Raw genomic sequence first — 144,179 nt, forward strand, 5'->3', positions numbered from 1 at the left:
GGTGTTAATAGAATATGTTGACATGTACTTGCAAAATTACTTATAGTCAGTAGAATGTCTGTTGACGGACCATCAAAATAAAGTGTTAGCCGATATTATGCATACAGAATGCTAGTTGACATGTAGTTGCAAAGTATCATTACAAACAATGTCTAAAGTGGACCATCGAAATCAGAGGTGGATAAAGTACACATCTTCCTTACTTGATTGAAAGTACAGATACTACTGGTGAAATATTACTCCGTTACAAGTAAAAGTTGTAAAGACAGATTTTTACTTAAGTAAAAGTACAGAAGAACTCGTTTTTAAAAGTACTTAAGTATCAAAAGTAGAAAGCAAATGTCAACGCATTGTCTATAAAAATTTTTTCTAGAACACAGTTCCATAGTGGAATTGAATGTGAAATTGTATAAGTGCACTCAATAACGTCCACAATGGTTTCGGACACCCAAATGGCTGTTCCCTCAAATAGTGCCCTTTTGGCTTTTAGTATGAATGTTAGCCTTACTGTTATCTATAAGCAAGTGTGCTCCAAAACAATGACAAAATTCACATTTAGAAGACCATACCCAACGTTGATCATCAGTCGGGTTCTGACGTCAACCCGACTTTCATTTCCAACTAAAATCCAACGTCTGTCCAATGTAGGATGTTGACGTCAACCCGACGTTGGGTTCTGATGTCAATCCGACGTCGGGTTATGACTTCAATCTGACCTCGGGTTATGAAGTCAACCCGACTTTCATTTCCAACCAAAATGTCAACCCTGCAACCAAAATCATCCCCTGACTGACGTTACTACTTTCTACTCAAGGACCTTGATAGAAATGTGGAGTAAAAAGTACCATATTTGTCTTTCAAATGTAGTGAAGTTAAAGTTAAAGTTAAACATTTCCAGAAAAAATAGTGTAAAGTACAGTAGTGTTAAGTACAGTAATTGTAAACGTACTTTGTTACCTCTGATCGAAATAAAGTGTTACCAAAAACAAAAGTTCCATGAAAGATGTATAAATAATGTTTTCGTGCAAACGTTTTGAGAACATTTGACCATAGACCAGATAACACTGAACAACTATTTTATTAACGTTACCGGAAGAACGATTGCTCGTAACTTTGAGAGAACCTTGCCAGAACATTTAGCAAACGTTCTGAGAACGTTTCTCTACCAATGCTTGTTGATTTCAGATAAGACATGAAGAAACCACTTATCTTATCACATTACATTCGGTTGATGCTTCAAATGTACAGTCTGAGCGCCATTTTATTAAGCAAATATGAATGTCTGTATGAAAGTCTCCATTTTACAGTGTTGCTCGAGCACCATGAGGATAGATAAAGCATGCTCTGGTGTGACCGGTCAGAGTCTCTGCTCAGAGGGCAAACACTGTGTGCATGTCATCTCCTAGCGAGGTCTTGCTGTGGATGATTGCAGGCAGTGAGAGTGTGCTGACTGGACTGTAGAAGGGAGACTCACAGTCCTCCCATCTCACCCTGTGCTTCACCTTGCCATTCGCAGGCGATTTAGCCACTTTATAGAGGAACACGTCATAGTGGACTGGCTGGTTGGGCTTGGGTAAGACTTTGGCTTTTTTGGGAAGGTGAAGCTCCACGTCAATTGTCATTCGTCCCTGCAAAGAGAACACAGGCAAAGACACGTGCACAAAGCACATTTCCATTGGCACACAAAGAGAAATGTGTTCATAATATACTAATAAAAGGTGTCCTTAGAGACATGAGCATTTTTCCTAGTGTGTAGTTTAGCTGCTGACACATTTGGCACCAAAATAAATAAAAAATATGCAATGAAATTATGGACATTTTAAATTATATTATGCTTTCAGAAAATTATACCTATTTTACCATCAAGATTTTTTGTGTTGTCATAACAATTAAGGATATTTTAATTTTTTTACTCTCATATCTATCTATCTATCTATCTATCTATCTATCTATCTATCTATCTATCTATCTATCTATCTATCTATCTATCTATCTATCTATCTATCTATCTATCTATCTATCTATCTATCTATCTATCTATCTATCTATCTAATTATTTTCAAGACAAATCTCATTACTGTAATGTATTCAGTTATTATTATTATTACCAATATTGTAATAATATTGGAATGTAATGCAGTAATTTTAATGTATTATGATTTATTTATTTAACTATTAAACAAATAAATAAACAATTTCAAGGTATATCATTTCATGCATTTCCTGGGAATTTAACTCTTGATCTAGGTGTAATTTAATTAAAGGAACAACAATAAAAAACGTTTTTTTTAAAAAAAATCACAATACATTTACATTACTGCATTTCTTTCCACTGAGTATATTGGTAATAATATTAATAACTGAATACTTTACAGTAATGAGATTTGTCATGAAAATAACTTATTCCTGCATTATATTATTTCGATGTTAGGGGGAAATGTGACCTAGACTTGTTTCTGTGAGATTGTTCCTGCAACTGCATCTACTACTTTAGACTTCACGTGCTGTTCAACATCAAAAGAACATGCCAAACTCTTGGGGAAAAGTGGGGTGTGGGAGCAGGGCCATCACTAAAGGATTCTAGGGGCTCCTGGTCTTATGGGGCCCCTGCGATTTCAACTGAGCGTGACAGCCCCCCCTAACCCAAATCAGGGGGGAACATGCTTTAAAGGAGACCCACAGCAAGAACCTGCACCGGGACCCTGGATACCCCAGCCCTGTGGGGGAGTATTTTTTTTAGCTATTGAGCCATAATCTATCAGACCCATTTCCATTATAAAGGCTTCTCAGCCCACATTCCAAAGGCTTCATTAATAATCTTAAGCAGTCCTTATTAGTTCAGCATGTTCTGATGAACCCACACAATCTAAATCTCCTAAACCAATGCTCTGAACGTGTGTGCGCGCGCATGTGTCCACGTATTCCAAACGGCCAATGGCTGAACTCTGTCTGAGATCTGCATGTCATCGTTCCACTGTATCTGTAGCCAATGGGGAAGCAGGGATGCTGCATGCATGTGCCCATGTTGGTGTAGGCGGATGTTGCCACACCTCAGTATGAAATGTTCTCTGTCATACAACATTTGACTGCAGAGGGTAAAGCAGATTCATTTAAAATAGACACACTGAGTTAATTATGTGCCAGCTGGAAAACTACTTTCCTTAACATTTAGGAGAAGCTTTCTGGGTGTAAAGAGGAAATGAGAATTGAAAGGAAATTTTAGAACAATAGCATATGATGTAGTGCACCTCTGATTCTTAACAGTACACCCTATATCCGGTTTAGTGGCCCTAAAATAATTTGGACTCTTTACTGTAGGTATTTATGTAGAGATGCCATTACATTACATGATATCAAACCAAATGGCATCCGCATACAAATGATATCCGACCTTTTCAGATCTAACTTCACTCTTCTTAACCATTTGTGTAATTTCTTTTAAACAAAGGTCATTTTAAGTGGACATAATGAAGTCAGTTACTACAGTTGTATGTAGGCTACTTGTATGTAAACGAGGGTTTAGCTTTTTCGAGCCACTGTATAATCTCCTTTGTATTTTGCTGTATGCCGTTCCACTTGAGTGACCCATAGTATCAGAATGTGTTTCAACGACTACACACCCAGAATTGCATTTGCATGAAGATCAACACGGCAGAAAAAGGAAGGGGAGGGAAGGAAAGCAGTGAAAAATGAGAGCGAGAAGAAAGAAAGAATGCTAAAGAGAGCAGTGGTGAGATCGAGTTGGTTTTGGTTCAACATAAACTTGAAAGCAGCCCTTGGGGACATACGTGTCCTTTTTCACTGTGTCCTTTTGCACTGCGTCTAAGATTGAGGGACACCTCAGGGCACTGATGATTTTTATTTTTAGTGTGTGTCTCACACATTGTGAACGCTCCCTTGTTTTTGATACTTGTGTATATGCTGTTGTCATGGCAGCAGGCAGGAATTAGATTAGGAAAAAGGCCGTAATAAGTGGAGCTGCCACAAACTCAGATTTGGCCAGAAACTAAGCAAAGTGCTCTTAAGCTGAGCTCTGGACATTCTGAGCTTCGCAGACAATACAACCAGACTCATGTGAGTATGTGGGTCTATATGTTCCCGGATCTGATTTCATAGGCATCTGTGGTGCATTGAAAAGGTACTTGTGCCTCTCTGTGTATATGAGAGGATGAAGTGGTCCCTATTATTCATTGTAATGCCGATTCACACAAAGACACCAAGCAGAGGCCCTTGAGGTAGCCTACTGAAAACACAGGAAGGGAAAAGATTTAAAAAAAATATATATATATATATATATTAAAAAATCTATGAATATTCTTTAATATTAAATATATTAAAAATAAAAAGATTTAGGTGTATAAAAAAATCAATTAATATTAAAGATTATATACAAAATTGCCTCAGCTGTGCGTCTGCTTCCTATTTGCTGCATTGAACTTGTTCTCTATTAGTGTGGTTAAGGGAAGGAGTCTTTGCTCAGGGGCCGAAACAAACCTCCTCGTCAAAAACTCATAAGAGGAAACCCCAATAATGAACCTGTGATTCATTTAACAGAGAAAGGAATCTTGGAGTGTCAGTTTGACAACCGTCTACAGAGAGATTCTTATGAGGGATAATATTCAATGTATATTCAGTGTAACTCAGTGGTGTGTAGTATTTCAATCAATGAAATTAGTTACTGTACAAGTATCTTTTTGGGTACTTTGTAGTTTTACTGAGTATCAAAGATGTTAGCAACTTTTACTCTCTTCTTTTTTACTTCTCTCGACATTTTTTAATAAGTTTATGTACTCTTCACTCTAATACATTTGTGATGATGAGTAATGCAATTATGCTTTTTGCGTGGGACCTAACTTTTTCTGCAGCAGTTTATTTCTGCTACAAAATAAGTGATATCCCCATCCCTCAAGGCATTGAGTGTACTATATCTTGTGTGTTTTTGACCTTACTCACCCAAACTTGTCATCAAGGCTATACTTTACGTGAATGTGAGTGCATTAGCAGGTGGTTGCTGAACAGAGGTGTTTCATATATGAGATGAGGTCGAGGACATGACTGCAACCGGTGAGGAGGCCGAAACCAGTATGTCCAGTGCAAGTATATTTCATTTACATTATTTTATTTATCCATTGAAGAGAAGGATATTGTTTTACTATAATGCCCCTTTTGAGTTTAACTGAGACTTGAGTAGGTCATCTGTAGACGTTTAAGAGGCTGTTGTGTAGACCTTGATTTATTGCAATTTTGAGGTGTTCACCTTTTGAATTTTTGGAAATAAATGGTATTGCTCTCCTCACAAATCAACTGTTTCACTTTCTCACTGGCATGTCTCTTAGTGCATCTTTGAGTCTGTATACATTCAGCATGAGTAAAATACTAAAGTACTGTTAAATCTAAGATGTTTACTCTAGTCGTATATTGGAACTGGTGACTTTTAACTTGTAATGTCATTTTTGCCGTAAGATACCTGTACTTTTACTCAAGTATGGTTTTCTCTGGTGTAACTACGGGTCCATTCATCATAACAGCCAATTTTTCCAAACTTCAGGTTTTGACTGTTTTAAATCAAGGGTCTTCAACAGGGGGTCCGATCTCTATTTCTAAAACTAATTCTTGTGAGAAAAAAATGATAAATGTTAAACAAAAATACAACTAATAACTTTATATTAAGCAGAGGTAAAGCTAAAACTTTTGATTGAATACCAAAAGAGAGACAAATTATTTGTCTAATATGGGTCAGATTACTTAGATGATCCCTAACACCTTTTAAATTCATATTTGTCAGTGAAATAGCATAAATGTGTGTATGATTTTAGGTCACCCACCTTATGATATAGGCTAAGCGGCTTCTGCACAACGTTGTCAGTGTGAAGGTCTAAATGCAGACTTCAGGGCATTGAGGTATCAAAAAGCCATGCGCAATATCAAGCAAAGCAAGAGATAATGAGTGCAAGACAGCGTCTGGCTGGGGAAGAATACAGGCTAGGACCACACAGGGACAAGGACTTTAGTGTTAAAAAGGTTTATTTCAACAACTGTCAGATTTTTTTATCTTCGTAGTTTATATTCCCAAAAAAGTACAAAATAAAACAAGTACATCAAAGGATTAGAAATCACATCAAAACAAAGACACATTGTGTTTTTTTCTTTATATCAATCCAAGCATTTTTTCCATATATTTATACATACTCACTGAATTAGTCAGACAAACATCAAAACCTCTCAGTAGCGTTTTCTTTTATGACAACGTTTTATATTTTAAACCCCAAATATGTTTTACTTTTTTCTTCTTTTTTACAATATACACCAACGCATGCCGTAATTCAGTTAGGCAGGGGTAGGTGAGTGTATATATAAGGGCTGAGTCAGGGGTGGGTCGACTACAGGGGCAAAAAGACTGCAACAAGGGGCGGGGCAGGAGGCGGAGACTGAGTGGGTACGAGGGGCGGGGTTTTTAAAGTGTTCTGTCATGTGGTGATGGTGTGGTGGGTGTGGCTGCTCGTACCATCTGCCGTTCAATGCTATAAGTGATCGTGGTTGCGTGGAGTTTTTTTTTTCTTTTTTTTTTTCTGTTCTACATCATGTTGTTCTGCAGCGAGTTTACCTCCGAAGAGTTCTCCTCGCCCAGCACTTTATTGTTCTCGTGCTTAGGGGTGAGCGAGTTCTGGATGTTCAGCGACTCGTCCTCTTTGGGTGGGGGGGCCTTCACGGGGTCCTCCAGCTTGTTCTGGGCATTAGGATCATCCTGAGAAACGATAGTCCCATGTTAATAGAATTAGTGAATAATGTCCAATTGTAATCTTTTAAATGATTACATAAATAAATAATCAAATAAAAACCATAATCGTTTATAACATCTGCTACTTTAATAAAATCATTTTTTTAAAAATCGGATACTTTAACTACTTTAGTCTCCAACTACTTTAGTAAAATTGTTTTAAATGTAATAATGTGCAATTGTATAAGTGTAAAGTTAATAAATTATTAAAATAAATAAATAAATAGATGGATAAATAAATAAATTCTACTGCTCATTACATCTACTTTAATAAAATTGTTTTAAATTTAATAATGTGCAATTGTAAAGTCATTAAATTATTGAAGTAAACAAATGGACTAATAAATAAATAAATAATGCTCATTAAGTCTCCTTCTACTTTAAAAAAAATAGTTATTTTTAATTGAATAATGTGCAAGTGTAACGTTAATAATTGATTTAAATAAATAAATAAATCCTATTGCTCATTACATCACCACCTACTTTAATAAAATTATGTTTAAAATATAATAATGTGCAATTGTAAAGTCATTACATTAAGTACACAAATAAAGAAATAATATTGATCAATAAGTCTCCTACTATTTTAATAAAATTGTTGTTTTTAATCGAATAATGTGCAGGTGTATAAATAAATAAATACTCCATCCTCCCGTCCTTTATATGCCTTATAAAGAAATCATTTCTAGTAGGCTAAACAAAAAAATCTGGTCTGAATAAATTTAGTTGTGTAAATACACAAACAAAAGAAATATAAATTCAAACTGTAATGTAAGTTAGTAGATATTTTATCCACAACACTTTGGCATCACATTCAAATAGTTGTGTGATGGCACTGCAGGAACAGATCTTGTAGCAAATAAATCCATTGATTGCAGTCGATCAATGGCTGAGGTTGTTTTCTCCTCTGGGCAGGGCAGAGCAGAGGCTGTATGATCCACCCGTCCTGACACACATGCATACATGCAAACCCATCACAGCTCATACAGCCACACCCCACACTCCTGTCCCGCCAGTGAACAGGAAAAGCCTTGAACTGAAACAAGAGCTCTGGCAAGAGGAGCTCACCTGCCAAAGCAATAAAGCAAAGCTCTCTCTCTCTCTCTCTCTCTCTCTCTCTGTGGAATAACCATTTAGTGGCCTTTAATTAGTGCAGTATTGAAACAAATGAATGAGAGAAGAATTGCACATCCTTTGATCATCGAGAATGAGCCTCGAAGTAAATGGCATGATGTTAAATATGAAAACTGTTTTAGTGACCACTGACACCCTCAATCCAGTGTAGCTGGTGAAGCTATAGCAGACCTTGCATGTTTTTTCAAGGGAAACTGGTTGAGCTAAGATAGTTTGAAGCTAAAGAAGCATCCTGGTCCTTTGGTGTAGCTGGACTAAGGCACGAGTGTGTCACGTTTTGAACTCGATAGAGACAACTAATGAAGATTTACCCTTTCAGTGATGACTTAGATTGTAACCTCGGGCAGGACGTGGGGATACGCCACCTCCATGGTTACCGGATAGGCGGCATCCTTTCTTCCGTCGGCATGAAACTAGAAAATGTGTTTTTTAATTGTGGTTGGATGGGGTGGGGGATTACATTCCTCTTGAGACTTTTAAGGGAATTGCTTTGGATGTGCCATGATGGAGATGACTGATGAATACTTCCTATCAACATTAGCTGTTGCGTTGATGAGAATTGGTGGCTTCCATGTTGTTCTTAACTTGTACTGCTTCTCTGAATGTAGTATTTTCAATGCCATTTCATCTTAAGATTAATTGGAGAATCTTACCTAGACTCTACCTTAATTTGTATAATGTGTATAATATCTAAAATTATGTATTCTATACATCCATTTGACATTATTTTAAATGATATACACATTAAAGTTCTGTTCCAAAACCTAGTGAGCTGCTTCATTGCATATACTATCTTCACTGAAATGCAATAATCATAATTGACTAATCAGAAACGCTGTGCATAAGAGCACCTCCTCATATATATTGTTCCTCAAACAAAACAAACCTCACAAATGATTACAACAGATTTAGCATTAGCATATGTTGCTAAGCTAACAACATGATACTCTAACTTCTTCCCAACCCAATCTCACAAATTTTCATAAGGTGATGATTTACGTATAAATTCGTATGATATGAAACCAACAGAGCCCCAAAGGGAGAAAAATGAGATTGGAGGAAGATTTTTGTGTGAATGCTTTTGTATTCTCTCTCAAATGTTTTGTGTTCCCCCGAGAATCTTTGTGTTTGCTCGCGAAACTTTTGAGTTCTTTGTGAGCGAACGCAAAATTTCTCGGGAGAATGCGAAGGTTTTGAGAGCGAATGCAAAGTTTCTAGACAGGAACGCAAAGCTTTTGCGCGACTACGAAGTTGAAATATTGAAATATATTTTTTCCTCCCATCTCATATTTTTTCCATCACCATGTCACTTTAAACACTCCGGAGAAAACGTACGATTTTGGGGGGGGGGGGGGGGGGTGGGGGAGAGAATAATGGTTATAGTTAACTAAAACGAAAATAACGAAATAAAACAAAATAAAATATAAAAACCGTAAACATTTTATTTCAGCTAGTTGCCAAAGCAACATGTCTCATTTTCATTTAGTTTAGCATGATGTACTAAAATAACAAACTAAAACTGAAATAAAATAAAAAACGACATATTTAAAAACACAACAAAATTATTAAAACTTTAACTAAAATTAAAATAAAAACCGATTTTTTTTTTTTTTTTTTTTTAACTACAAATCTCTCAGAGACATAAGCAGATTGTATGAAAAATGTATGAATGAGATCATTCAAATTCATACGATTTAGCCCTGAATGAGATTGTGTTGGAAAATGCCAATTAAAAACAAAAATATGACTGACAGTGTGGGAACACTGTGTGCAAATGGGCGTCCATGATTCTTTTTCTCATGGTAATGCAACTGAACAGTTTGGTCTTGAACGGGACACTTAGTTCCAAAAAGATTGAGAACCCCTGCTCTAATAAGCACAAATAACAGCACACACAAAGCAGCTTGTTATAGGTTTCGGAACAGAGCTGTTGAGAACATTTCTAATGAAAACAAACGGGTAAATACGCATTCACATTCAATTGTGGATTCTCTGCATGAGGGTCAGTTGAGGTAAACGGCAAAACGTTCAGGAGGGACACTAAGATGACGAGACGGGAACAAGGAAGGGACATAGAATCACTGTTGTGGCTTCACTATAGCACAGAACTGAGTGGACAGAGGGTCAGAGGACACATGGGAATAGAGCGGGTTCACACACTCATATTCTATGAATAAAGTAAAATATTTCACTGTATACATTTTGATCTGGAAAATGCTGAGGATAGAGGTCAAAACTGCATTGATTGGTTGGACAGATCCAGCTTCATAAGTGCACTAGCATGGTCCATGTGTTGTCTTAAAGGGACAGTCCACCCAAAAATGACAATTCTACGTGTCTTTATGACTGTAAGACTTGATATTCTGCCATCAAACCATTATAAAGCATCACAATAATCTGTATGAATTGTGAGCTATATTCCAAGTCTTTTGAAGTCATTTGCATCAGTTTTTGTGCAGACTGAAATGTAAAATATTATATTATGCTGTATAGCTCTAGAATTTAATTTGATTGATTTAAATATGTGCATTTTCAAATTTGGCACATTACAACTGGTTATAAGACACATTAGAACCAATTCCATTTAATGTAATTTACATTAAACCTGGTGTGACATGTTTTGTTGTGCCATATTTGAATATACAAAAATTAGATTTGAGCAGAAGAGAAGATTAAGGGGATAATCCAACCAAAAATTAAAATTTCATCATAATTTACACAACTGTAATTCCAAACCTCTATGACTTTCTTTCTTATGTGGAACACTAAAGAATGTATTGATTGTCGGCTCCCATTGACTTCCATAGTATGGTCAAAAACATAATGGAAGTCAGTGGGAAACAAAACTGTTTGTTTGCCAACATTCTTCCAAATATCTTCTTTTGTGTCATATGGGTTTGGAACGACATGAGGGTGAGTAAATTATGGCAGAATTTTCCTTTTTGGATGAACCATCCCTTTAAAGTTACTTACACACCGCCTTCAGATGACTTGAATTAAAGACTTGTATGGATCTCCTTTCGTCTTACACAGAAGAAACAACGTGTTTGGAACAACACATGAGGGTGAATAAATAACATTTTTGGGTGAACTGTTCCTTTAAGTCAAGTCAAAAGCTCAGCTTCAAATATTCAGCTACAACTTCACTTATCTGACCTTTCCGCTCTAGTTTATATATGGTCTATTTAATTCCAAAACATCTGTCAAGTCACAGACCCTCCCAGAGGCTTTAGGTCTGTGTGCATGTGTGGAGAGAGATGGAGAGAGAGAGAAATACAGGCTGTTTGGCTGCTAGCTAGAGCCGGGCTACTTTACTCAAGCGGATATCGATCTGTGGAGCAGAAGCTCTGAGCTGCTGGTAATAAAGAGGCCTGACTGTCCACATTTTTGGCCCCCCTCCTTCCCTTCTTGTCTTGAGAGATTCCTCGTTTCATAGCATTCATTTCATTTACAGGAGTTTTTCTCTCTCCGATAATGAGCTCCAAGCCTCCATGTGGGCGGAAGAGACAATCAATTTCAGTGTCCTATATTGTCTGAAGGTCACAGTGTTTGAAAGGATTTTGAGAATTTATCTCGTTCTTGATCTGATACTGGCATATTATATTTCTGCAGACGACTCTAGCTGAAACACTACACCCACAGATGTGATTTTCACTAATGGACTATTATTTTTAATAGCCGTAAGTGTAAATTGTGACTGTTTATTCCTATAGTGAACATATTATTGTGTTCTTTAAAGGGACAGTTCACTCAAAAAATATTTTGACTCACCCTCATGTTGTTCCAAACCTTTGTTTCTTCCATGGTTGTTCTCTGAAAATCTTTCACTTTGCTGTCAAAACAAATTCAAATATGAAACTTTTGGAAACTTATGAAACACCACATGGACAACTTTTATGGAACTCTGTCATTTTTGAAGCCCAACAGGACATTTGGAATGACACGAGGGTGAGAAAATGATGATAAAACTTTCAATTTTGGGTGAACTATCCCTTTAAGACTTTAAATGGACCATACTGTTGCAAAACGGCTTTGGGGTCCGGATAATGACGAAGGTAGGGATGGCCAGCATTGGTCATTACAGTTTGATTGACAGGATAATAGCACAATGAAGGGACAGCTGCTGTGACTTTGGACAGGGCCTTTGGGTTGTAAGTCTTACCTCACAGCCGGGCTCCTCTTTGGTCTTACACTCCCAGGTGTATCTGCTCATGGTTTTCTGAGGGGTGGGGGCATGGAGAGGATTATATACCTCATACATATCATTTCCATTTAGAAAGAGAGAGAGAGATAGAGACTAAGGAAGAAAGAGACAGGGAAAGACAGACAGAGGGGCAGGGAAAGGGCCCTTTGCAAAAGACCCTTCAGTTGTGACAAGTGTTCACTTAAGTTTTTGAATTTTTTTGGTTTATTCAAGCATCAACGTTGTGGGTGTATGTCTACAGCCCTTTAAAGTCTTTAGGTTTTTACGTCTGAAGCAAAAAATATACATACATTCACTGTGTACTATACTTAAAGGGAGAGATAACAATTTAAATGTTGTCATTATTCACTCACCTTTATCGTGTTTCAAATGTGTATGCTGTTTTATCTGTTAGTTAATGTTAATGCTCATCTGTTCATTACAAAGTCATCTATCATATGGCTTTAAAAGACCTGAAATATAGCACATAATACATGCATGATCTTTTTATGACAACTGCAAATTGCGACTATTTTTATGGCAAAAAATGATACCAATTTTTCTATATAAATTTGTTCTTTTGGCTGCATTAAAATTCTCAAATTCAAAAAATATATATATATATATATATATAAAAAAAAAAATCTTATGGGTTTTTTAGACATCAGGGTGAGTAAATAATGGCAGAATTTTATTTTTGGGATGTACTATCCCTTTAAAAGTCTGACCTTGAGTGGCATTACTTTATATATCATTTTATCAAAATTCTCAGCAAAAACTCTTGAGCTCAGGTCCTAAAGACACAATTCATGTCCCACGACCCAAAACGTATAAAAAAGGAGAGAGTATAATAAAACCATGAATAAACAGTAGAGCATTGATTTGCTTTTACTTTGATCTAATTGATGCATACAAGCTGGAATTGAAGGCAACAAATTTTATGTAGATGTTATGCTTATTGAGAGTTTTTGAGACTGTTTCTACTGAACAATTCAACGATTGGGCTGTAGTGAACATATTGAGCGAAGGGCTCAAATATATACATATTATACAAAAACATTTTCCATAGTTTAAGAAACATTAGGATAATTGAAACGAGAGGAGAGATGTGTTATGGTTATCCCACAGAAGAGAACGACGCCCGTGTTAGATCTACATCTACCCATGCCGCAGACATGTTAGCCAAGTGTTACGCCACCTACAGGCAGCAGTGAGACGTTGCATCTCAGATGTTTATCCTGTGTTTTGCGCTCAACCCTTCATTGTTTGGTGAGATCTGGCACAAGAAGCTCACCCACTCACCCTCTCATCTTTCTGAACCAGGATAAACGAGTGAAACGACAGACAGGTATATTAATGCGATGCAGTGGACAAGCAGCAGCAGGTCACAGGACCACAATGAGGTCCATGTGAAGAGTCAGACATGCAGCGATGCAGAGGAAGAGAGAAGGGGAGCAGGGTGATGGGGGGAGGAGGGTGGGCATGGGTGGGTGGGCTCTCTCAGCGGAGTCCAAGGTCTGCAATCAGGGCATAATGCCGGAACCAGGGATGTTGCCATTACCTCACCCTTAAAAATATGAAATCGTGGGATCTCTCATCATGTTTGCTGAAAAAAAAGATATCTGAGGGCATTTCCAGACCTTAAAAAGTATTATCTTTCCTACAAGCCAGACAACATCTCCTCATCATTCCAGTGAAACACAAAATACAACGCAACCAAATACGCCACTATCATTAAAACACCTACTGACAAACTGATGAAATTCTAATTTACTTTAAAGAAAAAATTAATTAAAAGAATTAATTAAACTTAAAAAATGTGTTAAAATGAATACATTTAATTAACTAAATTATGAATTAATACATTAAACTTATAAATTAGGACACCAGAAATGTATTTTTTTTTTGATAAAACAAAAATGTATGAAAATAAAATGAATAATTTAATTAAAAATGTATGCAAATTATTCAATCAATTTCGAAACGCAAACTCGTAATCATTCACACTTAAAGTTAGAAATATTCCTCAGAATTGTACAATATCAAAAATAAAAATCAACCACATACGCCACCGTTATAGATAAATACAATTATATAAAATTATAATTAAATAAAAAATGTATAATATCTTCTCTCTCCTGTGGTGAGCGCACTGGCGCCGTTGTACTGTGGCTGCCGTCGCATCATCCAAGTGGATGCTGCACACTGGTGGTGGTTGAGGATATGATTGTAAAGCGCTTTGGGTGTACAGTAGTACATATGAAAGCGCTATATAAATGCCTCATTCATTCATTTTTAATCCATTCATAGACTCAAACTCGCAACCTCTCGCAAATAAAGCAAGAAATATTCCTCTGATCCGTAAAATATCACGTTAAACGGATAGTTCACCCAAAAATGAAAATTCTGACATCATTTACTAACCCTCATGTTGTTCCAAACCTGTATGAATTCTGAGCACAAAAGAAGATATTTTGAAGAATGTCGGTAATCAAACAGTTGACGGCACCCATTGACTTCCATAGTATTTCTTTTCCCTACTATGGAAGTCAAGGACTACCGTAAACTGTCTGATTGCCGACATTCTTCAAAATATCTTCTTTTGTGTTCAGCAGAAGGAAAAAATCCATACAGGTTTGGAACAACATGAGGGTGAGTAAAGGATGACAGAATATAACATTTTGGGTGAACCGTCCCTTTAGGACCCCGACACCTATAATTTTACCTCAAGCCAGATTACAAGGCGCAAATTACACAAAGTGCTAAATACCTTGTCACTTTTATGTTTAAAACAAATAGCCTGCATGTTTATGCATATGACCGTTCCAGGGTATAATGTGTCTTCCAGGTCTGCCTCTGTATTGATTCTTGTGCGGGATCAATAGAGTCGCTTTCCCACGAGTCTCTCAAACCGCTGTTAAAGAGAGTGTCTACAGCTAGACTATCTGTTCATCCAGAGACACAGTGGGGCAGATGGATGGGGCTGACAGACAGTGACAGACTAAGGTCATCCACATCGCCAAGCCCCACCATTAACGGAGCATCAAAAAGTGGTGCTCGCAACAAAAAAGACCAGCTTCCCGGTTACCCTGTTGCTATGGTAACAACTGTTGCCTCAGTAACCACACTCCTATCTGAGAGCAGACCTTTTCAGCGGAGAAAACGCTCCCATCTCTCTGTGCGCTGTGCACCCCCTCCCTTACCAAAAAAGGTTACGCTCGGGGTCCATGCAGAGAGAGGGGAAGGAGGGGGAGAGGAAAGAGAAAGACGAGAAACACGTTACCTGACAGATAATGTTATCATAGTAAGCCAAAGCACGGGCATGAGGGAGGTTAGGAGGGGTGTCGCAAAGTTTCCTTACATTTGGATGGGAGCCCTCAGCGATGGTGGACAACGAGAAATTATCATTGTGGTGCTCCGAGGAGGGACGGTACTTACTGCTGCGAGGTGGCAGGGGGCGGAAGGGAGAAAAAGAAGGAGAGTGATGGAATGGAAGGAGCATTGTGGGAAAATGAGAGGTATAGAGACAAGGACACAATGGAAAATATAGGGGGAGAATATTAGAATGGAGAGATTATGAAGGACAGAGAGGAGAGAGAGAAAGAGAAAAGAGCATTAGTGCAATTCTAGGACTGCGTTGGAGACACACATTCAGTTTATAACCTGTGATGCAACATATCAGATGACAAAATGACGTCTCTTTTTTGTTCTCAAAATCAACAAATATTTCACCCATTTCAAAACATGAGAAGTTTTAAACACATTTCATCACCATAAAATGACCTCAAACGAATAAACAAATTAAGCTTCTTGGGCTCATGTGTAGATCGCAATTTCTTCCCATTTTTTTCTTCCCTTATCCTTCATTTCCCACTTACTACTGAAACATTCCATTACTCTTCCTGTTCTCAAACATACATAAATGTATATAATAATAATAATATATACAATTTAAAGACCTGCATCATTGGCTAATGAAAGAGGCTGGAACAGGAAGAGAGAGGGAGAGGGGGTTCGCATTCACCAATATAGACATTTTGGACAATATGGTTATTTTTAAAGGGGCTATATGTAAGAATTTACGTATTAATCACAGTTGTATTGCCCATACGTGAACATCTTGTAATGAAACTTAAAAAACGAGACCTTCCCTGCATGACTTCCTAGGTTTTCTATGAAAGCATAACAATTTTTGCTTTCAAGGACTCGAAAATCATAAGGATGTGACGTTTACGCACACTTACGAGAGCCTCTCCTCCAATGACACAAACGAATGCTTATACAATGTTCAGCATAATGCCGAAAGAGCCATACTGTAATGTCAAAGGATTCATTCAAACTATAGTCTTACATGGCCATTTCCATATAGTCTATGGTCTCTAATATACTTTTTTAACCAAACTATCATAATTTTAATGACCTAATCTGTCCACATGATGACTGTGAATTGCAGAGCTAGTGGAAACATATCCACATCAGATGCTTTCTTAACTGCTGCTTTCTCAATGCTGTCATTTTTGTTGAGTCTATTTTGTTATTGAGAGGAAAGTGCGCACCACATATTTACATATTCATCTAACTGTCGCTCTCAGCAGCGTGGACAGCATCAGGATGTTCGTTAAAAGTATATCATCGCTGCAAAGGTATTTCACTTAATGGCCACTGGTATCGCTAAAAACAAGGTTTTCTATATATAGGCCTATATATATTTATGTGAATAATTTAGCATATTGTTGGGCCTATGCAGGTAATAGTATTATTAATAAAATTTCGATGTTTGATTTCAAGGACATTTTTGCCTACTTTTGGGGTGATATACAATTTTGACAATGTGTTGGGTCGCCACATGATGTTAATCTGGGTTCTGAAGTAAAAGAACTTGAGAATTTATAGGATTAATGCCTTCTCTTTTTTGCTGTAATATGCCCCAGCTTTTCTGCTACAATCTGTAGATTAGATCTCATAGAGCAGAAAGAACTCAAGCACATTTACTCGCAGCAGATGTTGAGGTGGGTGTCTGATGTATTCACGAGTCTCATCTGTGGCACTGCTGCCTGTTTCTCCCCTCCATCATTCTCACCTCCAAACATGGCCGCCCCTCCTCTGCAGCCTGTTATAAAACTCTGTTTCTCCACTGGCACTTGCTTTCCTCTTTTTCCTCATCATTTTCCTTCTCTTCTTTGAGGAGGGTGTGCGCTGTTTAATTCCACCCCCACACCCCCGGGTCTCACAGCTGTATGTAGGTCAGCCGGCCCCTCCTCCCCTTCTGCCCTACTTTCAGCTGGAGCTTTAGTGACATCATGCATTCTGCCCGCTGCTAGCGCAGTACGCTAAGCATTAGCATGACATCCACTCATGGCTTTATTTGGTCTCCGATTAGCAGCTGCACTATCACTAACAATTTTTAGGGAATTAAAAATTCAGCAGACTTTTACAAAAGCCATTTCTACTATTACGTTGTTTCTCTCAGTAAAACCTTTATTTATTTATTTATTTTTTATTTTACCCTGCTGTAAAATACAGCTTAAAGTTGGTTTGCTGGTCTCCCAGTAAGGCCAAACTGGTCTAACTATAGTTAGCTTGCTGACAAGTCCCAAAAATTAATCTAAAACCAGCAAACCAGATCGGTTAACTAGGCAAGCAGGTTTAAGCTGGTAAACTGTTAAGCTGTTTTTTTTTTTTTACCGCAAACAAACAAACACAATATTTATTTAAACATTAACGAAATATTTAAAAGAAAAGTTTATTTTGTCTTGCAATTCTACACAACCGGTCAAAGGTTTGGCATAATTTAGATATTTTTGAAAGTCTCTCACAAATGCTGAATTTATTTGGAATTTATTTTACAGTAAAAAGTAATATTGTGAAATATTATCACAATTTTAAAGAACTGTTTTCTATTTTAATATATGATTTATTCCTGTGACTGATAATTACTCCAGTCTTCAGTGTCACATGATCCTTCAGAAATCAAATTCTAATACGCTGATTTGCTGCTCAAGAAGTATTTCTTATTGTGATCATTTTTTTTGCTACTTAATATTTTTGTGGAATACATGATACACTACTATTAAAACATTTGGTTATTTTTTGTGTGTGTATATGCTGGAGAAAGGTCATGGGATTGAATAGTTGCCATTTAAATAACAGCACAAACATTTGGCAAGCTCCACTGTGTGTGACTTATTTGTTCCTAATTCCGCCACAAAACATGAGGTTTTAAGGCTTTTAATCCATAAACCCTTCTACTTTGTCTTACTCTCTCTAAAAATCTCTACCACATGGGTCATTTTCATGAATTTAGCTGTGTCCTGCCAACAGCCCACAGGATGCCGGAGTCTCACCTGCGCTTGCGCAACTTGTTATTCTCAGTCTTGAGCACGTGCAGCTTCTTGGCAAAGCAAACGACGATCATGAAGAGCAGGAGCACCATGAGAGCGGAGGCCCCGATGGCGATGCACAGTACCTGGAACTCTGTGATAACAGACTCGCAGCGGGCACCCTTGTGCCACATGTAGTCCTGGATGTTGCACCTGCAAGACAAAGAAAGGGAAATATATGCAAAGCCTTTTCCAACAAATTGGTAACACGCTTGTATTTCTACAAGAAGATTTTGATGCAATGGTCAAATGTTAATTCAATATACAATGAATACAATTAATAGCAATATACATACAGTAGCAGTTACGGTAATTGCAAATAAAATAATTGTATGGTGCAACAAACAATTAATGCATCTAAAAACGGGTTATTTAAATATGAATGGAATGATCCCATTATTTTCGTGCGATCGGTCTTGCATTATTAGTTGCTGTTCAGAAAACATTACTTTTTGCAGACATTATCCCATTGGCGTCTGATGTTAGCAGTTCCTGGTTCAAGACCAGAAGGTTTTAGGGGTCAGTGTGGAGCCAATTTTTTTGGCCTCTTCTCCAGTAAAAACAAATGGAGTGACAAGGCCCATTCATCCAATATCACGCCAACACACTCATTTTTGAAGTGAGACACATTTTAAACACACCATATTAAGACAGTATTTTAATCCTTACTGGCTTCCCAAAAATGTGCTTTGATTCCCAATGTAGTCTCTTGTTTCATATGAATTATTCATGGGGGCTCAGTGCATCTCCTACACCAAGGGCGAGTTAAAATTCACTGCCTTCAGCATTTTTACCATTCATTTTTGCAGACACCTGGGTGGATGACAAGTTCACTGCCTTTATCTTACCTTCAGTTTCTTCTACTGCTTTAGACTGGATTTAACACCAGTTCTGAACCTGTTCTAGAAGTCATTGAACTAACTTCAAAGACTGTCAGGATCTGTCATATTAAAACATTTGCCTTGATAATCCAATAAGGCAAACCAATGTTACAATACTATGTGTTGAGCGTGTATGAAAATGTTGCTACCAAAAAAGGTTTCAGGACGCTGGGCTTTGCATCTGGGTTTTGTCAGGAATAAAAGCACATGGGCATCTGCATCCTCTCCATCAGCTCCCTAAACTTTTCCTCCTCCATCTTGCACACATAACAAACAGTAGGGTTGTATCTGTCAGAGGACAGACAAGCAAACAACATCAAAGGTGCAGATGCCGCTGTCAGATTGAAGGATGAAATCTGAAACATGCCCTGTATCTTTTGAGCTCCACCAGCATTATTGCTAAGAGTCAGGCATGAGATGGCATGAAATGTGATTTATCCATGTATAGGCTTTTCCATGTATAGATGTTTTCAAATATTTGTTCCTATATTTTGTTGACAGGGAAAAACTCAAATAAATTGGTGATATTGCTCCAGGAACATGTCCAAATTACGTTAAGCGTGTACAGTGGTTAAAAGCTTCAATGGTGCATCATGCAGATAATCGTGGGAAAGAGAGATTCAAATAGAGATGGAGGAAAAACAGATGTATATAATAAAACAGAAATCTGATGATAACTGAAACATTTGCAAGCAATCAAATGCAAATGATCTGTAAAGACTGCAACCCTGACTGCACCTCTCTCTCTCTCAACCACATCCACATTTGCACACACTCAAATGTAAATGTCTATAATGAAAGGAAGTCGTCTTCATTCACAGTCTTGGTGGTCACGGGAGGGGGGTCTGAGGTTTCACTTCTTTTCACTACAGCATCCTGTATGCCCCTTTGTGCCTGAGCCAACCGAGAGCGAGACGAAGGAGAACAGGGTTGGCGCGGCGCCACCGAGGGCATTCAATCCCAGACGGGAGAGGTATCATGCGTGTTGATGTGAGTGTGCATATAAATGCATCCTTAAAGTGGGCTGTATAAAGCAGCCTGTCTATTCAGCCCCTCAGCTGTTTCTCATCCACCCTCCCAGATCTCAACACTCTCTTAACCGTGTTGGTTTCTTCCACAAAGTTTGCATGCTATCTAAATTACATTCTACACCCATTCTCTTGCCTGTTTTCCAACCCAACCCTCTTTTCAGGGCTTTTAGTTAAGATCTTTTATTACTTTCGTGCATTCTTATGTTCTTATTTATCTCCTTCCCTCATCCACTGTCTCTCTCACCCATGTTTATAACTGCACAACCTTCTGACTGCGTCAGTAGTCAAAACTGTTATGCAATCAGTCATATTCATCTTGTGTTAGCTGTCGTCCAAAAAACAGAGCCTACATCAATGAACCTGTTTACACAATATTAATATTATTATGTGAAATGAAATCAGATGGTTAGATACATTCTGAGAAGTTCCAAGAAAATCCAAACTGCAAATGACTGGATGAGTGAGTTACAAAACACAAGCCACCAGGCTACCTAACTAGGTAAAGTGATAGTTCAATCAAAAATGTAAACTCTATCATTATTAAAGGTAGGGTATGCAATTTCAGAGTGGCTAGCTTTGAAAGCATGAGATCCCTCCCTTCCTTCAGAACGCTCTCCAAAGCGCCTCATCTTCAAAACACCTGAACGCACCAACCCGATCCCGTACGTATTTATACGAGGCGGCTAATTCGTACAAATTCATACGACCTCACTCGTGCAAATTCGTAAGATTTTTGCTAAATCGTACATATTTTACGAGTTGCCCAATTCGTATGAATTCGTACGTATTACCTACCCCTGATCCCACCCCTAAACCTACCCATCACTGGGGTTTAGACAAATCGTACGAATTCTTACTAGTGAGGTCGTAGAAATTTGTATGAATTAGCCACCTTTTACTCACTCGTGCGATTTTGTACGAATTGGTCGTGAGATAGCGTTGAAACGCACACAGCAGAGTCTAAAGCGTCACGAGACGCCGTTAATTTACATCATGTCTCAAAGGACATAAACAGCTCCGGGTAGAACGTCACGGGTTGCCATCTCGTAATTATGGTTACAACATGGTGTGAACGCGGCATTAGCTCGTAGTTTTGGTTCACGAGGAACTGTAAAAGATGACTGCTGTTCGTTTACAGCGCCAGGTGACTGTCTACAACACGCTGATGTTGTGTGATGTCTGCACGAGCAGGTGCGCAGAGGTATGGAAATACACGTTGACAGGTAGGACATCCTATCAGGACCAAAAAAACATTTGTGAAGATGAAAATGTTTTGGCCCAGAGACTTCCACAGAAGCTATATGCACGTTTTAATATTTAGACCACTTCTATTATTGATTTCTATCAGGATGAGAACAGAGTTTCAGCCAGTATAGCAAAAAGTGTTTATAAAACAAATTGCCTACCCTACCATTAAATCACCCTCATGTTGTGACTTTCTTTCATCTGTGGAGCACAAAAGAAGATAATTTGAAAAATATATATTTTTTAAAATAATAGTGGGCTCTGATGTCGCTTGGACAGAAGAAAAGGAAGTCATCCAGGTTTGGAACAACACGAGGGGGAGAAAATATTAACATTTTTAGGTGAACCATCCATTTAACCAAGCAAAATTTTGTTGATTATCCTGCATAATTTTAAAAGACCATTAGTTAACATCATGGCTATGCTAGTGCACCTATAGAAATGTTGGTCTAACTAAATGAGGGTTGAATTTGTGTGGTTAATCTCTGTGTATAAATATGGGCAGTTTATGAAGCTGCCGTCTGGACAGATGGTGCAGCTAAGACTGTGTTTGTGTGCACATGTGTGTGTGTTACATGGAGTGTTGAGATGGATGGATGCCAAACAGCCCCAGCTGAGCAGTAGCAAGCAGTAGTTGAAACAGATGTAGTGATGACATGTCATTCCATCACTAATATCTCTCTTAAGACCAAACCTCCCTTCTGTTCCCCTCCATTTCTCTTTCTTTCTCTGCTCTGTTATCTCTTCCTCTTTCAAGAACAACATATAAACAGATAGTTTTGATTATTGTAATAAAAATGTCAAGAAACCTTTTCTGTCCTCAAAAATATGCATACGATTGTGATTACACACCATAATTTACATGTCATAAAATACTGCAAATCAACTGAAAGTCATCTTTAGTCATGCAAACAATATTTGCAAGACCAATGTAAATTTAAGACAGGCAGGTCTAGTAATACGAATCACATATTTTCCACAGATAACAACCAGATAATGAATTATTTTATAACTAACAAATTGATATTAACAAATTATACAACTACTAGAAGTATAATAACCAAACACAACTTGGTAAGCAGTGTGTACTATATAGCAAATCTCAACTTCTTGATTATCTTTGGAAAATGTAAACTATATTATCGCTCAGCGATATATTAAAAATTGTATACGTAGTGCATCCTACTTTACCTGCATACATATAGTATTTTTGTAAAGCAATATACTATATAGAAAATCTCAGCTGCAAACTTTTATATAGTTGAAGAATATCTAAACTATTTTATTGCACAGCTCTATTATAAAGTTGTATACAACTTTATTCGCATAAAAATAGTATAAACACAAACAGCGATATATACAGCAAAGCTCAACTAACTGTAACTATATTATTGCCCAGCTCTTTATATAAAGTTGGATATAAGTATGTCCAACTTTAATTGCATACAGTATACTCTCTTAGGGCAATATATACTATAGCATATCTCAACTGCTTGATTGCTTGTATTGTTGCAAAATGTAAACTAGGCTATATTATCGCCCAGCTCCAATCTATATGTGACTATAATGCATGAAGATAATAAGTTATTATAAATATTAACACCATGATTTAAAACAATGTGTATTGAGAAAAGCGCTATAAATCAGTTTAACTTGACAGCCTCAAAATGCATCTTAAATATTCATATTCAGCTTGTCTCTAATGTATAACTTCCTTAATATGCAAAAACAGGGCAAATTAGTTAGGAATCATCAGTTGTCAGCAACATCTGCATGCTCACTGGTAGAGCAAACAATATTATTAGAAGATGCATTACTAAAATGACAAACAATGAGCCCAGGTCTTACTCTAAAAATGATTCCACACAGTACACTGATAGGCGGACAAGATTTTTGCCACCTATCTTCCATTCAAAATGAACTGGGAACTTGCGGTGACCATGTAAAATTGTCTTTAGGAAGATCTACTAAAACTTGGCGCTCAACCGTCGCTTAATTAAGCGTCAGTACAGCTTGTCATCGTAAACACTACAGCCACACCATGAGCGGCAACCCTTCATTAACTCTAAACATGTGGTTTAGCACTGCTGTCACAATCATCACTCCTCGATTGCTGAATAAAACCCCCAAATTACCAGGGTTACAAAAGTTTGCAATATTCAGCTTTGAGAGGCTGCAGGCCACTTGATCCCCTGCCGGATCCCTGGGGTGGTATAAGGGTGATCCCCAGATGGAGAACGCTTTTACTAGGAGACCGCCAATGGTAATAACCCAGTGACTGAGAAGGATCAGGACAGGATTAGACCAATCATTAATCAGGTCCAACTGTGTCTGTCACAACAACACTCTATCTATCAAGAAAATGAAGCGCTTGCTGATCTTCAAAATCTAAATTAACAAATTATACCATTTATAGGGTTAGTTCACCCCAAAATAAAAATTCTTCCTCATGTAGTTTCAAACGCGTAGACATTCGTTCATCTTCGAAACACAAATGAAGGTCTTTATAATGAAATCTGAGAGCTTTCGGTCCCTCCATTGACAGCCTATATATGCAACTACTTTCAAGGCCCAGAAAGGTAGTAAAGACATCATAAAAGTACTCCATGTTATGAAGCAACATGAGTGCTTTGTTTGTGCAAAAAACATAATTTACCACTTTATTTACAAAATATTTATCTCTAATGCGTGTTCATGCAAAAACATCTATCACGCCAACACAATACGCATGCGCCGTGGTGCTCTCGTGAAGGAATGTCGGAGATTAATCTTGCTGTATATTACAATATATTACAAAAAAGTTGCATTTGAGGTGTTCGGCAACTTGTGACCAGGAGGAGTATGAGTGTGACCCCTAAATGAGGAGCACCAGAGGGTTTAAAAAAACAACAACTTACTAACCCCAGACTTTTGAACGGTAGTGTAATTGAAAACTCTGTTAGGTCTATTGAGCTATGAAAGAGCATAAAAAGTCCTCTTGGATGTTAACATTAACTTTCACTGACTAGAATCACAATCAAAAACATGTTTTTTAAACTGAAATGAAGGCACATCTTTCATATGTCCACACATACAGAAAGCTCTTGATAGATCACTGAAAGAGAGGCACGTGCGCAGGGGAGGGGGTAGGACGGTGTTCTGAAAAGATGTCTGAGCCATTAACATTCATACTCTAATAAGATTGCAGTGGTGAATAAATCAGTGTTCAGGCGAGCATCATATAAACAAAGCCAACATGGGACACAGCTGCCCAGAGCTCCACTGACCCACTTTGACTAGGCTTGTTTTGGGGAGTTAGTGAGGGTAACCGGCCCCAAAGGGGAAAGGGGAAGGGGGAAGGGGGGGGGTTACTGGTAGGGCAAACGTCTGTTTACAATGCAAGTACATGAGCATGATGAAGAACTCGGAGACAGGCTCAGAAGAAACAAATCACATCTGATTCCATTTAGCAGATGCTCTTATTCAGAGTGACTAGAGATGTAATAAATGACACTGGTAATTATGATGATGACTAGGTGAGAGGAGTAACTGGGAGTAAGTTTTCAGCAAGATCATTTGATATGAGCACGGACTGCTCATATTATGTTACTATGGTATTATTTAGAGGGGAAAAGGGAGAAAAAAAAAGAATTTTAATCCAGCACAACTGGCAGACAGACAACTGTTTGTTCCCCTATAGGAAAAAAAGAGATTAAACAGAACATATGAAGGTCTAAATCTCCTGCTTCTTTGAGTTTTCTCCTGAGAAAAAGACCCCAGTAATCTCACATACTGTATGTCTCCTCTAAGAGATCTCAAAAAACTCTCAAACTGTGCTTAATCATCAAAACCCCCCAGAGATTTCAATATTTGCTCAAACATTCCTCACATTCTTTCAAAATCAAATGATCTATTTATTCATACATATAGCTCTATATTTATTGCAAACTGCATGCAATCTCATCCTAAATTCAAGCAATGTCTTAGGAGAAACATCTGAGACAAAATTCTTATATGAAGCATACCTGACAAATCTCATGAGCTATGAAAGAGCAACCTCTGAGCAATAAAACGTTCAGTTAGGAATGAAATTCATAAGAATAAATGTGATTAAATCTGAAATGTACAGCTAACCATGACCTCTGGACTGACAAAGGTTGTGGATACAGTCAGGGTCATTGCACAAATCTAAAAAGAGGGAGGAACAAGAGATTTATGACCATGAATAGGTTGTTAATAGTCACTGGCTGGCAAGGGGATTGTCTTAGATCTTAATCACAATGTGAATTACAACCGGTGTGTGTCTGGAAGAGTTGTGGAGGGAGAATGATGGTTAATTTCACAATTATGCAGTACTGATATCACCTGAACCCATGATAGCATAACCTACCCAAGGTCTACCCTCCCGAAACCCCAAAAATATCATTAATATATGACTTTTATGTAAATATGGTAGTTGCTTTTCAGGAAGCAGTGAGCTTGGCTCCCAAGCATCCTCCCCCCATTTTGACCTAATCTACCCTTGAACAAGCTGAATTTCATATCTCCTCATACTTATTTTCAGCTTAAACATAATCCTCATGATGACCTCTTTATAGCGGTTACAGGTTACTCTTTATAGCGTTTGCTTACATGGTAATGTATTTGCAGTGATAGTGAAGTTAATGAACCCGCTGTTATTGTCATTCTTCAAAATAGGACTTTTAAAAATGACCTTTCTAGTAAAAGAGAGGATTTTAGGCATAATGCAAGACACATGAAAACAAACATAAACTTGTGTGTCGAGAGTCTAGACTGTTGTGCATGTTTCATGTTTGGTCACATGTTTGGGCAAAAACAGTTCTGCTCAAAATAATCTGGCAGCGAGAGGGAAGTTTCCTCATAAACTTTCCTCATAAAGAATCTGGGAAAACATGTGGTGCTTTCTACTCCGCAGCACTCAGCCTGTCCTTGTGCAAGTCCTTAGTTCCCCTTGTGACCAGATGTGCCATGAGGAAAGGCAAAAATCTGCTTGAGAGGTTCCCTCCATTTCATTCCAATTTAGAACTAGATTTGTCCAAAGAAAATACCAGGGGTGTTTGCTCATGCATAAACTAGGGGTTGTTCTATGTGGTTGCTAAACAGGGATGTGCAAAATTGAGAATGGCTCCTGTGATGGATTTTTTAATTAAAAGGGAAATTATGTAATGTATCATATCATTTTTGCCATCCTCCTATTCTATAAAAACTGTTGTATTCTTTTTACTGGTGGGATTCTCTCTGAGATTTGTCTGAGATCCTCCGGACGTGATTAAAGCATATTCGAAGGCTGAAGTCTGTCGGTTATTATTGCTGTGCAGAAAGTCAGTTAGTGGAACAAGTTATTTAGCGAAACACTAGAGATCTTACTCCTATTCCCAAGTGATAGTGTGGAGCCGGTTAAGAACACTATACCTTATTCCCAAGTGATAGTGTTCGAATGGAACAAGACAACGTTCGACTCTGCGAGACTCTTAGGCGGGGTTAGATTGCAGTCAGGTAACTAATTCTTAGGCATTTTATGTAGTCAAAATAGCTACACTTAGGCGTCAACCCGAGCGGACAGAGGGAAATTCAACTGAGTATAATATTTTCAGGTGTCAGGGACACTCGGTTCAACCTAAGTCAGGTGCGTAGGGGAAAAATCTACCACACTCCTTTTCAAAATACGATTGTGAATTTGAATCGAAACTGCCACAACCCACCAAAAATTGAATTGGAATGACAAGAAAAGGATCTGTCTGTCTATCTGTATTGTTCCCTCTCTTGAGGCCTCTAAACCTTTAAAGTTCAGGGTTTTCAACATTGTTTCTAAACAAAACTTTCCAATAAGTCTATGTTAAGCCAATATTCAAATTTTGACAAACTTTGTTTTTCTAGTTAAAAAACTAATTGAATTTCTTTCCAATTCCAATTACATTCCAATTCTGTATCCCATTCATTACGTCAGGATTTGAATTTGAATTTAAAAGACAATCTCAATTCAATTCTGAATGGCAAACAGCCATGTTGCTAAGGTGCACTGAATGTTTGCTGTAAAGTTGCTAGGGTGTTTTGGATGATTGCTAAGCGTTTTCTTGGCCCAAGTTAGAAGAGCCGACCCTCAAGTACTCTGGTCGCTAGATATGGTCACACCTTTGATGTAAGCCTATTGGATTTTGTCACCTGTTTCAACATCCACTAAGCGAAAATTGCAAGTCTAATCACCTAGAAAAGTAATAGCACACCTGTCCTAAACAAACCAAACGACAAGTATGAGAAAAATTTATTGTGATTCTTGTCTTAGTGAATAACCTGGTTCTTCTAAACACTTACCTGCAGAGCATTTGAGTTCCTTCCAGGACGTAGCACTGGCCCCCATTGAGGCAGTAGTTGGGCTGCAGATCACATGGGGACTTGCAGGTTCCATTGGTGCGGACAAAGCCCTGGCGACAGTCTGAGCCATTAACTGAGTCGATCACACCAGGGGGAGCACGGGGTTCTTCTTCCACAGTGGCTCCTTTGGGAAACGTGAAACCAGGGTTGGGGGGCAATCGAGGAGGAAAGCGTTTGGAAGGAGGAGTAGTGGAGACGTCATCATCGTAAGACTCAGAAGTGCTGCTGTTGGGGTAATCGTCGATAGTGGGAGTCGCATCTTCGATGGTGGGAGTCACACTATCGTCGTAGGGCGTCATGTAGTCGTAGTTGTCAGGCATGGCCCAGGAGGTGGGGTCACGGCCCTGAAGCTCGTGCGGTGACAGAGACGACGGGTCTAGGTTCTTGCGGTGGGAGCTAGAGTCGAAGAAATCTACGGTGACGTCAGATGGGGAGGGTGGATGAGTTGGGGACGGGGTCATGGGAGATGTCTCAAGGTCAACGTCAAGGTCAAACACAGTGGTCTTCATGTCTCCTTTAGCATCCTGCCAGGGTGGTTGTGTAGGCACTTGCTGCCTCACTTCCTCTTCCACTTCCTGTTCCTCTTCCTCCAAGGTATTAACAGGCTCATGGGGAAGCAAGTATTCGATCTCAGCAGAGTCGGGGCTGATGTCTGGCCTTGCCAAAGTGGTTGTGGCACCCTCACTGGAAGTTGGAGTTCCTGGAGTTGGCGAGAAGACTTCATTCTGCATGCCACTGCCTAGATCTTCATCTCTGAGATTTCGTCCGGTGGGAGTCAGGTCTGAGGTGCTGGGCAAGCTGGTGAACTGTGACACCTCCTCTATCTTCTCCTCCTCACCCTTGGTAGACAAGGAGGTCACATTAACAGCACTATCAGCCTCAGTTTCATTTCCCACCACCGAGTTACCTGTTGAAAAGAGAAGATTAAGGTTAGGAGGAATGAAAAACCTTACATTCATCCAAACAATAAAGCCACTTGTATTTAACTCTTTGCTTATTTCCTTCTCAGTGGTAGGTCTCCCAATATCTTTTAAAAAAGCTTCTTTAGCAAGCCTTGAGATTAGGTGTAATTATTTTACTAATGTACATGGTTCTCAAAGGCAGGATTAGGGATTAGGGGTCGAGACTTGAATCATAGGGGCTCCCAGCGGAGTAACGATTAGCTAAAAAGACACAGCATCTTTGACCACCAGAAAAGCCCATAAATTCTTTTGTCATCTATCTATCAGGTCTAATCCAACAACACAATTTCAGTAAAGTTATTGTTCATAATCAATTTTACAGCCATAACGTGAATAGGATTTTTAATGAGGGGGGGAAAAAGTAAAAGTACAAATTTTATCCATCGAGTTGACCGGGTTGTGAAAAATGTCAGTATATGGCAGGTGTTTGAAAAATAACAGGGCTTGGTAAATAATGAAATAAAAGTTTTTCATATATATATTTATATATATGCGTGCAGATAATTTGTCGAACTTCTTTTACTTTAAATATAGGCAAGTTAAAAACTAGAGGAAAACCAATTATACTTGTATTCAAAATACAATCAATTAAAACAAGTCTAAATATCTTGTACAGTGTTGCTTCTAAAGTAAATGTATCTTAGTTAGGATTTTTACATATTTTTACTGGAAACAAGTAGTCATTTTTTTGCAGATATGAAAGTTTGCATTTCTTTCCATGAAAAAATCTTTCACAATATGAACAGAAACACTACAAGCATTGATGCAATGGATTTGTAAAACACTTCTATAGAACAAAGATACTTGTGTATTGAAAGCTCAAAAATATGTGTTGCGGCTTTCACTACACAGGAAATTGTGTGCATTTCTGGAATGGCAATAACATTTTTTGTGAACAAGTATATATGGACTCAGTCAACAGTGTGCTTAATAACAGTGGATTTGTGATCCTGCTTTCCTGTCGCACAGAGTAAAAGTCTAAGCAAACTTACATGACAGTCTCTCTTTCTTGAAGACCGTTGTTTCCAAAGATGACTGTTTTGCATTGATTTTCCAGTGATATTATCTGACAGCTCTATTGATGAGTTTATAACTTCTGTATTGCCAGGGCATTTTGTTCCAATAACATCTGTGTTTTTTAAACACATGAAGAAATAAACTGAGTAGGATATAGTCGGAGACATAACATGTGACAGTGGAGACTAAGATCTTTGGCACAGAGATGCTCCCTCAGAAAAAGGTTCCCAAAAATGGCCAGATGTGCTTGGTCTGGATTTTATTAGAGAGTGTGAATCACTAATGTAGTATTTATGTGACAAATCTGACGGAGATGAATCTGATACAGCTCCTTTGTGGTAACATTAGACATTAGCGAATCTAGAAATGAGCATTCAGATGTCTGTATTCGTGCAGGATTAACATGCCTTTCAAACACTATGTCAAATCAGTCATTGAAGCATAAACACCACACACAACAAAACAAAAAGGGTGAGGGGGTCATCAAGTGCTGTTTTCAAGACATCAGAAACTTTGACTCTAAACAACCATAAACACTTTAAAACTTTGTCCATTTAGTTTTCTGTAGATTGAGCAGAAAAGAAACATGTGAAATCAGATATTTAGACACCTCTTCACCAAGGCTGCATTTAAAAAACAAATGTTTTTTTTAGGATACGTTGATGAATAGAAAGTTTACAATGACAGCATTTATTTACTTTTTTATAAATGTCTTAACTGTCACTTTTGATCAATTTAATGCATCCTTGCTGAATAAAAGTAAACATTTCTTTCAAAAACATAAATTAAATTAAATATTTCTGATGCCAAACTTTTGAATGTTGAAAGTGCAAAATAACATTGTTCAGCCAGTCCTAAAAATTTGTGTGAATGACTAAACTAAAGGGAAAAATATCAAAGCTCTCCGTGGACAAATATCTTCTGATACACAAAAAAGAATCCTATGTTTATTTTAAGACAAATATAGTTTTAAATATGATGACTAATACAGGAAGACATCATCAGTCTGACTAGATAGAAACCAGATGTGTAGTTAAAACACAATCTCCACATTTAAAGTGTTTTGCGCCATTAACATGGCCAATGCCAAGTAATAAAGCTCTCATTTGAGTAGCATAATCATATTTGCAGTTTAGTGTATCTGCTAAACCGTATTATGGTGTTTCCGTGTGACTCATGTAGAGGGCAGCCAGTGATTAAACTAGAGATAGAAAACCAAACTCTGGTGTGGAATGTCTGAATTTAATAAGTGCGAACAGTTAATGCACAGCGTCCTTCAACCTTTAGCAGGCGTGTCATGGATACTTGCCGGTAACCTAATTAGGAGCAGGATTTTCACATTCATGTATCTCCTTTTCTTCTAGCAGAATACGCCAAGTCGGTCAGTCAGTCAAAAAAACATTTGACACTTGCTGGAATGCTGGTTTTGCAGATTGTGTTGGTTAAATAGCCAGATTTGGGTCAGATCTTTAAAGCCACGGCATTATCAAAGATCTCCTGCCATAATGCGTCTCCCAGACGGGACGCACTACAGAAGCGAGGAACCGGGGGCCCCAGGCAAAGCGGACACAAAAGGGTCCTTGTGTTTCCCCTTTTCTCTCAGATGGTCAAATCTTGTTACATAATACTCAGTTACCCCCTTTTCTCTCAGGCACCCCAATGCAGCCCAGAGGGGAGGAGGTAATTTGGGGTTTGTTGTTTGGTGGCCAGGCTCGGAGAAATGATGGCCACGGGTCTTGGTTGCATGACTTTGGAGAGACGCCAAGCTCTTTGTTTGTGCAGCACTGCAGACAGTGAAGGGAGGACAGCGAAGAGCCCTGACAGTTCGTCTGTACCTCAGATGGGTTTCTGATGGCAGACTGCCTGAGCAAGAACTGTGGGAGGTACATCCCAGAAGCCATGGACCCAACAGCTTCATTTAACGTTTTTCTGTCATCTATAGGTCTAGTGTAACATTGTGATTTCTTTGAGGTCAGCATTAAATGTTGACTTTTATTGCAGTTTGCAACCAACATAACTTCCATACGAGCATGACAGGATATTCAAAGAGAAAAAAATCTAGTTTCATCCATCAGGAATTGGTTGGATCATGAAAAGAGGTGGTTGGAGGGAGGGGCGTGGATATTAACTATTCAAAAAAAAAAAGACAAAAAAAAAGGTTTCTTTGGTATAACATGAAACGTTTACAATAAGATTCGGAATGTCTATTAAGAGGTTTCTTATGCTCACCAAGGCTATGATCAAGGAGGATGCAGTAAAACAGTAATATTGTGAAATAGTATTACAAGTTAAAATAACTGTCTTCTATGTTAATATATTTTAAAATGTTATTTATTTCTGTGATTTCAGCAACCATTACTCCAGTCGTCGGTCATCATTCTAATATGCTGATTTGATGCTTAAGAAACATTTATTATTATTATTATCAATATCAATATTGATTTTTGCAGAAACAGAAATATATTTTTCCGGATTCTGTTGCTAGCATGATTTAACATGTTGCTAGCATGATTTAACATTTTGCCAACATGATTTAACATGTGGGTAACATGATTTAGCATGTTGCTAACATTAGTAAGCATATTGCTAGCATGATTTACCAGGTTGCTATCCTGATTGCTATCATGATTTAATGCATTGCCAAGATGTTGCTAACATGATTAATATGTTGCTAACATGATTTAACACATTGGTAGCATGATTTAACATGCTGATAGCATGATTAGCATGTTGATAGCATTGTTTAACAGATTGCTAAAGAGATTTACCACATTTCTAGCATGTTGCAAGCTTGAATTAGCGTGTTGCTAACATGATTTAAGACATTGCTAGCATGATTTAACGTTACTAACATGATTTACCAGGTTGCTAGCATGATTTAAAGTTATTAACATGAATTACCAGGTTGCTAGCAAGATTTAACACATTGCTAGCATGATTTAGCATGTTGCTAGCATGATTTAATACACTGCTAACAAGATTTAACACATTGCTAACATAATTTAAGATGTTGCCAACATGATTTAGCACATTGCTAGCATGTTGAAATTGGAAAGTTTTTCCTTTGCGTTTTTTAAAAGTTTTGCATACAGACGTTGTCAAAACGATTCCTGTTCACACAGATCCGCGAAAATGCCTAAAACGCTGTATTATACATTTTATTATATGTCACTTTTTAAAGAAACTACGCGCCTATAGACTAAACAAGTAATACGCATGCGCATTACATCACCGTTTTCACAAATTCGTGTTTTTGAAGTTTACATGGAGATGATAACGTTATCGTGATCATAATCATGTTCAAATACTTGCACTTTGAAACCCGTTTTCAAAAGTTTGCGTTTTCATTCCAACAAAAAAACTGTTTGTCCTGTAAACGGCCCCTAAAACAGCAGATCAAGCTAATGAATTTATAAATAAAACATCAGTGTGACTGATCTGTGACAATAGAGACATGGCATGTTAATGATGAACACTGGCCTTAACCTCTATGTCCAGCAGTACATCCAGGAGCTGTTGTCAAAAGTGATTGATTATCTGATGATCAATCACAGAATGAAGCCTTAATCACTTTATCCCTCCAAAACTTTACAAAGACTAAAAAGAATTAAGTACATATGTGAAATATATATAAAGTAAATTGATGAAACGGAGTGGAAAACGTAGAGGGAAACCATTTATTGAAAACTCTGTGTTGTTAACACAAAACTACCTCCATTCAATAGGCTTTTGTGAAACGCCTTAGTATCCTGTGCAAAAAATAGGAGGTGAATTTTTATTCCATCCCTCCATGGAATATTTTAACTTTACTATTTACGCAGGTATTAACAGTCAGATCTTTTGACCTTGAGACATAATCAGACAGCTGCCACTGGACATCTCTCCACCTCCCAATGCATAAATCTGTCCATTTCTGTACTCAACAGGTGGTTGGACGGAGGAGGGATGTGTTGCCATGGGAACCAGCTTGCCCTCGCTGTGCAGAGTGTGCAACGGCGGAGCTCGAATGCGCTGTGTGAAAAACCATCATCACAAATTTATACGTCCACATCAACGATTTCAAGTAAAAGAAACACCTAGAAAAACAAATGTGCTGCTAAGTCTTTACTCAATTTTATAGCTTCTGCACAACCGCTGATTTTTTATATCTTCTCTGCCATTTTTCTACTTTGATAAGCTAATTAAATAAGCTAATGATCTGTTTTCATTACATGTATGAATTCACATGGTAGATGCATTAGAGGTGGGGTGATCAGTTTCTGATGAAACACAAAATGGCAGCAGTCCACTTTGACAGCACATCTTTATAATTCACTCCCGGTTGCTTTAAAATTTTTTTTTTTAAATCAAGGCATTGAAGACCTATAGTAAACGAATGCCTTCAAAATAATGAGGTGGAGAGATTGCTCAAACAAATCAATCCTTACTCTGAAAACAGACTGCACTGACTTTGTTGGGCAGCAAACGATTATGAATGAATGCAAATCTGATTAACCTCCCCTAAAACCCTTTAAAATGTGTGAGCTGTTGTTTTCGAGTCCATTGCAACAGATCCAGCAGAAAAGACACAGCCCTTTTGCCTACAAATTCATCCAACTCATTTATGTCAAAACAACACTTTATACACTCTTAAAAATAAAGGTTCCAAACGGGTTTTTCCCCCACAGTGATTCCAGAAGAACCATTTTGGGTTCAACAAAGAACCTTTCAGCGAACCGCTCTTAAAATAACCTTTTTTTCTTAGTGTGAAGATCATTTTAATAATCTAAAGAACCTTTTTCCACTATAAAGAACCCTTGAAAGGTTCCATGGATTCTTCAATAAAGGACCTTTATTTTTTAAGAGTGTACTGAACTACAACCTGTATCAAGTAGCTGTGTACATGACATCATATCCCTGGAACAAAGAACTGCAATCCTTGAAATACTCAGGATTGGATTGGACATGCATTGAAAATGACTAAAACTGCATGCCATGGCTCCTTTGGGAATATAGTAGCCTGCATTCAGAATGGTGGATTCCATTTGTAGGGATTGCTAAATATGATGGCAGTGTCCGAGGATATCAGATTATCTTGATATCCTTCTCATTTAAGTGTATTGAGATCAGAATCCTGCTTTAAGTGTTCATGGCTTTGGACTGATGCACAGTAACAGGTGGCACTAAATATAGATAAAACTGCTATTAATCATGCATGTGTCAATGTATGAAAAAATCTTATTAGAATCATATTAAAATCAAGACAAGATGAGGCGGGCAACACCTTTTTTCCCCCCTAGCAGCAGCGGAGTCTCTCAGCACAGAAGATGGCAAGTGTGTCCAGTGGGCTCTTGTGACAATAAAAAGGCGATTTAGCAAATACTGAAAGTGAATACATTATCAAATCAGTTACAGACACAAATCAAATTTTCCCGCAAGGTTTCACTGCACCAATAAGGACATAATGGGTTGGAAAAGGCTGTCTATGATGGCCAATGGCACTCCTCTTCTACTCGAATGACCATTTTAGCAGGCAACAAAGAATACAAAAAATTGCTTTTTAATTTCTAAAAATTCCTCGTTCACATGGAAGGGAGGAAGTGAATCAACAACTAAAATCAAAAGCAGGTCCATGCACGAAGCTAACAAAGGGCATGGCCACCGGTGACATCATTTTTACCTGACCACACTAACCGCCATCACAGTATAGCTTTAACAAAGGTGTACAGCTGATCTAGTGCAGTTTGGGGCATCGTCAAGAAAAATGTGATAAAAGAAAGAACATATATTATGGATAAAGTCCTTCAATATTAACAGATTCAAGAACCATATTTTTTTTCTGTCCTGTTGCTGGGCGACAAAATGCAGAAACTGAGCATCCAACTGGATGGACAATGGACCTTCTAAGCACCATTGCAGAATTATACATTAGACTTTATATTATTTAATGAAAAGACCTGCTTTTTTACATAAACACCGAGCGCGTCAATGAGATCATCTCTAACGCTCAGTGATGTATCGGAATTTTAAACACACCACTGGACGAACAGTCGCTCCCATTGGGCTGGTCCTCCATCCTTCTCTGGCTGAACGACACAATCTCTTAAATAACCCAAGTGACTGACCATTACAACTACAAAGACATTCTTGTTCTGTGCGTAAAATCAAACTACACGGATAAACAGTGTGATTTGCTGCGCGAGATTGTCCGAGCATAAATTATTTGGTGCTCTAATCCTGCCTTTGTGCGCCTCCATCATTGCCATAGTGACAACAGCTGCTCAGTGGAGTAATCACGGCGCAGTAACTCTACTACTACTACTACGAATACCACTGCATAATATGGTCTGGAAGAAAAATAAGTGAGCAATTATAAACAATTTTATAAGATTAAAAATGGTCTGCAAATCGCTTGCAGATGTTTTCTGTGGTGTCCTTCCTTTTAATGTGGGTAAATTAATGATGTGCATTTTGGACGAACCCCCAAATATCCCAGTTCGACATTTAACCTACATTTCCACGGCGCTGGTCCAGGCACATCAGCAGCAGCCGGCTCGCAGTCATGATTTACGCGCTGCAAAACCCAGCAGCGGCTGCACTACTGACCGACATTCTCATTTTGTGATGCTGTTCTGTCATGCCACCTCGTGTTTGAAGGCTATTGAGTCTTAACTATCAGCTGATTTAATATGCATGTCAAAAAAAATCTTACCATGTGCAAACAGCGGTGTCAAGAAGACAACCAGGAGGACAGAGAGCATCGGCACGCTCCAGCATCTCGAACACAACCTCATCTCCTTTCGGTACATGCTTGCGTGTAACTAAGAAATCTAGCTGAATACAAATTCTATAGTCTCATGGAAACCAAAAATGTTCAATTCGAGAAGTAAATCCTAGATGTGTTTCGTTCGATCTGTTATATCGTATCTCCTCTGCGCTTCTCCATGTCCACTTCTTTTGTGAGGTGTCTTCTCTGGTCGTATTTGTTTACTTCTATTTTTTTCTCAATGCGATGGAATTTGTTCCCTTATGGTCCCATTGCCACAGACCAAATGCAAGTCGGTGATCTTGCTGAGAACCGGACGGACGGACGGACGCTGGCCGAATCAATCGGTTCTGAAACCAAACCGACGCGCGTCCACTTGGAGAGATGCGATTCTACGCGTTCTCACAGTATGAGAGGGAAAATGATTTCGGCTCCCACTGTCTCCCCACCCCCTCTTATCCCCAACCCCTCCCCAAGTTCTTACTCCTTTCAATAATGTTCAACTACTGACAGACACAAACAGCCCTCCATTGTACAAGCTCGATTATTGCCTTGCTCATCCAATGGGTTTTTATCTTGGATAGTTGGAAACACTGATGCTTATCGATCCATGGATGGAACTGATTTTGCTGCTTGTGGCTTAGTCTTTCGTTTTCAAATATTCGCACATATGTTGAATATGCATAATTGTTTATTTTGTAAATTATAATAGTAATGAACCATGTGGATTTTACCGCTTGTGGCTTAGTTTTTCATATTCAAATATTAGCATATATGTTGAATATGAAAGAAGAAAATATAATTGTCACATTTTGTAAATTACATAATAATAATAATGTTTTTATATTATGCAAATGTTTGAATATAACTAGGCCAAAAAAAAAACCTGTTTAAATAAATACATTTCTATGCTTTTAATTATTTTAAGGGGGCATCTCACCTCATCTTCTCTAAAATAAGAATATCTAAATGGTTACCACAGATATGACCAATGTTTTAGACATGAGTTAAATGCAGAAACCTGCAGATTTCAATAATGAATTTAAATCTATTAACAGTGGATAAGAGGGCAGAGGAGATGCATGTGTTATGGAGGGCTGTGATATGGTCCAGATTGTTTACGGGTTGATGGTTTAAGGAAAGGAGAATGGAACAATAAAGCAGAGGAGGGGCGGGAGGCATGAGATACACTCCTCCGGCTGTGGTGATGAATGCATGAGGGCTGGAGGTGTCGGTGGGGGTCGGCAGCATTCTTACACACAGCACCATTGAGAAACACAAGGGACCAGCAACAGGCGGTTCACCAATGCCTCTATGTGTGTGTGTTAATAGCGTTCACTTTGTCCAAGGTTGAAATTTCTCTCTTCTGGTGGGCAAAATAACTAACAATGCTAAAGGGAAGAACATCACAAAATTCACTGCATCATAAAGAATCAATAAATCGACTGATTGTCCTTTAGTAACATATGGGACAATTGAACCATAATGCCTCTCACTTTACAATGTGAGTTTCATCTAAACCTACTCGGCTATCACAAGTTTGATGAAGCTGAGGTATAGAGAAAAAAACCCTCAAAGATTTCTTCTGTAAGTTTCTTCCCACTGTAAAAGGGACATTAAATCAATTCATTTCAGCAGGCAACATATGCAGATAGCAATTTTTGGTCAGTTACATCATTCATAAAGGAAAAGACTTTAAAATCAATGGAAAGTTTCACTGGGTGGAATTTGTCTTTTTTTTTTTTGCACTTCCTGAACCTATGGGGTCTGTAATACTACATAAATATTTCAAACAGGATATTCTGAACAGTAATATTAGTACAGCATTACTGTAGTGAGTTTTTGCAATACTAATATAGAATAAAGGGAGCAATTACAAGAGGGTCCACACACCATCGGTGCTCGGGCCCTAAATAGCAACAAAATATATATATACATACAAAACCATAAAAAAGAAAATCCCATAGAACTGATTTTCTCCCACAGACTCATTAACCCTGTCTCTATGCCTCCTTCTCCCCCCCTACTGGTTCCCACACTGCTCTCCGAGTGCAAGATTTGGGTTAAGTGCCAACAGGCTCTGCTTCAAAGGGACCGTGGAAGCGAAGAGCTGGTGTACTGTGGCCTCCAACCAGCGCTCTTACAATATTACAAATATACAACCATATACATTTCCCTTATGGGTGCTGGGACAAAAACTTTTAGACTTCCAGTCAAAGGTTTGGATGCACTTGCCAGAATTTAAGTTTTAGATCTTAAAATCCTTTTGATCGCATATATGCTTAAAGGGACAGGTCATTCAAAAATTAAAATTCTGCAATCATTTACTCACTTTCATGTCATTTCAAACCTATATAACTTTCTTCTGTAGAACAAAAAAGGTGTCCTGGTTACTCTTTTCCATTCAGCAGTAAATAGTGACTATTTATCCACCTTTTCCTGATTTTGAATTACGGGAGGTGCTTCCGGTTTGGGGAACTTCCACTCAAAAAGACTGAAACTAATAATTTCAAATAATAAGGCGGCGCTACAAATAATCCTTATCAGCCAGTTTGACTGAATGAGCTGAAATTCCCTTCATGTTTTATTTTCAGACATCAGAATATCTGTGGCAATATTCAGTTGCTGCATTATTTTCCTCCTGATTATTTTTTCTCTCTCTTTGCATTCAGCTGTAACCGTATGAAAAATGACAACATATACTTTGCATTTGTGGATTTCATTTACGATATATCCCATTGATAATTTACTGGAATGCACTAAGAATCTCTCTTTTTTTCCCCAAATCCTCACATCTCTTTCCAGGTTTGTTTTCACAGATACTTTAAAATGTAATTGTCTCCCCTTTTCACTTTTTATCCCTATTAGCAGTGTTTACTGAAACATTTATAAAGCAGGTAAATTCAGTATTTGTTATATGTCAAAATGACAGAAAGAACTTTAAAATATTATCACTCAATGCTAAAGATAATGAACATTTTTGATTACAGCAATGCAATTACATAATATTACTACAGTGATGTTTAACACATCCGTAATATTTCTGCAGAAATAACTGAGTTTTTTGGGGGGTTATTCGTGGTCTGTTGTAGTAATTTGTTAATGCTTTTACACTTTTAAATTCCCTTTTAATGTTCAATGGTTGAAGGGTGAGTAGAATAATCACATTCATTGTGCCAGTAAAAAAAAAAGAAAAAAAAGAAGCTTATTACTGCATTCATAGAGCAAACATTCCACTGATTGTTTACAATTTAACGGAAGTTACTCCCATAATTTGTGCAAAGCGTCACGGGGCGTAGGAAAAACATGGATAGAATATTTAGATTTCAAATGTAATAGATTTTACATTCAATATAATACATTTCAAATGTATTATATTATAAGTAGGCCTGATAATAATTAAAATAAGAAAAATATATAATACAGCAAAAATACTCAACTGTTCGAAATTTTGGAGTCGGTAATATTTTGTAATGTTTTTTTTTAAAAGAAGTCTCTTATGCTTATCAAGGCATGAATGTCTCTAATGCCTTTTTTAATCGATTTAATGCATTCTTAAAAGTAAATTTCTTAAAGCCCCCCTGTAGTCAATTCATGAATATGCAATATGCATATCATGAATATGCATATTAGTCCCCGCCTCCACCCCGCATCACACCAAATAGGACTACCTGTCCCACTCGGTCAACTTTACTGTAGTAAATGCTACACGATGGCAAGTAGAAATACTGGTGTAATTCAGCCATTTATGTTTGAACCAGAAACTGATTCAGAAGAAGATGAGTGGAAGAGTGAATTATAGGGTTGTCTACAAACGATGTATCAGAATGCGTTTTAGCCTATGTATTGCTCTCTACAATGCCGGACACATAATGGTAATTGATATGATTAGCCTTTTACTTGACTACGTTATCAAACAGCTAATAATGTGCTGCTAATGTTACACAAACCATGTTTTGTTTTGTTTTGTTTGAAGGAATTCAAACCAACGTTTGCCATCTCAGTCTGCCTTCTGAAAATCAGTATCCTTTGAACAACTTAGAACGTCAGTGGAGAAAGGCATATAGTTCATCATAACATTGCAATATACACAATTAACCCGCTATATTTCTAAATGTACCCAATTTTGTATAATCAACAGAAGAATATACCGGGATCTTTGCCTGCTTCCGAGCATAGTTAATGATATGCTAAAGCCCGCCCACACGTTGACGTGATTGGTCACGTAGAGAACAACTGCGGTTTCAAACCGCGTTTTTGAGACTGTCTTTGGTTCACTGCAGTTTTAAGGAGAAAATACTCAGCAATGGTGTTGACTTATGAATTTGCACATGGTTTGTCTTAAGGCATATTAAAAACACAACATAGACTTAAACAACATCAAAAACTTGATTTTTACCACGGGTAAACTGACCCCAAACCTCTGGACAGTATTGTACATACATATAGTAAAGTAAGACACTTGCCTGAGAGATGGTTGTAAAACTGCACCTGTTTTCCCTGCTGAACAAACTTTTATCTGGTTATGAATGAACGCTGAATAGGTTTCTTTAAAATGCACTCATGAGAAATGAGTATTATTAATAAGGTTAGGTTTAAAAATAGAGAGCCTATTAAAAATGTATAATAGTGATGATTATCTATCTGTGTGAAAGGTCTTAACCTTTAGGCAGTGCACTGATTTAAGCTTAACACATGTGAGATGTTTCTGTTAAACCTTTTTCAAATACTATTTTGCTTTATATACTTTTATTAAGGATTACATTCTGAATTCTGCAAACATCCTATTTGTAACTGATGATACATTATTGATTGGGTGAAGTGTAAAAGCAGTAAAGAACAAGGTCCCTTGATGAGCACTGCTGGCACAACACCTTCTTTGCCTTTTCTTCTTTTAAAGCTAAAACACCCCACTGGGAAAACACACAACCACACAACAAGACACAAATAGATCAGGTGGTTCACTTTGTCCTTGGATTTGTTGAAAGCTCTAACCACTACACAAACAAACAAATGTCCTCAAAAAATAATAAGCAGGATTTCTTTTTTACACTTTTAGTATACCTTTGTCTAACCCTTAACGTCTTTTTTAACCGCAGGTAAAGGCCACTTTTAAACCTGTGTTATGATGCTCTGCTCTAGAGCTGAATTGTGGTGCCAAAGGTATACTTTGAAACAATGTGGTGGTATGGTGAATTGTTTAGCAACAGACAACCAATCATAAATGCATGCATTAAATATTTTCGCACTGTGTACACGTACAGTCACAGAAGCTTTCACACGTTGTTGTTTCAGTAGATATTTCAGAAACAGATTTTGTCAACAATAAGAGTTGATTTAAATGCAAAATTTCCACAGATGGACAAGCAGTTATCAAAACAAGTTGTATTAATGCCAAGTGTGTAAAGGCCAAACATCTATAGATTACCTACAAAAATAATGTCACAATAACACTGGGCAGCCAAGAAAAAAATATTTAGGTTAAAGATCCATCATAATCCTCTCATCTGTTCACCATGATAGTGTTGTTTTGATAGCCATAGCTCTGTTGGTTTAATTCAAATGGAACAAGACATGGAACGTATTTAATCCCAAAAATAACAAAAACAATTGCCCCAAATACAATTATGACTCAAGAACTGAGGGATCCAAAAACCATCTTGATAAATCTTATTCCTCTTGATCCAAGCTTCCTATTTTTCTGACAAAAAGGCCTATGAAAAAAAAAACCTTCTTTTGTCAGCTCCATGAACTAATGGATATTGCCCATAGACTGTAAAAAAAAGAAGATGGACTCCACTTTCTTCTAAAATGAACCCAAAATGTCCCAGAAATGGCTGTTGGCATCTTGCGGCGATTACGTAATTTGGAGCTTGAGTCTGTGCAGTAGTGATCGTGAGGTGGAGCTGCGGTATCAAGGTCCCGGCCATACTCCCACAGACTCAATTGCAAGCACAACTGTCCACAATGACATTACACCTCGTTTTTATGACATCAAATAACTAAAACCCAACTTATTTGAAAAACGAACACTTAAATATACATCAGCGTGATAAAAACTATCCAAAATGGCAGAAACCATCTTTGGAAAAAATTGTATTTGAAGTGTAATTGGATTTTTTAGATTGACTCATGTCGCATACAATTACATGGAGAGGGCAGGTGTATGACCTATAAAGCAGCCAGCCACAAGGGGGCGATCAAAATGTTTTGGCTAAGTGGCAACCTTCCTGTATCTCTCTTGAAACCAACATTGAAGTGACTAGTGAATTAGGGGTCTTTCACACTGGCAGTTTAGTTCGGAACGGGGCACGGTTCGCATGAAAAATCGCTAATGTGAACGTTGTCATGCGGACCCAGGTGCGCACTGGGGTACCGAACCCGAGACTACCCGGAGGAGGTGGTCTGAGTTCGGTTGCTCCCGAACCGTTTTGCGGTTCGCGTGAATGTGAAAGCAACACGGACTCGGCTGCGGCTGCGCACTTGTTCAGGAAGTAAAGCAACCTGCGCATGCGTTTTAGCTTATTGTGATGTATTCAGTTAAATAAAACACTTGTAAGGAGGGATGATAGTGTTGATGATTTACCTTGGATAAGAGCGAGAGTGAGCCTGCAGTGTATTCGTGCATTGCGCACGGAATCAGGGCAACAAATTTGGAAATCCACTGTCTCCTCAAAAGAGTGCGATGACGTAATATGCACGCAAACGCACCAGGGTTCGATAGAATCAAATTGAGTGTGAAACCAGAACAACGCTACGGGGCGCGCCGGGAACAAACACGCTCGGGCTCGGACCGCAGCAAACGAGCCCAGTGTAAAAGCCCCCTTAAACTGCAATTCATCGACTGGCCGCTAGAGACAGGCTACAAAAGCCCCTCCCCCCATGTTAAACTGCCCAACTTTACAGCAGAAAAAAATTTGTTTACAGTCTGGTGCACTAAGTGGTTTTGGTCTATATAGCTAATTTTGCCCTTCATGAGAACTGTGAGGGGGGTGAATTTTTAACTCATCTTTTTAAATTATATTAAGCCTTAAAGTTCTGAATAATTAAGGGCGTAGCCACTTGAGCGACAGGTGGATTGCTGCTGCTGTCTCTACTAGCCGTTTGTCTGCTGTCTGTTAAGCCCAATTTATACTTCTGCGTCGAACTCACGCCGTAGCTACGTCGTAGGCTGTGTGTTGCCCACGTACTCTTCGGCAAACCCTGAAGTGCACCTCTCCAAAAATGTAACAACACGTCAATTCTACGTGGACCACAAGCGCTGTGATTGGTCTGCTAGAACTTCTACCTCGGGTTTCACATGCTCCCTCTGCATGTGTAATTGCGCATCAACGCGGACAACGACGCAGAAGTATAAATGAAAACCAACGCGTAGCCTACAGCGTAGAGGCTCCGGCGTAGGTCCGACGCAGAAGTGAAAATCAGCCTTACTGTTGCGTCACCTCAGCTTTTTTGGCCATTTTCGTTTATCCGGGACTCAGTGACACGCGGTGACACGCTGCCAAGATCAGCCAACTTTTGGGCTTAAAAAATGCTCTTCAGAAACCTACAGGTGACGTCCCGGACACTACGTCCATTTTTTGTTTTACAGTCTATGATTTTGGCTTCACTTTTCAGGACGTGTGTGACAGACTAGCGCTGCGGCTGAAATTGAATACTTCCCTACTATATAATATGCAAAAACAGTATGACAAAAAGTAGTATGTCCGAATACATAGTATTCAAAAAATAGTAGGCGAAAAGTCCCCAGATGACCAACTACTTCCGGCGAGATTCTGAAGTGCGCATTCGCTGGACACTTTACTATCCTGTGAGGCCACAGGTGGGGATTTATAAATGGAGGTGCAGCTGACGCTGGTAGGTCACGTGACATTAACAACATGGCGGATTAAGTAAATCCGAATTTCATTCATACTACCCATATTCATACTATACAGAGCGTACTTTTTTAACGGTCGTAAAGTAAATTCAAATTTAAATGTAGTACCTACTCAGACAGTATGCAATTTTAGAGGCAGTGTTGGTCTTGCCACTCACAACACCTTAGCAAATGCATAGAAACAGTCTTGTAACCACCTTGCAATGCCCTAGCAACCACCCAGATATGCTCGGTTACCACATAATAACAAGCTACTATGTAACATAGCAACAAGAAAAAAGTCACTTAGAAAACCTAATCAACCCTGGTAGCAACACTCTGGTAACCACCCAAATGCACCCAGAAACCCCATAGCAACCCCATAGTCCTAAGAGCCACAATCTAATAACAACCCGACAATGTCCTGGCAACCATTCAGAACCCTTTAGCAACGGCATAGCAATATTCTGGCAACCACCCACAACACCTTGGCATGGTGGCAATGACGATTTAGTTTAAAACATTTTTTTAAACCTAATTCATATTACCTCCAGTATTAAGAATTAGAATTATCAGATGCATGTATGAGGTATGAAAACAAACTACTTTGTTCAGGAGTCCTTTTTCATTGCCAGGTAAAAACTCTCTCCTTTATGTCTTTCTCTCAGATTTACATTCACGTCATATAAACTCACACACTACTAAGACGCAGTATATATGCAAGATATATTATAATCCAGTTCCTGCATGAGGCCAGAGCTAAGACCCTCCTCCTGTTTCTCCTACACCTACTTCAGCGCTTTCATTTCCCTTTATTCAAGTGCCATTAGCGCACTGCTGCTATTCCTGGCTCTGGACAGGCTGGAGCTTGGATCATACAGGCTTATGTGCTGCCAACCAGAGCAGAACTAAACTGTTTGTGCAGCCCCCCTCCCCACCATTAGCAGTGGCCCATCCCCCCGTCTGTGCTCCCTCTCAGCTCAGCTGTGCTCCATTGCTATACAGCGGACAGTGTTTTTATCTCACACACACTCATGTTGACTTGTGCGAGTGGTGACACATTAATGCCATATTAACAGATTACAGGAACATGATAGCTGGCTCCATGTATTTATTGACGAGCATGAATCACAGCACTGTGGACTAGCATGATGATCAATGATATCCCCTCGTTCCATTTATGTAGCAATATGCTGAGCCTTTGCCTTTGGTTCAAGTGGCCCTGCACAGTATTAGCAATGCCAAGGTCAAGAGTAACATTTCCAAGGAGCATTATTTGCGGGTCAGTAAGATATTTTTTTTTTACTGTTTTTGAAAGTAAAGTCTCTTATGCTCATCAAGGCTACATTAATTTGATCAAAAATACAGTAAAACAGTAATATTGTGAAGTGTTATTGCAATATAAAATAACTGTCTTCAAGATTCTTTAATGAATTTCAAAGGAACAGAATTTATTTGAAGTGGAAATCTTTTGCAACATTTTAAATGTCTTTACTGTGACTTTTGATTAAATTAATGTGTCCGTGTTGAAGAGAATGAATTTCTTAAAAAAAAACAAAAAAAAACGTATTGACTGAAGTCTTTTGAACGGTAGAGTATAGGTATATTTATATGTAAATGTTTTAAATAAATAAATGACATATAAATGACATTAAAAAGAATATATAGTTTTCTATGTAATGCATTGCTAGACCATTTGAACCTATATTAATATAGCAACTAGCTTCTATTTACACTAAGTGAAAACAGCATATTTTATTAGCAATAGATGCTATTGATGACAAATTTAAAAAATTGGACACTTTGTGGCGGTCTAATTCTTCAGTCAAGAAACAAATTCCTTCTGGGACTAGCTTGAAGAGAACAAAAGATGACAGATCAGCAAGGACACCATATGGTTCATATGAATCATAACAACCAATCAGAAACCTGTCAGATCCAGATGTCAGACTCACTGGCAATGAGAACGGGCTGATACAGGCAGGCCAAGTGTGCATTAGCTGTGGCATCAAACCAAAGATACAAAGAGGTGACAACCGGAATGGACATCAAATATAAGAGAGACAGCGAGAGAAAGAGACGGTTATGACGCTCCTACCGCAGACTATAGAACAAATAAGACACTTGAGTAGGAATAGAACACGGTACACACGGCAAGCTAATCGTGGCACATGGTACACAGACCATTTACTGAATAGACACTTGGCAGAACATTGGAGAGTGGAATCTCAATATTGGACTGTAGGAATATTGCAGTCCAATTTCAACAGCGCTACTGTTAAGCAGTGCTGCGTTCTGGTAAAATGTTGAGGAGGAATACGGGAAGAGCAAAACGAGGTGAAATTGCTGCAAAATGCCAACAGCACAGGCCATATGTACATTAAACCAAAAAATACACAGTCTTTTTCCATATACAAATACCACAAAACAAATTAAACAGATCTTTTCGTCCTGCACGGTGTAGTCTGATTGCCAGCAATGGCCCACGCAGCTAAACAGATGCCTATATTAACTCTCACTAAGTCACAGAATGACTGAGAAAACAATGAAGTCCATTGTTATGTAATGCACTAAAGCTTCTAATGAAGGGTTCAGATAATTGGAAACAAAGGGAATGAAGGTAATGAGACAACCATAGCACAATGGCATGTTTGTCACTCTTTGTTTGGCTAAAGGGCATTCAGCCTTGCTATATGCAGGTTATAATAGTCAGACACTGAAGATGGTCAAATAAGTTCACTTCACATGTGTACATGCTTTGGTCTGCTATGGCAATAGTGGCCAGCTTTCTTTTCCAATTAGGAAGTATAAATCAATAGCAAAACCTTGCTAACAGCACTTCCTTAATCCACCAGGACGCAAATGTAAATCAAAATGGCAGTTTAGAGCTTTAAGCATGTTTCCCAGTGTTCACATTGTTGTAATAATGAGCTAGAGATATAATATAAAATGGCATTAGACAGAAGAATAAGATGACAAGTCCACAGAAAAGCGCTTAAGTCTTAAACTCTGGCTTATTCATATTTCTTTTTACTAAGGGCAAATCCATTAGTCCTCCATCAGGGACAAGGCATCAAGTGTACTTTTTTTTTTTTTTTCTCGCCATGTCTTAATCATGCAGAATCTGCTGGAATATTTATTGCAAAGAAATCAACACACATGTTCTCTCTGGTCTGGAGGCAATTCCATGGAAAGTAGAACAACTCCTAGGAGCCATTTGCAAATAATGTTTTTTTTTTTTTGTATTACAATGCATTGCTTTCCCATTGATTTTATATAGTAAATACGCCCTAAACTGATGTCTTTAAATGCTGTGATCGCATCTTGAATCTTTTTCAACACCTTGCACATGACACGGCGTTCTACACTCAAGTTAAAACGCCTCTCAAGACCTTAGGTTTTTTTCCATTCCAATGTCCTGTATCTCACGTTTTTAAAAGCAAAAGCGCATTTCGGGGGAAATAGGCCCTTACATTTACATTGATGTACACTCACAAGCGTTACATTGCATTCATGCTATACATTTTTCATCAGTTCAATAATGAATCGAACCCATTACGTTGGCATTGCTAACTCCATGTTCTACACAACTCTGTCACACTAGTCTTATGTTCACAAGTATACTAGTATTATGGATGTTAAGTGTGTATTTTAGCAATTTTGTCGAAGTCAAAGTCATTTTTCATTGACAGCATTTCATGGTGAATGTGATTTCACGAAGTTGATCTTTGTTGATCCTAGAATAACATTCAAAATCAGATTTGAGGAACAAGTTTACAGTTTGTCAAGTTTAGGCTTACAACCAGGGTTAGGAGCTTCTACATCAGTGTTATTCACCTATCATTTCCCTCTGATTTTAGGGAGAAGTTATAGGTAGGGTGAGGTTTGGGGGTAGGGATAGGGTTAGGACTACATTTTTGGACAGGAATGTTGTTCCAGGATCAACCAAATATGTTGATCCAGGAACATATCTTACTTGGCAAAATCACAGTGACCAGCATTTCATACATGCTATATTGAACCGAGAAAAAACATTTATGAAACAGAAATGGTAAGTAGCCCTTGTTCTTGATGGAATTTCCACAACAAAATTTGACCTTTGGCAGACACTGAACTAAACTTAATTCCTCAGCTTCAAAAACAGAAAAAAACTGGCTTCAATATTTGGATAACTTAGAGCAGTGATAAATAATGCAGTGACTATTCTCCTGTTCTCTCAAAGCACTCAATCAAGTAGGCTTTATTTCTCACTCTCAACAGTGCAAGTTGTTTGTATGAGATGTAGTTTTACTAGATTAGCTGTAATTGGGAAAATGGAGACACTAACCTCTTCATGCAGAGAATAGACCAAGAGAAGACAATGACATGGGATAGGCGATGGAGAACTGGGAACTGCTTTCCTTCCCCTTTACCCGTTGCCTCCAAACCAGTGAACCGCTGGCCTACTTTCACAGCTTCCATTTTTAATGAGTTCCTCCAACACCCACACCGGAGCTCACCAATCAACAACCTGTCACATCCACAAGAAAAACCCACGTGAAAGGAACACAGAGTAATTGTAATAAATATTGAAAGACTACTGGTTTAGTGGCCTCCAGACATGCCAACAGCTGGTTCCCAGCTCAGGGTCCCAATGAAATTTATGGAAATGCCATCAGAAAACAGTGTGATATCTGGATAAGTATACAGTGTATTTTTATTAAGGAATGCGGTTGACCTTTTGTGCTCCAGATGAGTGGAATAAAGTCAGTCAATTACTTTGTTTTCCTGATTTTTCTACATGCAAGAATCTTGAGAAATAACCAAAAGCAGATTTACACCAATGCAACTGATAGCAACAGGGTAGTTCAAGACAAATGAGGCAATAAGAAACATGGGGAATTAACAGGCCGCGCTAAAACGAAAGACATCACACTTACCTTTACGCATGTGTTCAACCTCCTGCTGGAAGCTTGGCATTGGATCCAACTTCTTTTCTGCAGGCAGGCTGGAGGTCACACCTGTGCTAATAATGCGTCAAAGCACAGAACTTAAGGGCAAAGGAACCTCTCCAGGAAAACATTACACAGCCCCACAATCTTCTTTAGCTGAGAGGGTGTCATGTTCTCGCTCTAACCCACCAAAAATGAAAGAAATTTGTTTTTCTGGGAGGAGCTTGACGTGTTCACAGAGCATGACTAAGGTGTTGAGTTGGAAAACTAAACTACAGTACAATGAGTCATAAACAAAAACAGACCATCACAAGCTTATCAATGTCTGGTGTTTTAAACCATTGGAATTTTAGGCAAAACTAAGGGTTCTGTATAGTAACTGTATTGTTTCATCTGGCCATGCGACTCAAGCAACTGAGATACATGGCTTTGGAAGGAAAGGAGGGACAGAAATCACTTGTTTTGTGCCTGAGACTTTACTATAGCAAAAAAAGAAAAGAAAAAAGGTGGTAGTAGTCCTAAACCTCTGAGGAGAGTTAGCTAATCAAGGTCTTCCTAGGGACTATATCAGGGGTATCTAAGGCTACGTCCAAAAGCTGAAAAATGCCACCTTTGGAGGATACATTCCAAGGTAGGAGGGCATCAAGGCATGTCCAAATCTAATGTTAGCTTCACTTTCTGTCTCCTGAGATACCTTCATCTGATCGATTTTTGAAGGCAGCATTGATGTATCGTTGCCTTTTATGTCCCAAAATCTTGTGCGTTTCATTCTGTGACAGTTAATCAAGATGGCGGTTGGTGGTCAGTTTCTTATTTCTAGTGAGAAATGACTAAAGTAAATAAATATTTGCTTAGTTATCACCAAAGCTCACTCTATGTTGTTGTAGATTACTTAACCAGCCAGTCTGAAATCAGTTTCATGAGGTACCTTTTATACCTTTTGCGCAAACGCTACCTGTGCTGTCATTGCCTGATAGGGCAGCGTGGCAACAAGCCAACCTTAGTCGGAAAAAAAAACGTAATGCCTGCTAACGCTGCGGTATAATCAGGGAAGGAGACAAGAGCCGTTTTTTTTTTGTCAATAGAGTAGGGGCTTCACATGCTGGATAAACCACTTTTGTAAGGAAATAGCTTGTTATTAAATGAACAGACAACCCATCGGCTAATCTTCTACATGTTTGCTCTAAAACGTTAGATTTGGATTAGTCTAATTTTAGAGTTTACACCAGGGAAATAAATGCTGCTTTATAAAAGTCACAGACAATTGTGCGACAGGTATGATTCAGTTTACGGCACGTCTCATGCATTTCTATGGTATCCACAAACAGTGATCGACTGTCGCACAACTGAAAGCAATTCAATGACAACACGGCTGTAATGTGATTTATTATCAAGGCACAAGTCATCCAAGTCATCCATTATGCTTTTTTCCAATGGTAGAGCTACGGACTTCTGTATCTCCCAATAATAAGACCATCTCTGGTTTAGCTCCCACTTGCCTCAAAATAACTGTCTGGAAGTTTCTAGCATGTTTAGTTAGACCTTTAATAGCTGGTTCAGGTGTGTTTAATTGGGGATGGAGCTAAACTCTGCAGGACAGTTTCAAGTTCAAGTTTCAAGTTTACTTTATTTATATAGCACATTTAAAACAGTCGCAGACTGACCAAAGTGCTTCACAACAAAAGAACAGAACAAAAGTGAACACAATCCACTTTAAGGCACACAGTTTCGGTTTCATCAAGGTTTCCATATTAGGCAATAATACAATCCTAATATGCCAAAGAGAACAAATGAGTTTTTAAAAGCGACTTAAAAATGGTCAAACTCGGAGCCAATCGAATTTCCACTGGCAAGTCATTCCAGAGGCGCGGACCGATTACCGAAAAGGCACGGTCACCTCTGCGTTTAAGTCTCGAATGTGGAATTAAAGCTGCAGTCGGCAAGTCTGGCAGATTGAGTGGATTTAGGAAAATTTTGAATGTTTACAACTCTCATGCCCCTCCCCCACTATCAATGGATACCCTCCCACTGAGTTCATGCTCGTCAGTGCGTGTGCACCAGATTTTCAGTGAACGCGCCCGTCTCATCAGCATCCATCAACACCATGGAGTATTTGGAGGTATGCTGTCCTGGCTAATCTACCGATAGATTGCAATTGCTAACGTCATTTATACTCTAAATGAGCTTACTTGATTTTCCGCCATCACTCTTCATTACTGCGCGAACTTCCGCGAACTTCAGGCATGTGATTGTAACGTAAGCGAGGGGTGGCGTGTGCCCGATCTGTGATTGACAGTCAAATCTCACACCCCCCTGCGCTGATTGGACCCGATGATCCGGGAGCTGTGGATTTTTGCAAAAACAAATAACACGCTCCAGGTGGAGTTAGAAGCTCGGGTTTTTTTCTAAAACCACTTTATTTATGTTAATCTGTCGGATTATAGTGTCGATTTAACTGAATATGATCAAAAAAATGTTGCCGACGGCAGCTTTAAAATAAGATTCTGATGCAGCAGGTCAGATAGGTAGCCAGGTGACTGAAAGTGCAGTGATTTAAAAACAAATAGTAGAATTTTAAAATGTATTCTAAATTGCACTGGCAACCAATGAAGGGCCTTTAAAAGTGGAGTGGCGTGATCCCTTTTCTTCTTTTTCAACAGAAATCTTGAGGCAGCATTTTGAACTAACTGGAGACGGGCAATTTGGGCCTTAGAAATTCCACAGTATAACGAATTGCAATAGTCAAGACGTGACGTAATAAAAGCATGCACTGCCATCTCCAAAGTCTTATCAGTAAGGAAATGTTTCATTTTTGCAAGTAGACGGAGCTGATGAAAACTGGACCCAACTACTGAAGAAATTTGTTTATCAAATTTTAAAGAGTCATCCAGGATAACACCCAGATTCCGTGCCTGCGAGGACCTAAAAGTCGATAGTGACCCCAAATCCAGGTTAAGTGTTTTCGTATTTTCAGAAGGGCCAAAAACAATTACTTCAGTTTTCTCCTTATTTAAGGATAAAAAATTTTAGAGATAACCAGGATTTAACCTCATCTAGACAAGAGGAAAGAGCAGTCATGGCCAAACGATCATTTTTCCTGAAAGGCAAATAGATTTGGGTATCATCGGCGTAAAAATGATACGACACCCCATGTTTTCTAAAAATAGATCCCAGAGGCAGCATATATAATGAAAATAGAGAGGGGGCCAAAATCGAGCCTTGAGGAAGGCCACATGGGAGAGGAGCAGTAGAAGATAAAAATTATCCTGTCCTAACCACAAATTTCCTGTCAGATAAAAATGACTGGAACCATTTTAGGACTGTACCAGAAAGACCCACCCAAGATTTCAGTCTATTAATTAATACCGAATGGTTAACGGTGTCAAAAGCAGATGATAGATCTAAAAGAGTGAGGACCACAGAGCTACCCGTATCAGTTGCCAAATAAATGTCATTTAACACTCTCAGAAGGGCTGTTTCAGTGCTGTGGGCAGTTTTAAAACCCGATTGAAAATGTTCAAACAGAGTTTTTGCAGCAAGGAAGGATTGTAGTTGAAAAAACACAATCTTTTCCAAAACCTTGGAGATAAAAGGCAAAACAGAGATAGGGCGATAATTTTTTTAAATAGACAGATCAAGTGAAGGCTTCTTTAGGAGAGGTATGACAGTTGCCACTTGACAGTGACCCTCCAGAAGCGGGTTTGGACAGCCCTGTTCTAGTTCAATCGTTCTAATGTTTTTTTGTTGTTGTTTTTTTATATATTCGTTTTTGGTTAAAATAAAGTCTGAGGTAAACACAAACTCAAGATATTTTCGTTTTATTCTACAATCTAAAATACATTGGTAATACCCCACGTGTCATTTTTAAGAAAAAACTTTTACTTGTCTTAAAAAGGCTGCTAACATGGTTAAATGGGACATGATATGGGCCAGATATATGTCTTGCCATTCAACCAACATTACCAAATTGGTTACTTTAACAAATTTACCTAAACCACCAACATTTTCCAATGATCGTCAACTTTGTTGAGTAGCATTAAGAAATCCCACGAATGCTCCAGAGCTAGTGGCTAAGAGAGTCTTAGGCTGTAGAATCTGATGTTTAGTAAGACGAATAAAACAACTAATTAGCCCACTTTCATGCAACCAATAATTGGTTCCCTAAGTGCTCTATCAAACTGCTATACAATAATGGTTGGTGAAGTGTAATAGTTACAGCCTATGGCTGCTAACTGTAAGGTTGCTGGTTCAAATCTGCAAAGAATAAGGCATTACAATTGACCTCTTGAAAATAAAAGTAAACAAATCTACAAAACGTAGTCATGTGCACACCCATATAGAATCTGCAATCCCAGAACATGCAAAAAGTTCCACAGATTTAGCAGAATGCCAAATGCCCATGGTGCAAACACAGAAGGTGCCTAATTAAGAGGTTGTTGGCAGCCTGTTGGCACAGTCCCACATTTGCTCCTTTCAATCTGAAAGGCTAAAGGTTTACGCTTGCTTCTCCGATTCAGCGAATAAACCCGCTCAAGTCTCTCAGAATGGAGCTGAGATCAAGACCATCCAGAGTAGAGATTCGAATGTGAACTCGATGACCCTCAAGGTGCATATTTAAGGTCATGCACATGGAACTCAACACAAGGAATGCTGATTAGGGGGTAATTAATTTCACGTAACAAATACAGTCGCAGCTCTATGTGTCTAGAGAGGGTGGCTACCGTCTCAGACAGTAATTCTCCCGGTAATGGAGTCTCCGCCGTTAGATTTGCCGGAGCCCTTGCTTTAACATTCAATCTTTAAAGCACAAAACAGCCCCTCCTCTTCAGCTACTCTTCATGCAGAACCATGGGACCTGTTACCATGGAAACGTCCTCAGAGATAGTGCGGGTGCACAAACATGAAATGCTTAAATGCCTCCATCAAGCACGTATCGAACTGAAACGATGGTGCTTGGGATACAAGGGAAGTATCCTTTATATTCGATTGAGAACGCACAGGCGCCAACTATTTCTGGCAGCCCAAGAGATTGAGCCGTCTGTACATCACACACAGGCTGTCAATGTTTGTTGTTTTAATTCAAAGTCTTTACAATTGGGGGTTTTGCAGTTCCACAGGGAGTAATGCAAAGCAATCAATTTGAAATTCAGAAGACATTGAAGAACGTACCGTACATTTAGCCTTCTGTACTAGCTGTAACTGTAAACCAGGCAGGTTTGATCAAAATCTGGAGATGCATTCGGTGCATTCAAGGTATACAGCATTCATGTTTCCTTGGAATCAACCCTCATAAACTTCCAGGAACAAATCATAGCATTATTTGAACATAAACGTGACTAGCCGAAAATGGGCTTTGCAAAGCTGTCCTCGTTCCTTCCGTGCAGCGACACCGCCTGTGGCATTGAGCAGAGCACCCTCTTTTTTTTTTATTCACACATCTCTGGATCTGCCACCATGGTTACGGAGGTGAAGGATGAAGACTGATGGAAGAACACACAAGCAAGAAGAGGTGAGGGACAGAGGCGGAGAAAGAAAAGAAAAGAACCAGGGCGGAAAATGGAGTCATAGAAGAAGCGGAAACGTGCTAAAAAACTGGGGAAACGAAATTGGTTGAAAAGAAGGAGATGATGAGAGAGAAATGAAGTGACAAGTTCGCTTGAGCGGCTGTGAAGTGACCTCATCGTTTCATCTGTGATGACAGAGCTACTGCAGCTCAAGAAAATTAATGTTTACTTAGAAACATCTGAACGAGTGGTCGACCAATATGGGTTTGATATGTTATCCAGAAAGCATGGGGGGGGGGGGGGGGCATAATTACATTTGACCTGATTTACTTCATTAATGCACATTTCTGATCCGATTATGTACAATTATAACAAAGAAATAGCTCATTTAAACCAAAATACCTCAGACTATTTGCCTTTCTAGATGTCTCAAAATCCCTTTTACATTTAAGTACATAATGATAAGTTTACACAATCCAATGCTATTTTTGGTGGATAAAAATAAGTAATATTTCCTTCCTGAATGACCTTAAAATACATCAGAAATGAAATGAGAACAGCGCTTCATTTTGAATTTAGTAAATAAGGTGTCCGCTGCTTTACTGAATTTTAACATTTCATACAATATTTCCCTTTTAAAAATATTACTATACAACAGACAGAAAATGAGATCAGTGGCTAAAAGAAGCTACTCTGAAAAGCGAAAAAAACTGTTCTTAGCCAACGACCCGGTGTCAGTCTGGACAGGTCTGAGGAACATCAAGTTCAAGATGTCTACCCTCACGATCTGTAGAGAATCAACAACTGGCTGAGGATCTGAACGTGTTTTATTGCCCTACCTATTGCCTAACCCTACACCCGCTCTGATCTACACTTCACACATACACCAACACCTCCTGCAATTCAACCTGCGCTTAAGGTCTACGTGGAGGACGTGAACAGAGTTTCAAAAAGCAGAAGACCAGGAAAGCTTCAGGCCAGACAGTGTTTCACCTGCTTAAAAGTCTGCACTGACCAACTCGTCCCAATTTTCACGCTAATCTTCAACAGATCACTGGAACAGTGAGAAGTTCCCTGCTGCTTCAAATGCTCCACTATCATCCCGGTCCCCCCAAAAAGCCAAAATCACTGGACTCAATGACTACAGACCTGTCGCTCTCACATCTGTGGTCATGAAGTCATTTGAGAGACTGGTGTTGGCCAACCTGAAGGACATCACTGGACCCTGGCGGGATCCTCTTCAGTTTGCCTACAGAGCAAACAGGTCTGTGGATGATGCAGTCCACATGGGACTGCATTATATCCTGCAACATCTTGACAGAACTGGGACTTATGCAAGGATCTTTTTTTGTGGACTTCAGTTCGGCTTTCAACACAATCAGACCAGATCTTCTATCATACAAACTGCTCCAGCTTTTCGTGCCCACGCCAATCGGTCAGTGGATCACCAACTTTCTGATAGATAGGCAGCCGCTTGTGAGACTGGGGAAACTCACATCCAGAACTCACACTATCAGCACTGTGGAAGCAGTGGAGTCATTCAGGTTCCTGGGCCCAACCATCTCTCAGGACCTGAAGTGGGACAATCCTATTGACTCCCAGCAGAGGTTGTACTTTCTTCAGCAGCTGAGGAAGTTCAACCTGCCACACAAGCTGCTGACAGTTCTACTCAGCCGCCATAGAGTCTGTCCTGTGTTAATCTATATCTGTTTGGTTCAGCCACCAAATCAGACATCAGGAGACTTCAACGGACAGTCCGGACAGCGGAGAGGATTATTGGCGCTCCCCTGCCCACCACCCAGGACCTGTTCTTTTCCAGAGTGAGGAAAAGGGCAGGTAAAATCATCAAAGACTTCACTCTCCCCGGCCACAAACTATTTGAACTGTTGCCGTCCGGAAGGTGCCTCAGATCACTAGGCACAAGAACATCTAGGCATAGGAACAGTTTCTTCCCACAGGCTATTTCCCACTTGAAATGCCTTCCAAGTGCAATATCCAATTTTTTTGTGCAATATCCTTATAAATTAATTTAGTCCTATTTATTCATGGTACTGTAAATGTTCCTTATCTGTAAATGTTTATTCTGACTAAACCTGTCTTTATACTTTTTATAGGTTATTCTTAAATGTTATGTCTTGTTATATTTATATGTCTGTACTGGAAACTTTCATCCCAAGGTAAATTCCTTGTGTGTGCAAGCACACTTGGCAATAAAGCACTTTCTGATTCTGAAAATGTGCAATAGGTTAGGATCAGTAAGATTTTTTTAAATAAATTAATCCTTTTTTTTTTAGCAAAGACAATTTAAGGGCATGTTTAGAAAACAATGATGTGCTAAAAACGGAAAAGTTTTTTCTTTACGTTTTTAAGTGTATAGTGGACAATATTGTCATATGGACACATGGATCTGCGGAAATAACTACAAAGTACAAATGCTGTATTATACATGCCAGGCCAGTAGTTGGCAGTCACTTTTTAAAGAAACACTACGTGTCTATAGTTCGAACACTAATACGAAATATGCACTAATACATAATACGCACTAATACATAATACACATGTGCATGACGTCACCGCTTTCACAAATTTGCGTTTTTGTAGTTTACACAGATACGTTAAAGGTATTGTTTTCAAAAACTGCTGTCGTGTAAATGAATGGCCAAAACGCATAAAAGGTTTTCCATTTTTAGTTGAAAATGGTGGAAATGGCCCATAAATTTATCAATTGAAGTAAAGACACTTCAATTGTTATAAAGCTTTCTATTAAAACATTTTGAACTTTCTATTCATCAGAGAATCCTGACAACTTTTTATCAGTTTTAACAAAAATATGAAGCAGCACAACAGTTTTCAACATTGATAAAAATAAAATAAAAAAAGTTTCTTGAGCACCAAATCAGCATATTAGAATGATTTCTGAAGTTTCATGGGACACTGAAGACTGGAGTAATGATGCTGAAAATTCAGCTTTGCCATCACAGGAATAAATTACATCTTAAAAGTTATGTTAAATTGTAATAATATTCCACAATATTACTGTTTTTATTGTATTTTTTGAACAAATAAATGCAGTCTTGGTGCAGCATAAGAGACTTTTTTCAAAAACATTAAAAATTTACAAACCATGAAAACAGAAAACCTGCATTGTCAAGGCTGCTAGTATTTCTGTAACTGAAACCATGCATTTCTACGGTAACAAGCCAGCAAGCTTGTCTGCTGCCGTAATCTCAGTGGTCAGACATTGATCAATTAATCAGTCTATCAGTAATCTGAACTAACACTTAAAATAAGCTTACATTCTTTGAAAAACACCATTAATTCTTATTCAGGCAGTATGAAAGAAATGAAAGTGAAAACTAGTGAAGAGTAATCTGTGCCCTGTGCTCATCTTTACCAAAGCGTAATGGCTCTCAAAGAGGGGCGTTTAGGTACACCCCAAGCACAATTTTATGACCTGGGACTCATCTGGTATCATTACACCAAACGCAAACAACAGATATAAATGTTCCACTTGGAGGCATTGATGTGTTCAAAATCTCATTCAAAATGGCTAAACTAAGAAATGACAAATTCTCTATACATGTGAAAATAGTTGTTTCCAATGAAGATTTTTGTTTTAAAATGACTTTTTTCAGATCAAGGATAATTTATTAAAACCTTTGAAACGGTCAATCAAGATTATCCAAGCCCAAACAGAATCATGTAAGATAGAAGCCTGTATGACAACACTTGTATTATTGTGCTAAGTTGTTATGTAACTGCAAACAGGCTACAATTAGTCTAATGAATTATACTTGACAAATGTTAGCGATCTCATGTTGCCATTTCTGCAGTTTTACACTAAATGTAGTCATTGTGAACTTCCCTTTCCTTTGGGGGCAAAACAACTAATGCACAGCCTCAAGTGAGTAGTTATTTTAAAGTGGCAATCTTTAGAACATGATTGATAAAAAAAACAAAAAGCACACAGCCATCTTATTGGGCAGTCTAAAGCGTTACAGCCCTCCACATGCCGGACTATACGGGTTAGAGATTACATGAGGTTGTTTTAATTCCTGCATGTTTTTCCCTCAGAGCAGGATTTGCCAAAGTGCATTTAGAGCAAACGATGAGCAATTGTATTGAAATTGAGGATCGAAAATCTGCTTGAAAATAGTACATTTCAATTAATGCATTTAATAGCTGTATTACAGTTATTAGAATAGGAATAAAGCCATGAACACATCACAATGTAAAAAATATAAATACCGTAGCCCTAAAAATAGACTTTATAAATGCAATATTTTTTCTCTGATTTCAGGGTCAAAAGCCTGTTTCCGTGAGATTCATACATTCTTAATCAAACTCCTAGAAACCTATACATCATAACCAAAATCGCTAGAACTGAAACAAAGCAGTCTTACAAAAACCCACTTTATTTAGACAGTGTTCAGGTCTCAGTATCAATGTGCCGGGTAAAAATGAAAAGAGAAAGCTACAAACTTCCAAGAACAGCGATAACTGAGTCTACACAAACTTTATTTTCTTAAAAATACATTACCATAAAATAAAAAGCAATAAAAGATATATATGGGGATCAGGAGGGCAGGGTTTCACCCCATATTCCTGTGATATACAGCCTGGAAATTTTTGGAAGAGGAAATGCATGTATCGGCGTGTGTGTGTGTGTGTTTGTTTGTGTAGTGTAGCGGGCCGGGCCATGTTGAAGTGAGGGCTTGGTTCACCTGAGGAGGAGGAGGACGACAGCCTCCACACAGCAGTAATGCAGCAGTCACATGGGCACACACAAAGAAAAAAAGAGAGAGAACAGCCAAAACAGAAAGAGGGAGGGAGAGAAGAGAGGTAGTAAAGTGAGAGAGGTAGAGCGAGGCAGGGCAGCTACTCTGTCAGCACCTAAGGGAGGAGCACAAAAGGCCAGCTACACCTAAGATAAGCAAAGTTCCTCCATCACTTCAGTGTGATACCATATATACACCTCCATTAGCAATCTCAGAGAGAACACAAACGGAGGTTTTGTGTGTTTGTGTGTTTCTATATTTGCACAGTATTTGAAGCAAAAAAGGTTAATGCATGTGTGGGTACATCTCTAAAAACAGCAGTTTGGTGTGCTCTCGTTCGGCGGTACAGTACTCGGGGGCACGTTTGGACCAGTGGAGCACTCGGTCGGTGTGAGTTACCATCTCCGTTTGAGACTGTGCCACAGTGTGACTGACCAAGCAGAGCACCATAAAGCAAGTCTGCTTTACACACGGTGCACAGATTAAATACAATTTCACCGGCGAGGTAGATTATCAACTAGATGAGGATGTAAATACTAAAAGGAAGCTCAAGGAAGCCACCGGGAACCCTGCTTAAATGGATACGCGTAAGGCAGTGGAAAGGTTATCTGCGCGCCACAGGACTCCAGGTTTGTGGAGGAGACGGCTCGTAGCTACAGTGTGATTTAGATCTTGGAGCGTTAGCTTACGTGGATTAGCACAATATACACATATGATTCTATTGGTCACATTATAGGGAGGAGCCGGACACCAGCAGCGATGTTCCTCAAACTTAGGAGCCTGCAGCACACTCTCTAAAACAAACACAGAGAGAAAAAGAACAGAAGCCAGTGCTATAACTAGCCAAGAGACGCCAGAACGACTGCACTCTTGACTTTGTGCCCTGAGCGTGTGAAAGTTTACAGGCGAGGCGGCGAGTGCTCAGCTCGATCAAGTGAAAGAGAGGATTTAGAGATGACCCACCCATCAGCAAGGCAAATCTACAGAGGGCGACGACAGCAGGTCTGCGGGTATCCCAGATTAATCTGGAGTTAAATTTTGAATGCGCATGTGTATCTGCGTGTGGATGTGTACATGTGTGCGGGGACAGGGGGAATATTTAGTTTTCAGCAGCACGAGGAGGGGGCGCAGATACAGAAGGTCCCACAGGGCCAGGGGGCATCCCTTCAGGCTGTGCGGTTGGAGGAGGAGGACCTGGGTCTAAGAAGGAAAAAAATAATGCAGTTTCAAAATCGCAGCCCGAACAAAAAATGTATATATAGCCCAGGACAAATGTGCCATACAAAGTAACAAGAGGACTTGAACTAGTGACGCATTCACTCACACATGCCGTTGGGTGGTCCAGGGTGTCGAGGTCCCATCATGGGGGGCATGCCACCTTGTGGGGGTCCAACTGGGGGAGGTCCAGGCATCATTCGACCTGGAATAGGTTGACCTGGCATGGGCTGGCCTGGTCCAACCATTGGTCCTGTATGAAGCAACAAGTCACTTGGAGACGTAGGCTTATTGATGTTCTACAAAATTGCTTTGAGAATAATTAGGGCGGTGTGATTAATTGAATTTTAGTTGATTATTAAACCTTCATTAAAAGCCCAAATTTAGCATCCAAATCAGTCAAACATGTTATGTGACGTGTCATAAATTGCCATCTACTGGGCATAAAGCTGCAAAAAAGAATTTGCGTTGTTCCCCAGGAGGATTTGTGCACATGTTCAGGACAGAATTGGCATTGAGATCTGTGAAATTTCACTGATATCGAAAATTATATTATTACGCAGCCATATTTCCTGTTAAATACTAGAGATTACATTATAAATCAGAAGATGAGGGTGAGTTCTGACCTGTCTGAGGGGCATGGTGGGGACCAATGGCATGGTGCATGGGAGGATATACAGGGCCAGGGTGCCCGGGATGCCCTGGGTGTCCAGGGTGCATGCCTGGAGGTGGGCCATGTGGAGGAGGTCCATGATGTCCTCCTGTATTCTGCTGTGCGGCTGCCTGCTGCTCCATCTGCTGACGAGCCTTCATCTCTGCATACTTCAGCTGCTCCATGTGGAACGCCTGTCGCTCTGTCAAAAGTTGCTGCCTCTGGAGCTCCAGCTAAAAAAAAAAAAGAAGAGAAGAACTCCTGTAAAATCAGCTCCTAGCTTGATGGCACATGAGGGTAAGTTTAAATTGATTTCTGAGGGTTTACTCACACAGCACACAATTTCGATTTGTTTTTCAGATCCAATCATTAGAATGGAATGCCTGCACTTATTTCACAAGCATTCTAATCTGATCTATTCGTTTGAGCAGTGTAGCTAACATCTGGTATATCAACATCTGGTTGCTTGATATAAATGGGAGCATAATGCCAAATAAAAGAGTAGAAAGCTGCTGCTGTAGAACAGGGGTGCAAAACTCACTCAACTCGCAAATTTATGAACGCTACAAGGAATTAAAGTACCACTGGACTGGGCTTTATAAAGACACATCCTTCATGCACTATTTACAGCAGCTAAATTGGGTTACTATCTTCAGCTACATTTGCTAAAGCATTTTGCTGAGCTCTTCAAGTGCCTCTGGTGTGAAACAAGACTTCAGGATAAAAAAAGAACAATGGACAGCACGATTCAGAGGATGCGTGAACTGTGCAAATTAGTAGATCAGGGTTTCCGTTGTCCGGTAATTACCGGACATTGGCCGGGAGAAAAATGAAATGTCCGACAAAATTAAATCTCTCCGGTCAAATTGTCCGATTAAAATTGTGTAATAATCCCGCCCCCCTAACACAATATGAATTTGAGAATAAGCCTAAAATGTATAAAGAAAAAATACACCGACCTTTGGCTATGTTATAGGAACAGGCTCTACCGTTTGAAAGTTATTAAACAACATCGCATGCTGCATTTCAAATAAAGCGCACGCCTAGAACGGCTGTAATATAGACCTAAACAACGAACGATTGAGTCAAATATGGCCAGGTCCATTGATATTATTGATAAAGTTGATAAATTGATAAAGTTGACGATGCAGACTCGCCATCTTCGCAGTAGTGAACGCGCCTATAGAGAGAAGTGTGCACACGCCGACGCCTCCGTGTCCTGATTAGCCTATTGTCCACTATATTTGCTTCTTATTTAATAATCCAGGCAAATGTTGATGAAACATTGATTAAAATTAATATACAATTTATACAAAACGAAATTTTCAAGCAAAAATAATATTCGAAGATCGTTGGGTTGATTATTATTCGAAAATCGCACCCCTCCACCACATGCACGCACACATGCATTAGACTACACACCAGAGCATGTGAGCAAAGCGGAGCGGTGTGACGCTTATTATAAGTTAAAAAACTTAAATATACGTTTCATTTTTATAAATAATATAATGTTATTATTTTTTTATTTCATCTATGTTGATTAGGCTATATGAAAAGGGAACCGCATGAGATGAGTAAGATAGGATCATAAGATGACCAATAGGCCTATATATCGGAAAACATTTGGAATTGGTCAGACATGATTTTGACCACTTATTTAGTTTTGTTTTGTAGAAAGCCTTTCTTTAAAGTTTATTTTGTTTTCTAAAAATTGTATCTTCATTTTAATCAATGTTTCATCAACAAATTTGCCTGGATTAAAAAATAATAATTTATTCATATGAAGTGTGCATTTCTCTCTCTAGGCGCGTTCACTACTGCGAAGATGGCGAGTCTGCATCGTCAACTTTATCAATTTATCAACAATTTAAATGTTTCATGCATAATCATTACTTTCGCCGGTTCTTTGTGGCAAGCTTTATTTCAGGTGTTGCGTGATATCTCTGCGCCCGAGTATCAGTGCTTCGCCTGTGTAGAGTGTCCGCAACGGCGATAGATTGAAACGCGCGTCTGAGTGAAGATTGCGCGTCCGAGTGAAGATTGCGCAACTCCCGCAGCGCGTCGTCCATGCAACTGATAGCAGCGGACACGAGCGCTCAGCTTGATTTAAAAAACAACTGATTTTAGCGCTAGATCTCTTATTTAATAGCGAACTAAATGAATGATCTGCTAGTTAACTCGAGATGTTAACTAGTTAGCTAGTTATTTATTTGTATTAGGTACATCCGTGCCTCAATGTTTCAAAAAGTGAATGTGTGTGAAACCATAGTAAAAAACAATTGGTGTTAATTGACGCCAATCAGACGTTCATGTTTTTTTCCGTCTTTTTGAAAGTTAGGCTAATAATAACATGTTGCATTCTATACCGCCTGATTATGTCATTTTTTAAGTTACATAGCCTGCCTCCAGTTTTCCTCAACTTGACTAATTAAGAGGCGATATTTGACCGGCATATCATCAAAATGTCCGTTAAACGAAACCTCTGCCGGTCACTTTGACCGGCACCATTTTTTTCTAGCGGAAACTCTGTAGTAGATGTAAATATATTTCCCATAATGCTCTTTTCCAACCCAAAACAATCAAAATAATGTGTAAAAGGGAGTGTAAATCACAGCCTCATAGTACAAATTAAAAGGTTCTGCAACACTGCTTCATATGGGGGAAATGTACTGACTATATTTAGCAGAAGAGTGAATTGCAACAAAGCGTCAGTCATTTTTTAATGGTGCAGGTAGACAAACAGATGAAAAAAATGCTAATTCAATCATAATTTATAGTTTTTAATACACTGAATTTTAAGGAGAATTGGGGGAGAGGTGCACTTAATTGTCAATAAAACGTCACAAGACGTTATAAAAAACTAAATTATAAAAAATAAATATTTTTAATTTAAAATAAAATGTATTATTTCTGATTTTGGGGGGACATGTTCTTGACTAGCCTCGTGAGACCATCCTGATCTCGCGAGCTTTCAAGGTTTCACTCGCAGATCAGTCTGGATACTTTCCGTTAAAGAAAATTTGGGAGCAGTTCACCAAACGAACGTCCAATCAGCGTTGGCTTTGAGGCGGGTTGAGGTGTGACGCAACGAGAAGCGCGACAGTTCAGTCTAAAGAACATGTCGGCTTCAGCGGATGAAACTAGCATCAGCGTGGCTATCGAGCAAGTTTTATCGGAATTACAGAGTATTTCTTCACTGAAAGAAGTGCAAAACACTGCTCTGGAGGCCTTTCTCAGAGGAAAAGATACGCTCTGTTAGTACGTCATATGCTTCGTTGATCTGATTGGTTGATTTGGCCCGTCTATCACCAACATAGGCCAATCAGCTAACCAGTATTTTCGCCCCTTACCAAAACTACTTCAACGGAAGGTTTCCAGATGGATATGCGGAGCAAATCCATCTGGCGGAGTCAGGTTAGTTCTTGACAGCCTGATTCCCCCAAATAATCAGCAATACTTACGGCTTCCTTCTCACGGTCCATGATGGTCTCCAGCTCCTCAAAGTGTCGTAGTTTGATCTCCAGCTTCTTCATCTGAGTTTCTACCAGCAGAGCCACAAGAGATTTGATCTTCCTCTCTTCCACTGCAGCCAGGTGCTGAGACAAAGAAAAACCAGTAAGAGATAGTGCATGCAAACAAGTTGACCACCAAGGTGATAAAAACACTTTAATTGGAATCAGCTGCACAAAGGACACATTTTATGTTGGAGCCACAACAGGAAGTTGAAGAACTGGTATACATCAACATCTCTGGTATGCATTACCTTTGCCTTGGTGGCAGCAGAGGCCAGAGCAGCAGCGGCAGCAGTGGCGATGTTGCCCTCTCCGATATCCAACTCAAGCTTTTTCTTTCCTTCCTCCTGCTCCTCCTCACCCTCCTTTCCTTCTTCTGTGGTCTCCATGTCCTCCTCTTTTTCTTTCTCTGAAACATAAAAATGTGCAGGACCAACAGCTGAGAATTAAATTCAACTTAGACATTTTATAGTTTTTCAATTCCCTGATAATTTTTTTTTAAAATTGCTTTGTTAGTGGATTTCCTATAAACTAGGGTCTAAAGACATTTTAATTCTAATACACATTTTCTGTAAAGCTGCTTTAAAATTACTAAAATGTATTGTGGTATGTGCTATATGAATAAACTTGAAACCGTAACGGTCAAAATGGTTATCCTTTAAAATGGTAAATTATTATGATGTGCCGATGTATTGGCTGATAAAAGCAATTATTGTCAATATAGGCCGATTGATCAGGGCCAATTATATCCTGTCAATGAAAAAGAGGCAGAAAAACACATTTAGACTGCAACTCGTACTGTGTGAGAAGAAAATCTTGTTGAATTTAGGTCAAGTTAACGTGACAATAACGCATCGTCCGTGGTTCAAGCCAGGGTTGCCAGGTCTGAAGTTTTTCCCTACACCAAACAATATTCCCATCCAATAATCACAAAGAGCTTTGTAATTTGTTAAGTGACAAGAAAAAGTCTCAGCTTTCAAATTCTGCCCATTTTATCACAAAGTTCAAACAATAAAAGACATGAAGTAGGCTCGTGTCAGATTTCAGGTAAACCCATGAGCATTCGGTGCAGCTTTGGCAGTCAGTGTCAGTACCTGCTGTCTTGGATTCTCCTCCCTCACTCTCTTCCTCTTCCTGTGGCTCAGATTTCTCTGTAGTCTCATTCTTTTCCTTCTCTGCCTCTGTAGGCTTTTCTGCAGACTCGCTGGGCTTCTCAGCTTCATCCTTCGCCTCTGCCTGCAAGAGATGAGACAAGGACAGCATGAGACTGGTGAAATGTAAATGAAGAACAGGTACAGATGGCTGTATAGAAAGCAAACTTGAGTCCATATTGAGTCTAGAAGAACCAGACTTAATATGGAGAGACGGATTGGAAAAGGGTGCATTGCAAGGAATCCCAATAGTGCAGGGAAATGATAATCAGTTCTGATCTTATTCCAATAAACATGACACAGTAGCAGACAGATCTGGATACTGGTGGAGGGGTTAAATCTGACCTTATCAGGCTGCTGGGAGTCAGAGTCTGTGTCCATCTTCTCAGTCTCTGTAGGTTCTGTGAGTAAAGAAAAACAAACATTGATTAAAACATCAAATGTCAGATGGTGGAGTGTACTGACAAAAAAAAGGAAGCTAAAGACAAAGAAATAGATCCTAGAAAGTACTTCAGCTCCAGTAAAACACTATTTTCTGCTCAAACTGATATGACCTTTTTAACGTAGCCCATATCTGCCTACAAAGAGTTCATAATAACTGATATATTTGTATTATATAAATGCAGAAATGAATGCATTTAGTTCCAAGCTTAATCCACATTTAAAAACCAACTTAAAAGCAACTGATAAAATACATAACATATAGCTACATGTCAGAAATGAAATGGTCAAATTCATAGGTTTTTTTTACCATTTATAAAAAAAAAACAGATCTTAATTACACTGCAGTAGTGCAGTTCAAAGTTTTTTTCAATGTTTTTTAAAGAAATATTGCTCAACAATGCACTTATTTGATCAGAAATACAGTAAAACAGTAATAAGTTAAAATAACTTTTAATACATTTTAAAATGTAATCTATTCTTCTTATGGCAAAGCTACATTTTCAGCAGCCATTACTCCAGTCTTTTAATATGCTGATTTGGTGATCAAGAAACATTTATTTTTTGTCAATGTTGAAAACCATTGTACTGCTTAATATTTTTGTGGAAACTGATGGATTCTTTGATTGTTAAATTTCAAAGTTAATTTTAAATAAACTTTCTAATGTAAAAGTTTTCACTGTACCTTTTATCATTTTAATGTAGTCAATGTGGGTGAATAGTCAGTGATGTCTGTGAACATTGTCAAACCAATGCATTGCAAAGTCAAAACTAAAGAGCCTGACAGCACACAGACGATGAACAAAAAACCAACAACCAGCAATTAGAGATGAGAACAGGGTGAAAAATTTTGACCTTATGTGCAGGTATTCGACTGAACAAAGAGTTGTGGCACATATGACAATGGAGACTTTAATAAGGTATGCGTGGCAAAGCTTGCACTGGCAAACCATGTCACGTTAGGTCACTCCACTGACCCAGTTTCAACCCCTCCCATGTCTGTGCCCCATCTGCCAAGCGCTGCATAAAGCCAACGGCTTTCATTGTATGCAGTCGCACACGCTGCCTCCAGTACTGTGTCGACTCACACGGTAACTGCTTTTGTACGGCTTTTTAAATGTTCAGAAAGAAGAGTAATGGAAACTTGTATCGTTTTGTTTTTTTTACCGACTTAAATCATTTCTAAATTATCACGACAAGTCTACGCACAGCTGATCAGGGTCACTGGGTTTGACAAGACCTGGTTTGTTCATAAGTACTGTTTTAATGCCACCTGCTGGAAGGAGCTACAACTACACAGAGCCCTTGATGAGCTTCCCAATTTCACTGTATGCAAATTCTTACTAGTGATATACAAAATCTTATTTCAATGAGAAATTGTTTCATGTAAATGTTATATAGGTCACAATACAGTTATTCATTTTATTTTCGTTATTAAAAAAAAACAAGCAGCAAACAATTTCCTAAACTCAATCCTGGAGATCTACCTTCCTGCAAAGTTCAGTTCCAACCCTGATCCAACACACCTGTCTGTAATTATCAAGTGCTCCTGAAGATCTTAATTAGCTGGTTCAGATATGTTTGAGCTGAACTTTGCAGGAAGCTGATCTCCAGGAACAGGATTGAGCACCCCTGTCCTAAACAAACAATAGGACAAATACAATGGAACAAAGATACAAATTAAAGTTTTTCAGGTACAGTAGGTTTATTTAACATGTAGTATAAAATTCTACAGAAATTAACTAATCAAATGTTCAAATAAAACACTGCATAACCTTCAGTGTATGAATTAAATATAAATTGATCATTAAGGATACAAAGTAAGTCAAGAAGAACAGTGAGTGTCTTTTGTTGTTTGATTAACAATAATGGCAGGTTTATTATGCTGGTGTCACTTTAAGACCTAATGCATGGATCCAATATACTTGTTTTCACCCAACGGTTCACATTCACTTAAGACATAACTGACTGTTTATGTGAACCCTCCACACGATGGGCATTTTGATATAATTTATGCATTTGACCATTGAAGCGCAAAAATCTGCGCGAGAACTGAATTTGGGATCACGTGCTGTCAGAGAGGCAGTTTTTGAGCGCACCCTTCGTGTGTTAGTGTATTTCACGACTTACTGCGCTTAACTCTTTCTAACATCATGCATGTCCTGCTCTTTATTTTCTCATTCATTCTAAAGTGACAATAACTTTAACATATTGTGCTATGTGGATATATTTACATACCGCAATATAAAGATAGCAAAAACTCTAACGATCGCAAAGATATACATCGTTACCCTGCCCAAACCTAGTTTCCTACCTGTCTTCTCTGGCTCTTCAGGGGCTGTGCCAGCAATGCCACTGCTCTCCAGGCCAAACGCAGGGTCCACTTTTCCTGTGCTGCGTGCGGCCTCCTGCACCTTCTTCACATGAGCCTCCACCAGCTCTGTGGGAACCTCCTCACGCACACGCGAGAACTCCTCTACAAACGCAATGGACAGAAATACCATCTTAAAATAAGGCATTGACAAAGGCTGTTTCCATCAACCTATTTTTATGCAAATTTTGGGACATCAAATTAAAAACCCCTAGATGAAAACATCTAGATGCTCAATAAAATAAGACCAAAAAAAAAAAAAAAACTAGCTCAATTGAGCCGGATATATATATTTTTTCCGATAAGATGACATGCGCATAAACTAAAATGGAAACACATTTACCAAATAAATTACTCAACGCCTAACAGGGGAAAAAAAGTCACACAACTTTGCCTCAACAGATCATGTGATTAGAAAAATGGGACTGTGAGGAGGGATTTAGAGAGACTGATTCATCCGACGAGTCGTTTGAGAATCATTGAAAAATGTGGTGATGTGCAATGTATATTATGAGAAAATGAAACGTTTGATGCATAAAAAATCTGTTGTAGGAGCCTTCCAAAACAAAATCAGGATCCTTTATAATAGCATTAAAGGGTCACTTTAAATGTGCAATTTTGGATGGAAACAGCTACTAAGAATGTTGTCACTCATAAGCGCATCTACAAAAGCTCCATATGGATCAAAACTTGACATACCAAGAGCTGCTTTGGCTGCAGCTGCCGCCACACGTGGGTCAACAACAGAGGCAAGGAACGCAACAGTGCTCATGACAGGATTTCCTGATTGGCTGAAGGGGATCGGCTGGTAAGCCAGAGGGCCTAGAGAGGCTTCAGAGCTCTCCAGGTATTGATCTTCTATGGGCAGCCTCAGGAAGTGCAAGATGCACTCATCTTGTGTACGGCTTCCGACATGCTCCGAAACCTTATTCCAGTCATCCTTATACATCTCCAGAGCCTGGAATAATCAGTTAAAAATAATATTATTAACAAGAAAATGATTATGAAAGGAGAACATTGAGATGTTTAAGGTGCCCATGATTTGAATCTCACCTCTAACAGAAGTAACGTTTCTTGCTCAGTCCAGTCTCTGCCACCTGCAGCCCCTTTACCCTGTAAGGCAAGAGAGTAAATGATCCCATCAAGAAACTATGAAGTAAAAAAAAAAAAGCAGTGACAACTTCCAAGTATTAGGTTTGGCAGCAGGCACAGGGTTTGTGACTTGCCTTGGGATTCTTCTTTGAGTAAATATCTGTACGGAGGCCAAAGTTCTGCAGGTCACTTGGCTTGTCTTTGCCCTTTTCTGGGAAGTTCAGCATCTGCTGAGCAGGGGGAACCTGGAAAGAATAGCAGACACTTTATTGCAAATGTCTCACAAGAAAGCTTTTGCCTTCTGGGAATTAATAGGGAAGCAACCCGAGTCTCACCTGTGGGGGGCGGTGGTGCAGCGGCACCAAACCAGAGGGAGTATCAGCAAGAACGTTGAAATGTGGGGTTGGTGGAGGGCCCATTGGGAGGGGTCTGCTCTCAGCGTCAACTTGGTAGTTCACCAGCCCCCACTGCTCCAAGAAGGCATGCGCTCTGGGAGAAAGAGAACACTGAAAATAAATATAAAACAGGCCTGGGTATTTAGACTAATTTGATTCAATTCAGAAGCTTGTGAATCTCGATTCATTTGGATATATAAGGCACAGCGCGTCGATATTTCTCAAGGGGAAAAAATATATATCTCATCTACTATAAAGTATAGGGACCCAGTTGGTACATACATTTTAAAAGGTAAATATTAAAATGATTTGAATACAAAATATTCAAAACGTTTAATTAAACAACTTTTTAATTATATACAATTACGTTTTTTACTCCAGTTAGTTTTTTTTTAAATATAAACATTTAAATTGTGCACAGACTAAAAGATTTTTGGGATTTAAGAAATTATACAGTTTAAAAAAAAATCAAAATAAATAATCCTAATTAACTTTATGCAAGGCTCTCTGCATTATATTAAAATGGTACACCGAGGCGATATGACAATTCTGACCTCATGACCGCACACACATCTCCAGTGAGGTTTCTCCTGCAAGAGGTGGAGGTCAGGTACTCCTGAGGATTCAGCCGGTATGTGTCAATCATGAAGTTACGATAAGCCAGATATCTAAGGAAGAGGTAAAAAACAGAGCATGACAGTCGGAGCAGTAAAACATATATGCATCATAGAAGAACCACAGAGATACATGGGAGCACAAGGTAAAAATGTAATATATTTTGATGCGAATTAAAAAGGCTTGGGTACACGTAGGGCTGGGCGATAAAACGATAACAATAATTAACCGCGATATAATTTCTCGATAAAACGATATCAAGAGTTCGATATGTTTATGCGCCAAAAGCGGAACGAAACTCATTTGAACCGCGCGCCACACAGACTGTTTATCCGCTCGGCTCAAAGTCCAAACGGCAGCGCGCGAGTTTACTAGAGCAGACGCGTTTACTCTGATCGTCTCGCTCACGATGGCTCACGAGATCCAGTGAGAAGCGCTTGAATTCAGCGAAGAACACATATGACTCGGTGATTTAAACCAGTTTAAAGGCAGATGAAACAGCGCTGACAAACAGGAGAAACACTGTGCGCAACGATACAGTCAATCTGAATTGATACTGAATCCATTTACCATGGATTTACTGTAATGTTAGCCTAGTAATATTAACTGCACCATGAAATGTGGGATATACATATTGAATTGTATTATATTATTAATGCAGACAATATTTTAAATGACTAATGGAACATAATTACAGTATTTAATAATGTATTTAGACTACTGTTTTTCATACAAATACCATAGAAACCATAAAGTTACATTTTGCCATGATAGTGAGGTGCTATAGGCCAGGGTTTCTCAACCTTTTGCCTACTGGGACCCACTTTTCTTTTGTATGCCAGTCATATGACCCACTAAATAAATCAATAACTGAAATGCCTTTTTAGATCTATAGGCTACAACGCAGGCCTATATGCTTATTATAATTAATGATAATCACGAAAACACACAAACATTTTCAATAATTAGGCAGACTATGAGGCAAACTGATTTTTTTGCTCACGTTAATGTGATAGGCTAGCCTTGAGACTGCCGCTCTGATCATATCCAGACTTGGTGGAATTTGGAAAAGTGTGACTCGTAGTGTCGCACACAAACTGTTGTCAGCCTATTCCTGCTTTTTGTTTTCGTTGCAGACACTGTTGAAAATCCCGACTCACAAAGATACCATAAAACTTTAAATAATAGCCCGGGCTTTTATTTTCCCAAATCGTCGAACTGCACTGGCTTGTATTTGAGACAGGCGTCTATGAGACAGGCCTTTATAATTTAGTGTTGAGATGTTGTTCATTGAGATGTTGTTCCTAGAGTCTCTAATCTCTAAAAATCTCCAAATGCTCCACGTGAAACTGCGGTCTTCCAACCTTTTACTATCGTGTCAATTGATTTTGATTAATATGCGCGAGGGATAGAGAGCAAGACAGCGCTCGTGTTGTTTGAAGACGTGAGTGCGCGCGCGCGGCCGGAGCGCTCTCTCTCTCGCTCTCTCCAGGGTTCCTGCACACTTTTGAAAGTCAAATTTAAGGCTTTTTAAGACCTTTTTAAGACCTGAAGAAATCAAAATTAATACCATACATTAGGGCTGTGCAGTATTGACAAAAAAATATCTTGATATTTTCAACGTTTTGTTGATAATAATTAGATGATATTTTACTGATTGTGTTTTTGTGCTGGTGCCATGGCTGGTTTAGGTCTGTTGTTGACAGCTGACTCACGAAGATATTCAAATTTTTCATATTCTATGCAGTGGTCAGTTCACAGCAGTGACAGAAACTAATATTTTAATTAAGGGGCAATATTTGCCACCTTAAATTGATTTTTTCAGGGGCATTTTCACCTATATATGGACATTTTTTCTAAACTTATTTAGAGTTATGCATCACCTTTAATGTCAAATACTATCATTCAAATTAAATTATACAGTAATTATACAATAATACTTAATTATATAATAATCATACAGTACCACTGTTACCTGTCAAATTAAATCATTCAATCAAAATCCATCTTTGCAGTGCAGAGGTGACAGAAGCGGCATCAGAAGTGGCATTAATATATTTACACTCCATTTACAACTGCATAAAAAAAAAGCTATGAGATATATATTTTTAAATCAATATTCAATATTTAAATATGAAATGATTTCTAATTTTAAAATTTTATTTAAAGGGTACTTTAAATATGAAACCGCAGCGGCAAATCACTGTCTTAATAAGTGAGTTGAGGGAGTCATTCATTCAACCGATTCGTTCAAACGGCTGATTCATTCGGGAAAGAAGCAAGTGATTCGTTCAAAACGCGGATTTCAGTCAAGAAATCATCGCTGTGTTGCATTGAGACTCTGCTACGGTTTCATTTTGAAATTATAGTCGGCGAAATAAAGGGAAAACAAACAATATTGACAATATTGCGTCTAACAAGTAACTCAATGTTAACTTATTGTTAATTTAACTGTTGTACAACATAAATATCACACTTGGAATTGTGCATGGGAAAACGGCACTCTTTCTGATGTGATATTCTAATATAAGAACATAATATGATATAAATATAAGACAAAAACTAATTTGGGGACATAACAGTTACACTGCACACATCACGCAGTGAAAGCACGAGACAAATGCGATGTCAGCTCGCAGTGCCTCGTACATCGTTAAAACAATGATTACAATATCATAATAGACAATACACATCGCACACCATACGCACATAAAGAATGAACTTACAACTGAACTGACATTTAACGTTACGACCTTTCTTCTCCTTCTCTCCTCTCGCGTGCAGGAGACAGTTATGCTGCCGCGACTCGCGAGTGACGCGAAATGTCACGTGAACTAGCAAATCCACAAAGATAGAATAATAAATAAATAAAAATACGTACGCTAATTAGATGGTTTTAATTTGGAAATCTTTTAGATATGTCTAAGTCAAAGTGTCATCTAAAATTTAAGACCTTTCATAAGTAAAAATAAGACTTTATAAGACTTTTTATGGCCTTAAATTTTAAAAATCTAATTTAAGACTTTTTAAGACTTTTTAAGGATCCGCGGGAACCCTGTCTCTCTCTGCTCGCTATGCACTGTCAAGCGCAGCAAGCGGACGCTCTGACGGGTTTTAGAAGATTAAATACAACCCGAAACTAAAAAACAGACCCGGCTTCTATTTGAGACCGGCCTTTATTTACCCAAACCTGTCGCCACACCAGGCGTGTAAAAGAGACAGGCGTCTATTCGGGACTCAACTATTATTTGAAGTTTTACGGTAGTAGTGCTAAATGGGAAGAGAAACTTCGTTGCACAATCTGCGAGTTGTGGATATTCATTTCTGGTTTGAATCCAAGCGATGAAAATAGCCTATGATTCGTCGGAGGATCGGCTACGTTTACATGCACAACTTTTGTTTCAATCGGACTGAATTAATTCAGATTGATGAATCTGAATGTAGTGTTTACATGAACGCTAAACGTGCTCGGGTTAATGTGCGCGTTTATATGTCATAAGATTCAAATCGAATTATATGTTTTTGACATGCGCACACTGCACGAATATACAGAGTTTCCCGCTGTTTGCGCATACTAACTATTCTCTTACATTGGTTCTTTATTTGTTTTAAACAGCAGACTTAATATTTATCCATTGCTGGTCATAATTTGGAGACAATGATCATATGAACCACTGTGCCGTGCTGCTTATTTATCACGCAGTAAAAATGCCCAGCACCCAAAACCAGTCGTCTGTGAATGAGAGTCTGAAACAAGGACTGGTGGGACGTTGTCCTGCTCCACTTCACAGATGCTGAGTGAAAGGAGAATTTTAGAATGATGGTACGCTCATTTATACGACACTTTACTCAAAAGGAAGAACAGCTCGTTCAGCGCGTCATACATCATTATGCTATGCGCAGTCCTTTAGTTTCGGTTTTCAATCCGATCAAGTGTTTATGTCCTCCCAGTTGGATTAAAAAAGGAATAAACCACCCCTTTCAATCGAATTGAAATTTTATTCGGATCGAGCTCAATCGGATCGATTAAGGTGTTTACATGAAGGCTTTTTAGTCCGATTGAACCGTCAATGCGTTTACTAATGCATTATTTGGATTTGGTTGCATGTAAACGTAGCCTGTTGCAATGAGCCTTTTGTGAAGCCCACTTATTGGCTGTGCCGGTTAACACAGAAAGTCTTGCGACCCCCTATAGAACGAACAACGACCCACTAGTGGGTCGCGACCCACTGGTTGAGAAACACTGCTATAGGCTATGCCTGGTTTTATCTGTGGTTATCATGATCTAAATGCATGATACTGGATAAGCAATGGTTAAAAACTATGGTTAAAACTCAAACAGTAAGAATATTACATTTTACCAAATAAAAATGTGGTTGTCAAATTTTTTTTAACAGATGTTACTATTTTTGTTAATGAACAAATTTAACATAGTAGTATTAGCTTGAGTTAGGATGCAGATTTACTGTCAACTCACTGTCAAATATGTGTTTCGAGATAAAACATGTAATATTAATATTGCAGCCTGCACTGCAAACTGTGCTGAAGATGCGTGCCATCAGAGTCAGGCAACACAAACCTGTTTCAAGACTTGAAACAATATCCCCCATTAGCACATGCAGAAACCAAGAAATATATGTTTGGCAAGTGTTTGTCATGATATGTTCTGACAATAAAGAGTAATTTCAAACCACAAACTGGTTTCTACAACTTTCACTTAGGAGCAAAAATCTGCCATTAAACTTGAAAGAAATGAAGATTTGACATTTATCGTCATAATTATCGATATCGACTGATATAAAAAAATTATCGTGATCATTTTTTTTGGCCATATCGCCCAGCCCTAGGTACACGACAAATGCACTGGTGTGAACTTACATCTCTGGAGTCTTAGATTTGTTTTTGCCATTGAAGAACTCTGGCAGGGCACGTCTCTCAATTTCATGTATACTGAAAAAAGAAAAGAAAAAAAGATGTGAATATGCGATGACAATAACAAATCATTTAGCTTCCAAAATGTGAAGAGAATGTGGAGTGGGACTTTTCAGGATTTCAAGGATTGAATTGTGAAACGTACCGGTAATCTAATTAAAAAAAAGTTAGTAAACTTTTTTTTTTACTACAATTTTAAAAAGAAATGGTTTTGTTTTTTTAAGTATGAACTGTTTGAACAAGAATAAACATTTCTTGAAACTTGCATCATAATGTCAGCAGAAAATACCAAAGGAAATATCATAGCTTATATGAGGGGTCTTCAAATATTGTGTTGGACAATGAAGGGCCTTCAAGTCAAAAAGGTTGAGCACAACATAATTTCCACGCATTTCTCGAGACAACACTGCAGCACATGGAAGGAGAGATTCAATACCTGTTGTAGTCAAACCAGGCAGCATAGCTGGGAATAATGATGTGATGGGTTTGCTCAGTCACGTTGTCCTCAGAGTCGATCAGACGATTGACCTCCGTTTTGCACTGTTCGTCATCCTCCTGTCAATTACAGTTTGTAAACACCCTTTCAGAACCATTTGACTCACTATAAATGCTTGGCACTAAAGTCATATTTTCAGTTTATTGCAAAAAAATAATTTATGGGTAAAAAACAAAAACAATGGCTGTTGTCACCAAATGCTGTGCATCAGATAATAACAATGGAGATTCAATGGACCTGAACATATCTGGATTAGAGTATAAAGAGACATTACCTTGCCACCAGACGCTACTGAATCATCTTCATGGTCATCTAAGACAGCAAACAAGATGAATGTGATCATTTGCATTTCCTTCGACAATGTGCATGTATATACACCCATCACATTTATGCCTGCAACAAATCACACGTAAAATACTCACCCAAATCTGCAACAGTTCCGCCCTTCACTGGTGTGTTCTCGCTGTCCTTTTTCTGATTGACTGCAGACAGAAAAGCAGAGGACATCAAGCAGAGCAGATGATGTATCAGACAGACAATTCCAATACAATAAAACTTCAAAGCTTTCAGTGTAAAGTAGGACAATGAAAGTAGGGCTGCAGCACGTAATATCCAGAGTGTCTATTTTAGCCATGCAATGAATTTCCATGCATCCAGAGGGCTTTTAAAATAGGTGCTTTAAAATATATATATATATATAAAAAAAGGCAATTCAGCAAATTATGTCAAGGAAGTGCTCATCAACCACATACGCCTTTATCCAAAGAGACTTACTAAGCATACTACTGATATTAGGGAAAGGTCACCTTAGGTAACCAAGAGTACAATGGTGGTAGTTCTTCAATTACCCCTTGCACTGTTCAAAAAACAACAACCACCAGTTCAGTTAAATTTGTGGGATTATTAATCAAGAAGAATGACCATTTTTTGGCAATGTAACTGCCTCCATTTCTGGCACAGGGGAGGGATCTTCCAGGTCCTTTGTGAGGTCTTCATCCTGCTCGTCATCATTTTGATGTCCACGGCGCCTCCACTGTGCTCCGGGATTCCTGTTTTTTTGTATGTAAATGAATAAATGAAACTATGCTACACTTCAAGTGATCATGACTAAATACATTTTTTACTTGTGTAATCTAAACTTTGAGAAAAGAAATAAACTTTCGTTCAGCAAGGGTACATTAAATTGATCATATGGGACATTAACGCCTTTTACATAGAATCTACAAAAGAACAGCCTTTCTTTGAAATAGAAATGTTTTTGTTACAATTTACACACACACATATATATATATATATATATATATATATATATATATATATATATATATATATATATATATATATATATATATAAAAATTCCACACAAATATTAAGCAGCACATCTGGTTTCAATGTTGATGATAAATGTTTTTTGAGCAGTAAATCAGCATATTAAAATGACTTCTTGCCTTCACAGGAATACATTATATTTTAACATCTATTTAAAAAAAACACTTATTTTAATTAATATCACAATATAACAGTTTTACTGTTTATTTGATCAAATAAATGCAGCCTTAGTGAGAATGAGACATCTTTCAGAAACTCTTTTTTTTTATCTTACCAACCCCAAACTTTTGAACGATAGTGTACATTAATTTAGCTAATAATTACCCTTTCTTGCCCTTTTTGCGTGACTCTGCAGGGGTGCTGGGTGGAGATGGAGAGCGTCTCCTCTTCTTGCCGCCAACCAGGGACTTGCGGTCCTTGCGATCGGGTGTACGGGAAGACTGATCAGAACCATGGAGGGGTGAAGGATGAGAGAAAGAGCGAGAGAATGAGAGAATGGAACGGTTTTACACACAAAGGGGAGGGGGGTCGCTGAGGGGATATTTGGGTAGGAGGGCGGGTGAGGTACGTGAGGGTGAGGCAGCAAGGAAGAGCTTTAGAGGATGATTGACAGACACACAGACAGTGACAGAACAAAGCCTGCCAAGACCTTAAAGGTCTGGCTTAGCATACAACAAAAAAATCTGATTGTGTACCATATCTATTTCTTTAGCACTCATGTCTCTGGCTCTCTTACCACTTCTTCCCCAGGAAAGATCCGCTGGCGGAAACTCACAGGCTTCTTGTTCTCGTCCACTTCGTAATCTTCCTCATTCATCCACTCGTTGAAAGCATCTGTGTCGGTGACCCATTTAGCATGCACCTGAGGGAATCACAGAGCGTACTGAGAAAACGCTGGAAAATGTTATCTGGCTGTATCCCTTACATTACAATGTGAATATTCTTCTTATTGTAAGGCTTTTGAAATGTGTTTATTTTGAAACTGTGAATTTGGAAAACTTATCATAACTGTCTTACCCTCCATGGTTTCTCAGAACTTGGTGGATCCTCAACATCTCCATCCACATCACTTGTTGATACCCATGTGTCATAACTGCAGTGTAAAAATATATATATAAGACGACTTGAAATGTAAATATCTCCTTTCCTGTTTCATTAAAAACAGAAAACTGCATTATATAGACTCACAAGGTTGGATTATTTGCCTAAAATTTTTCGTTTGTGTTAATCTGAAGAAAGAAAGTCATATACATCAGGGATGGCATGAGGGTAAGAAAATGAGGAAATTTCCATTTTTGGGTGAACTATCCTTTTATCACTATAATTTGCAGCCCTACTAACCTGTCAGGGTAATTGCCCCAGTGGACCAGCACCTGCTTGTCTTTACGCATGACGGGACGCAGCCATTCCTCTGAAAAGCAGAATTCACAAGGCAAGATCATGAAACACCAATTATAGTGTCAAATTAAACAAAATGATGGAGGAAGGATGACTGTATAAACCCAGGTTTAGATACTATTAAAAAAAAAATCAAATACCAACCTTCTTCCAGCTGGCCTGGGGAGGGGTAAATGATATGAGTGGCCTTTGACTTATCTTCAGTGATGGTTCCCTAGATGTGCAAGTAAAACAAAACATCAGAGAAGCACATAAAACAAATGATAACATTTTAAAAATAACCTGATTGATCATCTTTTTTTTTAACCTGATGTCTCTTAATGATGTCTTTGAGTTTATTGGCTTGTTTTTGCTCCACGTCAGACACAATGTACACAATTGGTCGGGTCAAAGAGTTGTTCTGCAGGTAAGAATGAGATATGCATTATTGCATTTAGAGAACCATGATTGTAACCACATATTCAGGACTGGGAAGACCAAATGTAACAAAATGACTAAAGTACATTTTCATTGAGTGCAATTAGCCGATATATTTAGAAACATAGACATCAGCAAGAGGATCTCTACCTGAACAAGAGTCTTCTCAATAGTCATGAACATCTCCACATTTCTATCCATTCTGGATGGATTCTGCAGGTCAAACCTCCTCCTGAAGAAATACAGGCACATCAAAATTAAATATATTAGCATTACCGCTCTGAGAATCACAGAACGTAATTCATTATCCCAAACCTCTTGTTCACCCTTTCTGAGGTTCTACTCACCAGCCCTGCTCGCTTTTGAACTTGTATGCAGAACCCAAAATGTGGCAAAGGGCTCCTCCAGGTTTGAAGTCCAGAAAGATCTTTGCCTAGAATGACAGAAAAAAGGGGGGAAAATATCAACTATACAATTGGTGAGCAATTACAAATGTACATTTCTGCAGAATTGCACCATAAAAATGTAGCACTGCACTTTAACGATGTCTCGCAGTTAAAAATAAATAAAAAGTGATGGTATAGAGGAGTGTAATCAAGGCATAGTTCAACTAGAAATGAAAATTCTGTCATCTATTACTCTACCTCATCTTGTTCCAAACTCGCAAGACTTTTATTCATATTCGAAACACAAAAAAGATATTAAACTTGATGAAACCCAAGAGATTTCTGTCACTCAACAGAAAGTCCATTCCACCAAAATTACCGCTTCAAAAAAAGAAATACATATGCATTTATCGGTTTTATCCAAGTCTTCTGAATAGACACTATAACTTTACAGTTTTAAATTGTATTCACATGAAAACATTGATCAACGACGCACATACATAAAGCACATTAAACATGGTCAACGGCAGCTCAATCAGACTTGCTTGATGCACAATAAAACTCACTGGTCAAGTGGAAGCTCAAATATGCTTTCGTGACATGCGAGAACAAACCTCATTGGTTCTTGTGCATCAAGCGATAACGTTTCAGCTTCTGTCTACCATATCTAATGTGCTCCATGTATGCGTGTTGATCACAGTTTATATGTGAATAAAAGCCTAAATTAAATATGTTCATCATATAAAGCAATCTATCTATTCAGAATACTTTGATTTAACTGCAGGATTCATATGGATTACATTTGTTTACGTTTTATGAACTTTGGTAAATGGACTGTTAATGGAGAGACAGAAATAAAAATCTCTTAATTTGTGTTATGAAGATGAACAAAGTCTTATGAATTTGGAACATGAAGAGTAAATGCAGCAAATTCAGACTTACAGGTAGTTTGGTAAGGGCAGGATTGCTGACCCTACGCCCAAATGCATCCTCCTGAAACTGCAGCAACTGCACCACCAGCGCAGCCAAAGTTTTGCTTGTAGGAGAGTCGGTTTGGACATACTTCAGAAAAGCAGAAGAAAGAAAAGTCATAATAAATACCAGCAATTCAATCAGAACGATGCAAGTATTAAACATTTATGTTGCTGTTTTTTATAATTATACAAGAACAAAAATAACTTAGATCTTTAGCAATCATTACAATATTAATTACAAAAAAAGTGCATCACACAACACAGCTGGACAATAAAAAGTACAGATTAAATGATCCAGTGCAACATATCTGCAAAGGACAACCATCCGTTGATTTAAATAGCGCACTGACAAAATGACATGGATTAAAGAGAGACAGTAGTACCATTATAAATATCATGGTATTATTTACATAACTCAAGAGTACCATGCAAATACCATAATTAATACCAATGTTAATTATTCAGTACGCACCTAATCGTTTACAATCACTGTATCATAGTACCACCATTACTTATACAATAACATTAGCCAGTCAGTAAACAAACTTCAGCATAAACAACAGAGGGTCCGTGGCGCGGACCACTAAGTTTACTCTGACTTTTAAGTTGTTCACCAGTGGATTTTACTAAAAAGAGAGCGTGTCCCAAAAATGTTGAAACCGAAGATATTATTTTAGCAGATTTTAAGACACGGGCATATTCATGGCAGATCGCGCATCCCAGTCACCAACGTTAGCACGCGAGCTAACTCATCAGTCCACAACACTGCCGTTTAAAACTACACAAGAGCAATACTTGCTTGCTACAAATCCAGCCCGGAACCTAAACAACATCTGCACAACCGTTTGTTTCGATATATTCAAATAACCGACTATAATAGCGAATAAGTTATAAGCAAGAGCGCGTGCCGCTTCTTGTAGCTATTGTGTGATGCGCGCGCGCCCCCATTCAACGGGCGCCTCATGAGCCGCAGACCTTCTTATAATGTTTCCCGATCCAGAGCCGAACTGTCTCCAACTGAGACACCGTTTCCGAGCCCTCCCAATATTTGGAAGATGGCCCTCCATCTTTTTTCCGTCCGATTGAGGAACCGGCTCCCGCTTGGCCGGCCGATGGTCCTCCGGAGCCCGTTCCGCCCGCTGCAGTCGCCGCTGTCGCCATTGTTTCTTTATTAGCGATAGAGGCTTGTCTGTGGAAACTGTTTTAAAATGACACTGCGCCTGCGCAACGGTCGACGCGCTAGAGTCGTTACTTGAGGGAAATCTCGCGAGATGTCAGAAATATTTTTTTCTTTTGACAAAGAATAAATTATATTTTGTTCTCCAAATTATATACAATTTATAATAGTTTAAATTAAAATATGTTTTGGCAAAATGTTTATTCCTTATCAGAGAATTCTGATACAAAACATTTTAAATTTAAAATCTTATAAATAAAATAAAATTTTAATTCGCATTATGCGAGTAAAATTAGAGGCAGCAATCATTTTGTAATGTCTAGTACAAGACAGATTGTTACAAAAATTCTGCCAGTGATAACAATGTGGTATTTTAGTTTTCCCTTTAGATCCAATGTTTTATATTTACATCACCACTTCCCACAATATTGTAGCCTACTATTTGCTTGTTTCTCTTTTGGAGGGTGGACCTGCAAAAGACCATCACCAAACAAGAGAATGGAAAACCTGAGATGATGATTGACGGAGTTCAATAAAATTACTACTTATCACTGAAAAAAATGTGATGCTCCACAGATGAACTGAAACAGTCTGATAGTGCCTTTAAAAATGTCCATAGTTATTAACAACTAACATTCCAATCCCTGTTAATTTGGCATTATTAATAGCCTATTTGAAGAAGAAAAAAGACACACATTCATGCAACAAAAAGGCATTAAAATACATGTCTGTTCAAGCTTGTTTAATATAGACTTGTGTTAGGCATACACTCTATCTTCTATTCTTTTTCCAAAAAGAAAAATACAAAGTGTTTGTTAAGATATTACAAAGGTCAACAGCCAGCATTATGTCAAGTTAATATGAGCTAGTCAATATTATGTTACTATTTTATTTAAACTCCAAATAATGATGTTTTCAAAAGATTCCCAGCATTCTAGATTAACGTAGATCATAAAACATATTGTAGAACGTAATCAGAAGCATCAGGGTTGCTTATTAAACATTATTAGTCACACTGTTTTCAGTCAACTCATTTTTGACAAAAGGTGTAGTTACTTTGTTGTGCCTATGTATGGCAGTGTAAGCATGTACATCACCATTAAATGTGATGTACATGCTTACACGTATATTTTCTTAATTCTCTTTCCATGTTCTGTCAGCTTCTGACTCTGTCTATCAATTGACAATACAACATATTTACGATACAAGATCTCTATAGTGATGATTGGACTGTTGAGTTTTAATAGGCTACCCAAAGACGAGTTTTAGAGATAGTTCTAAACAATTATTCTCTTTAAGAAACAAATCTCTTTAAACTTATGAACAGTTAATCATTTAACCCCAAATCAAGAGAAATTGGGACATTTTGTAAAATCATAAAATCAACAATCTGTGATTTGTTACTTCTCTTAAAAACTTCATTTAACTGACAAAACAACAAGGAAAAGATTTCCAATGTTTTCACTGAACACATTTTGATTTTGATGGCTGCAATACACTACAAAAAAAGTTTGACTAAAGCAAAGTAAAAGTGATAAGCTTATAGAATATCCTCGCTTGAAACAAAAAAAAAAGTCCACAATTAGCAGGTGAATTGTTAATAGGTGAGGTTGCACAAGTGAAGGTATTGACGTCAAGGCGAATATTGTACAAGACATTTAATGGCATCAAGATTACATCTTTCCTGGAAAACAATGCCAGGCCTCATTCAGCATGTGCTATATCAGAGTGGTTTAGAAACTCTACATACAGTACTGACTGGTTGATTGATTGATTGATTGATTGATTGATTGATTGATTGATTGATTGATTGATTGATTGATTGATTGATTGATTGATTGATTGATTGATTGGTAGAATTTTTCAATCAAAATGAGTTATAAAACATTTTAAATTGATTCAAAATAAAATAAAACTTTAAAACAAAGTGGAATATACACAATCTAATATGTTCATTCTATTTGATGTTTATTTTCAAACACAATGCACAGATGGACTCACAGAACCTCAGCTGAAACAGCTTACATTTTCCTGATTTATGCATTTGTTCAAAACAGAGAATGCTAAACTATTTAATGTTATTTAGCAGAATGAAATAAGAAGAGCAAAATCTGCTTGTTACACCAGCCAGCCGGAGTGCCCATGATAACCACCAGAGGGCACTCCCTCCGTCTCCTTTACTGGTTCATGAACTACTTTTCCCATAAACCTGGACTCATCATGTTCTGGTTACTGCCAACTGTTTGTCATTATCTCATTTATGTTTGTCTATTTAAACCCTGTGGGTTTCACTTGTTGTGAAGTCTTGTCTGCGTTACTGCATTTCTGAGAGTGCTACTTCTGTTTTCTGTGTCATGTTCTTGATCTTCTGCCTGGCTCCCTGTCCCTGGATTTCCCTGTTTGCCTGTGCCGTGCCTTGGACTTCTGTCATTATCTGGATGGTTTGCTCTGTGGTTTTGACCTTATGCCTGTTTTATGAATTACTATCCAATAAAGCTTGCGTTTGGATCTTCTATCATGTCTCCGAACAGTAATAGGCTACTCGTAACACTGCTATTGCTAAAACTATAGGTCAAAATTTTTTTTTTTCAGTGCACATAAACTCATATGGGCAATGGGCAATTTGAGAAGCTATTAAGGCCATGTTTCTATAATACTACTTTAGAAATATAGATAAGATATGGGGATGGAGACAGAAAAGTTTGAAGGTTCAGTTCCGAGATAAGGCCTGTAAAACGGGTTGTTGTGTAACAGTTCTTTATGATTCAATTTCTAAACCCAACAAAAAAGGGCTAGCGATTTGCATAAAAGAAAAAAATTATACAATTAAAAACAACAACAGCAACCCATCATCGTTTTTCGTAATTCGTACGTAATTGCTATCTCTGCTAGTTTCATCAATTCCCTTTTCACAATATTTCTTAAGATATAGCAACTGATTTAATTGTTATGATTGAGTTAGGTTGTGTCCATTTAAAACTTTAAATAATTCTGTTAATTGTTCTCAATTAACTGTTCTTAACTTAAATTATAGATCTTAACTGACAAAGATACACATAAGAGGCCAGAAAACGTCTCTGGTTACTTACGTAACCTATGTTCTCTGAATAGGGAACGAGACGCTGCGGAAAGCGCAGTGGGATATCCTCTGGATGTGCCGATTGCCTGAAGCCCTATAGAATCACGCCAATCCATTGGCTGATGGCGCTCGCGCAAAGCTGGCTCCGCCCCGACGCTCTTACGTCGTAGCATGATGTACGCGCGCGCGCCATCTTCTCCTCAGATTTCTCTGCCGAAAAGAAAAACTGTCGGCAGCGCGAGGAGCTTGGCAGCGAACGCAGCGTCTCGTTCCCTATTCAGAGAACATAGGTTACGTAAGTAACCAGAGACGTTCTCTTTCATAGGTTCACTCAACGCTGCGGAAAGCGCAGTGGGAACGAAATACCAAACTCGCCAAGCTAAGCGCTGCCATAACCGGTACCAGACCAAATAATAACAACCATGATAGGTTCAAGCAGATAGAACCTGGGAACCTGGAGTCATGTCAAGATCCAAATTATAGAACCTCACAAAGGTGTGCGGAGAGGACCAACCTGCCGCCACACAAATGTCTTCCAAGAGGGCCCCTCTAAAGAGAGCTTGAGAGGAAGCCACACTTCTGGTGGAATGCGCTCTGATGCTAAGAGGTGAAGGCAAACCACGCACCTCATAAGCCAGCGAAATAGCGTCCGTTACCCAGTGGGAAATCCTCTGCTTTGATGCTGCAAGCCCGCGGCGGCCAGCACCAAAACATACCAAGAGCTGGTTTGATTTCCTCCAACCGCTTGAGCGATCTACATACAACTTCAAAGAACGGACCGGGCAGAGCAAGTTAAGTTTCCTTTCTTCCTCAGAGGCAAAAGGAGGAGGGTGGAAAGCATTAAGGTTAACAACCTGAGAGCGGAACGCCGTGGAAAGAACCTCGGGTACATACCCCGACCTCGGCCTCAAGGTAACCCTAACCAGGCCAGGAGCGAAGTCCAAGCATGACTCACTAATAGAGAGAGCCTGCAAATCCCCTATCCGCTTCAGTGAAGATAAAGCTAACAAAAGAGCAACCTTAAGAGTCAGAATCCGCTCAGGAGCTGACTCCAAGGGCTCGAAGGGAGCCTCTGTCAAACCCTCCAGGACGACTGACAGGTCCCACGAGGGAACACTAGGGGGGCGAGCCGGTTTCAGGCGCCTAACCCCACGCATGAAGGCCGAAACTAACCTCAGTTTCCCCAAGGGAATCTCATCCGATTCTCTATGAGCAGCAATAGCTGCGACATACACTCTGAGAGTGGTAGCGGCCGCTCCGGAAGCAAACTTTTCCTGCAGGAATTCCAGCACTGAGCCTACTGGGCAGCTAACTGGGTTCCTATCATGTGCTAAGCACCACGCCTCGAACACCCTCCACTTGGAGGAATATAGCCTCCTCGTCGAAGGGGCTCTAGCATTCGCAATAGTCTCCTGAACGTCGGTTGGGAGATCAAAGCTTAAAGCTAACGGCCTCTGATAGGCCAAACGTACAGCTTCCAAATGTCGGGGCGAGGATGCCATATCCTGCCCTGAAGCTGGGAAAGCAGGTCCTCCCTGACCGGTATCTCCCAGGGGGAGGATTCCAACAGAGGGATCAGCTCCGAAAACCATGGCTGGGACGGCCAGAATGGGGCTACCAGAAGGAGGCGGACTCCGCTCTCCCTCACTCTGGACAGAACCGCCTGGATCAGCTTGATGGGCGGGAAGGCATAGAGTTTCTGCATCGGCCAAGGGTGGGCGAACGCATCTATCCCCAATGGAGCTGGAGGGCTCAGAGAGAACCAAAGCGGGCATTGGGACGACTCCTGAGATGCAAAGAGGTCCACTTCCGCTTTTCCGAACACCTCCCAGATCAGGGCCACCGACTGGCGGTTCAACATCCATTCCCCAGACCTGAGCTTCTGCCTCGACAGAAAATCTGCTGCGAGGTTCAGAATCCCTGGGACATGAACTGCTCTCAGAGAGAGGAACTTGTCCTGGGACCACAGGAGAAGGTGACGCGCATGCCTGTCTAGGGTGCGCGATCGTGAACCCCCCTGTCTGTTTACATGGGACACTACTGCCATATTGTCCGTTCTGACAATGACATGGTGTCCTTCGAGGAAAGGGAGAAAGTGGCAAAGAGCCAGGAAGACAGCCCTCAGCTCCAAGCTGTTTATGTGCCACGAGAGGGTCTCGCCAGTCCAAACCCCACACGCTGGCCTGCCCTCGAAAACCGCTCCCCAGCCGGTCAGAGAGGCATCCGTCGTAACCATCTGGCGACGGAATACCGCACCCATACCGACTCCTTTCTGAAGGAAGAGGGGGTCCCGCCAGATTGACAGGGCGCGAAAGCAACTGCGCGACACCTTCAATAGGCGAAAGGCTGGCCCCGTGGGCCGAGCCCCTGAGAGCTTCATCCACCACAGAAAAGGTCTCATGTGGAGCAGCCCCAGAGGTAGCACAGGGGAGGCCGCGGCCATAAGGCCCAGAAGTCTGCGGCAGGTGCTCACGGAAACATGCTGGCCTAGTGCGAAACGGGACAGACATGTCACCAGACTGGAAATCCGTGCAGGAGCCAAACGGGCCTGCATAAGAACGGAGTCCATGCATACCCCCAAGAAAACCGTGTTCTGAGCTGGAGTAAGAACGCTCTTCTCCGTATTCAGCCTCAAACCGAGAGACTGAATATGACGGAGGACAATGTCCCTGTGGTGAGACACCAACTCTCTGGAGTGGGCTAAAAGGAGCCAATCGTCCAGGTAGTTGAGTATATGGATGCCCTGGAGCCGCAGCGGGGCCAGAGCAGCATCCATACACTTTGTGAACGTCCTTGGCGCTAGAGCGAGGCCAAAGGGGAGGACCCTGTACTGGTACGCTTTCCCTCCAAAGGCGAACCTGAGGAACTTCCTGTGTCGCCGTACGACCTGGATGTGGAAATAAGCATCCTTGAGGTCTACCGTCACGAACCAGTCCCCCCGCCGGATATGAGATATGATGGCCTTCAGCGTCAACATTTTGAATTTTCCTTTGTAAAGAGAGAAATTCAACCGGCGAAGATCTAGTATCGGCCGCAGGCCGCCCCCCTTCTTCGGGACCAGGAAGTAACGGCTGTAGAAGCCCTGTTCGACTTCCCCCGAAGGAATCTCTTCTATCGCCCCCTTCAGCAGAAGGGATGAAATCTCCTGCTGTAGTACAGAAGCCTGAGCGGCGCTGTCGACTACAGTAGGAAAGACCCCGTTGAAGCAGGGGGGGTTGCGACAAAACTGAAGCGTGTAGCCGAGCCGAACTGTGCGAAGGATCCAAGGCGATACCCCTGGTAAACGCTCCCATTCTTGAACGAAATGTGATAGAGGCAGAGGAGTGTTGCAGTGCAAGGGACATACCTGAGGTAGGGTGTCGCGCTGGTTTCCATGGGGAGGCGCGGTTGACCGTGGAGGAGAGCGCTTGGCGTCCTGACACGTATTGGGGGGTACCACCACCTGGATAGAAGTAACTGGGTCCGCCTGCTCCAGAGGAAAAAGAACTGTGCCTCTGAGGAAGCGATTGGCGGGTGTAACGTGCACCGGGAGCGAGGGGAGAAAGCAAGATGCGTCTCCTTCCTCCTGCGCCGGACTGGGTGAAGAGAGTGAAACAGGACCTGCACTTCGAAACACGCTGGGTGGCGAAGGTGACAGGGTTGGATGAGGAGAGCCGGCTGGAGGAGGGCAGAAACGCTTGCGCGGTCTGTCCCAACCTCGTAGATCTGATGAGGCTCTCCTCCTCCTGCCCTGCGGGTCAGGAACGGCTCGAGGAGGCTGGAGCGGCCGATTTGTTGGACCGCTTCAGCTGAAGGCGCTTGTGAGGGCGCTGGCGAGGAAATGGACGACCTCGGGCTCCCCAGACAGTAGTTGGTGGGTGGCGAGCCGGGTCACTCCTGCTAGTAGGGAACTCAGCCCTATGAGCAGAGCGTTCTCGGGTTTGAGAAGGGGGAGGGTTGGAGTCACTGGGCCCTCTGACCCTCCTGGGCATAAACTGCCTGAACGCGGCCGACTGAGACTTAGCGGCGCGGAACTTGTCAACCACCGTGTTGACCGCCTCCCCGAAAAGACCTGAGTGGGAGATAGGGGCATCCAGGAGGAAACTCTTATCCTTGTCTCGGATCTCCGTGAGATTCAACCAGAGGTGGCGCTCTGCAGCAACCGAGCCCGCCATAGAGCGACCTACAGCCCGAGCAGTGTGCTTGGTGGCTCTTAGGGCCAGATCTGTGGCTTTGCGAAGCTCTTTGACAGCTTCGGGCGTCAGTCCCTCTCCTTCATCCATGTCCTTCAAGACGTCCGCTTGGTAGGCTTGAAGGATGGCCATGGTATGCAGGGCCATGCCTGCCTGACCAGCCGCCATGTAAGACTTCCCAATAAGGGAGGAAGTAGTCCTACAAGCCTTGGAAGGAAGAAGGGGACGCGCCTTCCAAGACGGTGCAGACGACGGGGCGAGGTGGTTAGCCAGCGTGTCCTCGACCGCTGGAATAGCGGAATAACCCTGCTCCACAAAACCAACAAGGTTGGTGAAGTCAGCGGCTGCCGCATTAGTTAGGCGTGCGGAGAATGGCTGCTTCCAGGATCTGGAGATCTCGTGATGCAGATCGCTGAAAAAGGGCAGCTTTCTTCGCTCTGGCCTAGAATTAGGGCCACGTAGGAACCTCTCGTCGAGTTTGGACGATTGAGACTCGCGGGGCTCATCAGGCCAGTCAATAGAGAGCTTCTCTGTAGCGCGCGACAGCACCTCAATAAGCTCAGTGTAGGCCGGAGTAGGCCGCGCGTCCTGGCCGCTAGGCGGGATAACGTCATCAGCCAAAGCAGGCCCGAAATCCTCGGAGTCGGAGGCTGCAGTGTAAATAACGTCATCCAGACCGAAAGAAACCGATTCGCGGGCTCCCGGGCTGGGACATAAATAATCATGCGCGAATTCAACCGCGCCGCGTGCGTGCTCGGGAGAGGGAGGGAGAGAAAGGGCGAGGCCCGTCTGCTCATACTCAATATCCTCGAGCTCAACATCCGAACCCCAGGCCGCGGATCCACGAGAGGCCTCAGCAGTCTCGGGAGCGCGACGGGGGGAAACGAATGTCTCCTTCTCAAAAACCGCGAGTCTAGAGCGGAGGGTTTTGAGAAGGAGATTGTCACAAAATTTACATTTCGACAATCCTAATACAGCCTCACGCGCATGCGAAAAACCCATACATTTAACACACTTACTGTGAGGGTCGTCGTTCGAGATAAAACGAACGCATGGCGGAGAGCAGCGTCGATAATCCATGACACTTCACTGTAAGGAGAACAGAGTTCCACTTATACCAGTCGCTGAAGTGTCGAGACGAAAGCTGAAGTTGAATTGAAGAATTCGGGCTCAGAAAAACCGCACGAAGGGCGAGATGTGACCGCTTCGTGAAGGCAGAGAAATCTGAGGAGAAGATGGCGCGCGCGCGTACATCATGCTACGACGTAAGAGCGTCGGGGCGGAGCCAGCTTTGCGCGAGCGCCATCAGCCAATGGATTGGCGTGATTCTATAGGGCTTCAGGCAATCGGCACATCCAGAGGATATCCCACTGCGCTTTCCGCAGCGTTGAGTGAACCTATGAAAGAGAACACATGATCTGTTCCTTACCATTTCTGCAAGCTCATTTACATTGTTTGACATTTCTCACTAAATTTCTCACAGTTGTAAAAAGCACATTTATCAGATGATTTAGACACCCTTTAGCATCCACACCTTTAAATGATGTTTTTAATTTTTAGCTGGGTTTTTTCGGTTATATAAAGGGTGATGAGCACTCTTTGTTCATTTACCTTGTCTTTGGGAGAACCTGTAGCTTTTAAAATAAACGACTTATTTCAATTAAACTTGAAACCAACAAAAACAACAACCTCAAAATCAATGTCAGAAATTAATTCCTAGATCATATTATACATCAAAATACCAACCCGGTATCACGCTAAAGCGTGTAATACACACGCTGGTCCACTAGCGGATGCGTGTCAGGGTCACGCTTTGCCTCCTCAAGGCGTGAACATGACACGCATGAATGAAGGCTGAATGAAGGTTGAGTACCAGCAGGGGGCAATAATTTCCTCAATGCCAACAACTCTCCACGGACCAAATAGAAGCGATATAGTGCATTCTCCAAAATTCCCGCGTCGTTCAGGTCGGTCAAAGCCATTTGTATTACGGTGCTGTCATTTAATATACGTTGCTATAGCCTAACGTTATACTTGTGTGTATGAAGACTGTGGAGCTTTTTAATCTATGGTGCTGTTAACGTTACTGTGGTCAATAACGTCAATGGAAATTGATATTAATTGGCTAATTAATTAATCACAGAAAGCTGCTGTCGATCCTGAAATATCGATACTGATGTTGTATCTATTCTAAAGGATAGATCCTCACATAAAACCAGTAATTTTATTCATTTAGAACGAATTTATTTTATTCAGAAATGATGCAATAAATCGATTATACGTGACCGTAAAGGCCATTACATTGTTACACACACACACACACACACACACACACACACACACACACACACACACACACACACACACACACACACACACACATATATATATCATATAAGCTGTTCTAAATTGGACCAGCGTGTGTATTACACGCTTTAGCGTGATACCGGGTTGAAAATACACATGCATGTCATTATTGGGAAATGGACAATATGAACACTTTTTTTGTAATGTAATGCAGCTGTGAAAATTTTATGTTGTAAAATGAATGATCATTTTGCTATTAAAATGTGTATGAAAAAATAAAAATAAGAATTAAAATGATGCTTTTATGGAAAAATCTAAATAACTGCAAAAGTCACTGGATAAAACAAACCCGGGAACATGCAGCAAAAACAGCATAGCATTCATTGCTTGAGGTTAATGGGAGAAAAAAATATTATACTCTTTTTTAAAAAACATATTTAACTTCCTTTATGAAATATTAGGTCAAATGTAATGCATGGCTGTGACTCTGTTGGTTTGCTCTGTCTTTCTTGCACTTTAACAGATTGCTTAAAGTTCACATGTAATAAATTGATCAAATCGAGACTCAGAGTGCGACACACAGAGCCAGAAGTTCTGTACATGCATATACTGTATGGAAGGGGTGGTGGATTTATGCACTGCAATAAAATGCACAGCACCTTTATGACTTAAATTAGCGGAAATTACCAAAAAAGAGTTGAATGACATAGTCCGTAAAGTTACTGCAAGCTCAACAAACAAACCATACATATTTTATCACAATTCTGGTAAAGTACATTTATCTCAGATGACCTGTTTAGATAAAACATCCAGGCCTTTAAAAGTTGTCTTGTATTTATAGCTGGTCCATTGATGTTTCTGTTATTTAAGGGTGATGAACCATTTTTGCCCATAGAGTAAACTTCATCTTGTCTATTTGAAAACTTTGTTTTGTACATTATAAGGTGAGTGACTTGCTTATTTAAAAGAATCAAAATGAATGTCAGATTATGTTTTCAATTCATGCATGCTATCATTTGAATGACATAATTGACTTAATTGCCTGTCAAATTAAATGATAAGAAAGTCCAATTACATTCTGTTAAATATTAAAACAAACTCTCACAGAAAATCCACAATAAAATCAGATTATAAACTTAAACAATATTAACAACACCTTTCAGATTTGTTATTATCTTATTTCCTTATTTTCCTTCCCATGTGTAGGATAATGGAAATGCACATGTTTTTCGTACTTTGGATTTTTGTGATGCCTTATTTCACAGACACAACAACAGCTAAAGGTACAGTTCAAAATTACACAAATGGCTTCAATTATACAGACACACTCCCAATACATTATAAACACTGGTTGCTGATCACTGAACATTATCAGATCAAGTTGTCACTGATTTATGTTTTACTTTTATATAATTCATTAAAATGTCTTCTGGACAAAACTATGGTTTGTTAGTTTTGCATGTTCCCTTTTTGCCTGTTTTTTAAAGTGTTTATTGTTCTTGTTTTATGAAATTATAATTGTTTACATCTTGCAGAAAATGTTTATCTTATAATGTGAAAGATGTTTTTAGATAGCATTTCATATTTCAAAAAATACTCAAGATCGGGGCTAATGTCTCAAAAGGACAGATTTTTCTCCTTGGCAATAAAGGTGGAAGAGCACAATTACTTTTTGTAGCTATAGACTGAGTAGGTAGATACATCTATACAGAAAAAAATATAATAAGTAAATAAACCTTGAGAAATAATCACTTGAAGTCAAAAGTTAAATATTATATGGTTAATTGTTTTTTTTTTATAATTATAATTTAGTTTTATTAATTTATTAGTTTTTATTGCAAATTTTGACTATATACTTGATCAATTTCAGCTACAAATCTCGCTTTATATGGCAAGGCCACACAGTCGGACCTGGTTGGGAATCCTTCGGCAGCATTTGGCCATGCCAGTAATGCTATTGATGGCAATCGTGACTCACATTATGAACATGGATCCTGTACTGCTACTATTATCCAAGATGACCCATGGTGGAGGTTAGATTTACTAGACAAGTACGTAGTGACCGCCATAACTATCACGAACAGAAAAGACTGCTGTCCTGAAAGGCTTGATGGAGCCGAGATACGAATCGGAAACTCTCTGCTGAACAACGGCAACAGCAATCCATTGTAAGAAAGCCTTTCAAGAGAAGATTCTCTTAAAGAACAATGTGATGAGGTTACATACTGTACATGAACTCAAATATTATCCATATGCTGCCATTTTTATACAGGGCTGGAAAGATTTCATCCATTCCAGGTGGGAGATCCCTCACTTTCAAATGGGAAAAAGGCATTCCAGGCCGTTACATCAATGTGGAAATACCTGCTCCTAGTCGGGTTCTTACTCTCTGTGAGGTTGAGGTTTACGGTTATCCAGCTCCTGATGGTGAGAACATTTATGATCAGGAATGGATCAGTTTGGCTCTAATACTAATTTACATACTAATAATATTACAACTGTTGTTGTAGGTGAAAATGTGGCTTTAGGAGGAGTAGCTACACAGAGTTCCGTCCACTCATATAACTTTGCATCCAATGCCATTGATGGGAACAGAAATGGTGTTTACAGTCGTGGATCTTGTTCCTGCACTTCAGCAGAGGTCAATCCCTGGTGGAGACTGAACTTACTGAAAAGACACAAAGTGTTTTCAGTGGTTATTACAAACACATTAGACAGTGTTCCTACAAGACTAAATGGGGCAGAAATCAGAATTGGAAACAGTCTGGACAACAATGGCAATGATAATCCCAGGTAATAAATTCATCTTAATATGGCTTTTTGGAGAAGTTCTCAGAATTACTGCCGTTTGCAATGTGACATATAACTTGGCTACAAATTGGTAAAATGTGATTTGGGTTTTGTGCATTTTTGTTTATTCTGTTCATTTGCATTTAACCAGTTTGACTTGATGCATAAATGTGTTTTGCTTTGAATATAAATGGTGGTTCAGAGTTTCTCAAGATGCTTAACTCACTCTTTCTTCAGGTGTGCTACGATCTCTTCCATTCCTCCTGGGTTTTCCACCTCTTTTGACTGTGATGGGATGGAAGGACGTTACATTAATGTTGTTATTCCAGGACGGACAGAATATCTTACACTGTGTGAGGTTGAAGTGTACGGATCACCACTGGATTGAGAAGCACTTAAACAATAGGACGTATAAAAACAAAATATTAGTGGCTGTAGAGTTTTACTTTAATCAGACATTTCTATCAGAGTTTTCAAAACAGTGCATGTATTATTTTATGTATCTGTACTTTAATGCACTGCATGCTGCAGAAAGTATTAGACAGATTTGTGTGACTATTGATCAAAGGACACTGGGAAATGGACAACATGGACACTTTTTTTGAAATGTAATGCAGCTGTGAAAATGTTATGTTGTAAAATAAATGATCATTTTGTTATTAAGTTTGTAGTGTCTTGCAAATGTCTATGTAAAATTAAAATGATGCTTTAATGGAAAAATCTAAATCAAAAGTTACAGGATAAAAACACAAACCTGGGAACACCCCAGCAAAAACAGCAATGCATTCATTGCTTAAGGTTATTGGGAGAAAATAAATGATTATAGTCTTTTGATTTTACTTACTTTAAGAAATATTAGGTCAAATCTAATGGATGATTTCTAATGAATACTTTGAAGTGTTGTTGTCCTGTTATTCCAGCCTAATATGTGGGAGAGTCAAACTATGAATTTGAAACACCTTGCACACACTGTGTTTCGCTCTATATTGAACAAACATTTTATGTTATGGCATTTAAAAAAATCCCAAAAATAATAGAATAAATAACATCCCGCTTTGCAGGAGAAATATATAAAAGTGTAACCAAGGAGTCTTGAGGCAAAACTAAGACCTGCGATTGCACAGAAGACACTTTTCTTTATGATGGGGACTTTGAATAAAACAATATAACTGAGCACAAAATAAAGTAGATAACACTGCAGGACTGTAAACACAATCATAAGTGCATATAAACTGGATCACATTAAACTAGATTTTATGGTTTCAACATTGTTTGTAATTTGGCATTTTGACAGGTTGTATGAATCTGTTGGTTTGCTCTGTTTTTCTTGCACTTTAACAGATTGCTTAAAGGTCACATGTAATAAATTGATCAAATTGAGACCCAGAGTGCGACACACAGAGCCAGAAGTTCTGTACATGCATATACTGTATGGAAGGGAAAGGCGGTGGATTTATGCACTGCAATAAAATCCACAGCACCTTTATAACTTAAATTATTGGATAAGGCCAAAAAAAGAGTTGAATAACATAATCTGCTTCCGTAAAGTTACTGTAAGCTTAACAAACAAACCATAAATATTTCACAATCAAACAAATCACAATTCTGGTAAAGCAGATTTATCTCAGATGACCTGTTTAGATAAAACATCCAGGGCTTTAAAAGTTGTCTTGTATTTATAGCTGGTCCATTGATGTTTCTGTTATTTAAGGGTGATGAACCATTTTTGCCCATAGAGTAAACTTCATCTTGTCTATTTGAAAACTTTGTTTTTTACATTATAAAATACAGGTGAGTGACTTGCTTATTTAAAAGAATCAAAATGAATGTCAGATTATGTTTTCATGTGCATGCTATCATTTGAATAACATAATTGACTTAATTGTCTATCAAATTCAATGATAAGAAAGTCCAATTACATTCTGTTAAATATTAAAACAAACTCTCACAGAAAATCCATTATAAAATCAGAATATAAACATAAACAATATTAACAACACTTATCGAGATTTGTTATTATCTTATTTACTTATTTTCCTTCCCATGTGTAGGATAATGGATATGCACATGTTTTTCGTACTTTGGATTTTTGTGATGCCTTATTTCACAGACACAACAACAGCTAAAGGTACAGTTCAAAATTACACAAATGGCTTCAATTATACAGACACACTCACAATACATTATAAACACTGGTTGCTGATCACTGAACATGTCATATTTTTATCAGGGCAAGTTTTCACCTATGATTTATATGCTTTACTTTTAAACAATTCATTAAATGTCTTCTGGACAAAACTATGGTTTGATATTTTTGCATGTTCCCTTTTTGACTGTTTTTAAGTGTTTATTGTTGTTTTATGAAATTATAATTATTTACATTTTGCTGAAAATGCTTATCTTATAATGTGAAAGATGGTTTTAGATTATACTGAAATAAATACTCAAGATCGGGGCTAATGTCTCAAAAGGACAGATTTTTCTCCTTGGCAATAAAGGTGGAAGTGCACAATTACTTGCTATAGACTGAGTAGGTAGATACATCTGTACAGAAATGTACAGTCAAAATATATATAAATAAACCCTGAGAAATAATCACTGAAGTCAAAAGTTAAATCAAATATTTTTGTTTTTTATTATTAGTATTTTGATTTATTCACTTACTTGTTTGTATTACACATTTTGACTATTTATGCTTTATTAATTTCAGCTACAAATCTCGCTTTATATGGCAAGGCCACACAGTCGGACCTGGTTGGGAATCCTGGGGCAGCATTTGGCCATGCCAGTAATGCTATTGATGGCAATCGTGACTCACATTATGAACATGGATCCTGTACTGCTACTATTATCCAAGATGACCCATGGTGGAGGTTAGATTTACTAGACAAGTACGTAGTGACCGCCATAACTATCACGAACAGAAAAGACTGCTGTCCTGAAAGGCTTGACGGAGCCGAGATACGAATCGGAAACTCTCTGCTGCACAACGGCAACAGCAATCCATTGTAAGAAAGCCTTTCAAGAGAAGATTCTCTTAAAGAACAATGTGATGAGGTTACATACTGTACATGAACTCAAATATTATCCATATGCTGCCATTTTTATACAGGGCTGGAAAGATTTCATCCATTCCAGGTGGGAGATCCCTCACTTTCAAATGGGAAAAAGGCATTCCAGGCCGTTACATCAATGTGGAAATACCTGGTCGTAATCGGCTTCTTACTCTCTGTGAGGTTGAGGTTTACGGTTATCCAGCTCCTGATGGTGAGAACATTTATGATCAGAAATTGATCAGTTTGGCACTAATAAAAATAAGCAGATATTTCAGATTAAGCAATGTTGTAGACACATATTCAATTTAGTAATTTATTCAAAACTATGAATTCATGTGAAACTCATCTGTTGTTGTAGGTGAAAATGTGGCTTTAGGAGGAGTAGCTACTCAGAGTTCCCTCCACTCATATGGCTTTGCATCCAATGCCATTGATGGGAACAGAGATGGTGTTTTCGGTCGTGGATCTTGTACCCACACTGCATCAGAGGTCAATCCCTGGTGGAGACTGAACTTACTGAAAAGACACAAAGTGTTTTCAGTGGTTATTACAAACAGATTAGACGGGGTTCCTACAAGACTAAATGGGGCAGAAATCAGAATTGGAAACAGTCTGGACCACAATGGCAATAATAATCCCAGGTAATGAATTCATCTTAATATGGCTTTTTGGAGAAGTTCTCAGAATTACTGCCGTTTGCAATGTGACATATAACTTGGCTACAAATTGGTAAAATGTGATTTGGGTTTTGTGTATTTTTGTTTATTCTGTTCATTTGCATTTAACTAGTTTAAATTGATGCATAAATGTGTTTTGCTTTGAATATAAATGGTGGTTCAGAGTTTCTCAGGATGCTTAACTCACTCTTTCTTCAGGTGTGCTACGATCTCTTCCATTCCTCCTGGGTTTTCCACCTCTTTTGACTGTGATGGGATGGAAGGACGTTACATTAATATTGTTATTCCAGGACGGACAGAATATCTTACACTGTCTGAGGTTGAAGTGTACGGATCACCACTGGATTGAGAAGAACTTGAACAACAGGATGTAGAATATATATATATATATATATTGGTGGCTGTAGAGCCTTACTTTAATCAGACATTTATATCAGAGTTTTCAAAACAGTGCATGTATTATTTTAAGCCTCTGTACTTTAATGCACTGCATGCTGCAGAAAGTATTAGACAGATTTGTGTGACTATTGATCAAAGGACACTGGGAAATGGACAATATGGACAACACTTTTTTTGTAATGAAATGCAGCTGTGAAAATGTTATATTGTAAAATAAATGATCCTTTTGTTATTAAGTCTGTAGTGTCTTGCAAATGTCTATGTAAATTTTTTATTTTATCTTTTAAATTATGCTTTTATGGCACAATCAAAATCAAAAGTCACAGGAAGAAAAAACACAAACCTAGGTAAATCCCAGCAAAAACAGCAATGCATTCATTGCTTAAGGTTATTGGGAGAAAATAAAATTATTATAGTCTTTTTATTTTATTTAAGAAATATTAGGTCAAATCTAATGGATGATTTCTAATGAATTACTTTGAAGTGTTGTTGTCCTGTTATTCCAGCCTAATATGTGGGAGAGTCAAACTATGAATTTGAAACACCTTGCACACACTGTTTCGCTCTATATTGAACAAACATTTTATGTTATGGCATTTAAAAAAATCCCAAAAATATTAGAATAAATAACATCCCGCTTTGCAGGAGAAATATATAAAAGTGTAACCAAGGAGTCTTGAGGCAAAACTAAGACCTGCGATTGCACAGAAGACACTTTTCTTATGTCTTTGAACTGTTAGCTATGTGTTCCTGTTGTTAAGCGCCACGAAAGGGTAATGAGAAAGCATTGTGAGATGTATTGTTATAATGTCTCTTTTTGTTGCAATTGTCTTTTTATATATATATTGATTTAAATGCCTATAAATAAAGTACTCAAAAAAAAGAAGACACTTTTCTTCATGATGGGGACATCGAATAAAACACTATCATTGAGCAAAAAATACACTTCAGGAGTGTAAACACAATCATGCATAAAAACTGGGTCACATTAAATTAGACTTTATGCTTTCAACATTGATTGTATTTTGGCATTTTGACGGGCTGTTTTTCATTTTTACAGATTGCTTAAAGGTCACAAGTAATTAATTGCTCAAATCGAGACTCAGAGTGCGACACACAGAGCCAGAAGTTCTGTACATGCATATGGAAGGGAAAGGTGGTGGATTTATGCACTGGGAATAAATCCACAGCACCTTTATTACTTAAATTATTGGAAATTACCAAAAAGATGAAAAACATATTTTCACAGACAAGGCTTAAGCCTCAGACTAAACTGCATTATTGAGCTGTTTTAACTGAAAGCAACTTGCACTGTCATATCTTAAAATATGTCAGTGCCATTGTTTTGTCTCAAGATGCACACCAGCAATGTTTCTTTTCTAAGGCATGTTTATAAATGCTACTTAAATGTCCTAATTGAACTAAGGCCTAATCCTTAATCTAAGCCAAACCAGACCATAGTCTGCTTCCATAAAGTTCCTTCAAGCTCAACAAACAAACCATAAATATTTTATCACAATTCTGGTAAAGCACATTTATCTCAGATGACCTGTTTAGATAAAACATCCAGGCCTTTAAAAGTTGTCTTGTATTTATAGCTGGTCCATTGATGTTTCTGTTATTTAAGGGTATATTAACTTCATCTTGTCTATTTGAAAACTTTGTTTTGTACATTATAAGGTGAGTGACTTGCTTATTTAAAAGAATCAAAATTAATGTAAGATTATGTTTTCATGTGCATATATCATTTGAATAACATAATTGACTTAATTGCCTGTCAAATTCAATTTTAAGAAAGTCCAATTACATTCTGTTAAATATTAAAACAAACTCTCACAGTAAATCCAAAACAAAATCAGATTATAAACATAAACAATATTAGTAACACTTGTCAGTTTTGTTATCATTTTATTTTCCTTCCCATGTGTAGGATAATGGAAATGCACATGTTTTTCCTACTTTGGATTTTTGTGATGCCTTATTTCACAGACACAACAACAGCTAAAAGGTACAGTTCAAAATTACACAAATGGCTTCAATTATACAGACACATTCCCAATACATTATAAACACTGGTTGCTGATCACTGAACATTATCAGATCAAGTTGTCGCTGATTTATATGTTTTACTTTTATATAATTCATTAAATGTCTTCTGGACAAAACTATGGTTTGCTATTTTTGCATGTTCCCTTTTTGCCTGTTTTTAGGAAGTGTTTATTGTTGTTTACATCTTGCAGAAAATGCTTTTCTTATAATGTGAAAGATGTTTTTAGATAGCATTTCATATAAAAAAATACTAATGTCTAGGGCTAATGTCTCAAAAGGACAGATTTTTCTCCTTGGCAATAAAGGTGGAAGTGCACAATTACTTTTTGTAGCTATAGACTGAGTAGGTAGATACATCTATACAGAAAAAAATATATAATAAATAAATAAACCTGAGAAATAATCACTGAAGTCAAAAGTTAAATATTATATGGTCAAATGTTTTTGTTTTTTATTATTATTATTTTGATTTATTCATTTACTAGTTTGTATTACAAATTTTGACTATATACTTTATCAATTTCAGCAAAAAATCTCGCTTTATATGGCAAGGCCACACAGTCGGACCTGGTTGGGAATCCTGGGGCAGCATTTGGCCATGCCAGTAATGCTATTGATGGCAATCGTGACTCACATTATGAACATGGATCCTGTACTGCTACTATTATCCAAGATGACCCATGGTGGAGGTTAGATTTACTAGACAAGTACGTAGTGACCTCCATAACTATCACGAACAGAAAAGACTGCTGTCCTGAAAGGCTTGATGGAGCCGAGATACGAATCGGAAACTCTCTGCTGAACAACGGCAACAGCAATCCATTGTAAGAAAGCCTTTCAAGAGAAGATTCTCTTAAAGAACAATGTGATGAGGTTACATACTGTACATGAACTCAAATATTATCCATATGCTGCCATTTTTATACAGGGCTGGAAAGATTTCATCCATTCCAGGTGGGAGATCCCTCACTTTCAAATGGGAAAAAGGCATTCCAGGCCGTTACATCAATGTGGAAATACCTGCTCCTAGTCGGGTTCTTACTCTCTGTGAGGTTGAGGTTTACGGTTATCCGGCTCCTGATGGTGAGAACATTTATGATCAGGATTTGATCAGTTTGGCACTTAAAAAATAAATCAATAAATTCAAAGAGAGACACACACTCACTAATCTTTATATTCAATAAATCTATACTTTATAATTAATACGAACCATTTCTAGAACACTCTTAAAAATAAAGGTTCCAAAAGGGTGGGGTTTGCAATGATGCATAGAAGAACCATTTTACCTTCCCCAAAGAAGCTTTAAACAGCTCTTTAAAGAACCATTTTTTATTAACATAATTTTAAAAATCTAAAGAACCACTACAACAAACCTTTTGTGCAATGGAAAGGTTCTGTGGATGGTTCTCAATGGCAATAAAGCCATTCATGTGAAACTCATCTGTTGTTGTAGGTGAGAATGTGGCTTTAGGAGGAGTAGCTACACAGAGTTCCCTTAGTGGAAATAGCTTTGCATCCAATGCCATTGATGGGAACAGAAATGGTGTTTACAGTCGTGGATCCTGTTCCTGCACTGCATCAGAGGTCAATCCCTGGTGGAGACTGAATTTACTGAAAAGACACAAAGTGTTTTCAGTGGTTATTGCGAACGTATTAGACAGTGATCCCACAAGACTAAATGGGGCAGAAATCAGAATTGGAAACAGTCTGGACCACAATGGCAATGATAATCCCAGGTAAATTAAATAATCTTAATATATCTTTTTAGAGAATTTAGAGAAATTTAAAGTTTGACTTGATGCATATGTGTTTTGCTTTGAATATAAATGATGGTTCAGAGTTTCTCAAGATGCTTAACTCACTCTTTCTTTAGGTGTGCTACGATCTCTTCCATTCCTCATGGGTTTTCCACCTCTTTTGACTGTGATGGGATGGAAGGACGTTACATTAATATTGTTATTCCAGGACGGAAAGATTATCTTTTACTGTGTGAGGTTGAAGTGTACGGATCACCACTGGATTGAGAAGAACCTTGTAAAAGTTACTGAATCAAAGTTTCAATACTAATTGTGTCTGGAGGACTTTTCTGTAATCGAACAGAACTCTGAAAACTAACAAGCAGAGTATAAATTATCTTAATCCTTAGTACTTTATTTCATAGCTGTTATTGTAATATTTGTTATTGCAATTAATATTCAGCATATATGAAATGCAAGAGGAAAAAAACAGGTGTAGGTGATTTTTAATTAAACAAAACTTGACAATAAATAAACAATATGGACCAGAATCGCATGATGAGAAATTAATGATTATTTTGTTAAGGCTAGTATCTAGTATCTTGCAAAATGTGAAAATATGTGAAATAAGACTAATAATAATAAATCATAATAATATTCATTATAATAAAAAGTATTTTATGAATGTGTGTGTTTCTGTATTAAATAAAATAACTGCTAAAAGGGGAATAAAACATACAGTACATGTTTCATTCTTATTAAAGTATAACACAAAAAAAATTGTCAAAGAAAATCAAATAATCGTTTTCCAAACAAATACTTTGCACTGCAGTGTATATAGCCTATATGAAATGTAATTGTACAATACACATATGGGTGTAAAGAAGGAGAAGGCAACCCAATTATCTCACTGGACAAAAATACTAAAGCCCAGACTGACACCTAGTGGAGGGGTGACCTGAAGAAGACGAACAATATCCAATCAAGAAATGATTAATGGAGCTCAATAAAATGATGGCAACAGCTAACCCACTGAAATAGTCGATCACACCTGATACAATGTGATATTCCCTTGATGAACTGAAACTGTGCTATATGGATATAGGCTACTCTCTCTGTCTGCTAGCTTCATTTGATTTCACCATTGACAGTAAAAGAAGGATTTCACTAGACTCTCCAAACAGAAAAATACAAAGAGAGCTAATCATATCCTTGAGCTAATCAAATTAACTCTACAAAGCCATTATATTATTATGTTATTTTAGCTTCATTAATAATCGGAATTTCTCAAAACAATTATGGTTTTCTTACTCAGCTTTTAGAGGATTCCCAGCATTTCAGGTCATTGTAGATCGTAACATGCCGTGTTGTAGAAGTTAATCAGAAGCATCAAGGACGTTTTGCTACTCATCACTGCCACTCAGGGTCAGGGACTTAATATGATTATAGTAGACTTAGACATATTTTGTTCCTCCCTTCAATAACTATCCACCACACTTAGCAGAAGCCCCCGTGGTATCCAATTATCTTTTCTGAGAAATAATAATAGTGAGGTTCAGTTCATTCATACAAAGACTACATTTCCCAGAATGCATTGTCTCGTAAGCCGGAAGTTCAAACTACATTCTCATCGTCCTCTGCCGATAACGTCTCGCTTCAAGATACAGAAGGTAAATGTACACAAAGGTGTATCGTAAAGTCAACAGCTTGCTAATTATTCGATTCCTCCCTTGCTGTTTGAGACTTGACAAGACGTTTAATTATTTCCATTCACTGAGCTGTAAATAAGATATCGTTATCTAAAGTATTTCTGTTGTCCATTTCAGCTCAAAATCTAAAGTAAATTACGAGATTGAATGTGCATGTGACTAAATGTTAATATCTGTTTTTTATTGCATTACTAGTCTAGCATACCTCTTCACTGCTCACTTGACACTAGCTGATGATGATACATTAATACAAGCAACTTTTCTGCTAATTTGAATCTCTAGAATGAAGCAGGAACACGAACATCTCGTTTTGAAAGCATGTGGAGCAAAGTCTCTGCAGATTGGTGCAAAGATTCAGACTTTATGGAGCGGTTATGGTGAAATATTAAGAGTCCACTTGGAGGGATGTGACCGTCCCTCTGTGGTTGTCAAACATGTGATGTTTCCCCAAAACCAGAAACATCCAGGTGGCTGGAACTCAGACATATCTCACCAGCGCAAAGTGCGGTCCTATCAAGTAGAAAGTTATTGGTACCAAAACTACGCCACCAATGAACGCTGCAGAGTTCCCATTTGTCTTGCTGCCAAGTCATTTGGTGATGAACAGTTGATTGTTTTAGAGGACCTTGATGTTGCAGGATTCCCTGTGAGAAAAACCTATGTTAATGATGCTGAAATAAAGGCCTGCCTCAGCTGGATTGCCAGCTTTCATGCCCTTTTCCTTGATGTCGCCCCAGAAGGACTTTGGCCTATAGGCACATATTGGCATTTAGAAACAAGACCTGAAGAGCTAGAAGCCGTGTCAGATCAAAAACTCAAAGCAGCTGCTGCTGAGATAGACAGCGTCCTCAACAACTGCCGCTTTAAGACGATTCTACATGGTGATGCAAAACTAGCAAATTTCTGCTTCTCCAAGGACGGTTTACAGGTTGCAGCTGTTGATTTTCAGTATGTTGGTGGAGGGTGTGGGATGAAGGATGTAATTTACTTGTTGGGCAGCTGCATGGATGAGAGAGAGTGTGAAAAGAGAGTGCCTGGCCTTCTGGATCACTATTTTTTAGAGCTACGGAAATCCTTGGACATGAAGACCAACTTTCAAGACCTGGAGAAAGAATGGCGAAGCATGTTCGCTTTCGCTTGGACAGACTTTCATCGCTTTCTCCTTGGATGGATGCCAGGACATCACAAGATTAATAAGTATAGCAAAAGACTCACTCAGGAGGTTTTGAACAAACTGAAGCAATCTTAATCAATTTGAAACAGAGGAAGAAAGATATCATTTTATACTAAGATTACACTGGAGTGTAAAGGTCCTCATTAGGGCTGAACCGCAAGATGCTGATTATTCCACAACAGTCTTTATTCTGAATGTAATGTAAACACTTGTTTGTGAGATTAAAAAAAATACTTATTTCTATTTAATTTTTGTATTCTATACTCTTTTTTAACATTAAAGCATTCCCACACACTCACCTTTCATAGACATATTTTATAATTAGATTAAAGTTTAAAAGGCATCTTTAAGAACCCTTTTCAATGCAGTATAAGGGGTATGATTTCAGGTCTTACTATTTTATGCTATATTTTGATTGACTGACAACTTTTAAACAAAGTGCATATAAGTAGGAGGAAAATACTTTTTTTTTTTTTTTTTACATTTTTGTGTTTGTAAATTAAAACAGTCGATTTAGAATTTGTTGTATTCTGTATTCAAATTTTGTATTTAACATTTAATTTTTAATGTTGAATTAACGCCACACACTAATTTTTCATGGAAATATTTTAGATTAAAATTCTAAAGGCGTCATTAGAACGTTTCTTTATACGAAATGTAAGCAGTGTGATTTCAGATAGTATGATTTACTCATTTTGATTGATAGAAACTTTTTTAAACAATGTGCAAAATGCCATAAGTTCCCTGTTTATCTTAACGTTATAACCCAGTACATATTTACAATGTTTGGTTGCATTTAATGTAATTAATGACAATATAATAGTTTTTTCGCCTTTAAAACCCCTGTTTTCCCACCGTTTAAAGGGTTGTGTTGTATAATAATCTTTCCATGAACCGGCATTAGTCTTTTGAGAAGAAGCCTCCTTCATGCTGAATTAGGAACAGCCAACAATACCCCATAGCTTTATTCTATAAGAGAATGAAATCGCAAAACTGATCTGGGGTCAGTGCATACGTTCTCCTTTTATGTATGTGGAAACATCTCCAAATGTACGGAACTGTCCGCGCTCTGTTCTCCTGTGCTGATGACGACATTTCCGGAGTTACGCCCGACTCCATTTTACACGAAAACAATCTTAGGGCAAGATATTTTTTTACTCGGGTACGTATAATTTTAGTTTTCTTTTTAAATGCCTTAAAGATTCTATCTTTGTTTTAATATTAACTTATATTGAGCGTTCTTGCTGTCTGTTGGATTAATGTGGAGTCTGTAGCTCACTGGCTAGTTAGCTGCTGGTCATTATCGTCTGATGTTTGTTTTCTATGCGTTTACTGTTAATATACGGGTAAACAGTCATATTTAAGAGAAAATTTGTATAATTATTATTTTTGTATCAAGCAAACCAACAGTTATCCTGGGCTCATTATATGTGATGTAGTGTTTAGCTAACTTACCTAGTAACTTAACCTTGCTAGTCTTGGTAACTCTGTCACGAGCATAATGCATTTATTCTCTTCTTAATTTTATATCGTATTGTTTTTTATTTTTTTATAATTTACTGGAAGTTTTCTGCCATCATCATCATATATGCAATGCAAATGTCAAATAATGAATAGTTTCACCTTATGTAGATGCAGATTTCATCCAACTGCTGGGATAATTTAGGCAAATTAAAAATTTAATGTTGCTTTTGGACACATCTAACACACAAAAGGAATATTTGACCCATTAAATTGCTGCCAAGATTTGTGTCAGGTGTTAGAAAGAGTGTAATCAGCTCATTGCTTTATTCATGTAATATTTCTATCTAGCACATAGTGCCTTCATGCCAGTATGTGGGGTGTATGATTTATTAGGCCTGTTTGCATGCAAAACTGGTATTTTATGTAAAAGGTGGTGTCACGTTTTTATTTATGAGTACAGTAACATATTTCTTCTCCCTCTGTTTTTCTTCATAGGCTGACTGAGTGCATCCACCTGTCTCTGCCACATTCCTCTCGCTGAAGTAGTATGGCTAATTTTAAGTGCTAGGACTGCCTGGAAAGCAACATGAAGGATACTTTCACAGTTCATCAGCCATGAATCAAGTCTGAGGAAGGAAAATATCCCTGCCCTTGAACAGGACACCTGGTTCTGTGTGATTTTCCCTGTTTCAAAGCTCAAGAGCTGCTTTATTATGAAACATGGACCAGGGTACAGTTGACAGCCCTGTTACTCTTGTCATCAAGGCACCCAACCAGAAATATGATGACCAGACCATCAATTGTTTTTTGAATTGGACAGTTGAGAAATTGAAAAAACACATCTCCAAAGTGTATCCTAGCAAGCCGGTGAGTTTATATTATTATCAGTATTGTTATTCTATTTCAAAAACATGTCTGTTGCCACTCAAGAAACACAGAAGAAGCCTATGAAATTGTGCATTGACTTCAGGAAATGGCAGCTAGATGCCAAACATTCCTGTAGAGCAGGTGGCATCACTGGTATTTTTTTGCCTCAGAGCCTCATGCAGTTCAGATATTACTTCCTTATACTGCTGCCATTACTGATAAACGATTTGTTTTAGATGCCTTTCTGACATTTTAATCTGAGATTTCATTGAATGTCTGTCTGTCTTATGAAACTGTCAATGCCTTTCTTGCATTTAGACAAGCTTAATAATAATAAAATAAAGTCCATGTTAATGTTTCCTCTTTCAGTCATCCAAGGACCAGAGACTTGTCTATTCTGGACGACTTCTGCAAGATCACTTGCAGTTGAGGGATGTGCTAAGAAAGGTACACTCGTAATCGCTGATTTCTGTTTAAACATCAAATCAAATGCAACGTGTACAAAAACAAATCGAGTTTCTTGTAGAAAAGAGAAGTGTGTCAAACAGTATATGAGTGTTTCTGATTGTTGAGATTCTGAAGCTGCCGTTTTATTTCAAGATCCCAAATCTCTTGTATGTCATTGTCAGCATCATAATCTTGATACTGATGGCACAGTTATTAGGCCATTCCCCACCATCTTGGGGGGATTTTACTCTTAGAAATTGTAGGGCTGCCCCCTACTAGTCAACTAAACGTTAGTCGACCAAAATTGTATAAGTCGGTTATTCGCAGAAACTCCACAGGAAGTGGTGAAGTCATGCAGTCCATGAAGGACAGATCGTTAACAGCGGGACTTTGTGGTAATTACAGTATGTAGGGCAGGAAATCCAAATGTTCGTCTATCATCCATATGGCTTATGATTTGAAACATGTAAGTACTGGTAGTAGCAACTTTACATGGCCGGTTGCTCTAACATTAACCTAGATAAATGTGAGCTATTATTAGGCACATACACTTTTTCCAGTGCTCTGCAAGCTTTCTGTCTGCGCTTGAGTGCAGAATTGGTTGTATACGTTACGTCTATATATAGCCTATTAAAGGCTCATTGTGGTTTAGTCCCCCCCACCCCCAGTATATTTAAGTAATTAAATTAATATAAATGTGCAATTAGTCTATTGTTAATTGCTTAAATGAACGACTAGGCTACTAGTCGACAAAAAATCTTTATTTGGGGGCAGCACTAAGAAATTGTTTTAAAGTTGGCAAGAAATTAAAAATTCACCCTATCTTTTTTTCTAAATGCATCTTATAGATTGTATTGTGAACGATTCATCCATGCATGTTTCCTTTCTTTAACCAAAAAAATTTGAGCTCATGATTTTTAATCACAATGCCAATGTCATTTAGTCCGATTAAAACCTGCCCCTTTCTTCACACGCATTCAGATCTGCCTCCATCCAATCAACAATTTGGATAAAAGTCCCTGCACTACTTTTCCCCCCGATAATCTTTCACTCTGATCTATGTCACGATGCAGAATAAAAAATCTGTCGCTATTTCCGTTACATTTCAAAAACATTGAAAGATATGACACAGTAGTCAGAGACATTCATTTGATGCATTTCTACATCGACCAATAATTAAAAATGGCTCAAACCGAATGCAATAACTTGTATAGTGAACACTTTCTTTGGTTATATAACGCAGAATGTGCTGTTCATATTGTGAACATTGTATTATTGTATAGTATTTGACGAGAGCTCTAATCACTTGATTTGTTCAACCCCAACAGCAAGATGAATACCACATGGTCCACCTAGTGTGTGCTTCACGAAGCCCCCCATCATCCCCCACTTTCAGCAGCCCTATTAGCACCACTGACTCCAGCTCTTCAGTGAGTGCCTAGAAGAACAATGCATGCATTGAAAAAAAAAAAGAAATGGATCATTCCTTGAAGAGCAGTTTCTTTTCTCGCTGTTTATTATGTCCATTATTCCTTCTTATTCCTAGACGTCAGACAGTGCTGGTCCATCTTCTTCATCTTCTACCCCTAGTCCTGAAACCCCAGCCAACTCTGATGGTCTACGGCACCGGGGGAACCCAGTGCAAACACATGGCCTCAATCCTGCCCCTACTGGTGTGATGCAGAGGTAAACACATAAATAACACTTTACTGCTCAAGACAAAACATGTTGAATTGAGTTGAGTTTTGAGGCCTTTTGTTGTCCCACTTAGGCCTGAAGGAATGCCTCTTCCCATGCAAGGTGGTCCCGCTGCTGGCTTCCCCGCCCACCCTATATATATGCCGATGCAAATGTTTTGGTGGCAGCAGATGTATGCCCGCCATTATTATGTGCAATAGTAAGTTACTACAGCCTCAGGCACTAGGTGTGACCCTGAATTAATGTATTTGAGCCCTCTCTGACTGCGATTTTTATTTTTTAAATGTTTTTGAAAGAGGTAGAAAGACTGTTCTATTATGTAATAATATTTCAATGTTTTTACTGCATTTTGATCAAATAAATGCAGCCTTGGTAAGCATATGCTTATTTATTCCTGTGATGCAAAGCTGAGTTTTCAGCATCTTTACTCCAGTCTTGAGTGTCACGTGATGCTTTAGAAATCATTCTAATATGCATTTTAGTTGATGCTCAAGAAACTATTATTATTATTATTAATGTAGAAAACCGTTTTTGCTGCCTAATATTTTTGTGGAAACCATGATAAATTAAAAATAAATAAATATACATACTTTTATTCAGCTAAGACGCATTAAATTGATCAAAAGTGACAGTAATGCCATTTATAATGTTACAAATTATTTCTATTTCAAATAAATGCTGTTTATTAATCAAATTTTTTACATTGATAATAAGAACCATTATTAATATTTGAACACCAATAATAATTGACAACAGTTGAGCACCAAATCAGAATATTACAATAATTTCTGAAGGATCATGTGACACTAAAGACTGAAGTAATGGTTTCTGATAATTCAGCTTTGCATTCACAGCAATAAATTACATTTTAAAATATATTCAAATAGAAGTTATTTAAAATTATAATAATATTTCACAATATTACAGTTTCTACTGTATTTTTTATCAAATAAATTCAGCTTTTGATTGGTAGGTAGTGTAAATGGATATAGAGCACAACTTGACTCTTTATACTTTCTTTATAAATGTCTCATTTTAATGTGCACAATTCATCACTGTGCATTATTTTATTTCCTGATCTTTCATTCTCCATCTTCTGTCTTTTAGTCAAGCAGCCATGGCAGCCTCCCGGGTGTCCAGCGCGACCCCCTCTCCCGCCCCCAGCGCTGGTCCCGCCACACAGCCAGCTCAGCCTAACGAACCTGCAGCCCCTATGGGGCCCAACCCCGCCCCTGAGGACCGCCCTGCCAACCCCAACATCCAGATGAACGCTCAGGGAGGAGCCATGATGAACGACGATGAGCTCAACCGAGACTGGCTGGACTGGATGTACACCGTGTCACGTGCCGCCATCCTGCTCAGCATCGTCTATTTCTATTCCTCCTTCGGTCGCTTCGTCATGGTGATCGGTGCCATGCTGCTGGTTTATCTGTAGGTCACATTCTGAGCAGAAGTTGACTTGTTCTTTTAGGAAGGTTAACATTGTATTTGCACTTCATTGTCTTATAGTTTGTCTCTTTTTGTGTACTCTAGGCACCAGGCTGGCTGGTTTCCCTTTAGAGCAGAACTGCAGAATCCAAGAGCTGAAGAAGGTCCACAAGACGAGGCTGAGCAAAATCAGGAACTGCAAGAGATGGTTAGTAATAGTGGCCAATATTGTTGCAGATATCTAGAGCGCAAGGTTGCCGATATACTGACTGAACTCAAAAGTTTGGACAGCCTTGACTGAATTTGCTTTCTATGATCTTAAAAATGTAAAATAGTTGCCCTAAAACATTAAAATAGTTTTGTAGACATATATAAAAAATAAAAATAATTTTGGTCTCGCTATATAATCCCTGTACTTCCATTTGTGTTATTTTATATATTTTTAATGAATTTTATATTATTCAAAAGTGTGGGAAATCATCATAATCATGGGTTTGGTGTGTCTAAACTTTTTACGGGTGGTGCATGCAATAATGTAATTTTATACTGGCAAACGAGAACACTATTTATTTACTCTACATACACTACCATTCAAAAGTTTGGGGATGGTACGATGATTATGTTTTTGAAAGAAGTCTCTTATGTTCACCAAGGCTGCATTTATTTTAACAAGTACAGTAAATACAGTAGTATTGTGAAAATATTATTACAATGTTTTTAAATTTTATTTTGTAATGGCAAAGCTAAATTTTCAGCATCATTGCACATGATCCTTCTGAAATTATTCTAACAGGTTGATTTGAACATTTCTTCTTATTATACAGTGTTGAAACGGTTATGTTGCTTTATATATTTATGGAAAATGATGATTCTGATAACTTAATAAAAGTATTAATTTCTTAGAAAACAACCCTCAAACTTTTGTGTTTTTAGTGTATATTATAGAATCAGATATATAAAAGAAAATGCTCATTATATTAAGACCATCAGGAGTTTAAAACCGACCCATTTCACAATTATCAACTGATACCAATAATCTTAAAATGGTCATATATCATTCTCACTAATTCATTCTGAGACTTTGTGAGACACATTATGAGACACAACTTACTTGTGAACCAAAGCATAATAAACAAACATAGCCATCGCTTTTCTTTTCTTTTTGTGTTTCTGTAGGAGCGTATGATGGATGAGGGGATGGAGGATGATGAGGGGGACAACGGGGAGGAAGGTCCTGAAGATCCCATGAACGCAGGCCCGCATCAGCCGGGCTTCCTGTCGGCCACGTGGTCGTTCATTAGCACTTTCTTCACCTCCCTCATCCCTGAGGGACCTGCACACGCTGCCAACTGAACTCTGATGTCTCCACATTGTCTGTGGACAGTAGAAAAAAAGAAAAGAAAATAGACTTTAAAAAAAATCATAAAATAAAAAACAAGTACAACATGGTCTGCCATGTCCTAGCAAGTCTGTAATGCTGCTTCAATGGTGTTCAAATCCTATCCCACCCCCCACCACCCTTCCCTAAAATTCTCTTCCCGCCTTCATCAATAAGTCGGGGTGAGCCTGAGGTTTCATGGATGTGTTGTCCATGTTGTTACAAAAGACTTTTCTTCTCAAGGCTGGTTGATAAACTCATAAGACCATAAGACTTAGTGAATCATGCAGTTACTTTAGTGCATAACAATTTTTCTCTTCCTTGTGTGTAAATAAATAGTAAATATTTACAGATATGAATATATGCATCTCATTGAAACAAGGTGTGTTTTTGAATAAAATCAGGTTTTGGTTTCTAATCGTAATACGTAGTTTTTATTTCCCTCAGCTGCTCAACTGATACACCACTAGTGGGCGCCACTGATTTAAAAATGCTACATCTACATAAAGATGTGCATATCTCTACATATATGCAAAGATTTTTAAAGATGCTTCATCCCTGTGATATATGCACTATGTTTAGCCCAATAATTTGTAATTAAAAGTATTTCACAAGCTATTTGGTGCAATTATTTCTACTAAGGGAAGAATTTCTCATATGTAATATATTTTTTTGTGTGATGTCTGATTCCCATCATAAGCACGCTTGGATGGCACTGGTAAGAGCTGGTGCACATATACGTACAGTATATATGAATATCTGAATTTTTACATTTTGAAATGAAAGCCAGAGCCAGCCTTTACACCCTTCCGTCCAGTCATATACAGACACTGACTGAGGTGAGATTGAGACAAAGTAGACCATCATGCACTTCAGTGCCCTCAGAAAACCTCTAATCAAATGAAGATGGATTTTGTACGGTTCATTGTAACAACACAATTAATTATGCATGACATAGACATTTATTGGGCTCATTTCACCCGGACTCCACTAAGTAACTGGACAAATCGGGTTATAGTCCCTCTTCCCAAGGTAGGACAACTCTTATCAGGAGAACAGATCTCTGAGGAGGGCTCTGTCTGTCATACGATGATTTCATCATGACTCCATCCTTGGTTGGATAGACCTACAAATGCAGTTGTTGAAATTATTTCACTTGAATTGAAGTGGATTTCTCCGGGAATACAAAAAAAAAAAAAGGAATAAAAATGTGATTGATAACTGTATCGACTAGAGGAGACGGGGGCAAGTTGTCACTGAGGTTGTTTCTGAATAACTAACTAGAAGGTGTTAGTGTTTCCATAGAAGTGGTTTTTGTATGTAGGTTTCAAACACCATGAAGCAAATAGTCTTTATTAGAGAAAAAAATTGGTATCCTGTCCTCTGAACAAAAATGTCAATATCATCATATTTTTATAATAGGCTATTTGTTGCACCACAGTCACAATGAAATAAGTTCAGATATGACTCAAGTGCAAATTAAAGGAAGATTTTAACTCAAATGTAGTTTTAAATGTTAAAATTACAATAGTTGTTTGCCAAAAAATGTTGTGTGTGTGTGTGTGAGAGAGAGAGAGAGAGAGTATATTATATAGCTACACACACATTATATAATAACCTGTATTATATATAATTCACAACAGCTCTCCCATCTGCATCACTGTGAAATTGTGCATCACTTTTTTTTTTTACAGCTTTCTCAATGGCTTTGGCACAATTCTCGAATGAGATTTTTTTTTTCTCTCAAAACAATAAGCTCAGGTCTCTGAACAATATTTTTTTGTTCACATCTGATTTGAATTTCTTATTGATTTAAGCAAACTGCATGTGTTTTGGAACATGTGCAAAAGAGTAAGTGCAATTGTCTTCAATTTGCACAATAACTAAATGCACATGGCTTGTTGTTGGTCAAAACTGATGAGTAGATACTCTTCAGAACTTCTAAACATTCTTTCATAGTGTGAGCCATCACATGCAAACGGTCCATTCAGGGCCTATTCCAAAAATATCTGACATGCAATGTCTGCTAAATTGGCAAATGTCCTGCCATAGGAATTACAATCTTACCAATCTGCCAATCAAGTTTGGGCTATCGAGTTTGCTCACAGCACAACCCTAAACAGCAGCAGCTACAGCAGTATAAATATACAGTAGCCTACATTTAATTTTGTAGAAATGTTACATCATGTAAACTAAAAACTCACAGTTGCTTGTTGCGGAAGAGCAACATGAAGACATGTAAGTTCGGGGGAGGCATAATGTGTGAAATGAGTTTGTAAAAAATTCAGTTACAGTTTTTCTCAGTCCCTTTGGTGCATTTCTCACATCACTATTTACATTTGCACAACAGTTAATGCAGTTCTCAAAACAATTAGTACAAACTGCAAAACCTAGTTGATAACCTGCAAAAGCGTGTCACTTAAAATGGATAGCTCATTCCTCAAAAGCAAGAATGCATGTCAATGAAAGTGTCAGTGTCATCAAGATGAAAAGTCCTGACACCATTGTTTATGAACAAGATAGTCAAATGGCTGTGTCATGTTTTCATTATGACAGTTTACTCTGTAAATGTTTTCCAATGCAAAAAAGTCCGATCTTGGTGACACTATAAATGTTCAACAAGACAGCACTATATACTATTTGCACAGCCATTTGAAAACTACAGTAAAGTTATACATTACTGTATTTAGTGAGGTAACTGAGTACAAGACACTGAATATGTATGTTTCACATTTTTACTGCATATGCTCTTTGCAATTCTAATTTGTCCACAGCATTGTGCAACAGAAAAAATACACCCTTATTTACAACAAACATAAACTCCCTTTGGGTAGAGCTGTGCACAACTGTAAACAATATTGCAGTACATATTGGAACTGAACATACAACATACATAGTACTGTAAATCATTCATGCACATCCCTTCTCATCAGTGAAAGCTGAGGTTCACCTGAGAGAAATTGTTCAATTTAGGATAAAACACATTTTTTTAAAGATAAAAAAAATTTTGCTTGACAGATTTTGACAACTAGTTTCACATTTTTGTATGTGATGACTCAAGCAATGAAATGAGGACTATTAGTTTTTTATGGAATGACTATTCAGCATTCACAAGTATAGTTAATTTTGACTGACATGACATAAGCAAATAATGTTATAAAACAGCAGAGAGTTGTATGAAAGCAATTGATGCATGTCCAAGAGCATTTGCAATTTGTTGGAAGGAATGAGAAACTGCTACTATGATGTGCACAAATGACTAAATGCTGTGGAGGTTGAACTAACTGTTGTGCAAATATAAATAGTGATGTGAGAAATGCACCAAAGCGACTGAGAAAAACTGTAACATGTAACACATTTCTGCAAAAATGAATGTAGGCCTACTGTATAAATAAGTACATTTTTACCTAAGGTGAAATCTGTATCTAAAAAGCTGAGTGTGATAAATAAGAACATTCAACTAGATAAAACTGACATTCATGGTAGAATAGCGTATAGTAATAAACAATTGTGCACATTAAAATGGGACATTTTTTAAGAAAGTGTGAAGGGTCCATTTTGATTTCATGCTGTCTTAATAGGAAAAAAGTTGTGCCCTATTGACACTGTCTGTCAAAAGCTGCATTTATTTGATCACAAGTACAGTAAAAACAGTTATAACAAATATTTCCATGGTGAAAAAACATCTAAACATTTTGAACATTTTTAATAACACTTTTTATTTTGTCATTCATCAATTTACTCACACAATCATTTTGAGATATGAATGAAATGTTTTGTGTGAGTTACTACATTTGACAGTCATGCACAGAGTGCTGCTATTCCAGCTAACAGTGACTTTTGAACTTACAGTTTAGAGAATGTTAAGACTGTGCCAAAGCGATTGAGGAAAAACTGTAATTGTGTGTGTATACAGTATATTGTCTTAATTCTGTTAAAATTAACTCTTTCATAATTGGTGCTGTTTAAACTGCAGTTTCCATTGTGACAACTTACCCCATATCGTGACAATATTGGGGCATTTTATCACAAAGATAGATAGATAGATAGATAGATAGATAGATAGATAGATAGATAGATAGATAGATAGATAGATAGATAGATAGATAGATAGATAGATAGATAGATAGATAGATAGATAGATAGATAGATAGATAGATAGATATGGACTCAAAATATTCACTGGAAGTGTGTGACAACTAGCCCCAGTCTCTCCTATAGCACTAAAAGATTTTTACATAACATATAGACCCTTTGGAAATTCTTACCTTAATTAAATAGGAAATAGTTGAGCGTAAGAAGAATGTTCCAAGTATTCAAGAAGTGTTTTGTTTGACTCTGACTCTTGAAATTGAATCTACAATCTAATTATTTATGTGGGTTTTTTCCAGTTAAAATTAAGTGAGACATCTATGAAACTCTTACTAAACCAGTGTTTAATAGAGGCAATAAACAACGTGGACTGTATTGACAGGGATGTGGGTTAACCTTAATTCACTGCAAAGACAGCAGACGGTTTTCCATGCCTATATCATTGAAATGTGCTCTTTTTGTCTTACGCACAAATTAAAGTAACATTGAGGGGAGGGGGAAAAACATGCAAAACTGAATGAAATTAGATTTAGCTGGCAGTCCTTGCTGTGTAAATTCTTATTCCTTAAAATGGACTCCCTAGTGAACTGTTCCTTCCAATTTCTTTAGCCATACCTCACGGTCTTCAGACTGCCCTTCCTCTATATCTGTTTAATCCAATCACCCTCTCACTGGATGTTATTTATTTGCTTATTTATTTTTAAAGGATGTAACTGATTTTTATCAGAGGATAGAAGTGCCTTTTCTTCCTGGTGAAACAGTGACTAACGACCTGCTATCGATTTGTTGGTTTGTCCATGGTAGCGATGGCTGTGTGATAGAGAGGACATCTTTATATTTAGAGTTATGCTAGAGATACCTTAGACATTTCCTGCCATACAGAAATGGAAGCATAAAGGAGGAGCGCCGATAGTGAAGATCGAGAGAGGAACAGGCCTGGATTTATGTTGTGTTTTGTTTGTTTTATTATGTGACAGCAGTCGTCCGTGAGGGGCTGCTGTCTTTTACTTTCGTTTTGTATTTGTTCATTTTATTATTAAAGTCTGTGAATGTTCGCCTGTTCCCGCCTCCTTCTTCCCATAACAAACTTTGCTACAAATGCATGTAATAAATGATAATTGGTGTCACCTCTGTGTATGTATTAGTCAGAAACAGTCAGATAATTGTTGGGGATTTAGATTGCAAAACCATTTATTTGAGCTAATCAATAAATGCGCTGTTAAAAAGAATAGACCATAAAGATTCTGAAATGACAGAAAATTGGTTTCTGGTTGGTAGCCTACAAATTAAGTAATTAATTTACAATGCCAAATAATTTAAAGGATTAATGTTTAAAACCATTCTTTTCAATCAAAATGTTATTTGTGTGTGATTTTGGAAATAACATTTAGTAGTTGACCTATATAGGCTAATGCACTTACCAGAATCATTCATTTCATATTAACATTAAAAGGAATCAATAGTCAACATTTTCTTAAGAATTTAGTCTACATTTTCTAAAGAGATTCGGTCACTAGATATGATGAACGCTTGAATTTAGGCTTTTACAGATAAACATTCATCAACTCACACATCAGTTGTGGTAAACAAGCTCAAACATGTTCGCTTAACATGCGAGAACCAATGAGGTTCATTCTCGCACGTCAAGCAGGTTCGGTTGAGCTTCTGTTTATGTTCGCTGATCAATATTTATATGTGAATAAAATATTAAATTCAATCTGTTCATATAAAGCGATCAGATTTTGATTAAATTTGGACGAAACTCCTCAATAGATATGGATTAGTTCGTTTTATGATCTCTTTATGAATTTTTTTGAAGCGTCAAAGTGGTTGTTACATAGGCTAGCTGTCAATGGAGGGACATAAATCTCTCAGATTTCATCAAAAAGATCTTTATTTGTGTTCCGAAGATGAACTAAAGTCATTCGTGTTTAGAACGAAATGAGGCTCAGTAAATGATTAATTTTTTTCATTTTTTTTCATTTTTGTGTGAACTATCCCTTCAACTGCCTAAATGCACAACTCTCACAGGCTCCAAAGAATGTATGATCATAAAATAATTCATTCAAATGATTTTATGAATGAATATATGCAGACATCTATGCAGGGATAGTTCTCTCCCTGATTTACGGAATTACTAGCGTAAAATGTTCATGAAGGAAATTGTACATATTTTGCTCCCTTAGGAGAATATAAGGTCTTTGAGTGGAACATAACCTCTTTACAGTTTATAAAACAGAATGAAAATATATGCAATCATTATGACCTGCATGAGTTTTTGTATTGTTGAATAAAAAGTGTTGAATATATTTCCACATATTTATGTTTGCTGTCCATTAGTTCATTTCAATTTAAAAAAAAAAAGTATTAAAACTAAGTATATTTAATAAAAAGAAAGTAAATAAATGGGTTTTGGCTGTTTTTATTAAATAAATTGATGCTTAAATTATTGTTCCATATAAAAAATAAATCAGCTTTCAATAAGATGTAATTTTACATTATTATAGATTATGCACAGGTTAAATTTGTTTTGTTTTTTAAATACTATAAATCAATTCTATGCAAATTTCATAGTGTAAACCTAAAATGTAGATTAATTTCAACATGGTATATTATAATTGCTTATACAATGATTGCAAAGGCAGCATATAACAAAAATGCAAATGTAAAAATCACACTCTCACGACATTATTTTTGGGGTGATATATATTTCTTTTTGTTTACAAATAACATCTATCATTGCTTCAAATATTACATTAGCCATATCTTTTTCATAGCTGAAATAAATATATTGCACTTAAAAAAGGCACCAAAACAAAATATTGTCAGACGTCTTCTTATGAGTAGGATACATCTGACTTAAAAACACACAAACAAAAAAAAGGAAAAAAAGGAAAAAAAGAGAAAACACTTGCTAATATATTGCAACTACATAACTGTTTGTACAGTCAACAAATCAAAGGGCTTGAAAATGGTGCTTTACCTTGAATTTCACATTGAATTTGAATAAAACACCCTGAACCCTAAAATGCACAAAATTTTACTTGTTATTTGCATTGTGTGGCTCTGTTTGGATGGTTGTGTATTTATGCTCATCTGTCCTGATATGGTCAAATTTGAAGGATAAATAAAAGACAGTGCCATCATCATTAACTTCCTCACTCACACACACACACACACACACACACACACACGCACCAGTTCCTCTTCATCTGGCTATTACGGCTAGTGCTGTTTCTCAGTGATTTGGTTACAGGATGTTGAGGAATTGTCGTCGATGTTACTGTACAAATAGGACCACTCCAGCCACAAATCACCCAATTTCCCTCATTCCCCTGGAGAAGACGAGCCTATTATTTAAAAATTAGCCCATTATTTACAGGTGTAGACTTCCTGCAAGCTGGCTGTCGGCAAGCAGAGTGGCTAAAGATCAGTATTCGCTCTTCTATCAACCAGTTCCAAAACAGAAATATGTGCATTTTCCTCTGGATTTCTTGGTTGCGACTTGTCGCCTCACAGTGTCTACTGGTTCATATCAGTTGCAGTTCACTCTCATTTTAACAGAATTATATTAATTTATAGTTTTTCTTGCTGAGAACAGAATAGCAACTTAAATATGAAATACAATTAAATGCCGTTAAGTTTTTAAAGAAGATACTTATCTGGCCAGAAAGATAAAAACCAACATGTCCAACATTTTTGAGTCCACATAATAATGTTTCCATCATCCAGTATTGCTGTTTTCAGAAAGCACAGCGCCCTCTAGTGTCGACCATTTGAACAGGAGGGCTGAGTGGTTGGCAGCTCCACGGATATCGTATCATATCATTAAGAGGTGATGGATCATGTGGAATGAGAAACAGCAGTTGTCCAGTGTAACATTCAGCGAGTTGCGTTCTCCCTCATTTGGCTCGGAGCGGCGATAAAGGCGTGAGATGATTCGTTACAGGTAGCATAAACATGTCTGCAGATGAAGACTCTTATCAACGCTGAAACCTCGAAGTTCTAAGAATCCGTGTCCGTCGGGCTCATTCGTTCACTTTTTCTCCAGCGTAACTGCAGGAAGCAGCACGTCCGGGTCGTTTGGTAATGCCCTGTCAGTCAATGTTATTTACATGTGGTTCTTCCTCTCGTGTAAGCGTGTGTGTTTTGCGTGTGTAAGGGTGCCGTATGTCTTCGCATGCTGGCGATAGGGAAATCTTATCATGTTGAAGGGCCAGGAATCATACGAACGGTGTCATGACTGTGGAAGAATGCCGCAGTCCCTGGATGGCGGCGTAGGGCCCTTGCTGGAAATAGTGGTGGTAGCGTGGCATGTGGAAGGAGGGGAAGGTAGGCCCGCTACCCTGCATGGAGCCAGCCAGGGCGGACGGGGTGAGAGGCATGCCCAGTCGACTGTAAGGGGGTAGGGAACCCTGGATGTGGTGAGGAAGAGGACTGGCCAGGGACGCCGTGCTGGTTCCAATGGCAGACAGAGACTGAGGGTGCTGAAAGCCTGAGAAACCAGATGTGGTGGTGACCCAGGAGCTGAGAGAGAGGTTGTCCGATGCAGTGAACGCCGAATCTATACAGGGAAAGAATTCAATGCATCATTTGTACCATAAAATGAGCATATTTAGGGCTTAACATAAAAAATTTTTTAGTCAATTTTGCAGCAGTAAAAACCTTTTAATTGGTTAACTGATAGTTTACACTCTTCAGAAAATAAGGGTTAAAAAAGGCGTTTTTGCAACAATGTTCTAAAAAAAACATTTGATCTTAGTGTGAAGAACATTTTAAACATCTAAAGAACATATTTCCACTATAATGACCCTTTTGAGGAATGGAAAGGTTCTATGGAACCATCAATGCCAATACAGAACCTTCATTTTTAAGAGTGTACCATATACACATGAATTTTATTTTTTATGGTTTAACATAAATATGTAATTTACTTTTTATGGTAAATGGAGGTAAAAACTATGAAATGCCATATAATTTAATTTACAGTGATAAACAGTACTGAAACTGTGGCATTACACATGATTACATTTTATAATTTTGTTATCAGTAAAGTGTATTAGGCTGTTTTGTGTTACATTTTATATTATTTAGTTCATGTTGATTGCATTGTTTTAGTTTAATATGTGTTACCCTGCATGGTGCTTTGTGTGAGTGTACCGTCTATATCTTTCTATTTTACCTGTATTTTTATAGTAGTCATCACTACATTTTAAGGCAGAGAGCACAGATATTATTAGTAGTTCAAGTAAATTGGTATATTAACATTATATCGTTTTGATGACATATACGGTTATAAGTTGACATCCTGTAATACAGGAAACCTCGTCACCTTATTTTTACAGTGAATTTATGGCATCCATAGTTAAGTAAATTTAAGTTAAGTAATTTAGCAGGATCTATTTACAGTATACAGGAAGATGTTCTTACTTCTACTGTGTGCCGAGTGTCCATCTTCCCCCAAGGTGTCCTCATCACCAGCGTAAGTCCGAATGGGCGACCGGGCGTAAGAGTGCTTGTGGATCAAGCTCTCAACACTTTCCCTACAGCAAAACCAAAAGACAACAGCCCAAAATATATCTCTATATTCACAACCGCTTACACAAAATCATGTGATGTGGTTAAATAGCCTAAATATATAGCATTTTAATAAACCAAAACATTATTTTTCAAAGCATCACAAAATATCTTCTCATTTATAGGGATCGTTCATCCAAAAAATGAACACAAATGAGCACATTTTAAAGAAGGTTTTAACAAAATTGGACCCCATTGACATTCATTGCATGTATAAGAAAGAAAGTCATACAGGTTTGGAACAACATGATGAGGGTGAGTGCCAACATTTTTGGGTGAACTATTCCTTTAAAAGGTATACGCTCTCTAGGATAAAGTGTTTGAGATTTAAAAAAAAAAACATTAGGTATCACACTATATATTATAACTTTTGATAACTCTATTATTACTTTTGAAACCATACATTATGGTGTGAATATGCTAATTTATTGGTACAAATTACACATCCAATTGATCTCTCTGCAGGTTCTGCGTTCACTGCATCAGTTCAAACTAGCTTGAACAACATGCACATAAAAATATGTTAACACACAGAGAGAAGTGTGTCTGCTAGCCTTGCAGTAAGTGCATTAGCTCCTGTTAGATTAGACTCCTCAGACAGGCTGAGATGGTCTGCATCACAAGAGCCATGCGTCCACATTAGCCTCCCAATTAGGTTAGGAAAGTGCAATATCTGTCAGCAGCGCAATACAAATATGTGTGTTTTTATCTGCGATGCGCTCCCGAGGAGAGGGGCCTCGCAGCCCTACAACTTGGGTGGCTGTTTTCAATCAGTCACGGGGCCCAATTGAATTACGCTGTGTTTTAGTGCAGTGCCCGACTCCAGACTAATGCGATTTCTGCAGCTCCCTGAAGATCAATTGATCAGATCTAATTCACAGCCCTTCCAAAGAGAAAAAGAAATAGAGAGATGGAGAGAGAGAGAGAGCAGGATGCATTTTTGTGTGGTATTTTTGGCAGTCGTTGACTTTCGCTTGTTCTTTCGTTGGGGTCTGAAATGGAGCTTGCTGGCAAATGTTTAACTGGAATGCTAATTTGAGAGCACATTGCCAAAATCGGTCATTTCCAGCATTTCTAGCTTTATCAAATTATTTCTAGGTCATTCAATTGCTTTGCCCGTGAATCTTGGGTTAGAAAAGTCAGCGATACTGACCATTTTTCCTGTGCATTTTCTCATAGTATTTATATATGTTAATATTGGCTTAACTAAAATATATGGAATTTAGAGATCATAACACAAATTTACTAGTGGGATAAGTGTATATATAAAAATAAATATACAATAAAAAGGGGCAACCTACAACTATTAGATGCTAGCTCCATCTGATATAAACCTAATATTTGTTTTTGGTGGTGTAATTTCATTTGAGAGCACATTGCCAAAAAATTTAATTTACAGCATTTCTAGCACGTGGGTCATTGTATTGTTTTTGCTTGTGAATCTTAGATCAGAAAATGAGTGATACTGTGACAAATTAGTGACTTTTCTAGCGCATTTTATTGTTATATATATATATATAAAGAAAATACATGATAAAATATATCATATAATATTCACTGGTGGGCAAAAAGTGCATTATTATAAAAATGTAAATAAATAAATAGATATGATTCTGTGATGTTAAACAATATTTTTGACTTGAATCAAATTGATTTTTATTATTGATTCATTTATTAATTTTACCACATGAGCCAAACTTTTTTTTATCTTATTTTCTCTTCCCTTCATTGAACCAACCCACCCACACATGTCTAGCTCTAATGAGCGTCTAATGAAAAGCCACTTGTGCACTTGTTAATGAGTTTCGCTGAACGTTCCCCCCACCACACACACACACACACACACACGCTTCACTCCCCAGAGCAGCTGCTCCTCCTTCTGCAATCACTCACTGCACTGAACACAGGTCAGAAATCAACACACTACCAGCAGCAGAATTCCTCATACCTCTCCATATCCGTGAGTCTGGACGAGTCTCTGAAGCCTTTGGCAAAAGGGTTGCTGTCAATCTTCAGTTTGGTTATCTGTAGCGAAAATCGGAAACAACTAAATTAATCCAGCAGATCTTTTTCCTCTCCCACATGATGCCATAAGCATTAAATTAAACATAAGGCCGGATGGGATGACTGATGTCTTCCAGTAAATTGTTCTGCTAAAAGTGAATCAATTTTAAACTGTTGCCAAAATATACGTAGGACTATAATTTACAGCAGAATAAAAAGAGCTAATGGGGGAAATACTGTATATATAAAAAAAAACATACATCTACCATTCTTGTATAAATACTACTTTGGTGCCTTACTAGGAAATCGGTAAACTGGTCGATTTGTACTCACCAGCTGGTTCTGGTAAGCAGTGACTGCAGTGAAAACTGTTTCAGTGAAGACGAATGTACGAAACTCCTCAGACTTTAGGTTAAGAAGTGATGCGGTGTGATCTTTCTTCTTGATGATATGAACTCGGGGTTGGTACTTGTGCATGGAGTTTAGGATGATCTGTTAAAGGAATATGAGAAAAAAAAAGTGATTTGCTGTATTTAGGCTACCTGACTGTATATTATATAATAGAGTGTATTTCAATAAAAGATCAAGAACAGTTTAATAAGCAAGAATTGTGCAAGAACTGCATGTTTATAAGGTAAAGAAATGCGTCTAATCAGAGTTTGTGATAAATACATATAAAAACAATAATATCATCCTTCCCAAACCCTTGGAGTGTATTATGCATTTAAATATTTATACATTATAAATATTATATATATATTTTTTTTTTTATTAATTGTATTTTTTATATATTAAACATTATTATATTAATTCATTAAACATTATTATATATTGATAAAAAACATTATTATGAGTCATCAGTCTAATGCTGTGTTGTAGCCTATATCAAAATGTTGTGCTGTATATTGTATATGGGCTTATCGAAAAACGAATGTTTTTAGATGTTTGACTGGCAAATCTTTACATCATATATTGAATCATAATATTTAAAAACACAAATGAGAGAATTGGACATAACAGGCAAAATCTCTTCTGTTCACTTTACATTTAGTACAGGCACTATTTATTTCATTAGGCTACATATTTACAATAAAATGTAAAGCCGCAATTGCACGCTGATTATTTCAAATTTTTTGACTTACGTGGCCGTGTTGGTCCAGTTCGTTATTTGTAAGCTTCACTTTTTCGAAGGAAACCATCTGTTTCAATAGCTGTTCTCCTGTAAACGGCGAATCTGGATGCACGTACAACCTGTAAAATAATAACAGAAAAACATCGTTTGCTTATTTATATAGGCCTATTCATTATCCTTAGGCATATTTAGCCTATACATTTCACAAAATTCGATTTGCATTTGAATTCATATCTAAAAACAAACGCTTTTTACGTACAAGTAGAAACAGAACGTGCGAAATTTTAATTTGTTAGAATTATCCGATCACATTTAAGCGAATTACTGTAGACCATTAACATAAAAACATCTATTTCGTTATGATTTATTCCCTTTTACAGCGGCCGTTCACAATTTAATAATTAGAAAACTAACAGCTAGCTACTAATAAAACGAATAGGCCTATTAAATAAATAAATAAATAATAAATAAAAATAATAATAAAAAAACAGCAAAACAACGCATAGGCAACACGAAAAGCTTCCTACCTTGCAGGTAACGGTGGATCTGCCTTTCCCGCCACAAGCCACGAGGATCTGTGGTAAGCATATCGATATCTTTTATTGTCCACTGGAACGATGTCCATAAGAACGATATATTTGGCGTCCGGATCCACTCCGGAAAATGACACGCGAATTGTCGGAAACATTCGTCTGTTGAAGCAAACATAATTTTTTAAAGAATAAACTGGTTCAAGGCCTATGTGAAACAGACATGCAAAAAATGAACTGAAGTAGCATGATTCTGACAACAGAAATAGGCCTTTAAATAATACGAATAATAGCCTTTAGAAATAATAACCTAAAAGCGAATAATTAAATTAATCTAATATAAATTCGTCTAAAAAAAAGGTCAAATCATATCAGCATTTTTACCTTCCAGATTTTGTAATAATCATTTCCGTGCCGAGGTCGTGGAATTTGTCCCACAGTTCTTTAGTCTCGAGGCTGCAGGAGATCTTGGCCATCTCCTCGCTGGGCACGCCGGGGGTCGTCGGGATGAGCGGCTCGGTACATAACGGAGCTCCGGTGCCGGTGCCACTGCCGCTACTGAAGTCCCCGTGGGGTTCCAGCGAGGGCAGGTCGCCGAGGTTTGGGTGGCACGACGACTTTTCCACGAATTGTTCTAGGATTAAAATACCATAAATTATGAAATATAGCCTATATGTGCAAAAATGTATTGGAGTTGGTGTTACAAAATATATTAAAGTCTGGGACTGTACAGGTTCTAATAAAATATCAAATAACCATATAGCTACAGGAACATAGGCCTAATAATACCGTTTGCATTATTTGATTTAATATTGTATAGTTAGACTATGAACGATATGAAAAGTAAAAATAATTGCATAGAAACACTTAATAACATCGCTATATTCTTTATAAAAGAACAATATAATGACCCAATATAAATACAAATTCTGTGGAATATTTTTATTTGCTTATATGTTTATGCATGGGTTTACTTAAGTATTTTTTTTAAACATTTTAATTTATCTAAAATTGAATAGGCCTTTACAAACTAGCCTACAGAAGTACCAACAATATTATAGTGCAGTGGGCATTAAACACACCAATATTCATGTTTTTGAATCTTATATTTAGCGATAGGTCAATTAAGACTTCATTCTTATTTTGATTGTAGCCTAATGTGTAAATGTAAAACCAAAAAAAAAAAAAAAAAAAAGAACTTATAGGCGTACGAAATGGTTTATGCTTCACATAAAAAAATTGAATCTATTGATTTGCCAGGAAAGTGTACAAAAACCATTGATACAAAATCGAACTTTTTAATTCCATGGTTTTCTTTTAGGCTATATCTTTTTTTTCCTTTTTCTTTTTTTAAAGCTTAGGAACAAAATTACTCCTCAAATTGACAGGTCACCAATTTACCTAATTTCCTCAGAAGATTTACAATTTTATAAACCGCAGGAGCACTGAAAGCCTGTGTAAATTACTTATGAAATGTATTTATGTAGGCCTACGTATCTATTCGACCGAGGTACATAGGCTGTTTGTCTTTATATAAATACTGCTCTATTTTGACACTGATGTTACCGTCATGTGCAAAACAAAACATGAAACACTCGAGAACTTTCCCTCGTTAAAGAATCAGATCTTACCCAGCGGCTTGATGGTGTTCTCCTCCGACTCCTTGTCCTTCGATTTCCCACTTGACATGAGTGCGGCTATGGAGAAAGCGTTCGCCCTGGAAGAGAGCTGTGGTTTTGGGGAAGAGGTGTACTCCATGATGCGGGTGCTCAAAACTATTCTCAACAGCACAAATGTCCAGATGAAGCCCCGAAGTTACTTTAAATCGCAAGATGATATTTCAGTCAGGATTGAGAAGATTAAACAGGCTGTTACTTCCAAAGCGGCTGGGACATTGTGTGTGTCCTGCTCCAGTCACCTTCTAGTTCTCTTTCACAAGCAAGGTTTTCATTGTAAGTGTTGGGACACTTGCAGTCTCCTTAATTTCACTAGCTCCTCCGTCCTGCACAGACACGACCAATCGTTGTGCTGCTTTTAGATCATTGGCTCTTCAACACTCTCCAATGTGAGTTTATTTACAAATCCTACTACGACGAAGGCTCGGTTCATGAATGTTAATTTATTCACGTGGCGTAAGTCTTTCTGATTTGCTGAAAGAGTGACGTTAGTGAGAGGGCGTCAGTGAGCTGGCGAATCATAACGAATACTTTATTGTGAGGGCGTGGCTTGTTACGCATATTTATGAACTTTTGTGACTGGATGCCTCAAGGTTACCATGCAACGTCATAAATGACGTTATTCATATTCTGGGCGCTATGATTATGATTTCAATGAAAGCATCTCATCATGGGCAGACCCGATAGAGCCGTCAAAATGCGAATTAAACTTCATCACAGTTTTATACGTCACATCTGACACAAAAAGGCTGCGGTTATGTAGCCTATTGCAATAATGTCCATATCTTGTGAGGAAATACAGACCTTCTTAAGAAGACTAATATTTGTATCACATAAGCCTACAATTTAACTAATTTTATTTATTTTAAATCCAGACGTTTTTAAAACGTTAAAATAATTATTTTATTTTAAAGTAAAAAATTAGGCCTATTGTAAGAATTTGAAATTCTCCAATTATAGCCTACTACTGCTTGTAATTGATAAATTAATATTTGACCAGAAAACAGTAAAACAAGAGTAAAATAGGCTAGTAGCTATATGGTATTACGTAGGCTATTATTATTATATTTTCTGTTGTTATTTTCGTAGATTCTGTAACATTCTTTATCTGATTAGTTACGTTTCTCTGTTTTTTTTTTTCTTCGTTATCCTTTTGAACTTTTGATAAGAACAAATCCTGTCTAGACGCCACCTCAAGCCACTGCTCTCCATTGATGCCAACATTGAGACACAGGCCCTTTGTCAAGTCAAACACTTGGCTTATGCCGATCAGCGATCAAGCTTGGTGAAATCATTACTGCAGATTTAAAATAACACGTTTCCCACAAATAAAGCACTTGTCTATCGGGTTATGCCTAACCTGAGTTCAATGTAGCGTGATGAGACTTTTACACTTCTAATTTGAAAGATTTATGTTGAATTTTTGCCATAGCCTATATGAATAACACAATAAAGGCATTCTATCTATTTTTGATTATTTCCTGTTAATCCTGTTTGCTGTTAATCTGTGCTTCTGTAACTGTTAGTCTGTCTGTGTATACAAATATATCGTAAAAGCGCTGACTTTTGTGTTTTTTCCGCTTGAGGAATCACCTCATCCTCAATGTCACTCTCTCTGGAGAGACGCAAGAGCCCCAGATCTACAGCGTTTAAACCCATTAAGGCGACACTCAAATGCAAATCCAATGCTGCAGATATATTATAAGGGACCTTGGCTGGAAAAATTAGATTACGCTGCAATTGCCAGCGGATAATGTGCTAAAAGCTTTCCCACTTAGCGTAACTTCTTACTGAATATTATTCACACTTTCGGGGCCGATGTGCCAGCCGGCCAAAGGCGACTTTTAAAGATACAGCAAACCCCCGAAACATGCCCGTCAGGTGCAGTGTTGCCATGTCCGCATGTTATCAGCGACTTTGGCCCCACAGTCACGGCTTTGCTAGCGCTTGGCAGAAAATGGCCAATGTAGTTGCCAAATATCCCCAACTACAATATGTTATACCAATATTAGGCTAATGGATGTAGTTTTCCCCTCTTGCATTTTAATAATCTTTTTGAATGCGTGTGTGTGTTTTAGAGGATAGCCCTATAATTAGCGTAGTGAAATAAAACATTGCTTTGTAATTTATAGTTTAGCAGTGTTTAATTTATGTTTTATTCAACTTTGTATGCTTTATGTTTTTTTATGTTGCAACTCTCTTATGACTTTATCGAACCACTTTGGTTGTTTTCTTGTGAGAACTGGCAACATTGTTTAAGCATGGTATTTCTGGCAAAACTAGTAGGAACGTAATAAACAGGAACACACCCGACGGATACATTTCGAGGATGGTCTGCACAGTTAAACGACTGTTTTAATCATTTCTGTTGGTACTGTAGCCTACATCAGACGGGGATCATATAACGGTGAGCCAAACTTTACACTTAGCCTAATTTGGAATAGGCCTAACTAATGTTAGCTTGATCATTTATAGATAGGTCATCGCGTAAACAATGTTGTTATGAATATGTTGATATTTGGGCTATTATGGAGTCCAATATAGTGTCATTAATTTCGTCCCATTTAGCCTATGCCATGTATAGGCCAAATCATATTGGCCCAAGAAACTTAACGGCTGTTTGTTTTGTTGGACGAGTGTGACAGTGAGTTATGTTTCCCAGTATTATTGCCCAAATTCACAGAAAATGCTTAAGCCTAACCCCAGACGAAAATGCATGTTTGAACTAACCGAATGCAATATATATAGGCCTATTACACACACGCACACACGCACACACACACACACACACACATATATATAAACCCCCATATTATATAAATGGGCTATATATTCTTATGCTGGTGACTCGTTTTGATTTGCACAATATTGTTAGTATTATTTTCAATTTCCAGGTACAATATTGAAATATTTTTGGATAGTTGTTAAATCACTTGTCTTTTTGTGCTGTCAGATTATTTTAGATGTGGTGTTCATTTTGTCAGTGTTTAGTGTATTGGTTATGAGTACGATTATAAATGTCCAAAAAATAGGGATCAACTAAATATTTTGTTTGTTTATGCATACGCACGTTGTCTTTTTATATATTATCTCATGAAGTGTGAATTATATTGTCAGCATTAAAATTCCTGTTAGGCCTATATTAAGTGGATTCATTATAGAGTGGATTAATCCAGAGGCGTGAAATACAACAATCATCATCCTTCATTCAGAGGCCTCAACAGGAAAAGTACAACATTCAGTCAGCTGTACTAAGTTGCCATGGTTAGTAATGACCTTAAAATTCTAGGGCAGGAAAATAAGTCGTGTTGCATCAGGCTAGTTCTAAGAAAAGTAGACAAGCTTTTTCAGTTTCCCCCTTCGCTTCCAAGTGAAGGCATGCCCTTCCCAAGCTAGCCCGGGCTGACAGGCATGCATAGGCCGAGCCAGTCCCTCCGTTCATATGACTAATTAGACAAGCTTCACGCTGCGCTGTTCTTTTTGATGCTGAGCTCTAGTGCTAATTGCCACGTCCGTCTTGGGGCACATAGAGGTTAAGTTCAAATGCAGCGCCGGCTCGCTGCACTCCTCCACCCCGCCGTCTAAACCGCCCCTTCCCTCTACCCTTTTTTTGCCCTGACCTGGGCCTGTTGGGGACAGGCTTGGGATCAGGCGGTGTGTGTGCAGGGAGCACAGACTGTAGAGGATAAGTGTTCGGAGGAGAAGGAGGGGTAATGCGGAGAGGGTGTTGGACGTATCTCAGATTAGGCTCATTAAGAACTGAAAGCGAATGAGGTGTCTTTGCTCAAGCAGGGATAAATCAACCCAGGAAGTTTGAGTCTGACCTCTTGCCTTCTCATCACCTCAGACCCCTCTGTACTTCCAGCTTGTATCAGGGCCCATCAGAGGGGGAAGGTGGCCCCAAGTAAGAGCGAAAATAGCTTTAAGTCATTAGTTTTGTGTGAATGAGTGAGAACTTGTCAGAGTGCTGCTCATAGTTTGGTTTACGCAGGGTTGCCAATGATGGATGTGGCTTTGACTTCTTGAGGGTCACCTTTAACACTAGTTGTCTTCAGTTTACACCACCCTTACTTTCTACTGATGTGGTCATTGTTGTAGTTTTGAGTTATGTTTATTTAAATCAAAGCTTAATCATTTATTAGAGGATGACTCTAATGTCCCAAATATGTTTGATTCAGAAATTTGTAAAAAAAAATACAAAAAATCTGTGATCATTTACTTACCCTCAAGTCTCTCCAGCACCGTAAGACTTTCGTTTATCTTCTAAACACAAATGAAGATATTGTAAAGTTCCCCTGTAGTCAATAATTTTATTCCTTGTTTATCCCCTTATTAATTTAGCCCCGCCTCCACTCACTCACACCAGCTCAGAGATCCACTCGGCCAACTTTACTGTTTTATTTTGCTTGACTACATAATGTGTTGCGAATGTTACACAAACCATGTTCCCGTTCACCATCTCAGTCTGCCTTTTAACAATCATCAGAAATGCTTTGAACAATTCAGAACATCAGTGGAGAAAGGCATATAGTTCATCATAACATTGTAATATACAGTACATCATATACATAATTCACCTGCTATATTGCTAAATGTACCCGATTTTTCATATAAACAGAAAAATATGACAGGATAACCTGGCTTCTCTTAAGACTCCCCTGCTTCGCAGCATAGTTAATGATATGCTAAAACCAGCCCGCATGTTGACGTGATTGGTTACAAGTTTGTGACGTAAGAAACACCTGCAATTTGAGACTCTTTTTTTCAGTGCAGTTTTAAAGAGAAAATACTCAGCAATGGTGTTGACTTATGTATTTGCACATGTTTTGTCTTTAAGCATATTAAAAACACCACAAAGACATATAAACAACATTAAAAACTTGATATGAAAATGAAATTTGAATGAAATCTGAGCGATTTCTGTCCCTCCATTGACAGTCCACTTAACTACCACCTTGTCGCTTCAAATAATTCATAAAGAGATCGTACAACTAATCCATATGAATCGAGCAGTTTACTCCAGTTTTGTTGAACCTCTGTTTAGGTTCACTGATCAATGTTTATATGTGAATAAAAGCCTAAATTCAAGCTGTTCATCATATAAAGCGATCGTGTCTCTTCAGAAAATTTGGACTAAACCGCTCAATTCATATAGATACATTTTTTTGATCTCTTTATGAACTTTTTGAAGCGTCAAAGTGGTAGTTGCATGACAGAAATCTCTGATTTTCACTTATGGGTGAACTAACCCTTCAGTTTAGTAATCATGCCGGAGTGAACCATCCTATATCTGCCCACGTCAGTGTCCTTCCAGAGAGTGTTTGCGAGAGTGTGATAAAAGCGTTGGCATGGGCAGCCCAGTCTCTCCATGGTCACACCGGTCAGCGTGTGCTCCTCACAACCTTCAAAGGACCCCATCAGAGATGTGATTGGATCTCTCTCACTGCCTCGGTCTTTCAGCTCTCTTTATCTCTTTTCCTCCCTCTCTCGCATTGGCAATCTGCAGAAAAAAGGAGACGGCGTCTGTCCTTCCCCTCCCCTCCGCTCATTTTCTCCGAGATGCTCTCCTGTCCGTACACGACTATCGGACATTCTCCTGGTCAAACAAGTGTAAAATCTTTAAATGGGAATGTTTGACTTTGCCACAGCCATGAATAATAGAGAAGCCTGGTGGTTAAAAACTGTACTAATGTGGTTTAACACACTTGCGAAGGAAGAATATGAGCGGCCCATCCCACGGGGGAAAGGGTGTGACAGAGAGAGGATGTCTGTGATGCTGAAAGCCTTTTTGCAGCATCACACCGATGTTGTTGGGGTTTTAGCGGCGAGCGTGCGGTGATAAAAGCCATCAAGACTAGCAGGTCTCCGGTAATACAACACTGCAAACTGCAGAGGGACCGGAGCCTACAAACATCTCTTTAAGGAGCACTTTAATTGTGTTTCTACTCGGCCGCTTCTATCCCACCCCCCTTGTGCCTCTCCAGCGGTGATCACATTTCTAAAAAGGACTAAAGTGGTAATCGTACTCGATGCTCTAAACTCTGGGCGTTGACTTGGTGTCCTTTCTTTACTTTGACCTCTGCTTTTGATCTTTTCTCTTAACTTCCACAGATTTTCACTAGGACAAACCGTTTTGTGCATTTTACCACTGTCTACTGGATAAGTGTGCGAACTGTAGCCTATTTAAAGGGTTAGTTTACTTAAAAATGAATACTCTGTCATTATTTATCAAGACTTCCTTTTTCCCATGTGGAACACAAAGTGAATAATATTGAATGTTTGATATGTGCTATTTTCCAATTGTTATTAGTTTTTGAAATGCATTAACAGACCAACGTTATTATTGACAAAAAAATCTTTCCGCCAACCATAGTTCTGAAATCTCATTTGCATATTCCAATATGCCACATGCATTTTTGATATTTGATGTTAATGATGCCGAACACCATTGATTCTTCATTGTCACTCATTTTAGTATTATTTATTTACTGTTATAATTTTTATAAATATTTTGAATTAGGTTTTTTTGGGGTTTAAGTTTTAGTAATTTTATTATGTGCTTTTGTCTTTTTTTTATAGTGCCATAGTAGGTTTAATTTAGTTTCAGTTTTTATTTATTTCCAGTTAGTAATTTTAATGCTTCAAATTAAAATATATTTCAGTAAGTTGCCATAAGATTTATAATTTGTTTAGTTTAAGTTTTTCATCTAATACTTATGTTTTATTTTATTTTAGCTTTTTTTCAAGTAACAAAAATGTCTTTAATAGTTTTAGTCTCAGTTAACAATATCACAATAGCCTTCGAGTCCCGGCTCGTGGACCTTTCCCGGTCCCGTCCCCCTCTCTCTCTCTAACTTCCCTTCCTGTCAACTTACTGTCCTGTCATAATAAAGGCAAAAAACGCCAAAAATAAATCTTTAAAATGTTTTTTTTTTTTCATATTCAACAAAGTTTTCATATGCAAATGAGATGGTGGAGTGGAAGCTTTTCAGTGAATTATAACTTAAATTTGTTTTTCCTTACACAAAGCTATTGCATGGCTTCAGAAGAGTTTATGGTGCTTTCTTTGTTCTTGGATCTTGACAGGCTGTGGTCACTAATGTTCTTCAAAATGTGTTTTGCATTATTCCACAGAAATCAGTCAGTGGTACAGATCTGGAATGATATGTGGGTGAGTAAATCATCACAGTATTTTAATTTTCACTAGAATAATCCTTTAAATGTTTTAAAAAATAAAAATCCGCTGTCCTGACGTATTCGAGTCACGTTAGTTTATGGAAGAAGCTCAGTTCTGCACCGTAGGGACACTCATTAAAATACAGAACAGATTAGAGGCAGAATTAGTCTGAGCATTATTTTTCTCAAATGTGCCCTTCTCAAAATGATAACTCATTCTGAAGATGGAGAGCAAGGAGGAGTATTTGTGAGGTGCATGTGAACAGGGGCCATGCCATGGTGATCAGATTCATTTTCAGCCCAGCTCAGGCCAATGTGCTGCATGTGCAAAGAGCTTCTGTTAGTATTTCTGACTTTAACCTTTGCTCTGGTTAAGCGTCTCTCCTGGGCCTTTTGCTCCTGTACCTCATAGCCTTCCGATGGAAAAATGACCTCTGACCCGACGTATGACGTGGTGCTTAGATGAGAGTAGATGCCTCTCACACTTCAAACAAATAGGTCTGGGCAACAAACTCAATCTCCTCTTCTCTTATATTGAAATCATCCAACATTTCTCTGTAAAAATTCTTGTTTTAGACTTCTAACTTGTGACCGGTGTTTTGTTTTGCTCTATCCTCTGTGCTTACATGTTCGTCAATACATCATGCGTTGGGTCTGAGTTCACTCTACCGCCGGAACTAGACTCGCGTACAGCCGTTACCGGAAGCCAGTGATTATAGTTTATAAAGTTATAAATATGTATATTTTTCTTACAAAAATGCATCGCGTCGTTTTAGAAGGCCTTTATTATTAACCCCCCTGGATCCGTATGGATTACTTTTATGATGGATGGATGCGCTTTTTTTGGGCTTCAAAATCTAGGGTACCATTCACTCCCATTAGAAAGCTGGAAAGAGCCAGGATATTTTTTTTAATATAACTCAGATTGATTGTGTTTGTCTGAAAGAAGATAGTCATATCCACCTGAGGGTGAGTAAATTATGGGATTATTTTCATTTTTGGGTGAACTATCCCTTAAAGCCAGTTACATAAAAAGGCAGATGTGTACCCTTACCCTAGATTGAATTGCTTGTTGGTCAAACTAGTTCTTAAGCACAGTCTTAACACCAAATTATTTTTAAAATCTTATCAGTTTTTCAAAATGTGAGAGACCACAAACATGATGATTAAAAAAAATCATAGATTTAACAGTTTTGTGCCACGTTGTGACCAAGACAGCACACCACACACACTAACAGATTCCATTCACAAACAACTAGAGTCCAAGAGATCTTGTAGCTTGTGGGTGCTTTAAGTTTATGTAACTGGCCCCAGACTGTTTGCCCCAAAAACAACCCATAAAAGTAGTCCATATGTTTTCTTGTGTTTTGAACAGACTGAAATTTACATCTCCAAAACATCTCCTTTTGTTGTTCACAGATAAAATATATGTTTACAACAGCATGAAGGTGAGTAAAGGACGACACAATTTTCATTTTGTGGTGAACACTTGTTTAAAAAGGACAAAAACAAAGAATTTAGAAAGAGTGACATTTTTTTTTATCTGGCTCTGTTTATGTGTGCGGATTTCACACACTTTCTCACACATGAACTGTATTAATTTAAGAACTGTGAGGTTTAATCGAGCTCAGTCTTGATTTATGTAGGGTTTTGCAGGCTGTCGGATTGAGCCGCTACATAGTGTATCCACCATACGCATAACACAAGTGGACTTAGTCATGACACTAACATAACATTTGGGATACTGCAGTTCAGTTAGATTCCAATAAAGGCCCATTGTTTCCCTGTGTCGTTGCCTCTAGAATCTAACCAATGTCAGTCTCACGCAGAAGCCTTTTCTTAAGTATTTAGCAGAGATTTTCTCAGAGATTTGCCCTAATACACTTTACAGGGTCAAATACAGCACAATGTGAGTGTTGAAGGGACAAAAAAAAAAACTATTCCAGGCTTTTGAAGGTATTAGCACAGCTTGTGAACTCCTCCTACTCTGTTCAGGGTGTTCAGGGGCAGATGTGGCACTACAAATCATAATTTCTACAAATTATAATACTTTCTGTTATGTTTTATTTTTATCCTTCAGTGAAATATTATAATACTCGGTTTATTTTTAATATGACATTGATTTCATGAGAATGACAGAAATTTCTAATATATATTCTAAAATTGTTGGGACAGTGTTAGTTGGCGTAACCTCAGTTCCTTTGTAATCTGTCAAAATGTCAAAGCATTTAAAATGAGTTTTTAAAATTTATAATTTTAAATGTGATTTTTTTTACATCTTGGGACATTTCAGTTAGCGTAACCTCAGTTCCTCTGTAGTCTGTCAAAATGACAACGGTTTTATTTAAAATTTAGATTTTGATATATTTCAGTTAGCATAACCTCTGGTCCTTTTTCTGTCAAAATGACGAAATTTGTTTTAAAAAATTCAATGCGTTTTTTTTTTTTTACATTTTGGTAGATTTCAGTTAGCGTAACCTCAGTTCCTTTGTAGTCTGTCAAGTGTATGGGTGAGACCAAGAGTGAAGGTGTGAAACGGACAATGCACTGGTATTCATCACTCCATGACTGACATCTGAGGTCAAGCCTCTGTTACCATGATGAAATGTTCTCTTTAGTTTAAATATACGCTCAATTAAAATACTGCTAGAAAGGTGTGGGGGAGTGTGGCGTTGAGCCCATTTCCCCCTGAAATGCCCCATGCTGGGCACTCTCTCTGGAGGGGAAATCTTGCTGATTAGTCAATGATTGAGTTTTTTTGTGAGGAGGGACAGAACCAAAAACTTCGAGGATAAGACAAGTGGTGGGAGAGAGGGTGCCAAGGGGGATGTGAAGACAGGGAGGAGGGGAGGTGAGGCGAGGCCGAGGTACAGGAGGGCTTCCTCGTGCCTCCACTGGAGCAGAAAATCTCTCTGAAATTGGTTAATGTGCAGACGGCCTTCATCTGTCGTGGCAGGGGGTCATAACTAAATCCCCCCCCCCCCGCCCCCCTGGGCAGCGTCCATTACCACCGTTGTTTGTCAGGCACATGGGGCTGAGAGTGTCACTGCTTCCCAGACGTCCCGAGTGTGGCTCATTTAGCTCTCAAATACTCCGGTTGCATTAGCACTCCATGAAAGGCGTGAAGTAAACACAGACAGGGACATTCACACCATTACAAACTGCTAGATGTCTCCTTTGCTCGTCCTGTCTCTCTGACAAAATATGAGTAGAATAAGGAACACTTAGTTGCGGTAAGGTCTATTTGAGTTGTATTTTTACAACTTGTGCACATCTTGTATCTTTAAATAGCATGATGTCAAGTGAATGGGATTAGGACCTCACATGATGAGGATGGAACATAACAAAGAACCATTAGACACAGTGAATTGTACCTGTAGATTGTTAAAGGGGAAGTTCACCCTTTTACTCACTTTCATGTAATTTGAAACCACTGTCATTTTTATATATTTTATCATTTTGAATGGGCTTTAATTTTTATATATAAATTTTTCCATTTAATTTTAGTTTACATTTTTTTTTTTTTTTAAATCAGTACTTATCTTAAACTTGTTTTATGCTAGTTAGTCTATTTATATTTTGTCAGCTTTGTTTTAATTAATAAAGACTATGTTATAGTTTTAGATTTAGTTAACAATAAGGACACCGTTTTAAACCTGTATGTATTTCTACTTAACAGTACTGGACCCCATTGACTTTTCAATGTATGGATAAAATTGAGACAAAATTGGGACAAAATTATCAATAATATAATGTTTCTTATAAGAAAGAAAGTTGTACAGGTTTGCAATGACATGAGGTTCGGTAAATTATGTCATCATTTTTACTTTTGAGTAGGCAACCAATCAGAAATCCATAGCAATGCCTTAGCAACCACCCAAGTCACCTTCAAGTGAAGTCACATTTATTTAAATAACACTTTATGCAATACAGATTGTTTCGAAAGCAGCTTTACAGTGATAAAAGGAAAATGATTGTCAGTTCAGTGTTGATTCAGTACTGTTTTAAAGATCATCAATTATTAAATTAGTTAATTTAATCTATAAAACAGTTCTGCAGAAAAACAGTGATGTCGTTGTCCAGCTCAGTTCAGTTCTTATCAAATAATGTCAGTGCAGTCAAATCAATAATATTGTTGAATAATAAGTATCCCCTACTAAGCAAGCGAGAGGCACCAGTGGCAAGGAACCCAAACTCCATCAGGTGACAGAATAGAGGGGAAAAAACCTTTGGAGAAACCAGACTCAGTCGGAAGGGCCAATTCTCCTCTGGCCAATGAACAAACACAGGGATATTATGATTCAGGCTGCATCACAAGTCAGAAACCAGATTGTGGATCGGTAGCATTCAGATATTCTTTCCAGTTCCTTTTGCTTTGAAATCGGATTCATCACGCCAGTATGGAGACGAAGCTGGTCACCGGTCTGTGCAGAGGACTTGTCTGGTTCTTGAGGTTTTTGCGGGGGGTCTGTGCCAGTGTCTGTCACCAAGTTTTTGTTGTGAATTCAGTATGTTATAATCATATTTGTGATGAAGTCTGAAGGATGATGTTCTGAAATCACTGTGGTTTTTCTTACCTTCATCTGCTTACCATCAGACCTCCTTGGAGTCATCGTGTGAGGGTTCTCCTTATCTTTCCAGGTCTGGGGATGAATGCACAGATAGATGTCTCTGAGACCTTAACCTTTGGGTTCTTTTATACCACAGCATTGGTGTCTCTGGACTGAAAGTGTTATCAGACTGTGGATTTGAACTCTTTTCTCAGAACCTTGAACTTTAGACCCAGTGTACATGTGTTGAGGTCAGGCAGAGGGAGGAGGGCTGGAAGCTTGCAGTCTGTCAAGGGGTTAATCCTACTCGCCTTAACTCTTCAGAAAAACCCCAATTACCACCTCCCTCACCAGAGCATAACATCTGACCACATGAAAATAGTTAAAACAGAAATTTGCACCCGGAGAACACAGTGCTACTTATCTCCAAAGTCTTGTGTTTGATATTAGATATTTTGGCTACTCTCAGTTCCATTTCACCATGTTTAAATTAATTCAGAATCTTCCTTTCAATATATATATATATATACAGGTCCTTTTAAAAAAATTAGCATATTGTGATAAAGTTCATTATTTTCCATAATGTAATGATAAAAATTAAACTTTCATATATTTTAGATTCATTGCACACCAACTGAAATATTTCAGGTCTTTTATTGTTTTAATACTGATGATTTTGGCACACAGCTCATGAAAACCCAAAATTCCTGTCTCAAAAAATTAGCATATTTCATCCGACCAATAAAAGAAGTGTTTTTAATACAAAAAAAAAAGTCAACCTTCAAATAATTATGTTCAGTTATGCACTCAATAGTCAATACTTGGTCGGGAATCCTATTGCAGAAATGACTGCTTCAATGCGGCGAGGCATGGAGGCAATCAGCCTGTGGCACTGCTGAGGTGTTATGGAGGCCCAGGATGCTTCGATAGCGGCCTTAAGCTCATCCAAAGTGTTAGGTCTTGCGTCTCTCAACTTTCTCTTCACAATATCCCACAGATTCTCTATGGGGTTCAGGTCAGGAGAGCTGGCAGGCCAATTGAGCACAGTAATACCATGGTCAGTAAACCATTTACCAGTGGTTTTGGCACTGTGAGCAGGTGCCAGGTCGTGCTAAAAAATGAAATCTTCATCTCCATAAAGCTTTTCAGCAGATGGAAGCATGAAGTGCTCCAAAATCTCCTGATAGCTAGCTGCATTGACCCTGCCCTTGATAAAACACAGTGCACCAACACCAGCAGCTGACATGGCACCCCAGACCATCACCGACTGTGGGTACTTGACACTGGACTTCAGGCATTTTGGCATTTCCTTCTCCCCAGTCTTCCTCCAGACTCTGGCACCTTGATTTCCGAATGACATGCAAAACTGAACAACAGACCAGTGCTGCTTCTCTGTAGCCCAGGTCAGGCGCTTCTGCCACTGTTTCTGGTTCAAAAGTGGCTTGACCTGGGGAATGCGGCACCTGTAGCCCATTTCCTGCACACGCCTGTGCACGGTGGCTCTGGATGTTTCTACTCCAGACTCAGTCCACTGCTTCTGCAGGTCCCCCAAGGTCTGGAATCGGTCCTTCTCCACAATCTTCCTCATGGTCCGGTCACCTCTTCTCGTTGTGCAGCATTTTTTGCCACACTTTTTCCTTCCCACAGACTTCCCACTGAGGTGCCTTGATACAGCACTCTGGGAACAGCCTATTTGTTCAGAAATTTCTTTCTGTCTTACCCTCTTGCTTGAGGGTGTCAATGATGGCCTTCTGGACAGCAGTCAGGTCGGCAGTCTTACCCATGATTGCGGTTTTGAGTAGTAAAACAGGTTGGGAGTTTTTAAAAGTCTCAGGAATCTTTTGCAGGTGTTTAGAGTTAATTAGTTGATTCAGATGATTAGGTTAATAGCTCGTTTAGAGACCCTTTTCATGATATGCTAATTTTGAGAGAGGGATTTTGGGTTTTCATGAGCTGTATGCCAAAATCATCAGTATTAAAACAATAAAAGACCTGAAATATTTCAGTCGGTGTGCAATGAATCTAAAATATATGAAAGTTTAATTTTTATCATTACATTATGGAAAATAATGAACTTTATCACAATATGCTAATTTTTTTAGAAGGACCTGTATATATATATATGAATTATTAGAAAAATAATGCACACCCATTACATCTCGGGTGTGAATTATTTTTCCGTAATTCAACGGCCTGGAGTCTATAGACCGCTTATACTGCGGTTACCACATCTCAAAACATTGTTCAAATGTTGTATTTCAAGACATTTGTCAGGTTTTTGTCCTTAAAACGCTCTAGGACTAATTTCTTACGCATCTAATCCCAAGCCACTGTTGCTAATTCCAAGACGTCATTTTAGAGCTAACAGAGGATTAGCCCTTGATAGCTGAGTAATGCAGTTATTAGAGAGAGGGAGAGAAAGAGAGAGAGAGATTATTACCTGAATCTGTGTGTCTCTCAGTCTCAACAGTGTTTAGCAGTGTCTTTACTAATAGCGAAACTGTAAGTTTATCTTCTCCAAGAACAGCACCCTTTATTATCTCGCTAGTGAGAATGTCATGTAGCTTTTAAGTAGCTAAACTATTTTACGGATGAAATTGTCAGAGCACGTTTCTGCGTGAGTGTGTGTCTCTACTGTATGTGTGTGTGTGTTTGAGTGAGAGAGAGAGCGGGAGAAAGAGAGCATGTACTTCCCATAAAAAAAATTAATAAAACATAATTTTGAGGCAAAAACATCTAAATAATTGGCCATTTTTATCCTATTGTTTACTATATTTCTTTGCTTGTTCAGTGTCACTGTGGGTTTTGGTTATTTTGCTGTTGAAGGCTGTAAGGACCTTTAAAACAAACTGATTATTTGGCGGAGTGAACTGTAATGCGGTAAAGACCTGCCTGGAACTACTTTAGCCGTGCATTTCCGTGAAAATAATTGCACACCAAAAAGATTCAAGCATTCAACAGCCCCCGCGGTATATACTGAAACAAAAGTGAGACTAAAGACATTTATAATGTTACAAAAGATTTCTGTCACAACTTTCCATTCATAAAAGAATTCTAAAAAAAAACCTTCATGGTTTCCACAAAAAATATTAGGGAGCACAATTGGTTTTGAAAATGATGATAATAATAAGAAATGTTTCTTAAGCAGCAAATCAGCATATTAGAATAATTTCTGAAGTTTCATGTGACACTGAAATTGGAGTAATGATGCTGAAAATTCAGCTTTGCCATCACAGGTATAAATTACATTTTAAAATATATATTTGAATAGAGAGCAGTTATTTGGTGAACATAAAATACTTATTAATACAATTATTAAAAACGCATACCGACCCCAAACCTTTGAATGGTTGTGGCTATGATTTTAATGCATCGTTAATATTGAACTGTTACTGACAAGATTAACATTGGCCTGTTACTGGCTTAGGCTATATCCTGATATGTAACATCTTCTCCTGTTACATTGGCTTGACCAATAGAGGTAAAGATAAAATGCTGGAGCTGTGCTTCTAAACGGTTCCTAAGTGAGTGCCCGAATGATATCAGACCACAAGGCTGGTGCTGACAATTCCTGCAATCACTATATTTGTAGACAGTTAGCTTCTAAAGATGCCGTCAGGCCGAGGCGATAAGACATGAGCTGACCGGCTGCGTCTCTGTATGTGTGCGAGATACATGGGGTCAGCAGATGATAGCGCCACAGGATCAGAGACAGAGAACCAGTGGAAGGATGCTCTAACAGCCTGGGTCCCACAGATTACAGGAGGAAACGGCCCCCAGGAGATGCCGGGGCTCCTGCCTGTCAATGCCCTCCGCGAATGATGGACTTTCTCCTCAATATCACAGTGCATTTCTTATCCTGTAAGGTAATGAAATCAGGCCTGACAGCACACGGTGACATTCTGCAGTGCCGCAGCATTATTGGCTAATAAACTCCCTCTTTTCTCTCTAGTCATGAGTCAGACAGGAAATACATTACGCGATGCTAATTTTATGAAAAGCACCACCATAAAGTTAGAGCTTGCTGAACGGCCCCGAGGTATAACGGAGAAATGACAACACTGAAATGGCTTCACCAGTGTATTAATAGGAGAATACGGGAATATTTTGTAATGGTTGGTTAACCCATTTACTCGCAATCCCATTTCCTTTAGTTAAACTTTCCTTTTTCTGAAGCTCTGTCATATAAGATGGATTCTGCACTTGGTTCATTGATTTGGCTTCAGAACGACCGGATACATATTGCACTGATTTCTGAAACATTCTTAAAATTATGTTATCTATAAGCAGATCCTTTGTGTTATTGCTTTTTTGTTCCCAATGTCATATGCCATATAGATACTATGCAACAACTATAACTTAAATACTAGCATTGTGTAGCATTGCATGACAACATATCTTTATACGATGCAATTTACCATTAAAAAATTTGGGCTCTGTAAGATTATTTTAATGCTTTTCAAAAGAAGTCTCTTATGTTCAGCAAGGCTCCATTTTTTTTATCAAATAAATATAGGGAAAACAGTAATGTTGTTAAATATTATTGCATTTTAAATACATTTTATTTAAAATAACTGTTTTCTATTGTAATGTATTTTAAAATGTAATTTATTCCTGTGATGGAAAAGCTAAATTTTCAACATCATTACTCCAGTCTTC

The 144,179-nt window shown here is 38.3% G+C and overlaps 8 protein-coding genes across 18 annotated transcripts; 5 read left to right on the forward strand and 3 right to left on the reverse strand.

The window, feature by feature from the left end:
* Nucleotides 1–6,006: 6,006 nt before the first annotated feature.
* Nucleotides 6,007–37,165, reverse strand: cspg5a (chondroitin sulfate proteoglycan 5a). 10 transcript variants are annotated; one of them, XM_056266188.1, is made up of 7 exons: nucleotides 36,675–37,165; nucleotides 27,945–28,911; nucleotides 18,440–18,628; nucleotides 15,379–15,535; nucleotides 12,075–12,131; nucleotides 8,224–8,325; nucleotides 6,652–6,745 (listed from the first exon to the last, which is right to left on the reverse strand). In XM_056266188.1, exons 1-6 carry the CDS (start codon nucleotides 36,769–36,771, stop codon nucleotides 8,239–8,241), a joined length of 1,554 nt encoding a protein of 517 aa, XP_056122163.1. In that variant the 5' UTR covers nucleotides 36,772–37,165; the 3' UTR covers nucleotides 6,652–6,745; nucleotides 8,224–8,238. The 10 variants fall into 10 exon arrangements, with proteins under 10 accessions (XP_056122158.1, XP_056122162.1, XP_056122157.1 ...); XM_056266191.1 differs by having other exon boundaries at nucleotides 15,457–15,535; nucleotides 36,675–37,164; XM_056266183.1 differs by lacking the exon at nucleotides 8,224–8,325 and having other exon boundaries at nucleotides 6,007–6,745; nucleotides 15,379–15,532.
* Nucleotides 37,166–59,522: 22,357 nt separating this feature from the next.
* smarcc1a (SWI/SNF related, matrix associated, actin dependent regulator of chromatin, subfamily c, member 1a) lies at nucleotides 59,523–82,378 on the reverse strand. Of its 2 annotated transcripts, none has more exons than XM_056266171.1 (28): nucleotides 82,152–82,378; nucleotides 81,145–81,264; nucleotides 80,164–80,249; nucleotides 79,967–80,048; nucleotides 79,707–79,799; nucleotides 79,544–79,613; nucleotides 79,343–79,412; nucleotides 79,019–79,094; nucleotides 78,738–78,863; nucleotides 78,326–78,417; nucleotides 77,593–77,720; nucleotides 77,094–77,153; nucleotides 76,946–76,983; nucleotides 76,612–76,730; nucleotides 76,122–76,193; nucleotides 71,183–71,296; nucleotides 70,569–70,722; nucleotides 70,368–70,478; nucleotides 70,195–70,254; nucleotides 69,841–70,099; nucleotides 69,085–69,246; nucleotides 66,675–66,730; nucleotides 66,273–66,414; nucleotides 65,430–65,587; nucleotides 65,128–65,262; nucleotides 61,641–61,899; nucleotides 61,124–61,267; nucleotides 59,523–60,999 (listed from the first exon to the last, which is right to left on the reverse strand). In XM_056266171.1, the coding sequence occupies exons 1-28, from the start codon at nucleotides 82,335–82,337 to the stop codon at nucleotides 60,899–60,901; spliced, it is 3,273 nt and encodes a 1,090-aa protein (XP_056122146.1). In that variant the 5' UTR covers nucleotides 82,338–82,378; the 3' UTR covers nucleotides 59,523–60,898. The 2 variants fall into 2 exon arrangements, with proteins under 2 accessions (XP_056122146.1, XP_056122145.1); XM_056266170.1 differs by having other exon boundaries at nucleotides 78,326–78,441; nucleotides 82,152–82,377.
* A 10,718-nt stretch (nucleotides 82,379–93,096) lies between these two features.
* LOC130100655 (fucolectin-5-like) lies at nucleotides 93,097–95,295 on the forward strand. The gene is made up of 5 exons (XM_056266199.1): nucleotides 93,097–93,194; nucleotides 93,782–94,079; nucleotides 94,184–94,338; nucleotides 94,422–94,704; nucleotides 94,939–95,295. Exons 1-5 carry the CDS (start codon nucleotides 93,110–93,112, stop codon nucleotides 95,087–95,089), a joined length of 972 nt encoding a protein of 323 aa, XP_056122174.1. The 5' UTR covers nucleotides 93,097–93,109; the 3' UTR covers nucleotides 95,090–95,295.
* A 645-nt stretch (nucleotides 95,296–95,940) lies between these two features.
* LOC130100657 (fucolectin-5-like) lies at nucleotides 95,941–98,823 on the forward strand. Its single transcript, XM_056266201.1, has 6 exons — nucleotides 95,941–96,492; nucleotides 96,753–96,829; nucleotides 97,412–97,709; nucleotides 97,814–97,968; nucleotides 98,116–98,398; nucleotides 98,633–98,823. Exons 2-6 carry the CDS (start codon nucleotides 96,757–96,759, stop codon nucleotides 98,781–98,783), a joined length of 960 nt encoding a protein of 319 aa, XP_056122176.1. The 5' UTR covers nucleotides 95,941–96,492; nucleotides 96,753–96,756; the 3' UTR covers nucleotides 98,784–98,823.
* A 2,566-nt stretch (nucleotides 98,824–101,389) lies between these two features.
* On the forward strand, nucleotides 101,390–102,963 carry LOC130100658 (fucolectin-4-like; the record flags this gene model as incomplete). Its single annotated transcript, XM_056266202.1, has 4 exons — nucleotides 101,390–101,706; nucleotides 101,811–101,965; nucleotides 102,336–102,618; nucleotides 102,756–102,963. Coding segments are annotated over 4 exons (906 nt in total), but the record flags the coding sequence as incomplete, so codon positions are not given.
* A 1,309-nt stretch (nucleotides 102,964–104,272) lies between these two features.
* On the forward strand, nucleotides 104,273–105,749 carry pkdc (protein kinase-like domain containing). The gene is made up of 2 exons (XM_056266200.1): nucleotides 104,273–104,288; nucleotides 104,610–105,749. The coding sequence occupies exon 2, from the start codon at nucleotides 104,611–104,613 to the stop codon at nucleotides 105,574–105,576; it is 966 nt and encodes a 321-aa protein (XP_056122175.1). The 5' UTR covers nucleotides 104,273–104,288; nucleotide 104,610; the 3' UTR covers nucleotides 105,577–105,749.
* An 837-nt stretch (nucleotides 105,750–106,586) lies between these two features.
* Nucleotides 106,587–112,854, forward strand: herpud2 (HERPUD family member 2). The gene is made up of 9 exons (XM_056266232.1): nucleotides 106,587–106,663; nucleotides 107,461–107,832; nucleotides 108,202–108,279; nucleotides 109,608–109,709; nucleotides 109,826–109,965; nucleotides 110,051–110,176; nucleotides 111,085–111,408; nucleotides 111,511–111,613; nucleotides 112,582–112,854. Exons 2-9 carry the CDS (start codon nucleotides 107,686–107,688, stop codon nucleotides 112,756–112,758), a joined length of 1,197 nt encoding a protein of 398 aa, XP_056122207.1. The 5' UTR covers nucleotides 106,587–106,663; nucleotides 107,461–107,685; the 3' UTR covers nucleotides 112,759–112,854.
* A 6,709-nt stretch (nucleotides 112,855–119,563) lies between these two features.
* tbx20 (T-box transcription factor 20) lies at nucleotides 119,564–128,136 on the reverse strand. Its single transcript, XM_056266268.1, has 8 exons — nucleotides 127,750–128,136; nucleotides 126,503–126,752; nucleotides 126,116–126,280; nucleotides 125,599–125,707; nucleotides 124,790–124,948; nucleotides 124,401–124,477; nucleotides 122,306–122,418; nucleotides 119,564–121,439 (listed from the first exon to the last, which is right to left on the reverse strand). Exons 1-8 carry the CDS (start codon nucleotides 127,874–127,876, stop codon nucleotides 121,099–121,101), a joined length of 1,341 nt encoding a protein of 446 aa, XP_056122243.1. The 5' UTR covers nucleotides 127,877–128,136; the 3' UTR covers nucleotides 119,564–121,098.
* Nucleotides 128,137–144,179: the final 16,043 nt, after the last annotated feature.

The sequence above is a fragment of the Rhinichthys klamathensis genome, unplaced genomic scaffold (assembly GCF_029890125.1).
Source record: "Rhinichthys klamathensis goyatoka isolate OS25496 unplaced genomic scaffold, OSU_Roscu_1.1 h1tg000246l_1, whole genome shotgun sequence".
Taxonomy (NCBI): domain Eukaryota; kingdom Metazoa; phylum Chordata; class Actinopteri; order Cypriniformes; family Leuciscidae; genus Rhinichthys; species Rhinichthys klamathensis.

Coding starts and splice junctions, on each gene's coding strand:
- pkdc (XM_056266200.1), top strand. CDS start 104,611: ATGAAGCAGGAACACGAACATCTCGTTTTGAAAGCATGTGGAGCAAAG.
- cspg5a (XM_056266182.1), bottom strand. CDS start 36,771: ATGTACCGAAAGGAGATGAGGTTGTGTTCGAGATGCTGGAGCGTGCCG. Junction 28,912..36,674: donor GACACCGCTGTTTGCACATG/GTAAGATTTTTT, acceptor TCTTTTCAACAG/GTAACTCGGTGGTGGGAAAT. Junction 12,132..15,378: donor ATGATAACATTATCTGTCAG/GTAACGTGTTTC, acceptor CCCACCCCTCAG/AAAACCATGAGCAGATACAC.
- LOC130100655 (XM_056266199.1), top strand. CDS start 93,110: ATGTGTAGGATAATGGAAATGCACATGTTTTTCGTACTTTGGATTTTT. Junction 93,195..93,781: donor AGACACAACAACAGCTAAAG/GTACAGTTCAAA, acceptor GATCAATTTCAG/CTACAAATCTCGCTTTATAT. Junction 94,080..94,183: donor AACGGCAACAGCAATCCATT/GTAAGAAAGCCT, acceptor ATTTTTATACAG/GGCTGGAAAGATTTCATCCA.
- smarcc1a (XM_056266170.1), bottom strand. CDS start 82,337: ATGGCGACAGCGGCGACTGCAGCGGGCGGAACGGGCTCCGGAGGACCA. Junction 80,049..80,163: donor TTCAAAAGCGAGCAGGGCTG/GTGAGTAGAACC, acceptor GTATTTCTTCAG/GAGGAGGTTTGACCTGCAGA. Junction 71,297..76,121: donor AAATCTAAGACTCCAGAGAT/GTAAGTTCACAC, acceptor CCTCTTCCTTAG/ATATCTGGCTTATCGTAACT.
- herpud2 (XM_056266232.1), top strand. CDS start 107,686: ATGGACCAGGGTACAGTTGACAGCCCTGTTACTCTTGTCATCAAGGCA. Junction 110,177..111,084: donor CGCCATTATTATGTGCAATA/GTAAGTTACTAC, acceptor TCTGTCTTTTAG/TCAAGCAGCCATGGCAGCCT. Junction 111,409..111,510: donor GCCATGCTGCTGGTTTATCT/GTAGGTCACATT, acceptor TGTGTACTCTAG/GCACCAGGCTGGCTGGTTTC.
- LOC130100657 (XM_056266201.1), top strand. CDS start 96,757: ATGGATATGCACATGTTTTTCGTACTTTGGATTTTTGTGATGCCTTAT. Junction 96,830..97,411: donor AGACACAACAACAGCTAAAG/GTACAGTTCAAA, acceptor TATTAATTTCAG/CTACAAATCTCGCTTTATAT. Junction 97,969..98,115: donor CGGTTATCCAGCTCCTGATG/GTGAGAACATTT, acceptor CTGTTGTTGTAG/GTGAAAATGTGGCTTTAGGA.
- tbx20 (XM_056266268.1), bottom strand. CDS start 127,876: ATGGAGTACACCTCTTCCCCAAAACCACAGCTCTCTTCCAGGGCGAAC. Junction 126,281..126,502: donor ATTATTACAAAATCTGGAAG/GTAAAAATGCTG, acceptor TTGCTTCAACAG/ACGAATGTTTCCGACAATTC. Junction 124,949..125,598: donor AACTGGACCAACACGGCCAC/GTAAGTCAAAAA, acceptor TTCCTTTAACAG/ATCATCCTAAACTCCATGCA.